Source organism: Octopus sinensis, linkage group LG1 (genome assembly GCF_006345805.1).
Source record: "Octopus sinensis linkage group LG1, ASM634580v1, whole genome shotgun sequence".
Taxonomy (NCBI): Eukaryota; Metazoa; Mollusca; class Cephalopoda; order Octopoda; family Octopodidae; genus Octopus; species Octopus sinensis.
In genome coordinates this window covers 162,158,532-162,288,697 of record NC_042997.1, presented here as the reverse complement: position 1 = coordinate 162,288,697, position 130,166 = coordinate 162,158,532, and the positions used below count along the sequence as shown (strand labels likewise).

Sequence of the window (130,166 nt, the reverse complement as noted above, 5' to 3'; positions counted from 1 at the left end):
TATTTAACACTTAATTGGAAATAATGTGCCATCATCCTTTTTAATGATATTGACTATATTACGATAGTGAAAATGAGAAAGTTTATTTGTTTTTACATTATTTACATTCGACAGATATTTGTCCTCATCTCGTTTGTTGTTAACACAACGTTTCGGCTGATATACCCTCCAGCCGTCTTCCGTCGAATATAAATAATGTAAATAATGTACATAATTTCTCATCTCTTAAATATAGAACTGTTTTATTTGTTTTGACGTCAACGCGTAAGAGAGAATCCTTTGTTAGCGTATATTCCAAATATCAACTTGGCAATAATGAGACACTGGTTCTATGATACGAATAGTTCGTTTTAGAGTGTTCGTATTTGAACTTTTTGTTAACGTATATTCCAAATTATAATGTTGGGTAGAATAAACTGAGCAATCATTCGGGCTTATGTAATATAATATGTAATATAATATGGCGGATTATAAGAAACTAAGTGCACCGACTGAAAGTGAAATGACGGTGCCAACTGTCATAGTGCATGTATGTGTACCTAAATGCGGTTTGCATATCTGTGTGTGTGTGTGTGTGAGAGAGAGAGAGAGAGAGAAAGAAAGAGAGGGGGCGTGCGCGCTCATGTTTTATACCAAAATTGATTTCGCAGGTTTTATTTCTATTTTATCTTCTGCTATTAAACGTTCGGATAAATAATTAAAAAAAAACAAAAAGCAGAACTATTAAAATAAATCAACTGCATTTTACGAATACCCTTTATTATCAATTTTTTATATCTTTTACCGATTATTAACGATTAATCGTTCACTTTTCCCTTTCAATCGATGCAGTTTATTTCACTTTGTCCGCTATGTTATGTATACAAAATTCGAAACAGCGCCATGAACATTTCTTGATTATTGTAGGGTTACACTATTCCAGAGTGTTTAATAAACCAATAAACAATGCTATATGTAATTACTACTATCAAGGGAGCATTAACGGGGTAGCACCACTTTCTGAGGTACTCGACCCTGCCCTCTCCAAGAGAAAATCCCACCATCAAGCCATATGGTCTACAACCCCATTTTCTCTGAACGAAAGAACTGTGTAAGCAGTATCTGTCTTAGTTTAGTCCATGAACACTTTTCCCAAACACATTAGTATAAAAAATATTTAATAAGCACAGCTTGAGGGTCCCTCTTAGAAGAAAATACTAACAAGTAGGCTCAAATCTAAAATAGGGGCAGGCTGCCGATGCAGAGATAACACTGTGTATCCACTTAACGGCCATTGCAATGCAGAAACTGTCCTGTGTGAAGTTGAGATGATCCACATGGAGTGACGGACGTGTGAAAATATGTGGGTGCGACAGAAGATCCCTTTAGAGCCAGACTCAACAACCAAAAGTCCTCCCCTTTTTACCATCCTAGAGAGGGGGAATGTCACATCCCTAGCGAGGCATATATGGGTGTTGAGGAAGAACGCTGCGTATTACGATCTCAAGTGGAGGATAGTGGAAAAGTGCCAACCTTACGATAAAAATTGTAAGAGAGGCAGGCCCTGCTTAGCTGCGAAAAGGATCATAGTAAAGAACTATCTCCACCCTTTTATTACTTTAACTGTAAGAGTAGAATTTTCCGATCCTGCCCTTATAAACGCAGATTTGTCCTACAATACTGACCGACTGCACCATAAATATAAGCATTCGAGCACCCATATCGGGTTTTTTTGTCACCGAAATCAGTATAAGGCTTACCACACTTAACTGATACACACACACACACACACATACACACACACACACACACACACACACACACACACACACACACATACACACACACACACACACACACACACACACACATGCACACGACGTTACATGATGAGGAAATTAATCTTCCGCTATCTTTTATTTCCACTTTCTTGCATTTCTACTTCACTCCAGCCTCAACCCCACGCTAGAAGCAAATAATGTGGTGGCTTTATTTGCTCCCAATTCAAGGATGTTACTCCAGTGTACAAAAAATTTCTTTTCCCTCAGGGACAATTTTGTTCCAGCTTTTACAATAGCTATACGACCAGCTGACCGGATATGACCTTTTCAGATCTCCAGGAGCAAAGAACCCACGTCATACTGTTCCTTTCATCATTTTCTGATGAATGCCGATTGTTTTCAAATCCTAGTATGCAACCCGATTAGTAAGATATATGCTCACTCTTTTTACCAATTTATCCGTGCTTGGTTTTATCTTTTTTTTTAACTCATGAATTGTTCGACAACTATATATGCATATATGTCTGTATATATATATATATATATATATATATATATATATAATATATATATATATATATATATATATATATATATATAATATATATTCTTTTATTCTTTTACTTGGTTTAGTCATTTGACTGCGGCCATGCTGGAGCACCGCCTTTTTGTGTAGATAGATAGATAGATAGATAGATAGATAGATAGATAGATAGATAGATAGATAGATAGATAGATAGATATTAGTGTATAAATGCATATATGTGCGTATGTATATAAGTGTGTGTGTGTATATATATATATCAGCTTACAAAATTTTCTTTTCTTGCCTTGCTGCCGTTAAACAATTGGGTTGTTTTAGCTTCAATTTTAAAATATTTTGCTGAGCATACGTAACCAATAAACTCATGGTTAGGCTATCATTAAAAGGAATCAAATAACAGGAATAGCGTACGCAAAAGTTTTAGGTTACAGTTACTAGGTCGCTAGCAAAACATTTCTAGTTTAACATTAGATGCAAAGAATAAAAAACGGACAAGGTCATTTCAGTTGACAAAATGAAAGATAGCATGTGTGTATATGTATTGATGAGTGTGAAAACATGTATATATGCTGTCATATACATACATGCACATACACACATATGTATGTGTATATATATATATATATATATATATATATATATATATATATATATCTATATATATATATATATAGTTAATCCAAACAAGAAAACACAGAAAAAAAACACATAACGTGAGGACGTGGAACAATTAAAGTATTATTTGACGCTCAGGAAAGAAGGGAAGGAGGGTTTAACGTTTCGAGCGGAGCTCTTCGTCGGAAATAAAGGAGAAGGAAAGATCCCGAGCAGGGAAGACAGAGGAAAAAAATATTTTTGCTGGTGGTGCTCAAGAGATCACACACATATATATATATATATATATATATATATATATATATATATATATATATATATATATATATATATATATATATATATATATATATATATATATAATATTTATACACACATACATAGCAGTATAATATAAAGAAAATGGAGAGTTTTAATTTAGCAAAATCAATTTATTTGCATAACTGTCGATTATATGAGGCCTTACAATTAACAATTGTATTATAAATTCAAAAGGTAGAGATCTCTTCAGGGCTAACACAGAGAAACAAATTCCAATAAATTCACAGATATATGGATAAACCGGAGGAAGCTAGGATGTAAGACATCTCTGGAAAGAACAATTTCTTTCTTTACAAAACCTCATATAAACACAAACATATATACTTATTTTTTCATTAATGGGAAAAACTTGCATAAGTGACTCAAGAGCTGAGAGTTCCGTGTTTGTCACTGATCAAGAGTTTGATAAGTGTTATGCCCTCAAGTCACTTTAATATCTTTCTGCCAATTAAAAAAATAAAAATGTGCATGTACTCTGTACTCGTGTCTTAAGTTTTGTATCTCTTGATTATTCAACCAAACTTATGTGCACATACAGGTGAGCATTCCTAACCTGCGGGCTCGTGGGTGCTGGTGCCATGTAAAAAAACACTCATACTGGTACCACGTAAACGCACTCATTCCGGTGCTGCGTAAAAGCACTCAATACACTCTGTAAAGTAGTTGACCAGGAAAGTCAGGAAAGTACAGTGGAAAAATGAAGGTCTAGTTCAATGCATATACAAGAAAGCAAACTTTCTCTTTTTTTTACTCTGGCATAAATGATACATTATTATACAGTCATAGTGTCAAAACACAGAACTGCCCTCTGCGAATTAAGACTCAGGGACCCTTTGAATCAATCTTCCTAGATCTGGTAACGCAGATTAATTTTCATATAGCCTTCCAGACTAAGCTCAAATATGACATAAAACAAATTGAGAAATACAGCAAAGATACTACACATTACACTTCCTTGTTACACTTTAGATGAGTTGTAGTGCACCCGAGCACTGTACACAATTATTATTATTATTATTATTATTATATTATTATTATTATTATTATTATTATTATTTAATATGTTTAAGAACTAGATTGCATAAACCTTCAGCAAACCAAATGAAACACCCTTTGGTGTTTATGAACCTTAGCCACATCCCTTGTATGACCGCCAATGAGGAAAAATTCAATAAGGCAATCCTCTGTCTTAGTAGCTAAAGGATTATTAATTAAAATGATAAAGGATAATTAAAATGAAGCACTGTAATATCAAATGATGCACACACCCATTTTCACTCAATGTAGAATTTAAAATAGGAAGACACCTAACCCTAATAGACAAACACTTTCCTCTTAGTCGTAAATATAGAAAGTTTTTTTTTTTTTTGATAGACACCATATCGAAAAAACTCTAATAGACAAACACTTTCCTCTTAGTCGTAAATATACACAGTTTTTTTTTTTTTTTTGATAGACACCACATCGAAAAATTGGCTATAGTATTTCCATAAGTCTGAAAAATAACATATTACATTCATCCATTAATAAAACCGAAGGCACATGCTTTAAAAGGAATCTAAATACATGTCCACTAGTTTACTATTGTGAGACTGGAATCCTGAAGGGAATGCTACCATAATCCAATTTGGATCTGATGCAGTGTTTGTGCATCATTTTGATATATTATTTACTTAGTTTTATATGTTTACACGTTTATCGCCTTCAAATTATTCTCCGCTTGAAGCAGTGCATCGGTACAGGCCCGTTTTCCACTATTCGAAGCAGTGCTGGAACTCTTGAAGAGTGATGCTTTTTAACGCCTTCGTCGTTTTTTTCCTTCATCTACAAAAAGTTTTCCATTAAGGACTTTTTTCATTGGGGGTAACAAAAAGGGTCCGGATCAACTTCCAACTGTTCTTTCAGTGCGCGACACACATTCAGTCATTACTGTTTTTGATCTTCCGTGAGCAAGCGAGGCACAAATTATGCTGCAACTTTTTTCATTTGCAATTCCTCGTTCAAAATTCGTTGGCAGGAGCTCTAAGACACATCGGTCATATTAAGAAGTTCGTCAATTGTTCAGTGACAGTCCTCCGATATCAGTTCATGAACTTTCGTGATTTTTGCATTCGTTCGCGAAGTCGACGGCCGCCCTGAACAAGACTGGTCTTCAAGTGACAAGTGATCGTTCCTAAAGAGTGAAAACCAGTTGTAAACTTGAGTTTTGCACAAAGCAGCGTTCTTGAAACCTGTTTGAAGCATGACAACTGTTCTGGCCGCCGTTTTCCCCAGCAGAAAACAATTTCAGGGACGCGTTCTGTTCTTTCATTTCAGCCATGGCAAAAATCGACGGACAGTGGAGAAGCACTGCAAAACAAAGACGCACTACATGGCAGTACTTGCTTCCCCGACGCCGCCGGTTGGCAGACTGATGTCTGAGGGTTGCACCAAGTGGCTTCTAGCGGTGGAAGCTAAACTACAACGGGCTTGTCCGACAGAGAAAAATTCTGTAACTTCTCGTAACTAATCCGTTCCAGCCCCCAGAAACCACCCCAAAATCAATTTTTATGGGTTTTAAAACAGAAAAAAATATAACAATTATATAAACATAATAAAAAAGAATGCAAGAGAAATATGTGAAATGGTTTTATTAGTTTATTTACCTTAAAGATGATACGATTTTGTGCGCGAGGAAGACGATAGAGTAGGGAGGAGGTTTATTGCCTGAAAGGAGAATCTCCTTCCATTAAGACTTCAGGAAAAACAATTTCTTGCGTTTTCTCTCTCACTTCTCTTAGTTTAGGCTTTTGGGGCACACTTCTTCATTTTTTACACCTGCCGGTCGTATCATTAGAAACATATCAAGTTAAGTTTGTTTGCTTTTTCTTGCCTTTCAAAATGTTACGAAAATGTGCCAGAGCAGTGTTATCAAATAAAGTAGTTGCACAACCTGTACATACTTTTTCAGGATGATTTTTTCTACAAATTCAGGAACATACTGCCACTTTGCCAACACTGGCTTTATGTCACTTGAAGAGATAGCCTTCTGCGCTACAATATCCTCCTCTAGAAAACTAATCTCTTCCGAATGCTGCTGCTCCTGAAGCTGCAGGAGTCCATCTGTTGTCAGCTCCGCTGAGTGTTCCTTGACGAGATCGTTAATGACACCATCGTCTACCTCGAGGCCCATGGACTTGCCAAGAGACACTATCTCCTCGACTACAGGTGTCTCAAACTCAAACCCCTCGAAGTCTCTTTCGGATACACAGTCGGGCCACAACTTCCACCATGCAGAATTCAGCGTTCTCCTCGTTACATCCTGTCAGACCATATCGATGATTTTCAAGCAGTTAACGATGTTGTAGTGCTCCTACCTAAACTCACGAAGGGTTAAATTTGCATTTTCGATGAGTTCAAAGCACCGACGAAACAGGTGTTTGGTGTGCAATTTCTTAAAATTAGAAATCACCTGTTGGTCCATAGGCTGCAAGATAGGGGTTATGTTGCGTGAAGGGTACAGAACTTTTATGGATGAATTCAAATTCGTCTAAGAATGCATCTTCGAGGTTAAGAGGGTGAGCAGGAGCATTGTCGAGGACGAGGGGTCCTTAAGAGGAAGATCGTTCTCCAGAAGGTACTTTTTCACTGTTGGTCCGAATACAAGGTTGACCCACTCGGTAAAGAATTGCCTAGTGAACCAGATCTTAATATTTGCCCTCCACATGACCTGTAGATTCTCCTTCAGGATTTTGAACATTCGTGTGGTTTTGCAATGGTAGACAAAGAGCGGCTTAATCTTCAAGTCTCCAATCACATTGGCACATGGGCTTGTGGCCTGACATTTTCTGCAGTTATGTAGGTTCTTCTGGGCATTTTTTTTTCTGAAAACAAAAGGTCAGTTTCATCACCTGTTATGCGGTGTACTCCTCAGTTGTGATGAGCTGACGGAATTCACGCACGAAACCCTCAGATGCCTTCGTGTCAAAACTCGCTGCTTCTCCACACCTGACGACGCTATGATCAACTTATCCACTCCCTCCAAATTTCTGGCCTTGTGCCAAAATTTGAAATCAATATTCACTCTTGCTGCAGAGATGATCCAAGCAAATACAGGTAAATGGTGGATGCAGCGATATGCTGCAACAGTGTATGCCCCTAACACTAATCTGCTATGACACTTGAAACAGCCTTTGATTAAAACATCGGTGTGTACAATATCTATAATGGGTGGAGGAAGTTCAGAGAGCTTATTACCTCTGTTGGCAACAAAAGGATTCTCTCTCAGAGTGAAAAGTAGACTATATGATGCTTGTGTATGGACAGTTATAGTCCATGGTAGTGAGACATGGGCTCTGAATGCAGAAGATATGCGTAGACTGGAGAGAAATGGAGGTATTATGCTCCATTGAGATGTGCAACATTAGTGCACATGTACGGCAAAGTGCAAATGTATTGAGAGAAAAGTTGGGCATAAGTGGAATCAAATGTAGCATGCAAGAGAGAAGACTACGCTAGTTTAGACATGTGACGCGTATGAATGAGGACAGCTGTATAAAGAAGTACCGATCACTGAAAGTGGATAGTACTCGTGGAAGAGGGAAACTCAGGAATCGACTTATCCCTCCACCAAAATTGCTGGCCTTGTGCCAAAATTTGAAACCAATATATATGTGGATTAGGTAAAGAAGTGGGTAGATTTCCAAGATCAGCAAAGTTAATAACAAAATTCCCATTCATTTTAGTTCCTATTTCAAATCTCACCGAGGTTGGCGCTTTTTTGCTTTCATAGTTATGTAAAGCACAAGTCAAGTTCTGAACCTCATCTTACGGATTTTGAGTTACTTGTGCATTATGAAATTTTGGAATTCGAAATGAAGATATTAAGCGAAAATAATCATAGTATAATTTACCACCATTAAACGAATAATATTTGAATTTTTAGTATTATCAAAGTTAACATTTCCTATCTGCCTTCATTTGTAACTTGATCGAGAATAAAATTCTAATGGGAAAATAATCTTCAACCCAAGAACCATTAAAGTAGCACGAATTGGATAATCAAAAGGCGCGCGTTTAAGTTTAAAATCACTTTTCAAAACGAGGTTCCCAATTAGTCCAGTCTCATTCAATTGTGTCATTACGCTGCAAATGTAGTACTATAACCATCTTCGCAACTGTCACACTAAATAAGGTTTTGATGATCTCTTAGGTTATCTAGAGAACACTCAAAAGTTATATCGAATAAACAAATTTAGTAAATATACACTTCAAGTCTTGTTTTTATCAACAATATAAGAATGTACGATCATTGCGCATTGCGTTTACATTTTTGCACATCAACAACATGGTGGGAGAATTCTTAATTTAAGTTTGTTGAGATCAACATACCAAGATATTTCATACAAGACAGTCAGGTAAACATGAATTTTTCATTGATATATTATGGTTGATAGGTTGTTTTTAATGCTATGATATTATTTCTCGGTTTAATATCTATCCTAACGTGTAGGCAGGATTTCGGAGGTGACACGATTCCTTCGTAGATCGACCAATATCATTCCGTCATTGTACTACTCTTGTTCAGGAAATTAACATTGAATGCTTTGTTTTTATCAACAATATAAGAATGTACGATCATTGCGCATTGCGTTTACATTTTTGCACATCAACAACATGGTGGGAGAATTCTTAATTTAAGTTTGTTGAGATCAACATACCAAGATATTTCATACAAGACAGTCAGGTAAACATGAATTTTTCATTGATATATTATGGTTGATAGGTTGTTTTTAATGCTATGATATTATTTCTCGGTTTAATATCTATCCTAACGTGTAGGCAGGATTTCGGAGGTGACACGATTCCTTCGTAGATCGACCAATATCATTCCGTCATTGTACTACTCTTGTTCAGGAAATTAACATTGAATGCTTATTAGAGTTACTTAATTCAAATAATGCATGATATTATTCAAATAGTTCTGTTTTGGTCTTCACTTATGTTCTTTTTGCAATTTACAAGTCAAACCTGCTATAACTGGATGTATTCTTCGTCGTAAAATGAAGGCGGACTGTGGCACTTACATTAACGAAAGATCGCCAAAGATCGCCACAGACTCTTTATAGTGTGTGTCTATATATGTAACGGTTTTAAATTGATTAGTAACAATATTAATGATGTGTCGATGTCAGCAGTTGTGACGATAATTATTTTGTTGGGCAATCCTTCGGTATAGGTACCGTAGTACCGGAAGTGGCTTTGTTTACATTTCTGAAGATAACAGAAACCCGTTTCACCCCCACCCCCCATATATATAAAAAAAAACACTCTTGAAATGTATCCGGTACTTCCGGTACCTATATCGAAGTTACGCCTTTTATTGTTATGATTGCATACTGTAAGATGTGAAAGATGGACAATGCATAAAGTTTTAAGAAAGTATTTATTTACCGTTACGTTACAATACCATGCCTCGACGGGCAGGTTATGATAAATCCAAAATGCGAAGTATATAACTGTAATCTTAGCTTTCTGCAACCGTTGCATATTTTTCACATGCATTTCCACTTTTTCGGGTCGTTCAGTTATGAGCACTGAGGAACGAACGATGAACAACGAATAAACCTGAAGTTTTTGGCTCTGTTGGGGAAAACTCCGTCACAAACTCTTGAAATACTTCAGCAAGTGTATGGAGATAACTCCATATCGAGCACACGTATTTTTGAGTGGTGCAAGAGATTCACAGAGGAGCGCGAGGAGGTGGAAGATGACTCCAGGAGCGGGATGCCTTCAACAAGCAGGAATGAGGTCAACGTCGAGCAGGTAAGGCAGGTGGTGTGTGATGATCCTCAGTTGACTACGAATGATTGCAAGTCAGATGGACATGAAAAGGGACAGTGTTTGGAAGGTTATCACTGAAGATTTGGGCATATGGAAGGTCTGCGCAAAAATGGTGCCAAAGGTGCTGAATGATAAACAGAAGGCGTGCCACATGCAGGTGTGTCAGAACATCCTCGAACGTCTTCAAACTGAACCAGACTTGCTTTATAAAGTCATTACTGGTGATGAAACATGGATTTTTGAGTACAACCAGGAAGCCAATTGCCAGAGCTGTCAGTGGAAGTCTCCAACATATCTGAGGACAAAGAAAGTGTTATATCCTTACACCTCCAATATTATTGATTTTATCGACGATAAATAAAGAATGCTCTGTAACAGTGTTATAACAATACAAAATAGAAACAGCATCAGTAACAAACCAACAATCAATATCTCCAACACACTAATCCGAACTGTAAACTGTACCCGGACTATGAAGACCAAACTATGAACTGCCGACTACGTCAGACCGCTACTATTTATATGTAGTGGTCCCATCCATTCTTGTCAAAGGGTGTCGTACTCTCGTCACATCTCCTCTTTTGAGATTTTGAGTTCCAAAGGAATAAATTTTATTTATTATTATTATTTGCTTGGACCTTATCTCAAGGTGTTCGGTCTGCTTCAGTTTTCTCATGCTGGTTCTATGAGACTTCATTACTTTCGGTGCTGGAACATCAAATGCATAAAAAAAATACTTCCATAGGAATTTCTCTCCATTCTTCACTATGTCTCTTCTTTAGTTGATTTATATGTCTCATGTTCCCAGCAGGGTTCTTTAATTAGATACATCATATGTCATATTTTTTTGGTTACAAGGCCATCCTCCCAACCTTCTTTACCATTTCTGTAGGTTTTAAAATGCACTTTTATCTCCTACTTCGAAATATTTCGTTGCATCTTTTGTATTTCCTGTACATCTTTTTTTTCTCAAAAATCGATTTTATTCTTCTCGTGAATTGCAGGTGACTTTCCTGAATTTGTACTTGGATTAGGAGTTACTCTATATACCCTTAAGAATTTTGTTAGTGCTTTATTAGTTCCTAACTTTTCTTAACACTCTTTTGAATGTGTCCACAAATCTTTCTACCTGCCCAATTGATTTCAGGTGGTAGGGTGGAGTGACAATATGCTTTATCGTATGCATTTTACAGAAGTTCTTGAATTCATACCCCGAGAATTGCATTCCATTATCAGAAACTAACATGTCTGGAACACCATATAGTGCAAACATTTCATGTAGGAACTTTATAGTTGTCTTAGCACTTGCATACCTCTGGCCACTTTGTACAGCTGTCTACCACGATTAGATAGTAAGCGGCGTTCACCAGTCTGGCATAGTCGATATGTAACCTAGGCCATGGGTTCTCAGTATCCAACCATGATTGATATTTTACTGGCTCGGCCTTGGCTGCAAGTGTGCAACCTCAATAAGTTCTCACCAAATTTTCAATATCCTGGCCCATAGTCAGCCAATAGACGTTAGCTCCTCACCATTTCTGGGTGCCCGACGTAGCTCCTCACCATTTTTGGGTGTCCGATGTAGAATTGCTACAATACACGTTTTTGTAATGTAGTCGGTATGAAATCTGTAGGCAATGAGTATATAACAAAGAGGAAAGAAGCTTTAAAAAGTAAGCAGAATAAAAATACAAATTCGAATAATTTCTCAATACGCAACAATATCCTGTGCAGTCACTGGCAGTTCTTGGATAATATTAGTCATAATACTTTTTATTTCATTTTCTGCCTGCAGTGCGACTATCACAATATCTTTTAGTGGTTCCATACTTTGGGGAATTAGTCTCAATAGACAATTTTTTCAATGGAATATACTGCATTTTGAAATTATAATTTTGTAATATTATACCCCTATGTTGTAGTCAGTTCATTGTATGGGTAGTGGGGGGCATCCCAGATGAATCCCTCCAGCAGTGCATTAGACTCAAGAGGGATTACTTTGAAAGAGAAACAATATAGTTTGTTGTTTGAAATTATAATAAATTGTGACACCAGTCCCATTACTTTTCAGATAGACCTCATAACTTTATTAACGTCGTAACAAAATATTTTACAATTAATCGGTTTTCCCCACTTCTGTGATGGATAATGCACTTCTTTTTCTATTACAAATAATTTTTTTAATAAAACTTTTCAATCTCAAACATTTTGTTTTTATTTTTAGCATTAAAATCAAACAAAAGAAGTTTCTAGAGATAACATTCACACTTATTTCTGAGTAGTTTCAGATCTTTAGAATATTAGCATCTTCTTTATTGTTGTATGGTGTACCGAACTTCGATGGGAGTTTTCTTAGATTATTGTATCCTTTGGCTGGGTTTTAACACTGAAACTTTTCTTTATAATGCAAAAGCTTTTTTCATATTTTCCAACTAATTACAGACACTATCTTATTTACTGTGATTATATTATTTTTCTAGACTAAGTACAAATCTTCAGTTGTGTTATGTCTGTGCATCAAGGTTCCAAGCAGTACACTTAAAAAAACATCAAGATAGAAACAGCAAGCTGTTTTATTCACACCCCTCTCATGCTGTGCATGCATTGTATGTATGTGTCTACAATATACATCATAGAATTTTCTGTACAGGTGTGTTTAACTCCTATCCAGGCTCTCCAATAATCATAATGCCCAAACCTTCCTTTCTAGCAATGTTGGCCCTCTGGAATTTGCTCTCTGCTCATAGATTTCCTGTTTCTATATTTTACTTACAAAGATTTAAGAGGAATATTAATGTTATGAATCTCATCATGCCTGGAGGGCCTTTGACTTAGAATTTTTTAAAAATTAGTCATGTTCTCAGAATTTGAAACTAAATCCATTCTACTATAGAAAACTTGCTTCAATGAAGTTCATCCAATCATTTCTGTCAGCATAAATTTAATTGACGTTTATCTGATGGAAATTCCATTATATTGTTCTTGTAATGAACTATTTGCTCAACCTTGTTAACTGACTACAAAATAATTTCTCAGTTGGAGATGACTTACACATACTATGATATCTCTGAACTGAAAACTTTCGATGTAAATTTGATTGCTTTCATTACTCTTTCCACTACACCATTAAATTTTGGACTATAATTTCTATTTTCTTACAATCATGTCAATTTAATCACTCCTTTAATTGAATAAATTCCAACCCATTGTATGTTAGCATTGTCATTGAAACTTCAAATCTAGGAGTAATGAAAAATATGCACCTCAGTTTTCCTAGCTTCTGCTGGAACAGTTGCTGAGTCAACTATGATCATTATATTCTCATCATTGTTTTACATCAACTGGCTGTATGAAATTTTTCCAAGTCTGTGTGAGTCAGGCCATTTATCAGTACAAGGAGTGCCTTAAAATCTGGTTTTGGCATGTTAGTCACAAATTATGATAAAACTCAACTAATATTAAACTCACTAAACGCAAGCTGTTACTTTCTTAAGTATTTGTGTGTATGTTATGAATTATAGAGAGAACTTTTGCACAATAAGGTTCAAGAATAAGTAGCCAATTTTTGTCAAAAGTAGGATAATTTTCTGCTGTGAAGTCTTCCAATTATTCTAAAAGAGTTAGTCTGGAGCTACTTTTTCTAGCAATGCAGTTGTTTATGTGAATATAAAGGTTGTATATGTTAAAATTATTTTTAATATATTCAGCTGTATTGGCATCAGGAAAATTAATCCATCATCACCAATGTGAAAATATGTTTTTATGAAGAACTGATGTGAGTCATATTTAGTCATGTAAGAAGATCAATGTAAATGGTGATTGATTTTCACCAGATATATGAATGATTTGAATTCATGTAATAATATCAAGTCCCCATCTGTGGATTCTGAGAAACTTTCTAGAAAATTCACTCTGTTTTGAAAAAATTAATTACAATAGTTGATGATTGGTCTCCAGTATGCAAAGTTTCAAAGCTAATTTTTTATTCTGTTGTGTCTGGGGAGAGCCATTCTCTTTTGGTGCCTTATAATTTAACACACTCACTGGTAAAATTTCCACTTATTTCTTTTATTTTCTAAAATTTTTGTTGTGTCTTGCAACCTTTTCAATAGTCGTTGACTCTGTCTGTTACTCACACTGCATTCCTTTTTGTTTGTTTGTATATGTGTGTACCTCTATCTTCTTGTGTGTGCATGTCTGAGTGTGTATTGTGTGTTTTGCAACTATGTCTATATGTATCGATGTGCATCTCCATATGTGTGGACGTGTGTCTCCATATGTGTCCTTGTGTGAAGTAACGTGTGTGTATGTACATATATATATATGGTCATGTGTTTCAGTCTTTATTTGCGTATGTGTGCTTGTTTGTTCATATAACCTACGTAACTATCCGTCTGTATGTTGATCTGTTTACTTTCATATCCATATGCTTACATACATGTGCATATACATATATATATATTCATACCCCCACCCACCCACACATACATACATCTATCCAATGGGACAGCTATTTTCGAAACCCATCTTTGTTAATTGACTAAGACTATTTGCTTGTAATTATTGCACACAATTTCTTAGAGTTCTCATTGAAATCAGTCTGTCAGCCTGCATTTTCTTTTATCTATTAAGGAAGAAAACTTTTCTCTTTGCATATCTGTAAACATTGTTTTGTACTGAGGACTTGAACAAGAAAAGTTTGAATCTCATCATTTAAATGTAACTTGTAATCAGCGCATTATTAATTTACCAGTATGTATATGTTGAGAGAGAGAGATACTATCTTGGTTTAGTTTGTTTTTTTTTTAGATTTGTGTAACACATTAACTCAAAATATTTTGAGACATCTACAAAGGTGGACTGAAAAGTTCATAGGCTGGCTATGAAGGAGTGATGATAGGGCTGTGAAATCTTGCATTCATTAATGTTAACACTTCTTAATAACTGTATTGTTTCTTTTTAGGTAAACTGACTTCTGACTGACTGTTCAAAGAAGGCTTCAAAAGTAACTATTAGCAACTCCTTTTGAAAATGGATGAAATTTGGCATTGTGGTGTTATCAAGTACCTGCAGAAAAAGGGTTTAAACCCCAAAGAGATTCATGCTGACATGGCTGCTACATTAGGGGATGATGCTCCAGCTTTATCAACAGTGCTAAAGTGGACAGCTGAATTTAGGAGAGAAAGGAAGAATATTGAAGATGAGCCAAGGTCTGCATGTCCTGCAACTGCCACCACTGACAAAAACGTTGATTGTGTGGATGACAGGTGATTGACTATAAATCAAATAGCTAATGCTATTAGCGAATTCCATGAGAGAGTTGAGAACATACTGCACACACTGAGCTTGGCATAATGACGGTTTCTGCTCTGTTGGTGGAAAAAGAAAAGAAATAGAGGCAGTGGATTAACAGAATTGTTAGAGTGCTGGATAACATGTTAATAGTATTTAGTTATATTTCTTTGTGTTCTGAGTTCAAACCCCACCAAAGTTAATTTTGTATTTCATCCTTCCAAGATCATTTATCATAACATGAACAATAAAGCATAATTAAAATTTGGACAAAAAGAACAAAGAAGATACATAACAGTTGTAAAGCACCATGCATTTACAGGTTAATAAATCAATTAAAAACTAAACTTTGTTAACTGTTTAGTTGTTGGTGGCTTCATATCAACTTTGATTGAAGAAACCTATGACCAAAAGCCTTCTAACCATAACCATCCTGTCATATCCAATATTACATTTATCTACTATCAAATGTAGTCTTATATATCATTTATAAGACAGTAGAGTGTGATTTAATGGAAATGTAGTTGCTATTATTTAATTTTCTAGTTATTGTTATTATTGAAAATAACTTTCTGCTTACAAGGTGCTGAGACATGGCACACACACACACACACACAGAGTGATACAGCAAATCATCATCATCATCATCATTTAACACCCATTGTCCATACTTGCATGAGTTGGACAGTTTGACTGGGGCTGATAAGCTGGAAGGCTGCACCAGACTCCAGTCTGGTTTGGCTTGGTTTTCTACACTAGATGCCCTTCCTAATGCCAGCCCTAAAAATCTAAAATTTTAACTTGAAAATAGCTACATCTGAGACATGCTATAAATTATTAAAAAGAAAAGAAAATTCACTAATGGTGTAACATTTCACAGAGCAAAGTTGCAGTTGCACAGGTTAGTGCTTATAAGTGACAGTGAGCTATCCATTGTCCCCAAAATATTTGGTGACATCTAACTCTAATTCTGGTTGAGACTAAAGAATAGAATTGAAGCAACATTCTAGGCAGAAGCTTGTAGAATAGCTTTTAAGTATAGTAAGTTGAAGTAAATTGTTTTAGACCTAATTTTGTAGGTCTAAGACAACATTGTTAATTGAATATTTGTTTATATTTCTCATATATAATTCATGTATGAATTTTCCTTCAATGAATTTGTCAGCATATCTGGCACAAATATTTTACCTGTTTTTTGTTTAAATTGGCCACGTCTAGCCTCTCACACCTACCCTACAATGTCATTCTAAAAATAAACTATCACGTCATTGAAATCTTTAAGCTACAACAATACATGATAAATTAAAAACAATATGAATAAATAAGAATTACATTTGATGGGATAATCTGAATGCTAAGGATTAAATTGAAGAGGTAAATGAGATCAGTTAAAATGTGCGCTAGTAAAATACTTGGATGTATTCATCTATAATTCCCTTCAAAAATATTTGATGTGTCACTGGAACAAACAAAACAGTCGATGGAGAATTTTAGGTGATATTTTATGTTCACATTAAATTTTTACATAAGCCTAAAAATTTCGCCTAAGTGTCATAAAATTGATGATTGCAGATATGGTTGTGTAGTAAGAAGTTTGCTTCCCAAACCCCATGGTTTTGGGTTCAGCCACACTGCATGGCATCATGGGCAAGTGTTTTCTACTATAGGCTGAGGCTGACCAAAACCTTTTGAGTGGATTTAATAGATTGAAGCTGAAAGAAACCCATTTTGTGTGTACATATATATATATATATATATATATATATATATATATATATATATAAAATATTATTTGAGACAAAACCACTATTTTGCAAAACAAACAAGGAAAGACTTAATCAATACATAAAATTTAATAAATTTTTTCCCTGTAAATTGGATATATTCCCTAATATTTATTATATATATATATATATATATACATGCACACACATATAGATGTGTTTGTCTTTGCCCCCCACCCCACCACTTTACAACCAGTGTTGGTTTATGACCCCCTAATTTAGTGGTGCAACATAAGTGACTGATAGAATAAGTGCCAGTACTTTTTATGTATTATGTAATGTAAGTTGTTATATATTACATGTTGGAAGGAGTGGTTGTATGATTGTGGATGGGTGTGTATTGATGGACATTTGTTTATTCAAGCATCCATTACTCAGGGCTGTTGCATATCTGTTACATGTGAGAGCTAACTTTGTTGTTAACCTCTCTTTCAAAAGTCTACCATGAATAAAGTTTTAGTTGCATGCAACCTAAAAGGCAGACTTTTCTTGGTCTTTGACAAACTTAGTAGAAATTATTACAGGCTGCTGCTGTAAGATACTAATCAGTGCTGCTAGAATGTAAAGCAGTTTGATCAAGCTTATCTTTCATTAGCATCGGAGTCTACTTGATTTCCTCTAGAGTTTCTCTACTAAGGAGAAATAATCAACTGTGATGGCACTTGTGAATCAACTCAGATTTCTTGCTAAGAGATATCTTGGGCTACTTCAGAATATGCAGTTTCTCAAGTAGGTAGACTCTTAAATTGTGTCTTCTACAAAGTATCAGTTCAATTTTCATGGCACCAGTACTTTAGAGGTTGTCTTGTCTTTGGCAAGACTAACAAATTCTCTTGAGCCTGCATTGTCTCTGCTCATTTTACCAATCTCTTTTTACTGTGTATTAGGTGTCTTTTTTTTTCTGAAGTGTTCAGAGAAACTACAGTTTGAAGGGAGGAACACATTGTTTTAAGAAGGTAGCAGTGGAGAGAGTAACACACAGAGTCATGAAAGGGACTAAGGAAAAAGGAAGAGTTGTGTTAAGGATTAGTGAGAAAAAGTCAGGAAGGTAAGGATGAATGGAGTGGGTTGAGTAAGTGGAAACTAGTGTTAAACCATATTACAATGCATATGGGAGGCTGTAATGCATGAAAAACAGAGATTAGTGTGATGAAGAGCCAGAGTTTCGGCAAGGAGAAGGTCAGTGAAAGAAAGAGAAGAGATATGGTAAAGGTGGAGTAGGGTCAGAGAAAGGAAGATCATAAGAGTGAAAAACAGATCTGGGCAGCAGTGGATGAATGTAGTTTGAGCAGTGAGAGAAAAAGAAGTAGGAGGATGTAATAAGGTATTACAGAGAACAGGATGAATGCAGCAAGAATTTCTCAGTGACCATCACTCCTCACTTTAAAGTACTCTCTGCTATACTTACCCAAGAGTGTGGGTTTTCTCTAGCACAGCATGTCACCCATAAAAAAGTTCCTTTATCATCTCTTTTGTGAAGTTCAGTATCTTGAGATCAGGTTTTCACCACTTCATGCCATATTTTTCTAGATCTTCCTCTCCCATTTACTTAGTGCTGAGAAACTATTGCTTTTTTATTTTTTTCTGGGGACCCGTTCTGAACAGATGAGATAATTTATTTCCTAGTTGTGCTTCATGCTTAGTGCCACTACATACCTTTTATATATGATGGCTAACTTTGCTGTTAGCATGATACCACTATAAATTTTGTGCATCCATGATTTACATAAAGCACACACTTTGGACTTCCTCCCCTACTCCTTTTATATTTACTGAGCATGGTAATCTTTCTGAGAGCAGAAGTCCCAGCTTCTTTTGCATTCTTTTCTCTTAAGAATAACTTTAGTCTTGGCCAAGTTAATTTTAAGAATCTTCATTCCCAGGTTTTGCTTCTATGTCTGGAATTTCTCCAAGGTTTCCACAGATTGTGCTATAAAGACAGGGTTATCAGTATACTGGAGTTCCTATAGATAGCTAGTCTAAAATTCCTCTGTTGTGACTTGAAGAGCTATAACAACCAGGCGAGGGCTGAAGACTGGCCCTCGATGAACTCTTTCCTCATGCTGAATTTGTTGCTTAATTCATTGTTAACTCATACTTTGCTGGCTGCACCTCTGTACACACATAATTTGTGCTGCTCTCACAAAGCAATCATCTACTGGTAGCTTCTTTACACATCAGACGTCAGAGCGAGAGTCTCTGTTGAAAACCTTCTCTAGGTCTACAAATGCTAGGTATAGAGTCTCACTCCTAGGTGCTTCTCAAGCAGTTGTCACACAAGGAAGAAAGCATTGGTGATTCCTCCTGGCACAACCAAATTGCATCGCATCTAGGCCAATCTTCCTAATTAATTTTGTAATAACGTCTAACAATTTGATGCCTTTGTAGTTTCCTCCCCATCCTTGATAGTCTTTCTTTACCGGAAGATCGTAATTGCCAACACTGTCTCTGCGAGAAACCGCATATACTTCACTAGCCTGCAGAATCAAGCAATCGGAAGAATAAACCATCATTGCTGCCATTAGGGGTACGCTCTGTTTATGAACTTCAAACCTCTGGCCACCGATAACCTGGATATATCAGTCTGAGCCTAGTTTACTGATGCACAAAGCTATATGATCCCTGGTACCCTTATAGACTGCAGTTTATTCATTGATCACTTGCCCGTAATTGTATCCCAATACCATCAAATGGTTACTCCTGTAAATTGATTGCTACCAATAATATGCTCAAAGTCCACATCATTCTGTGGACTTTGAGCCTTCCCCACCACGAGCGGTACCTAATGCAAGGAAATGATGACCCTGAAAGCAACTGCGACCTGCCATCAAAGTGGCCTCAACATCGTGACTGCAGCACATGGAACTCAAAATAAAATACTTTATGTCGCTTTGATAGTATTACGAAAATGTAATCACAGCTAACCAATAAAAGGCCTAAAACCTAGAAGTCATTTTGAATTACTTTTAAAATTTCTATTCTGTCTCTGAATATCTGACGAGATTGACGCACCTATGAAACTTGAAGTAATGTGGAGCTGAGTCAAAATATTATCAAATATGTTCACCTTTTAACGTCCTTCTTCCACGTTTATTCGGGTTGGACAATTTGATTTGACAGGATCCGATAAGCCGCAGAGCTGCATCAACTCCTTTGTCCGCTTTGACATGGTTCCCCACCTGATACCAACCCCTTTACAGTGTATACTTGATGTTTTTTTCCGCGCCACCGCACTAGTGAGGTCGCCAAGTAATTTGCAACGCAAAAAGCTTCTTCAGCTATATAGTAGTGTATTTGAGAGAAGGAAAGGTTGTGTTATGCCAGGTGCTTGTCTCTATGACAGATAAGTACTAATGTCTTGCTAGAGGTGACATACATGACTACCCCACATTGTTAAACGATGAGTGGGAGCAGTCGGAAAAAAAATAAAGATGGTGTAACGAAGTTACCAGAGCGTACTCTGAAGGTACAAGAAGGTAAGTATAAGAGAATTCAGACAGTGAATCGATGAGAAAGGAGAGGGTGGGTAATTTCATAAAAGTCTTAGGAGGTAATGACAGATAGTAGGGGTGAATATAGTGAGTGAGCAACAAGGTTGGAGGTGTGGTTAATGGTAAAAATCAGTTGGTACACTTTGATTTGTAGGCCTGATTTCACCCTTCTTCCCACGGACTGAAAGCTTTGCCTTTTCAGACCACAAAACTACATTTGGCCCCAAGGTTGTATGGACGAACCGTGATAGACAGATGCATGCATACCCATATATGATTATACATACATACATATATATGTATGTATATGGATTACCTATGTGCATGCGTTTTTGCATATATACATATATATTTATATACAGTATATATAAGCATTCATTTATATATATATCATATATATAAATGTATATATCTTTATACATCTTCATATACATACTTCTATGTATACAAACATATATGTATACACACACACACACACACACACATACATATATATATATATATATATTTGGCATCAGTGAGGAAACCAGTGATCAGTCTACCAACCAAAGACGCCAGAGAACAGCAAGGGAAGAAGCAGTCTGCTAAGTCCATAAATACACAGCCTCATTTGTGTATTTAAGTATGTCGTGCGTGTGTATATGTATATAAGAATATATATATATATATATATATATATATACACTCAATATATGTAAGGACAAAGTGTGTTGTATAGCCAGCAAGAAACGATGTTTCCTGGGGCTAATTAGCAGTAACATTCGTCCTACCCACATTATGATGGCAAATAATCTTTACTTTAGAGTACTGTTACTGAATGTCTTTCGTTGAGAGATTTAGAAATGATAATTTTTCTATATACATACATACATGTATGTTGAGTCCCCCTTCGGTCGTGACTGACCATGGGATTGCACCTAGAAAGTTACCCGGGCAAGGTTGTTTATGGAGGACCAGCAGTCGCCCATGCATACCAGCCTCCCCTCTCCACGCCACCGATGTTATCCAAGGGAAAGGTAAAGGCCGATACAGCTTGGCACCTGTGACGTCGCAACTCATTTCTACAGCTGAGTGAACTGGAGTAACGTGAAATATAGTGTCTTGCTCAAGAACACAACACGCAGCCCGGTCAGGGATTCGAACTCACAACCTCACAATCGTGTATGCTCGACGCTCTAACCACTGAGCCATGCGCCTTCACATAGAGAAAGAAAGAGAGACAGGGAGAAAAGGGCTGTGAGAGTAATTGCTTTCAATAAACAAATCATTTATAATTTTAACTCGGATGTATTTTGCACAGCTGTTGTCTTTAGTTTGTATTTTTAAGGAAAAAGTAAGAAATCCTTTATATCTTCCATAATTGGCATTTTGTTCGTACAATTATTTTAAAGCATTTTTGATGCATGTAATATTGGTGTTAGTGATTAACACCTAATTTGCTTTACAAAACTTTTTAGGATCAAACAAACTTTGGAATGTCTTCGTATTTTCAACATGTCAAGAAGTGCCATCAAAGTTTTGCAAGTCAGAAGAATTTGTGCCTCGAAAGATATTCGACTTTTCCAAGGATGCAAAGAAACACTTATGCTGCCCAGACTGGTTCAATGAAGCCCCGTGACATCATTATAACATTCAGTAGAATAGAGTAGGAAACTGTGGCAAAATTACAAGAAAGACTGCTGCACGTAGCCGTTCCAGTCACTATATGAAAGCAGCTAACGCTTTTTTCTTTTATTTTTTGAAAGACAGACATATCTGTGACTCTATATAAGTAGCTAATTCAACAACGATTGACCCAGCGGCAATTAATAATAATTTTCGGAACGGTTGAATTATGTAGCAGGTAAGGCATAGCATACAAGAGCATGATCATGACAAGGGAAAATTTGTAAATCTTGTCGAAGAATGCATTACAGAAGTCAGTGGCTTAAACGACGAGATAATTTCTTATCTGATATCATACAAAATGAAATCCTAAAGACACATGCTCATAACATTCTGCATGAGATCAGAAAAAAGGTTCATGAGTCTCTGTTTATTGGTATTATATATGATTGGAACAAGAATAAATTATTGTTCGTTATGTATTTGAAAACATGAATGTCTACGAAGATTTTCTCGGCTTTTATAATCCTTCTGACTGCTCTTCGGAAATACTGACTAAAGTTATTCAGAATGTTTTTTTTTGCCGCCAAAACATTTCACTGGGCTCAAAATTATGCTGCTTTTCCTTTGAGTGGGAACATTACAGGCGTACAAAAGAGATAAAAAACATGTTTCCAGGTACAAATTTTGAACACTGCGGAAACCACTCTTTCGACCTTGTCCTCTAAGAAGTTGGCTCCACAGTTGCCCTTGTCGTTGATGTACTGAACCTTGTTCACCAATGCACCATTCTTCTGCAAGAATCGCCAAAAAGAAAAGCGCTATGAACAAGCCTTTGTGGTGAGGATATCGTCATGCTGCAAACCGTGCATTAATCTTGTTGGTGCATTAAAGCAACAACAATGAAACAGGCTGAAAGCAAGACGCATGGCTAAGATCAACAACAGAGGCTGCTGTCAAAGGACTGCGGAAACAATCTGGCAAAGCTTCCACTTCGGTATTAATACGAGTTGCTGGGAAAATATTTGGAGAGTGTGAAACAGTGGCGTCCAGGCACAACAGACGATGACTGCTTGAAGCTGATCGATAAGTTGAAGGATTTCTTTTCATAAATGAGAAACGAAGAAATTTTTGAAAACTGCTCCGATGAAGTATCTTCTGTTGACTTTGCAAAAATACCCAACACTTTTCGTTCCAAGAATACACTGCTGCATTTCAGACACATAACAACTGAAGAAGGTGGTCTTTCTGTCGACTGGTGTTGGCAATTTATTGAAAGTGAACTTAATGCACTGAGCGATAGGATCTGTTGTTATCAGCAGTCAACTCTGGCACGTTCAAGTTCGCAAATACACACCTACCTTCTTTTGACTTGCCCTTACTGTCATCACAAATGAAACTCTTTACAGGCCCATGAATGGAAAAGGAAACTTTGCCCAAATCATTGCATGATATTGTTGAAAAATGGTAAACTTCAAATGCTATTAATCGTTGTTGCTAATGCATCTTATTGTTTTCGCCTGTATCTGTTGCATCAAGCGAGAGACCTTTCAGCGCACTTTGCTGTTTGAAAACCTAGCTCCGTAGGACAATGACACAACACTGTATGACCCACTGTCTCGTAATGCATGTATATAAAAACTTGTGCAATGAAAACGCTTCGAACGTCCTACTGCCAAAACGAACGAGCATTAAAAAAATTGGACTGGTTTGAAGTATTACTTTTCTATTATGAGATTTATTTGATTTGATTGATGTACAAATATAATTATAATAATAGTAATTATTATCATTATACTTGTGTTTAAATTTATATATATATATTTACATATAAATATATATGCATACATATATGTATGGATGTATGTATATATATATATATATATATATATATATATAATATATATATATATATATGTTAGAGAAGAACCACCATGTAACAATTCAACAATTACATACTTAAATCATACCATATAGAAAAAAAATTAAAGGTAAAACATTTACCTAGAATTAAATAGTGTTTTAATTTTAATATTAAGATTGAAAAAAATCGACCTTGTTTGTAGAATAATTTGCACGTTGGTCTCCACTCCTTAAGCAAATTTCGTTCCCGAGCCACTGCTGTCCTGTTGTTTGATACCCTGTGTCATACCTCACTGTACATAAGAGTAGGGTGCGGGACCTATTACTGAGACCGAACTTTGGTTACGTGATTCGCTGCAAAGTGCACTGAACGGTCTCAAGCTTGATGCAACAGATATAGACGAAGACAATATGTTGCATTAGCAACTACGCTTGTCGCATGCTAGAACGAATAATAGCATTTAAAGCTCACCATTTTTCAACAATATCATGCAATGATTTGGGCATGAAGTTTTTTAGTATATATTACATAATTAGATTAAGATTAAAACTTAGATGTTTATTAAATAAATACATAAATAAATAATTTAATGGATATAGATTAAATTATAGTATTCTAGCTTCGCTTAATGTATATTATGTATTATATATATATTGTTTTAAATATTTTGTTTTAATTACTTGTATTTTAATTTTCCAGTAATGATATACTATAGTCTATTTTTTCTTCTATAAGCTAAAATATATTTTCATAGATAAAATAAATATTTCTATCTATTTATTCTAGTTATAGTTACACCACGTTTTTAACGAGATAAATTTATTATAAACACTAAGTCCTACGAATTAATTTTAATGATTTAACAGAATATATTCAATATTTCATGTTTTTATCTTAAGGTATAGTGTTGAATTTTGTTTTTTTGTTTCGTTTTGTAAAATTACGTATTATAATATATATTCATATTTTTTATAAGATGATATACGTACATTTATTTAATTATTTTATTGTTTTTATCTTCGACCTGATGAGTGACTATATTTTAACTGAATTAATTTGCTATCAATTTGAAAATATATGCACGAAACACGTGTAGTCTATTTACTAAATATATACTATTCATTTATCATTTCGTACTTTATTTAGTTCTAGGTAAATGCTTTATCGTATCTTTAATTTTTTTTCTATATGTTATGATTTAAGTATATCATTGTTGAATTGCTACATGGTGATTCTTCTCTAATTTATATATATATGTATTATATATTGTGAAATTTGATTTAGTATTACTAAATTGAATTTTTCCCTGTAAGTTTGAAATCATATTCCCTAATATTATATATATATATATATATATATATATATATATATATATATATATATATATATATATATAGGGATAGTTTACGAAAAAAACAAAAGACGAAGACAGGTTGTGTACAAAACAAACAGATGTATTAGTATAACGCTCAGGAATAGAAAAAGTCTTTTACGTTTCGAGCCTACGCTTTTCAACAGAAAGACCCCAGTAACTGGTACTTATTTAATCGCCCCCGAAAGGATGAAAGGCTAAGTCAACTCCGGCGGAATTTGAACTCAGAACGTAGCGGCAGACGAAATACCTATTTCTTTACTACCCACAAGGAGCTAAACACAGAGAGGACAAACAAGGACAGATAAACGGACTAAGTCGATTATATCAACCCCAGTGCGTAATTAGTACTTAATTTATCGACCCCAAAAGGATGACGGGCAAAGTCGACCTCGGCGGAATTTGAACTCAGAACGTAACGGCAGACGAAATACCGCTAAGCATTTCGCCCGGCGTGCTAACATTTCTACCAACCCACCGTAAAAGTGTGACACACTGAAATTCGTTTTGGCATTTATTATATATATATATATATATATATATATATATATATATATATATATATATATATATATATATATATATATAATTTTTGGATTTTGTTTGCAAGATTCTTTATGCGAATTCGTGTGTTCAAGCAGATTTTGTTGTGTCTGGGGAGAGTCGTTCTCTTTTAGTGCCTTATTATTTAACACACTCACCGGTAAAATTTCCACTCATTTACTTATTTGTTTTTTCTAAATACATAAATAAATAAATGAGTGGAAATTGAACCGGTATGTTAAATAATAAGGCACTAAAAGAGAATGACTCCCCAAACACAATACACACACACACATATATATACACACATACATATACACACACAGAGGAAGAGAAAAAGTGAGGGGGAAGTGTGTGTGATATTCTGCTTGTCACGATATGTCTTCAAGTGTTACGCCTTAACATAATGAAAAAATGTTACGAAGGTCTAAAAATATATCCATCAACACAGAAATAAGAACATTTATGAAGCGTGGAACTTCCACTGTTCCTGCTGATATATGATATAGTCGAATCACTTCAACATAAATATAGATGTGTGTATTTATTATAACTCCTTTCTTCATTTCTGAATTTGTCAGTCATAAATGCGTGTGTATACGTGCTGGCGTATATACAAACAAAAACACACACAAATATATTATTAGTATATATATGTGTACACTTATGTTATCAAAATTTATTTCAGCGAAGGCGGCGAGCTGGCAGAATCGTTAGCACGCCGGGAATGCAAATTTCACTGAGATCGACGTTGCTTTCATCCTTTCGGGGTCGGTAAAATAAGTACGAGTTGAGCACTAGGGTCGATATAATCAACTTACTCCTCCCCTGAACTTGCTGGCCTGGTGCCAAAAATTGAAACCAATATTTATTAAAGCGAACAAGCAGACTCGTTACAGCACCGGACAAAATGCTTCGCGGCATTTCTTCTGGCTTTATGTTCTGAGTTAAGATTCCGCCAACGTCGACTTTTCCTTTTCATCTGATCGATGTAATCGATTAGTCCTCATCTCCAAAATTTCAGGTCTTTAAAAGAGTTACCAATATTTATAATGTGGATGAGACGAAGGGGGTGGATTTCAAAGATCGGCGAAGTTAGTAACAAAATACCTACTTAGTTTAATTCCTATTTCAAATCCCACCGAGGCTGGTAGTTTTTTCTTTCATAGTTATGTAAAGTACAAGTCAAGTAGTGAAAATCATCTCACGGATTGTACCCTCCCTCGAAATTCGAGTTACTTGTGCATTATAAAATTCTAGAATTTGAAGTGAAGATTTTAAGCGAAAATAATCATAGTATAATTTACCACCATTAAACGAATAATATTTGAATTTTTAGTATTATCAAAGTTAACATTTCCTATTTGCCTTTATTTGTAACATGATCGAGAATGAAATTCTAATGGAAAAATAATCTTCAACCCAAGAACCATTAAAGTAGCACGAATTGGATAATCAAAAGGCGCGCGTCCAAGTTTAAAATCACTTTTCAAAACGAGGTTCCCAATTAGTCCAGTCTCATTCAATTGTGTCATTACGCTGCAAATGTAGTACTACAACCATCTTCGCAACTGTAACACTAAATAAAATTTTGATGATCTCTTAAGTTATCCAGAGAATACTCAAAAGATATATCGAATAAACAAATACAGTAAACATACATTTCAAGTCTTGTTTTTATCAACAATATAAGAATTTACGATTATTGCGCATTGCTTTTTTTTGCACATCAACAACATGGCGGGAGAATTCTTATTTTAAGTTTGTTGAGATCAACATACCAAGATATTTCACACAAGACAGTCAGGTAAATGTGAATTTTTCATTGATATATTATGGTTGATAGATTGTTTTTAATGCTATGTTATTATTTCTCGGTTTAATATCGATCCTAACGTGTTATAGTTGTTGTCGACTGATGTAGACAGGACTTCGGAGGTGACACGATTCCTTCGTAGATCGACCAATATCATTCCGTCATTGTGCTACACTTGTTCAGGGAGTTAACATTGAATGCTTGTTAGAGTTTCCTGATTCAAATAATAAATTATATTATTCAAGTGGTTTTGTTTCGGTCTTCATTTCTGTTGATTTTTGTCAATTTACAATTCCAACCTGCTATAACTGGATGTATTCTTCGTCGTAAAATGAAGGTGGACTGTGGCACCCACATTAACTGATCAGGATTTTCTCATCGTTCTATGTAAGCTGTCTGTTCTCATCAGTTAAGAAAAAGGTAACAAAATGATTTGTAATATTTAAAAAAATATCATTTTTGTAATCCTATCGCCTTGATAAACAAACCCTTTATAATGTGTGTGTGCGCGCGTGTGTATACATATATATAAATGTATATGTATACACACACACACACACATATGTACATTGATAATTTAAATTCATTTAATTGCTCACTATTTGTAAACTTTGACTATTCATCAAACAGAATTAGATCGTACATTCATGTAGATTTTTCCCAATTAACCCTGTGTTTAGCGACTTAATATCTATTGATGACATTTTCACCTACTTCTATGTTTCATCTGCCCCCAGATCGTTAAATTCGTCTATTATATAATAAGACTACTTTCCCTTATTTCATATTCCGTCGTCCGAATAACACTTACGTTGCGTAGAATGCATTGTACTATAAACGTTTCTCCCTATATCAACTCATACGTACCCTCTGTTTTCGAGTTAATATCTTAATGCTGAGTGGGTGGATTCTTAGATTTTTTTCTTGACACATATTGCGACTTTGTATTTGTTGCTTTATCCATCATTCATACAATTTGTAGTTACTTATCTATTTTCGTACGTCTCCAATATTTTCCGTATTGTGCAGCTGTTGTAATTTTAATTGCGTTGTAGAATAAATGATCGCTTCTTTGATCCTATACTAAGGGATCATTACTTCACTGTATGTAATAACTGTCACCACTACTGGTGAACGGTTATACATACTTGAATGTATATATACATAGTTGTGTGTGTTTGTCCCTAAAAGTTTTGAAACCCTGAAGACAGTATGTTTGAAATAACAGCAGGCTGCGTAAAACAGTTTTTGTCTCTCTTTAGCTTTTTAGGATTTAAAACAAAAAAAAAAGGGGGGTCACATAAAAAAAAGGACACGAGAAGCCCCTTTACGCCCCTTCGTCATACTTCTGTTTAGAATTGTTAGAATCACCTGCGATTAAGGTAAAATGAAACTTTAATTTTTTTTTCTTCATTTTAGCAAATCCTTTATTGTATAATTACATAATTAACGTATATTCATTGTTGTTGTTTTTTTTTCCAATATTATTTAATCGATTTGTTAAAGTTTATTTGAAATAATTAGTTTATAGACGTACGTAGGCTTTTAGATACTTAAAAAACGAAAGAAAATAGAATAGAACGTCGACCTGACGTTATATAAATATCGTTTGTAAATGATAAACACAAACACCTGTTGCTGTCACTTCATTCATTAACGCATATTGTTTCAATCTTTAACGTTCTCTTTGCTTCAAACAGGATACACCTAGTTTCTAGTGTTGGGTAGAACTGATGAGGGATTATGAATGAATTATGTATCGGAACTTCATGTAGATGTAAACCAAGATCACTTCGTGTACTTTCAAGGAAAGTTGAGGGCGCAAGGGTCCCTTCGAAAAAATGTATTGAAACTTAACTTCAATACAAACCAATTCGCTAGTTTTATTACTCAACCATCATTACATTCTTTTGTATTTTTTTTAAATACTTATAATGAACTCTGATTGTCGGGTTAACTATCTTTTCTTAGAATTCTAACACTTTCTTTGTAAACTAACTCCAACTAATGCAGTATTTGATAGTATTGTTTAATCAACGTTTATGAAGAAATGTTGATCACACGTTAAATCTAAAACATTACTTTGGATTTGAACTTTATAAACATCGTTAAAAAGCATTTTACAATTAATTCGTTTTCCCCCTTCAGTTGTCGATTCACGATTTCAATTAAAAATTCAATGAACTTCTTTTTCTATTACGAATAATTTTATTTAATTAATCTAGGGTTGTTTGTTTTTATTTTTAATATTAAAAACAACCAAAAAAGTTTCTAGAGATAATATTCACACTTATTTCAGAGTCGTTTCAGATTTTTAAACTATTAACATCTTCCCTATTTTTGTATTTTATACCAAATTTCGACGGGAGTTTTCTTGGATTATCGTATCCTTTGGCTGGGTTTTTATCTCTGAAACTTTATAATGCAGTTTCAAAGCTTTTATCAGATATTCCAACTAATCACAGACAATATCTTATTTACTGTTATATTATTTTTCTGCTGTAAGTATAAATCTTCATATGTGTTATGTCTGTGCATCAGGGTTCATTTCTGTTATCCAAGCTGCATACCTAAAAAGGACCAACTCAAGATAGAAACGACAAGCCGTTTTATTCACACCCATCTTGTGCTGTGATATATTTTGTGTATGTGTCTAATATATACATCATAGTATTTACAGTACAGTTGTATCCAACTCCCACTCCGGCCATCCACTAATCACAACTCCCAAAACAACACTTATAGTCACTATTCCATTGTCATAGAGGAAAGTTTATAGATATTAGATTAGCTTTAAACTTAGAAAGAAATAAAAAAGAAAATCTTTTGAAAAGATTGGGCTTTAGTGGTCTTAACTGTCCTAGTGGACAACAGTATAGTGAGTGTAAGTGTTGATCAACTGTTAAATATCTTGGTTCTGCTTGAAAGTAATAAATTAGTGGCATCATAACTTGCAGAATTATTAATAAAAAGAACATCTCTATTGATAATGGAAAAAGAACAATCTGCCCTCATGGGTTTAATAAAAGGATTGGTTCCAAATTACAGTTCTGTATTTAAGAGATGAGGAATTATGTAACATTATTTACATTTGACGGATATTTGTCCTCATCTTGTTTGTTGTTAACACAATGTTTTGGCTGATATACCCTCCAGCCTTCATCAGTGCTCTCCAGCCTTATTCAGGTACCAGTTATAATGAATTTGGAACCATTATTTACATTTGAACTCATCTTGTTTGTTGTTCACAACACAATGTTTCAGCTGAGATACCCTCCAGCCTTCATCAGATGTCTTGGGAAAATTTCGAACCTAGGTTCTCATTCTTCTTCTTATGCCCGTAGGCATATGGCACAGTGGTTAAGAGTGCAGGCTACTTACCCCAAGATTCCAAGTTCGATTCCAAGCAGTAACCTGAAGAAGAATGAGAACCTAGGTTCGAAATTTTCCCAAGACCTCTGATGAAGGCTGGAGGGTATCTCAGCCGAAACATTGTGTTAACAACAAACAAGATGAGTTCAAATGTAAATAATGGTTCCAAATTCATTATGAATTATAACTGGTACCCGAATAAGACTGGAGGGCACAACAAATGAAACATTATAACAATATCAACCAAATTGAGGATTCTTGTTTTGTGTATGTATATGCCATTACCTAATGTTAAAGTGGCTTGTAGTTGGAACTGTAGGAGATAGACATGAAAGTGAGCTTTACATAAATTAATGGTTAAAGTGCTTTTTAGTAAGAAGAAAAACACTTATTGAGGATCTCAACAAACAAAATGTCAATTATAGTTGAAGGGAGGTAATTTGGGGGTTCTAGTGAACTGAACTTCATTATCTAGATGCGTGGTAAAGGAGTCTTTCTCGCTACATATGCATAAGCAGTTATAATTATTGTGCTGTGATAAAAGCTGAATAAACTATTTAAGCTAATTTTGTGATGTATAAGTCAGTTTCTTTATCCTGGACTCTAAAAAGATAATATGTATATTGACTATTCACTACTTTATTCCCATCTTTAACTATCTATCACACTCATACTCACAAAGTTACCCATCCACGATTTCTGATTGTCAGTGTCTATTATCTCTTTCCTACTGGGGAAACCATGTATCTCCTCTTCAGCAAGACACCAGTTCCTGACCCTCTATCATACTTTAATATCTTAAACACCTAGCATAAAGCCACCCCTCAATGCTACACTGTTGAGAGGGTCTTATTTTACAAGTTACTCTGTGGCCTCACTAGTGCTCATGCACAGGAAATATAACCAGTATACTCTGTAAAGTGGTTGACATTAGGAAGGGCATCCGACCAAAACAGATATTGCAGCTCAGTACAGTCCTCTGGTGCCTCCATTCCTATTGAACTATCCAACTTGTACTAGCATGATAAAAGACATTAAGCAATGATGATTATCATTAGGATAGGAACATAAAATAGAATCAGTGATGTGAGAGTACCCATTTGGTTTGTAATAACTTATAAAGATAGGTTGGTCTATTTCAAGAAATTTATTGGCTACAAGTGAAAATGTTAACACAAATAGTTGTCATATAGTTAAATACGATATAAAAATTTGTTACTTTAAAGTGTTTGTATGTACATATCATCATCTTTTAAGATCCACTTTTCTGTGCTTGCATAGATCAGATGAAATGTATTGTGGATTTTGTACATTTGAATGCTTTGTTGATTCCCTACGACTAGTCATGTTTTCAAGGAAGATTAGAAATGAAAGACAACATTTGCATGATGATAACATTCATTTATATGAAGTCTAGGCAAGTTGATAGTTATGTACAAACATACATGAATGAATGACAGGCTTCTTTCAGTTTCCATCTATCAAATCCAGTTAGCCAAGGTTACCATGAAGTGGAGCTTGACTCATCCATATGGTTGGGAGGCAAACCTCTTAGCATACAGTCACATCTATAGAGTATTGCACTCATGATCATGAAATCGTAGTTTCAATTCCTAGATTGAGTGGTGCATTCCATTCTTGAGCAAAACACTTCATCTCATGTTGCTCTGTGATCACTTTGACACCTGACACATGGTACGTTGTGCACCCGTTCAGGAAACGTTGATTTGATGGAGGGAGTGAGCTAATGTACAGCACATACATTTGGTCACTATAAACAAATCGTTTGTGCAGGTCATTTAGCAAAAGTTAGATGCTCATATGTCTTGTTTAATGGGAGAGCCCATTATATGTATAAAGTGAAGGATGATGTGTACTGAATGTTGTACATGTAAATCCTTATTAAAATTTTCCTTACAGAAGAAAAACAAAAACCTAGTGGCTATAGTTATTGACTCAATAATAAGAAGAGATAATTTCAAGAAATTATGAATAAATTCATGAGTGATAAAAGGGCATTCTAATCTTTGGGAGGTGTATGACAAACTTTAGGCTTGTTTCAATCTTGATCTGGAATCATCAGCTTAACCCTTTCGTTACCAACCCAGCTCTGGCTCTGAGTATGATTGTCTTGTTTTCATAAGTTTTGAATTAAAATCTTCCACCAAACCTTAGTTACAATTTATGTTCCTAACACTAGCTTAATGATAACCAAATTATTTTACTAAATTCTTTGTTATATTTAAAGTAATTGAAAGAAACACAGAGCATCTCAAAATAAATACAATAACGAAAGGGTTAACTTTGTTTTTAACTTCAGTCAGTTTAAATTTACAATTAATAGAGTTCATTTTTGACAAAGGTTGATTTGTATTAAAACTAAATAGTTTTAGGTCATTGAGGCTAGTATTAGGAATTTGAATAACTAACCACATAAGGTAGAGTGTTAAATGCTGTGTGTGTGTGTTAGCGAATGAAATAAGTAAGTTGTTAGAACACTAAATATATTAATCTAACCTTAACAGTTAAACTGTAATAGTCATTATATCTTTGTGGCTTCTGAATTCCTTAGAGATTCCTTTGTGTGTGTTAATGCATGATAGTTATAAACCATCATGCAAGGGGTGTCCTTCATTTCCAATCATTTTGAAAACATCTCCAGCCAAGAGAAAATATTACCTGACTCAGAAACAGGAGTGGGTTGTCAGCAGTAGGTGCATCCTGTTGTTGAAAGTCAATCTCAACAAAGTTCATCCAATCTTCATGAGCATGAGAAAGTGGATGGGAAAACAATGTTGACATCTAATTCAGACTATGCTTCTACCAGCATGGATTAAATAACACGTTTCTAATGGAAACTCCATTATATTGTTCCTGTAATGAACCATTTGGCCAACCTTGTTAACTATCAACTAATTTCTCACTTAACGATACTTGCACATAGTATGTCTACAAATTGAAAACTTTCAATGTTTATTTTTATTGCTTTCATTGTTCTTTCTACTGCACCATTAAATTTTTAACTATAATTTCCATTTTCTTGCAATTATGTCAGTCTATTCACTCCTTTAATTGAATTAATTCCAACTCATTGTATACTAGCATTGTCATTGGAACCTGAAATCTAGGGAGAAATGAAAAATAAGCACCTTAGTTTTCCTAGCTTCTACTGGAACAGTTGCTGAGTCAACTATGATCAATATATTCTCATGTTTTTAACATTTCCAGGCTATATGTATTTTTCCAAGTCTGTGTCACTCAGGCCATTTATCAGTACAAGGAGTGCCTTCAAATCTGATTTTAGCATACTATTCACAAGTTATGTATAAAACTCAACTAAACACAAGCTGTTGCTTTCTTAAGTCATTGTGCATGTGTTATGAATTGTAGAAAAAACTTTTGCACAATAAGTTTCAGGATTAATTGTTTTTATTAAAGGTAGGATAATTCTCTGCAGTGAAGTCTTGTAAGTTATTGTTTTGAAAGAGTTAGTCTGGAGCTGTTTCTTCTAGCAATCCTGTTCTTTATGTTGATATAAAGGTTTTATATGTTAAAATTATTTTTAATATATTCAACTGTATGAGCATCAGAAAATCACTCCTTTGAATAAATTCCAACCCATTTTATGCTAGCATTGTCATTGGAACTCCAAATCGAAGGGGTAAACAAAAAATCAGCACCTCAGTTTTCCTATCCTCTACTGGAACAATAGGTGAGTCAGTTATGACCAATATATTATCATCATTCTTTTACATCTCCAGGCTATATGTAATTTTTCCAAGTCTGTGACTCAGACCATTTGCCAGACCAAGGAGTGCCTTTAAATCTGATTTTAGCATGTTAGTCACAAATTATGATAAAATTCAACTAAAATAGATTCACCAAACACAAGCTGTTGCTTTCTTAAGTATTTGTGTGTATGTTATGAATTGTAGAAAGAACTTTTGCACAATAAGTAGCCTATTTTTATTAAAAGTAGGATAATTCTCTGCTGTGAAGTCTTTCAATTATTGTTCTAAAAGAGTTAGTCGGGAGCTACTTTTTCTAGCAATGAAGTTCTTTATGTGAATATAAAGGTTGTATATGTTAAAATTACTTTTAATATATTCAGCTGTATTAGCATCAGGAAAATTAATCCATCATCACCAGTGTGAAAATATGTTTTTGTGAAGAACTGATGTGAGTCATATTTAGTCATGTAAGAAGATCAATGTAAATATGGTGATTGATTTTCACCAGATATATGAATGATTTGAATTCATGTAATAATATAAAGTCCCATCTGTGGATCCTGAGAAACTTTCTAGAAGAATCACTCTCTTTTGAAAAAATTAATTACAATAGTTGATGATTGATCTCTGGTATGAAAAACTTCGAGGCTAAATATTTTTGTTTTCTCATAAGTAAATATATTTTTTTGCTGTAATAAGAGCTTCAGCTGTCTGCAAATATTAGTATAAAATGAAGATAGATTATCAACCCTAAATTTCTCAGTTTCATCTTTTAGGATCTTCTCATGACTATATAATAATTTTATCTCAACCTTAGAAAATTCATTCCTTGGAAATCTCTGGAAAATGCATAATTTTAATGTATTTCATTAGATTAATTGATACACTGGCTCCTTTCCATATAGCAATAATTGCATTTCCTCTATTCTTAATGCTAGGTTGCTGCTAAAAGAAACATACCATTTTGATAGGTAAATATGCCATTTATTCTCTTCAGTATAGACTCCAATGGGACAGCTATTTTGAAACCTAAATTGACTAAGACCACTTGCTTGTATTTATTGCACACCATCTCTTAAGGGCCCTCATCCACATCAGTCTGCTACCATGCATTTTTCTATCTATTGAAGATAATTTTTCTCTTTGCATATCTGTAAACACTGTTTCATGATGACTTGAACAAGAAAGTTTGAGTCCTGTTACTTAAATGTACCTTGTAATCAGCACACATTCTTAATCTACCATTTTTGAGCCAAACAATTGGTAATACATTCTTAACACCTTCATACAGGTATACACATATTAGTATTTGTTGTAGTGCCAGCTATCTCTTATTCTGAACTGTCATAAGAACTTAAATGCTTATCAAAAAATTTGGTAACTTTAACAATGAAAGTGGAATTAACATGTTGCAGCAGTGTCCAGTTGTATCTTAGTTGAGTGTTCATTCATTTAGCTCAGTGTAAATGAATATTTTGTTACACAATCAACATTTAGATTTCCTCATGAATAGACTGTTTAAGAATTTAATTTAATGCTAATGTTATAGTCAGGCTTAGTAAAACTTAGTGCAAAAGTCTTTCTACAATTCATAACATACACAATTTTCTACAATTTAACTGCAGAATATGAAGAAATGGCTAAATTATTACAATGAAAATACTCCTTCCCATACAAGGGTGTACTGTTGAGTTCATAGGCTGACTATGAAGGAGTGATGCTAGAGCTTTGAAATCTTGCATTCATTAAACTGACATCTGACTGTTTGAAGAAGACTTCAAAAATAACTAGTAGTAACTTCTCTTGAAAATGACAAAAGTTGGCATTGTGGTGTTGGACATGCTTGCTACATTAGGGGAAGATGCTCCAGCTTTATCAACATTGCAAAGGTGGGCAGCTGGATTTAGGAAGGGAAAGGATAGTTTTGAAGATGATGTCTGAATGTCCTACAACTGTCACCTCTTAGGAAAATATTTATTGTGTCCATCACATGGTGATGGATGACAAACAATTGACTATAAATCAAATAGCCAATGTTGTTAGCATATCCCAATAGAGATGAGAATATTCTGCACAATGTACTTGGCATGACAAAAGTTTCTGCTCAGTGGATGTCACATTTTCTGACACCTGATCAAAAGTGCATCAAGCTGATCACATCTTGGAAAAACCAGACATTGTTGGAGACAGATCCTGTTGGTTTCCTGATTCATGATGAGTGTTGAGTTCAACATTTGAGCCAGAGACAAAGAGAATTCATGCAGTGGAAACACTCCTTCTCACCTGCTCCAAGAAGGCCAAGGTCGTTTCATCTGCAGGAAAGGTGATGGTCTTGGTTTTTTTGGGATACAAAAGGCTTTGTGTTTATTGACCACACCATCAAAACCAAACACCCAGGAAAAGTGATGAAAGGGCTCTTGTTTCATCATTTAAGCTCCAGTACACAAATCATTGCTTTCAATGGCAGCTATGCATCACTGTTGATCACTGTTCCTATTCTGATTTGGCTCCATCTCACTATCACCTGTTCCCTAACATGGGAAGTAGTATCATAGTGATGATGATGTCATACCTGCTGTTAATGACTTCTTTAACCAACATGATGAAAGTTTCTTCACCAATGGGATCCAAGCAATGCAATACTGATAGAAGTGTATGGACCATGAGGAGGATTACATTGAAAATAACTTTATTTAGTCATTTCATGAGAATATCTTGGTTAGCCTATGAACTTTTCAGGTGACCCTCATAATTTGTCACTGCCTACATTCACACAGACATGCATATTTATGGACAATAGCTTGTCATTCCAGTTACGAGTGTTAACAAAGATTAAGAGTCAATTTTTTTTTAAAGATTACTTGTCAGGTAATATTCAACAAATACAATTTATGTATACAGTCTTATTACCTTATTGTGTTGTTTATTTAACTTGTTAGATTAAAGCACTATTACACCTCATGCTATATCAGTGCTCTGGTTAGAAATTTGTTAAGAGTAGATTTTTTTTTGCTGAGAAGTATTTTAGAAATGATTATTTGTTATAGTGTTAGATAATATTATGACATTAAAGGGCCCTTGGAGATTATTGAGATTGATGAATGTTGATGCTTAGTTTGAAGCTTTGTACTAACTCAGTGTCTGCAGTTTGATTGAGAGGAGCGGTTCTAACAAAAGGATTGGGTGACATGTTTAGTGCAAGACATGGAAAATGAGAAATAATATGGTGAAAGGAGCAGAGATAGGTACATCAAAACTGCAGAAAACTAGCTACATCAGATGGGCAAAGGTTATTTTAGTTGCAAAAGAACTGCACATTTTTAATGGTTGTTGGCAAATATCTGCCAGACAGTTAGATGACATTTTTGGATTCCTTTCTAAGAAGTTTGTGTGTAGAAGCAACTCCACTTTATTAATGTGAGAAGTACTCCAATATGCCTTTGTAGAATGACAACTGAAAAAGTTCTAAGCAGTAATACTAATATTTATGATGTAGTTATGGCTATTTGCAATGCTGATTTCAGTTCCTCCATAGCTAAATCATGCAGTGATGAGCTTTAGATAAATTGACTTCGTTTTTAATAGTGCCTCTTGATAATTTATTATTTACATATGAAATACGCAGTGAGAAATAACTTTTGAAAAGAACTTGGATTTTTCTAGTTGTAATCCTTTGATAACGCTTTAAAGTAAATTGATAGTTTTTTGTTTTTTACATTTAAGTGGAACTGCTATAAAAACGTGCATGATACATGCCCCCCCCCCACAAAAAAAAAACTGTGTATATACTGTACACAGTATATACACAGCTTCCAAAACAGTTGCTTGAAGTGAAACTGAACATGAATTAATACGTATATTTGCAAATCATTCTGTGAAATGAATTATGACAATATGAACAAGGGACACAATTTCACTTAAAAATACTGAATTCCGGGCCTTGAATTATGCATTTATTTACTAATAGTTTTGAAATACATCTCTCTCTCTCTATGTATGTGCATGTATGAATGAATGAATGAAAGATAGAGGTTCTGAATAATATAACTTCAGACCAGTTGATATCACTGCTATCGTTCCACTTTTTTTTTTTTTTTTGCTGCACCAGTCTGTTCATCCACTCAGAAGCACAGGTGTCAAGCAATGTACTTTCATCGTCACCCTTTGAACCAATCATCTCATACACCTACTTTATTAGCAGTTATGCAAACACCAACACGTTTGGGGCCACTCAGTAACTTAGTCTGATGTTACATTAACAAGTGATGCTGGTCGAGGTTATTGCAGAGGAGCTTGCCAGATGTTATTGTTACCTGTGGTTAACCCAACTAAGAATAGTGGACGAATACCCACAATCTAGAGGTGCTGTACTCCTGTAATGATAACAGTAATCACACTTATTTCTGGTAGTGGGTATCACAACTAAGTTAGCAGCAACATATTGCAGACTATCTGTGAAATTCTCAATTTGCATACAGCTTTTATCATCAAGCCAAATACCACCATGCAGAACAGTCACCTTAATTATATCTTCAACTGGCAGAGTTGCTGTTAAGTTCTCACAGTAATTTCCCTGAACTCACCAGACCATCTTTTACCACCCTTAGATTCCCTAGCCTATTCATAATCGTTTCTACCAATGGCATTGAACTTTTTTAACCATTATGTATACTTCTCCATACTAAACAGAATCACATTACACATATATGCATAAACATGTGTGTTAATATATAAACACTAGATATCTGATGAGATCTGTTTGTTCTACAATCCAATCTTCACACATAATGCGATGTTCATCTTCAGATTATTTGTATACTATTTACCATTTCTGTGTATATTTTTCATGTCAAAATCAAAGCCTCTTATATGTACTATTTATAATGGTCAGTCTAGTTTGTCTCTGCTTGACCAGCTGAGAATGTAAATAAAACCATTGTTAAACATTATCATGCATTTTTTCCTAATTTCATAAGAATATATAATTCTTTTCAGCTGTTTTTTTTTCAGTGGCTCTCATCTTTTCTGTCTATTACTTTCTTAATGTCTGTTGATGCCATATATCACCTATACTATTTTTTATGGCTGCCCTTGCTTGTCAGTAACATAGATTTATTAACCAACAGAGAATATAAATTATACCAGTCAAATATTAGTCTACAGTTTTATTTACTATGAATTGAATTTATAATTCTCATTACTTTTGAAGAAAGCAAAATCATTTAGCTACTCTTTAAATACTGTGTTTAAAGAGGAACTAATATTTACACCTGCAATTTTATAGGTAAATCTACTTGGTGGCACAGATATTAAGCTAATAAAATACACTGTGTTGCAGTTCTTTGGTATTTATAAATATTTTTGAGTTTACTTATGCAGGAGTATGGATATTGTATCATAACATAAGAAGAATGAGAAAGTTTTTTTGCTAGTTTTATGAATATACTGAGACATGGGAAACAATGTTTATATCTATAGTGCTTTATTATTGAGAGAGCAGCACATGCCATCAAAGTGACACTGGAGAACAAATATGCGAAGCTCAACATAACTATCATGACTACCTGTCTGATAAGAGTACACCAGGCACATGCATCACAACCTGGTGATTTCATATCAAAGCAAATGCCACATGATTTTGCAGGTGGGGCCCAGTTAGAATTTTTTTCAGGCTGAGTAGCCCATCCTGCTCGAGATGCACATTCTGCCATATATGGAATGGCAGAACTTGTGAAATGCCAAGCAAAATAATAGCTGTGTTTTGGTATGTCTTAGATTCTAATTTAAAATTTGCTGTGGACTGTTAAGCTTTTCATTCCCCAGAATTCATAATAAACATACCAGCAATACACTGGAGTTGATTCAATTGAGTATACACCTCAAGAAACTTATGTTCTCATCTCAGTTAGAAATCAATATATTTCATTCATAAGCATACTGGTCACTAATCTTTGACCTGTGTTTGATTTCTACTTCTTTATTGTTAATGTATCTTTGCGTAACCTGTGTATAAGATATCTGTATATTGTTTTTATTTATTTCAGTACTTTCTGATTTTTTTTTGCTGTCCACCATGGCCAGCAATGGTTGTTGCTATTTGGATGGTTGCAGTGATGCAGCTAATGAAGAATTTAACTCTAATAGTGATGGATTAAATGTTTCTCTGTCCCCTGTTGCTTCTTCAACTAACATGTCTTCGGATGGAACAACAGTTAGTGTTACTAAGCAACTGTGTAATGGAGAAACAAGTTTAGATAAAAAGATTCACGATACTGATGGTGATATGGATATGGAATATCATTTTAAGGCTATTAACAACAACTATACCAACAGCATTGGTAACAATACCCCAGTCTCTAGTGCAGTAATTACTCCAAGCACATCTGATACAGATACCATTACAAATAGCAGTATGAGTAGTGGCAACAGCAGTCCTGTCAACTTCAAGTCAAGTGATAACAGCAACAACAAGAATTCTAACAATAAAAGGAAACTGATGTTTTCTGTTGGTCAAGATGTTCTTGCCAGATGGAATGATGGTCTTTTCTATTTAGGCAATATCTTAAAGGTATAACATTTTAATTATAAATTTAATTGTAATTAGTTGAAAATAAATTGTAAATTTATTTTAAAGAATTTTGATCTATTTCTGTAAGAGATATATTTCTGACACCTCTGTAATTGGTTTCAATTTTCATTACCATCATCATCATTTAACGTCTGATTTCCATGCTAATTAAATGGTAAGATGTAATGATTATAATTTATCTCTACATTTCAATTTGAAAAGTATATTTATTTGATTTTTTTTATAGAATATTTAAGCACTTGACCTCAGCACATTGCTGTTGTTTTATTATGATTATGGAAATGAAAACTAATTGATATGTTTTATATTTCTTTTACTCATTCAGTCATTTACTCAAAAGTAACTTTAGCAAATGACATTCCCAATTTTAGTATAAACTGTTTTAAAAAGAAAATTTTATTTAAAATTTTAGTATGTTTTGCTTGGAAAAAACTAAATGGAGCTTTCAGTATTTTATTGATACCAAGTAAAATGTTATCCTGAATACATCCTGTATTTTTGTCTCTAAACTATACACATTGGAACATGTTGGCAAGTAGAATGTAAAGCATTATGCAGGGCATCCAGGATAATTACTGCTGCCTTTTGAGCCATGTTCAAGCTAAATTCTGAAAGCAAGTAGGTAAAAATTCATATGTATTCAGAATATACATAAACAGTGCAAAATCATAAGTAATATAAAGAGTTCTTAAGCTGGTTAATATACACTTTCATTGAAGGTATTGATTTACATTTGAACTTATAGTTCTAAAGTGTAACCACTATGTTTATGCAGATCAGTGGCTGTTTTAATTATTTTCAAAGAAATTAGCTAAACATCAGTTGATGATAAATCATCATCTCCATGATATCTACTTTTCTGTGCTTGCATGAGTCAGATGGAATTGGTTGAATCAGATTTTCTATGGATAGTTGCCTTTCCTGTTGCCAATCCTTGCTTTGTTTCCAAAAGATCTTTTATGACTATCACAATGGGTGTCTTTCAGTTTCTGTTTACCAAATCCACTCATTGGCTTTGGTTAGCTCAGGGTTAAAGAAGAAGATGCCCGAGTAGTGGGGTTAAACCCAGTACCAAATGTTTGGGAAGTGAGCTTCTTTGCACCTAGATTTCTTTATTCCAATAAAGAATGTTTTATTGCAGTCATCATATGTCCATTTTCCATGCTGGCATGGGTGACCAGAGCTGGAATACTGTACCAGGTTCCGGCCTGATTTGACTTATTTTCTACAGCTAATGCCAACCACTTTACAGAGTGTACTGGGTGCTTATAAAACTGTTAGAAATAAACTGTTTAAACATTTTAAAGTATCATTTAAATTTAGTTTATTAATTGTGGAGCCAAGAATTGAATGAATTTGATTTGGCCATTAATTATAGTTATCATTAGTGTCAGGGATCACTACATGAGTGGTTTGAATTCCTTAACCTTTTAGCATTCAGATTACTCTTTTAAATATAATGCTTATTTATTCATATTGTTTTGAATTGATCATGCATTATCTTGTAGTTTCAGAATTTCAATGATGTAATTATTTATTTTTAGAATGACATTGTAGGGTATGTGTGAGAGTTCAGATCTGGCCAGCTTGAACATAAAACAGAATATTCGGGCTAATGGCTTGTTTAAATACTAAAGGGTCAATAGCATAAGGCATAAACTGACTATGAACAATATTCTTGTATTAGTCTTTAATATTTGAACAAGGATATTCCAAACATATTAGTGTACTTAAGACATTTCATCTTGCAAATCTTACTAAATCCTCATTATTTTAATATCCACTTTTCCATGCTTGCATGAATTGGACAGGGTTTATTAGGGTAGATTTTTTTTCTATGGCTGGATACCCATCCTGTTGCCAACTCTCACTTGTTTCTAAGCAAGGTAATATTTCCCCATGACCAGACATGTTCTCATAGAACATTTTAAATGAATGACACAGATTCATTTTCCATCATATTGTCAAGACAAGAAGACAGGCATACTAACATATATATAATGGGTTTTCAGTTTCTATCTACCAAGCTCACTCACAAGCCTTTGGTCATCCCAGTGCTATAGTAGAAGATACTTGCCCAAGGTGTTGTGCAGTGTAACTGAATCTGGAACTGTATGGTTAGGAAGTTACCTTCTATCCACACAGCCATGCCTGAACCTATTGTAAACATAAATGGAATAAGATTTATGAAGTGAAAAGACAGCTGTAGAACACTGACTCTGTTCCTGTTCAATCTCTCTACAAAAATATATATATATTGACTTTGTCTTTCATTCTTCCAATGTTGATGAAATATATAAGTACCAAATGAGGGTCACTCTAGTTTGCTAACTTACACAGGCACAAAGCCTGTGTAAGAAATACATAATATTACTACATGAGGAAATGCTAGCATGTCTAGCGAGTATTTAGTTTCAACGTTTTTTTTTTGTTTTTTTTTTACACATCTCCCAAGTTAACTTTGCTTTCATCTTTGCATAATCTATACATAACTGGGATATGATGGTATCATTTCAGTGCACTGGCCTTGTGGTTAGACTTGATACCATTGCATGTCACCTTGGCAAGTGTCTTTTACCATGATCTCAGGTTGGCACAAGTCCTGTGAGTGTAATTTGGTAAGCAAAAACTATGTGGAAGTTGGTCACAGAAACTTCCTGTTCTTTAGTGGTAGACTTAATCCATCACCTGGTACTTAGATACCTTTGATACTTTCCAGTCTAGTGTAAGTAATTTAGGCCAGTTCTCAAATTCTGAGATTAGCATCATTCTTTCTTCTAACTTCAGAAATTATCCAAATGAAATCAATACAATTATTTTACTGTGAAAGGCTTTAAAATTTAATTATTTTGCAGGTAGATGACAAAGCTTGTAAATGTTTTATCCGTTTTGAAGATGATTCTGAATTTTTGGTTATGTTTAAAGATATTCAAAGAGGTTAGTGCTTTTTGTATATATTTATTATATAAACTTATCTTTTTTTTAACATTGTAATTCTTATAAATATATAAATAAGATTTTAGTTATTCTAACTCATAAAGTGAAAATATGTAATTAGTTTTATGGTTGTGTTTTGTATGTTTTTTTCTTCTTTTTATAACAACCTACATCTGAAAGCATTTAAAAAAATTGCAGTACTTTCTTTTCTTTTCTCTTTTTTTTTTTTTCTTTTTCTCATAGCCTAAATGATAAAACTTGCAAATTTGTCTTCTGAAGCTTTGTAGCATTTGGTTTGTCAGATGTCACATTTTTAATAACTATTGTAAAAAAAATTTGATCAATTAATATAATAAATTATCATGATAGCTAAAGTTTTAAAGGAAGAGTGGATTGAGTTATTTCATTGAGCTGTCATTAAGTATAATACTTATGTGAAATATCTCAGCACAAGTGTGTAGTGACTTTAATTATCTTAAAATATCTCATAGTCAAAGTTTAATGAGTTAATAGCTAATTTTCAGTTATGGTTCCCTCTGTAGTGGCACTCTATCAGTTACAATGTGTGTTCCATTGATCCGGTCAGTGGAACAACCTGCTCATGAAATTAATGTGCAAATGGCTGAGCACTCCAAAGACATGCATACCCTTAACCTGGTTCTCAGGAAGATTCAGTGTGACACAGAATGTGACAAGACTGGACATTTGAATTACAGTACAACTCATTTTTGCCAGCTGCATGAATTGGAGCAACATGAAATAGAGTGTCTTGCTGAAGGATGCAACATGCTCTCAGGAATTGAACTCATGACCTCATAGACCAAGGTGTCAAAGTGATGAGAGAGGAAATGTGACTTACATGGTTTTCAAAAATGTCTTATTGGAGAAATAAATAGCTTCTCCAAAGTTGGATTGCAGATTCAGCTGATCAAGGGTGTTACTTTGATGTATCTTTGATCTATGGCATGTCTATTCTTCACTTTAATAACAAAGAAAGTAATAAAGTGAAGTTGTTTTCAGTCGGCAGTTTTATTGATGTTTGATGAAAGTTTAAGATAGTAGTTATTTAAATGATTATACTAATGGCATAGGAATATTCAGTTATTCAACATAATAGTGAAAAATGATTAATTTTGAAAAGAGTCAGAAAGAAAATGCAATCAAATGAGAGGATATATCTTGAAATATTGTTCATAGTAGTGGTATTAATGAAGTCAGGACTGGTATTTAACCCATCGCTACGTTCTGAGTTCAAATTCCACGAAGGTCGACTTTGCTTTTCATCCTTTCGGAGGTCAATAAATTGAGTACCAGTGAAACACTGGGGTCAATGTAATCAATTAGTCCTCTCCACCAAAATTTCAGGCCTCGTGTCTTTAATAGAAAGGGTTATTATTAACGGATTTTGTTTTAAAAAAAATAAAATCTGTGAAGAAAAAAAAATGAGCATATGTAAAAAAAAATCTAATTGCACCATAAAGGCCAATGAAAAATCTTAACTAAATCATGGTCATATAAGCTTTACTAAAATGCTTTATTTTTTTCACTTTATCTACTTATTCAAAAGAACATTTCATGTTCAAGTGTATGTGTGTGTATACACATACAAATAAACAAGTGATGGAGGAGCCTATTCTAAATAATTAAGACATATCTGTATTTTTAATACCATCCAACTTTTACTGAAATATTTGCCAATCTAAGAAACTGAATGTCTTGTTAACATTATTGTTTCTGTTCATTAATTTTAGGAGCTAAAGAAGGAGAAATAATGTGTTGTTCATGTCTTGGTGAATCTTCAGATGCTCCAGATGAAATAGTTCTCTGTGATAATTGTGGATTAGGTAAGAATTTTTGAGAATTAAGTTTTATAGATTCATTCTAATCTTTTTTTAACGGAAGGCAAAACTAATTGACTTATTGCACTTCATATAATTAAAACTTTAAATCTAGTAAAGCGCATTTTGTCCACCAACCGTTGTCCACTCACAACCATGCTCCCTCTTATTTTCTACATATAATTCCATTCATTTCATTTTCTTTGGTATCAGTCTGGGTATTAGGAATCTGTTCATAAAAGTAGTTGCTGGTGGAGGAGTTCTTGTGGTTAGACTTAAATTTTCCTGATGAAGTGTCCATATGCATTTTTAGCTCATTAGCATTCAGATTCTGTCAAATATAATGCATGCATTATCTTGTAGCTTTAAGATTTTCATGATGTGATTGCTTATATTTAGATAGACAATTGTAGGGTAGGTATGATAGGCTGCATCTGGCTGATTTGAACATAAAAGTAGAATATTTAGGCTGGATATGGCCAATTTGAATGCTAAAAAGGGTTAGACCAAAATAGACTGCAGGGTAGAAATAATTTGGTAACCTTATGCAATGATGAGTTTGATAGGAAAAAAATGAAAGGAATTACAGAAGAGTCAGATAAATTATTCAGTGTGTCTTACATGTGTAACTATTACATGATAGGCTGAAAGGTAGGTTTGTGAAATAGACTTAAGTGAAGGTCATATAAAGTCAGCAGTCTACTAGAAGAGATGGAAATGATTTTGGCAGGTGAAGATTTGTTTTTATTCAGATGTTGTATTATTGAAACTGGAATATGTGACTGATGTTACGGGAGAAGTGGTCTACTTCAGAGTGTATTTACACCTTATGATGGGTTATGAGCATGGAAGTGCTGAACCACTATCAGAGATAATCATTGAATGTTAATTATAGTGCTAAAGTTTAGCTATTGTGCAAGCAAGTGAGTATGATTTGGCAGCTTGTATCTTGTGACAGCTGGAGGGAGACAGGGCTGTATTAACAGTTGGCTTATACTCATTTTCAGCTGAGTTGATAGAAGTAATATGAAATGGTGTGCCTTGCTCAAGGACATAATGCACTGCCTGTTCTAGGAATCAAATTCATAACTTATGGTTGTGAACCCAACACCATAACCATTAAACCATGCATCTTTGTGCAGTAGTATCTATAATACTACTAATCATAGTGTTGTAGAGAAATGATATTGCCAATTAGTAAATAGAGTATATGTATATGATAATTCCAGAATTATACTTATAACTATAAAATAATTCATTAAACATTTGTAGTGTTGTCAGTTTTCTTGGCTTTCTGCTAAGCTTTCCAGATTTCATACTAAGTTTTAAACCCTCTGTTATATTATTTATTAATGGAGATATTTGAATTTTATTCTTATTTTGAATAAATCTTAAATCAGAAATAGTTTGACTAAAACGAGAGAATTTATTCATGGGAAAGTGATTGTCCTGTTAGTGAAATAGGTGTGTAAACTGTGTATTTAAGATGATGATGATGTCGAAAATTGGTACATGAATGCTATGTGCTTCAAGAATGTGTATGAAACTAATCATAGCAGTCATAGCAAAGTTTATTCAGTTAGGGTTACATAATTTGTCAGGGCATGGAAGTATTTGACTAGAAGTAAGATACAACATTAATTTGAGAATATAGCAAATATAATTTCACTTTGCTTTTGTCTCTTGAGTAGTTATGTTTAGATGAATAGATTATGAAGGCTATTTAAAGAGGTCCATGTAGAGGGAGAGCTTTGGTTTTGAAACCATAAATAGTCCCCATTGAAGGCAGTGCATGATGAATTATTCTTCAATTTTGTTACTCCATAATAGACAAGAAAAATTTTAAAGTTGCAAAAAGAACTTTAAAATAATTGCAGTAAACTTGTCCAAGATATCTGTATAAGTCAGTACAAGGTCCCAGTAGAACAATTTGGTAATTAAAATGTAAAAGTTTAAGAATCATTCATTGAAACCAGAATACAGCCCATCACCTCTTCTAACACAAACCACAGATCCTTCTCATTTCCAAGACAAAACTTTCCACCTTTATCTAAAATCCAACTCTGCTGTCAAAGGCTACATTATATTCAGATTTCACCTGAAAGGTGGTGCCTGCACATAACATATTCTCTTCTGGATAGCAATAGGATGACTTTGAGTTTCTTCACTTCAAAGCCTCCCTTATTTCCTCCTCTCAATTCATCAGTGACTCTGCCAACTCCTCCAGCTACCTTTAAGTGTTCAATTATTTCTCATGTAACATCTAATATATCTATTTCACTTCACTGCTCACTGAAGTCATCATCCTTTTTGTGTTCAATATTCCCAATTCTCTTTTGCTCTAATACATCTCTTACACTGATGCTAGTGGTGCAAAGATCTTTGGCCATGCTGAACCCTCAGATATTACTAACAGAAACTCCATACATCTTTCCTCTCTTTCTCATCTTTACAACCTTCTTCTTCACACCTATCAGACAATCCTATGACTACCTGATCATGGCTACTCACCACACATCCACATACTATGTAATGTTTCCATTTTATACCCATATAGTATGTCAAGTCAGGTAACAAGCTCTGCCACTTTTAAGCTAAGAAATGTTTTTGTACCTCACGTATCTGAGACAGCTAAGCAGGTGGTTTGAACTATTCCCTCTATCATGTCCCTTCACACCTTCATTAAAGATCATGACCCTCATATGGTTCATATGTTGAAGCAATATAGTTTAAAGATACTGTCTACAATACCTAGAAATAGAAAAATCCCAAACTACCAACTTTGTTAAATCCTACCCACTTTCCAGCTTTGATGACTTGTTGCAATACTGCTGTGGCAAAAGCTTGTATATTTGCTGCCCAATTTGTATGTAGCATTCACATTGCACCTGCTCTACAAAACTCTCATAAAACTTTCCTTCTCTATTCCATCATTCTCATTACTACAAAGCCACCAACCTTGACAATGTCCTTTCCAGTCTTTCTCTACAAGGAACTATTCCAATATTTGGAAATATGTTTATTGTGTCACTTCCTGAAGAAAAGCAATTTTTCTTACCTTTCCAACTACCTTTATATCACACTCCTTTCCAAGTAATGGAAATGTTTAACAATCACCTTCTATATGACTTTGAGTATCTCTCCCTTATCAACGACCACCAGTATGATTTCCATACAGCCATGTTGTTGGAAATTTACTCCTTTATGTTAGTACATAATGATACTTCATATCTGAGGCATTTGGTGAAAACAGCAATATCTTTGCACTTGAAATAAGTAAAACATTTGAGCATGCCTGTCATGAAACTCTTTTTACTAAACTGATCACCTATGAGTTTCATACGACTCTTGGGTCAGAAGCTTCCTGTCAGATTGCTGATTATGTTGCCTATACTCTTCCTTTTATGTATTAACAAGTTACTGTTACTTCTAACAACACTATGCCTATCTAGATTATATCATTCTTCATTCCTCCATAACCTTTTGGACACATTATCTACAGGCAATAGACTTCATACATCCAATCTATTCTTTATAAACAAAGGACCTCAACAGTACAAAGACACAGTCTCACTACATATACCAAAGAAAACTCCTCTTCATCTTCATTCTTGGACAGCATGCAACTGAAACCTTCAAAGTCACTACATATACCAGGCCCCATAATTACTGGTCCCCCATGCTTTTGGCTCTCGCACTCATTCGTAACATAACAAAAATTGCACCCTTGTAACTATTTTAGTCATGAATAACTAGTAAGCTTGCTTGCACATCTGAGGCAACACAGTTGTTACCTATTTAGGTTTCCAATATCTAGCCAATTGTACTTCTACCAGAAGTATAGTGAGCTACATTTTTTACAGGCCTCCGCTTCTCAGAGCTAGATAACTGCTGCTTATCACCTCTACTTGACACACAAACTTCTCTTCTCATCACCTAATTTGTGTTTTCTCAGACCCTGCATTAACCACTATGCCAAATCCTTCTTTAGAAAGTGATTCTTTGGAATTTTCTTCCTGTTCACATTTTACCTGCAGTTGTGTACTTGGTGCTGTTCAAGCTTAATACCAACTCTATATTAATCTTACCAGTCTCTGAGGGCCTGTTAACATTATTTAAAAGAAAAAAAAGAAAATTAGCAATTTCTTTTCAAATCATTTCTTGATTATATTAATTGAAACTAACACAATTGATCTGTTTGGATTGTTATCAGTTCTTTTGACAAAGATTCAAGTTATTTACTTAAATTAAAATGAAACTAATTAATTTTGAAATTATCTTGGATTGTTATACATTTAAACTACTGCAAAATTGAAAAGATTTTAATAATAAAATGCAATTTAAATTAACTCCAAGCTTACCTGCTCCTAATTATTCTTGCTCATTCACAACAACAGTGCCGGCAAATTCCCTTTAACCAAAATAAATATCTTCAGATATTCAATTTGTGTTGGGATAACATTGCTGTGTTTCTTTTTCGATCTCTCCAGGGTACCATCAACTTTGCCACAACCCTGCCATTGATACTCAGGTCTTAAATCCTGAAGTGGAATGGCTTTGCCGTTTGTGTGTCTTTGCTACAACAGTAAAAGTGAGTGCCTTATTTAATAAGTTAATTGCACTGAACTAATATATCATTACTGTACACACTGGTATATAATTTGTTTTTGACACTGTCGTATATAAACATATATTTTGTCTGTGTATGTATGTGTGTATAAATGTGTATGCATATATATTTATAACTTTTTATAAATACTGTTTTATAATTACTTAGGTTCACTGTGTACTAATTACGTATATTTAAGTCTTGAAAATATTTGTGTGTATGCGATTGTGTAACTGATTATATCTGAAATTTATAAAGACATCAGAGTGGCTAATGTGTAGGCTTTTTGATACATGCCATGATTTTATTTATTTCTATCAGTAGTTTTAGAGAAGGAATATTTCTATCGCGGTACTTAGCAAAAATATTTGCATCACAACACCTCATACTCTCACTTAAAGCTTAAGAAGAGTTACTGAAAAAGTCATGCAGCTCATTAAATACAGCATAAGGGCATGTATTTGGCTGGCCATTTTCTAAACAGATGATTCAAAAAAATTGCAGAATATACTTTGTGACAATATCTGCATTTTCTAAACACTGCTGCTAAATTATGTTCAGAAAATATTTTGTCATCACAATTTTTCTTAGTGTTTGTGTTTTTTAACTTGTAGAGAAAACACTTGAAATTAAATTTGAGATTCTTCAAATTTATTAATCCAGATTTGCTAGCTAGTAGCTTATATAAATTTTCATAAAGATATCATTTCTAAGAGTCAATGAAGTAGGCTAGGTGAGATTATTTTTTAATAATATCCTTTCCCTAATTTAACAGATTAGATAAATATCTTTTTAGAGATTCGAATGGTAATTCACTTTCTCACCCTTTCTCTTTCTATCTCTTTCTCCCCACTTCATTAAAAAGGGTTTTCATGATTTTAAATTAAGTGATCTTCAAATAGTAATGTCTTTTCTTGCATAACTGCTATTTGATAAAGATCTGTTACATACTGGTGACAGTTGTTAATTAACCAGTTATTCCTTCGTCTCGGTATTAGTGTGATGAATTGTCATTTGCTTCACCTAATTTTTAGATACTTATCAATGGGTGGTTAGCTGTATTGATTTCAGATATTTGTGAATGGTGTAATTTGTAAATAGTTAACGTAGAAGTTAATTCTCTCTTCTGTACCTTCCACACAGAACATTTTCTTACTTTAAATTTCGCCCCCAAATCTTTTCAGCGTGGAGGTGCTTTAAAGAGTGGACCTAACGGTGAGTGAGTGCTTTGTAAACTTCTGAAACCTTCCAAATATCTGTTATTGTTTCTTGTTTTGTTTTTTTTTAAATATTTTCTAAGATGTTTCTTGTTATTTGAAACATTTAAATTGTTTCTTGCTTGTATTAGTTTGCTGCTAATACATAAGGTGATGGATTGATAAATTTTATTTGAAAAGTTTGATATTAGTTAAAATACTACCATTTTTTTGTTTTTTAACTAGGGTCAATGTTCTTGTCAGTTCCATTTCTCCATTTTCCTACAGGAACCTCTTTCTTTCTAGTAAATATTTTTACATAAACATTTCTACTATTCTTTGCTATATAACTGACCATATGAGAATTTATTTTAAACTGTATGAAAATATGCATTTAAACATTTTTTTTGTACATAAATCTTTAATTTTAATTAATAAAACATTCATGATATTTTTATAGATAACTTTGTTTCCATTAAAAATTAAATGCTGATATAATTTTTAAGTTGGCTCTATTATTCCATTGCATTTTGTTTTCTTTTTTTCACTTTCAGCACAGGCTCTGCAAATGATGAAACAATCTCTACCGTATAATGTAAGTTGTTATCTTTTCATTTCTTTAATTATAATTAAAATATAGAAAATATGCATAATTGAATTGAAAGGTCTTATTTATTTTATCTAGTAATCCTCTTGTAATTAAAGCTTTTCAATGACATTTGGGGCAAGGAAAACATCACAGATTATTATATAAAAAAATGTACAAGATAGTTAGACCCTCTATCTCATGCTCAGATTAGCAAGGCAGCAATCAACTGCTAAAACAAAGCAAGTACAACTTTATGACAGATAATCAATTTACTAAAAGAAAGATTAGCATATTGAGAATCAATACACAGGAAACTGAAATATTTATCTGTAAACCAGCTAATACTATTATTTTTATCAGTAGTCAGTTCTTCAAGCAAGTTAAGTTTTTCATTTCTGCTTAGAACCTTGTTGAGTGTCCAGCTATTATCAATATAGAATGGATTCATGGATTCTGCCCCATGACAAGTTATGGAAAGGAACAATCTAAAAGACATTGCTTAATTTTTGTGTCAATCTGCAGCAACAAATAGTGACCGGTTTGTGATATTGCATTAATGGAGTGATGTGGCAGTTTTTTTTTTTTTTTTATCTTGTTTACTCTGAAAGGAAGAGTAGGCACCTATGTATGACCTCCAAGATAGATGAAGGACAAGGAGAAAAACCCCATGACTAATGGGTTTGCTACTTGAGAGTAGCACAACCATATAGAAACTGTCTTCAGATTGTAAACTTGGTCTGAGATGCAACATAGTGAACTCTGATAAAGGCATGCGAGGATTTGGTGCTGATGTTATGTTAGCAGATAGATTAAGTCTACAACCTAAGTTTGCAGCATTTTGTTTGAGAAATCAACAAACTGCTGCCATATCTTTCAATTGTTTCTATTGTAAACTTTGCTAATTGGTGTTGCAGTTCCTCACAGGATTCAATCTGTGCTAAAAATTGAAATGCATCAAAAATTACAGCCCAGAAGTTGAAAATGTGTTGTGACTTGTACCATTTAACCAAATCTATATGACTATATTTTTAATATGTTTGTGTTTTCATGCAGTTCACAATATTTTCTGATTATTGTTTCTTTTGGGCTTATTACCTGCCAATAGATTGTTTTTAACTTAACTGTCATACTAATTACATTTTTTTTTTCTGTTATCTTGCCCTTCTTCTCTTGATGGCAATTTTCTTCAGCTGAATGAGTTAACATGGGATGCTCAGCATAAAACCAATCTTGAACAGAGTTATTGCTACTGTGGTGGTCCAGGCATGTGAGTAATTTTCATTTCATTTTGGTAGTGAAGTTTATAAATATTTTATTTCTCTTTTAGTGGGAGTGGTTAACAATATGTTACTGCTTTGATAATTCTGAATTATTAGCCATTTTTTAAATGTATTTTTTGGTTCATCGTGTTTGAAAAATTTGTAAAAGGCTTGGAAAACTAAAAAAAATTTACAATCTGATAGAGGCAACTTAGTGAAAACTTCAGTCATTGAAATGAAATAAATGTGATACTTTAGTTAAATATATTGAGTGATCCAACTAATGTTTGATTGTAACTATACATAAAAACGAATATATGTCATCATCATCATTTTTATGTCCACTTTCCATGCTGGCATGGATGGAACAGGTTATCATAGTTGGAGTCAACTCATTCGGGGGATGATGCTCACCTAGACAATTTGGAGGGCTATATTTTGCTTGTGAGATTCATTTTGGTTTTGTTTCTATGGTTGGATGTCCTTCCTACTTCAACCACTGTAAAGTGGTTCCTAATGTCAACCACTTTACAGTAGCATCAGCACTAGGAAAGTGCAATGTCCTCAACAATACTAAGGGCACCTCTCAACCTTACACTTTACAGAACATAATTACCATCATTATTTAACACCCGTATTCTATGCTAGCATGAGTTGGACAGTTTGACAAGATTCAATGGATCCAAAGTCTGCACCATGCTCTTCCTGATGCCAGCAATGCTTTTTTTCATGCCACTATGTTAAGTGAAGTCACCATGCAGCTTGCAAGACTATGAACCCTAAAGTATTGACTTAATGCTAGGAGGGGTTCAAGTATGAGAAAAGGAGCCAGAGTAGAACAGGTTTCTTGTTATAGAGGAGCTACATAGCTGCTCATATTTTAGAAGAGAGAGTGATCAGGTGGAGCTTGTAAAAGATAAAAGTAGTGGTGATGAAATTTTGGGGTGAGCCCTCAGAGTACGAAGTGAGTAGAAGTGACTGGGACAGAAGAGTGTGGGTGTGTAGAGGTTGCTTTCTCAGCAACCTCTGTGTTATTCTTGGTGGTTCACCTTCTACTCATTCCTGTAGTGCCCAGAGTTTCATAGGCCTTAACTCAAAAAGCAATCTGCATATAATTAACTACTCACCTGCACTGGCCAACACCTAGTCCTCTACCTATCCTGGGTACTTGGCTCTCACTCCTTCTTGTGCATCCTCTATCCAGAGTACAGTTAATATAACAAGATGAGCTGTCCTGTTGCTTCAGAGACTAAATTGATGTCTAGTCTCAATGAGGACTGAGCTAAAAGTGATGGAAATTTCAACTGCTTCTTCCTCAAATCAACTTTCACTTGCCATACACTAATAGAAACACTGTTTTTGGTTTGAAATGAATCTGAAGAAGATTAGCTATTTAACTCCTAAAGTGTTTTGCCAAAACATGTTTAGTATTATTTTGTTGTTTCTGAATTTTCTTCACTTCTGTTATTGTAGTTGGTATATTAAGATGCTTCAGTGTTGTCGCTGCCGAATGTGGTTTCATGAAGGTAAGTCTTAAAATATAGAATGCATTTCAATTATAGTCCATTTATTGCTAAAGAATTTTAGGCAAATAGGTTTTGAATGTTTTTAAATAATTTTATTTTAGTTTGTAGTGGATTGAGTAAATTAAAATTTAGACTTCCACTTATTAATTCATCAAAGTACAACCATTCAAAATATTTTTTAAGTCTTAGCATTTTATACTTTGTCCCAGTTTTGTTGTATTTCTATACATAGGTATATAACTGTATTCTGTTATAAAATTCTAAACCAAATTTCAAAATTAGTACCTCGAGTAATTCCTATTAAATAAATAAAACTAGTAACTGAATCTTAGAATTAAGTTGAGAATAATTTCCCACTTTCTATTGTTTATTGTGTCTAATATGTTTTATGCAGTATTTAAAACTTAAAAGGAACTGTTAAAGCATTATTAATTTCTTATGATTTGTTTCTAGCTTGTATCCAGTGTCTCGATCAGCCTTTGTTGTATGGTGATAGATTCTATATGTTTGTATGCTCCTTCTGCAATTCTGGACCAGAATATCTGAAACGTATTCCATTAAAATGGTTAGTAAATGGCCCGGTGAGGATAAATTATGTTTAATTTTAACATTTCTTAATTTAAGGTTTGTATTAAAATTAAACAATATAGTTTTTCTTCACTTTGTTTCCCTGTGATTCATTTAAACCACTGCTACTCAAAGTAGTGATCCGCGAGTTTCCTGAAAAGAAGGAAACATTATAAAATGCACATGTGTTATTTGTTTACAAAATAAATATAAGATAAAAAAAAATTGTCAACTTTTATTATACTCATTATATATATTGTTTCCAGTGTAAATTAATATCACAAGAAATATTACCAGTCCCCGGCACATGGGAAAAAAAAAACTGTGGGTATGCCACATCAGATAGTTTGAGAAGCACTGATTTAAACTATCTATTTACAAGTATTACATTTGAAATACTTAAAATCATTGCAAATTAAATACTGAGGTTTTTTTTAATGTAAACATTAACTGAATGTTTAAAGACTATATTATTAGCTAGTAAGCTACTTTATTATTCTTCAGAATGGGATCATGTAGATCACTGCATTCAAGATAGATCAAGTGATGCTCCCATATCACACTGTAATTTTTATTAAAGTATATTATACTTTCCTTTATCTAACAAAATGAACAACAGTTGATGTTGCTTAATTGATCTTGTTCAGTTCATGCATAAATAAGTCAAGTTAGTGCCATCGTGCTTAATGTATTAAGGAGAAAATCTGATTAATTAATAATACCTAAGAAAATATTAGTTGTGTCATTTTTTTTTCTATTTCAATAATAATAATAAACTATGTTTGACAAGGCTTACAGTGTAAGACTTGTATATTTACATAACTACCAATTTGTGATGATATTTCTTCTATTCCTAAATAATGATTTGATTTTAAGTTCCTGGTTGGAACACACTTCAGTGAATGATAGCTGAAGAAGTATTAGCTACTCATAATGTCATCCAAATGTTTGAATTTTCTGACCATCCTGAAGTTTATCATTGAACTGTGATGTAAAATAATTTTAAAAGAAAATATGCCGGTGGCACATAAAAAGCATCATTCGAGCATGATCGTTGCCAGTGCTGATGGACTGGCTCCTGTACAGGTGGCACATAAAAAAACACCATTTGAGCGTGGCTGTTGCCAGTACAGCCTGACTGGCCCTCGTGCCAGTGGCACGTAAAAGCACCCACTACACTCTCGGAGTGGTTGGCATTAGGAAGGGCATCCAGCTGTAGAAACTCTGCCAGATCAGATTGGAGCCTGGTACAGCCATCTAGTTTGCCAGTCCTCAGTCAAATCGTCCAACCCATGCTAGCATGGAAAGCGGACATTAAACGATGGTGATAACAAATAATGAAAGTACATTAAATCATTTATTTTTAATGTCCCTCTTTTTTTACAACACGCAATATCATACTGAAAGCACTGGCTCTTGTCTGATCACTGCAGTTGAGCAATGTCAAGTCTAGTTAGTACTTAGATGAGTGAACACTTGAGAAAACTAGGTGATGTAAGCCAAGACCAACCCATACCAGCATGGAAAATGGACATTAAATGATGATATTAGTGATTAGAAAGGATACGATTTTTTTTTTAAATATCTTAAGATGAACTTGTAGAAATTTTAAGCAATATGTTATTATTTTGTTTGTGCAAATTCTTCTATTATTTCTTTTCCTTTTCAATTGTAGGATTGATGTTGCTCAATTGGCCTTGTTCAATTTGTATATCGTTCACCAGAAAAAATACTATGATTTAGATAAAGTAATAATGCCTTGGGTCTATATGAATTGGCAGAACCTGCAACTGGACTCGGTATGAAAGACTTTTTCTTAAATTATTCAGTTTTATATAGTGGATAGTAATATCCTATGGTAAACTCTTATTAAACAGACTTATGGAAAATGTTCCAGCTGTGGCCATCTAGTCATTTTCATTTATTTTTTTTTTTATGTGAAACATGGTAATTCTAAAATTACATTATCTAATGTGTCCTTTCTTTTTATGATATTAGAGTGTGATTTGAAGGATATTTGGTTGCTATTCCTTGCAGTTTGAGTGACTGGAAGGCTAGTTTGGCTTGTGCATGTGTGTTTTGTCACTTTTTTTGTAAATTGAGACTGTGAATAAATTTCACTTCTTAATTAGAATTGTTCCACTAACATTAATAAACATGGAAACAGTTATGGTTTTATCATGTTTACACATGTGTGTGAGTCCTTGTTTCCAGGTATCTTACATTGTACCAGTAGTTTTAGTATGTTGAACAATTCCGCTGTGAGATATAAGCAAACACCACTACTACCAAAACTATGTCAAAGTGAAGATACATAGACACATCAAGACAGGCATATATATATATCTATGCAACAGGCACTCGTATAGTTTCCATCTATTGAATTTCATTCATAAATATTAGTCAGCCTAATACTATAGTAAAAGACGTTGGCCCAAAGTACCACACAGTGAGATCAAATTAAAAACCATACAGATAGATGCAAAATGAACTTCTGAGTCACATAGCCATGCCAGTATGTACATGTGTGTGTTCTTGATTGTCATTCATGTGTATGACATGGTAGCAGGAGGGAATTTCTGTTTTACTTTTCTCTCTCTCAAAACTTGAAGAAACTTTCTCACCTATGCTTTACTCTTTCATGGGATTGTAGACAAAAAGTGCTTGCGCAACCCCCACCTGCAGCTATTACTGGAAAGTACTGTTGGTAGGCCTGGTGTAGTGTGAATCTTGCTGTAGCTTTTTCTCCCTTTGCTTTGTTTCATCCAATGTGACTAACATTTACTCTTTTATTGTCTTCAGCCATTGTTTGCTGTCATTTGCTATCTTCCCTCATGGAGTTACAATCAGGCAACCCATTTCATTTAGAGGTCACTTGACAGAGAATCTTATAACAGAATTTCGTTTCAAGTGTCTTTGCCAATGGCTTCTACATTTCAACTTTCAACAGAGCACAATCCTGGGGTCCTCCTCACAAATATATATTTCCCACCAAGTGCAACTGCGATTCCAACAGGATAGGCTCTATGCAAGGCATATTTTCTCACTGCAAAATCTCCTGGTTGGAGATTTGATCTCAACAGATGTTCATTATAGATAATAGTTGTGCAACTGACAGCTCATCAACTTTTTTATATGCTGACAATGCAGTGTGTAGATCTCTGTAGAATACTACACAGTATAGTACTACTGATCAGTGAGCTGCATTTTGTTGACAATTTTATGCCACAGTTTCTACAGTCAATCATTGCGCTTTCCAAAAGCAACCACAGCTGGTTGCATGAAGCAATCCACCACTGTGTCCAGGCTGTTGGGAATTGTACTTCTCAAATATGTAATCTTTTCCTCTACACTTTGAGTCCGATTCACAATTACAATAGTCACAGGTTTATGTTTCAGTACTTGAGAGAAGACTACAGTGTCCCTGCATGTCATAGAGGTGACTATAAGGATAAACATCTATTCAGAAAATGTGTTCAGACCATACTGACATAGAAAATCAGATGTATACTGATGATAGTGATAATAAGTTGATGGCTTCTTTTTTTTTTTTATTTGGTGTTATTGTACTGTTTGCTTTGAACTGAGTCACAACATTACTGATGAAAATATAGTTAATTCTTCAGAATTGGTTCCCAGTTTGTATATGTCTTGATCAGCTTTTCTACCCTATAGTACATCAAATGTTTATTGCAAATTTGGGGAAACATTTAATTGAAAGGAAATTGTTATAATGGCACTAGGAAGAGTATCCAGCTGTAGAAACCATGCCAAATCAGATTGCAACCTGGTACAGCTCTCCAGCTTATGGAAAGCAGACGCTAAATGATGATGATGTATATACATGTGTTATTCTCTATATGTGTAAACTAAAGATATTTTCTTTCTGTGTTAGCTGGGAACACATCTACGAAGTGCAGAGAAAGAAAAAATGCTGGAAACTTTAAGGAGTCATAAGAAAAGGTTAATCAAATTTTTGTTTCATCTTTATGATAAACATGGTATGAAATTTTTTAAATAGTTTTTCATAATTTCCAGTTTCAATAATCTTAACTTTGGCCAGTCACTGATTTGAGAAATTATCAATTTTGTAACATTGCATTCTACCCATTCTTTTCTGTTCTTTTTTTTTTTTTTAATTTATAAAGTATTTAATTTGATGAGTTGCAATCATTAAGATTATTGTTCTGGACTAGTGGCCACATATGACAGCCATTGTGTTATTGCTTTGGGCTAGGTTACATATCTCTGCAAGCAATTCCAACCCTACTTGGTTGTTGATTGATTAGTAGCTAAAAGGATATCCAGTATTAAAAGCATTTACTCCAACAAAGTACTGTCACCCATCCAAACAGGAAAAATTTAGTGTAAAACTGAGAAAAATAATCATTCTAATGACTCTTTATATCATAAAAAGTTAATCCTTTTTGTTTATTAATTTTTGAGAATTTTTTTACCAAAACAGGCGTTTGACTTATATCTTTTTAAACATGAATTTAGTTACTGAAAATTTTTTATATTTTAAATATTATTTTAGAAGAAGTTTCTGAGGATTATGTGTTATATAGTTCTCAGCAAACAGGTTAACATTAGGACATTTCCTCATGCATAAAATTTGGTTATTTTATAAAGATTTCAATGTGGCCGTGAAATAAAGAAAAGCCGAAGCTTGTGGGCATTACGTCTACGTCTACCTCCAACTCCACCAGCTATTGATTTTCCAATTAATGGCCAAATTACTGATGATGTGATGAACAATCTACAAATGAAAAGGCGAAAAACAAAAATGTGAGTTTTAAAAACATTTTTCCACGTATTTAATGTATGTTATTTGTTTAAATTGAGTCACATTCTATATTTGATATTAAAATAACTTTTTTCTTTAAGTAAGGTTCTTTGTTCCTGCTTACTGGTAGCAGTTCATAAAATGTTTCATTCTCGGTCTGTTTATTTAATTACCACTCCGAGAGTGTAGTGGGTGATTTTATGTGCCACCGACACAGGTGCCAGACGAGGCTGGCAGACGGCCACGCTCGGATGGCACATAAAAAACACCATCCGAGCGTGGCCGTCTGCCAGCCTCGTCTGGCACCTGTGTCGGTGGCACATAAAATCACCCACTACACTCTCGGAGTGGTTGGCGTTAGGAAGGGCATCCAGCTGTAGAAACACTGCCAGATCTGACTGGCCTGGTGCAGCCTTCGGGCTTGCCAGACCCCAGTTGAACCGTCCAACCCATGCTAGCATGGAAAGCGGACGTTAAACGATGATGATGATGATGATGATGACTGCATCTACTTCTCATCCTGGTGGTGCAATAAAATGTATCCAGTCGACATATTGTGGTTACTGAAGGTAGGGGCTGCAAAAACAAGGTCATAAGAAAAAGGAAGAAATAGAGAGATATGTAGGCTCCTCAGGCTGCAGCAAAGGCAACTGTCTTTGAGAGAACAGTAACTTTGAATATAAACAGTAGTTTAATTCCGAGTCAATCCTAACTGAGCAAATGTATGATCAAAGGCATTCTAGTTGTGATTATACTGTCTGTATATATATATATAGGGAGACCCCCTTTGGTCATGAATGACCATGGGATTGCACCTAGAAAGTTACCCTCTGAGGCACAGGTCTGGGCTAGGTTGTTTATGGAAGGTCAGCAGTCACCCATGCATACCAGCCTCCCTTCTCCACACCACTGATCTTATCCAAGGGAAAGGCAAAGGGCGATACAGCTTGGCAACAGCTGAGTTAACTGGAGCAACGTGAAATAAAGTGTCTTGCTCAAGAACACAACACACAGGCTAGTCCGGGAATCGAACTCACAACCTCACGATCGTAAGCTTGACACTCTAACCACTGAGCCATGCGCCTTCACAAATATGTATATATATATAGCAGGTTACATTTTCCAAGAAATCTGTTCATTTTTAAGATAACAAAGTGTTAAAAATGAGGGTGTTTTGGCTGCTATTTCTGATAGTTGTAGTGACCTCATAAAAGCAGCAGATAATGGATTAATCTATGTAGAAATGAAAGAGCAACTTGACTCTTTCCTTTATATCCTGCACATAGAATAGTCTACTGTCTGGATGAGTCCATTTCCTGTTAAATCTTGATTTCCATGGTGATAGTGGTACAGAAATGTTCAAATCCATGTTCCAGAAAACACTACCACCAAACAATTTTTTTTGAAAAGAAAGCAGATTTTGAGACAACATACCTCTGTTTTTGATAACAATGTCAGCAGTGACTTTTCCTGTCACTACATGAGCATAATAGCTGGAGTAATGCTGACACTACTGATTCTCTGGTTAACAAGTGGGCATGTCAATAATCATTTAAATAAACTGCAAAATCAAATATGTGAGTGTGAGTTCTTATCATTCACACATCACAAATATCACTTTACCTTTTCATATTAGTGATTCATGCTAGCATCTATAGGATCACCAAGCTTGCTACAAATGGTTCCCGACTCCCATTAAAATTAGCCGTTTTGACAGTCTTAGCTTCTTCACAGACTAGCTTGCAGGCAATTTTGTTGCTTCTAAAATAAGTCACTTAACAGATTACAACTGAATTTCTTCCTACCATTTTATACAAAATAAAATGTGTTTACACAGAAGACAACAAATACATTGTAATTATATCTCTACATTTTTTTCCATGTGTTGCCAATATACCTGCCCAATCCATGTGGTAGGATGATTATTATAGATAGTGATACTAAACAGTTGTTTATGTGGTCCAACAAAAGAGCAAGATATGTAAATACATTCATTGAAATGCATATAAATCAGTGCTCATTATGTGATTTATATATAGGAAAACATGTTATATAGAGTATGTGTGAATTGTAGTTTCTCTTTGTAGAACAGTGCATTAAAAAAATGTATTATGAAGCCCATTTCATTCAGGCTAGTACAGGAAACATGTAAAATGATGGTGATGTTAATAACACTATCTTTAAGAACACCAATTGTATTGACTAAGCACTATTGAAATTTTATCTGTTTTCCTCATTAATATGTAATGGCAGCCTCTTTTTTATATGTGACTTAAGAAAGTTCATGAATTTTTTTTTTTTTTTTCTTATTTACCTTCAGCAATGCATCCAAGTCTCAAAATTCCATCATCAGTTCTTCTACAGACTCTGTAAGGATAGATAAATCACCTGTTTATAACAGCTCTCTTAGGTCCACTGGCCTGAACAATTTTGAGAGAGCTTCAAGGGCTGTGATGAAGAGTAGTGAACTTCCAGCTGACATCTGGTAAATTCATTCACTGATAAACTTTGCTAATGTTTTATTGAATTTATAATACTGACATCTAAAATATTCATTTCTATGTTGTATAAATTCATTGACATTTTCTTTCAGTATTTTCAATTGCTTTGTACAGAGTACCTTCTTACTTGTCTTTGGAGTTAATTGGTGTCAGTTATATAGTGTGTCATTTTTTTAAAATATGATCATCCAAATTTGTTGTAAATGACTAAAATAACATACCAAAAGTCACTAATAACTGCAAAAAGTACTTTTATTAGTCAAAGTAGATGTTTTCATGGCAACTGAGCATGTAAACCTCAATGCCTTGGTTGGATGGAGTTTATTGAGACAGGATTTTTTATGGCGAAATGTCCTTTGTGTTGCCAACCTTCATCTGTTCTCTAGCAAGGAAATATATCCTTCTTGCCAGACATGTTTGTGCAGAATATTGGAAATGAATGGACACTGCTTGTATAACAATGACTCTCATTTACAACTATTATGCGATGTCAAATCAAGGAGACACACCTAGCACATATCTTCCATTGAACTATATAGCCTTGCTGAGTCTTTTTTCAGTTTCTGTCTACCAAAGAATAAATAATAAAATATTTTATAAGGAAAGGATAAGCCATTCAGCAAGCATTTTTCTTGCTCAAGTTATCTTATTGAGAGGCAGTGGGCAATTTTTGCTAATGTAAGCATGACAGTGTGGTAGAATCAACTTGACCAATAGCTTGTGAATCAGAAACTGGTTTATTGGACAGAAATACATTGTGGTCTTTATTCTGTCCAAGTTGCACATACACTTATTTGATACTTACTACTGGAAATGCATGACATTGTATTAAGGATCCGGATTTAAGTGGTTAATGTCTGACCCAAGAAATTTTAATGGAAATTGTTTTAATATTTATTTAAACATTTACTCACCAATTTCTTGATAGTGTATCCTCAATTTCATTTGCTGTGTAACTTAATCAAATTAGTATTTGTGATATTGCTACAGTGTCCTAAAGTATTCCCTGATTCCAATTTGTATATTTTTATTTTATTGTGTTAACATGGGAGGCATTCAGTTTAATAGAACTGAAAAACAAACTGATTTAATCTATTTGATCTTTGTTTTTATCATATAAATAGAAATATTTACTGAAGGAAACATTAATCATTTTGATACCTACACATCTATAACAGAAATTTCCTGTTATAAAATTACCTAAATTAAAACTTTTCATCAATATTGCATGACAGTTTGTTCACAAATATAAGCCTAATAATGAATAAATTATATTATTAAATTCACTATTTTCAAAATTGAAGCAAAGGCTGCTTATTTCAACAGAAATATGGTAATAAAAGGGTTCAGGAAAAAGTAAAGAAAACGATGTCTAACAGTAAATAAACTAGATAAAATTATGCTAACAGCCAGTATTTTGTTTTATGCATTATTTTTTTTTATATTATAAATATTAACTTTGTTTTTAGCCGCTACTTTCTATGCCAACTACCTGAGACTACTTCTGGTTCTTTGATACATAACTGCATTTATTTGTACTATTTTTTAATATTGTTTTAAGCAAAATGTTCACTTTGTATGTTCAAAACTTTTTTCTATTTGTGTATAGTCACTCACCTCTCCAGTTAAAGAGAAAGACTAGTTCAGATTTAGACGAGTTACTTCTCAAAAGAAAAAAGGTATGTACCAGGAAATAGTTCTTTTATTATTTAGAATATAGTGTTTGAGGCTATTTAGTTAAAAATTGAAGGTTTTATATAAAATTTAAATGAGGGCTATCCCGTTCTGTGACAGTATTTTAAAATATATGATGGTAGTCTCTTATCCAAGAAAGATGGTTCAGCAATTTCTTGCTGAACAGCCTGCACAAATGACTTGATTATAGTGATCAAATATATGTGCTGTACAGCTCACTCTCTCCATCAAATCAACATTGCCTGAACAGGTGCATGGTGTACCACACCATTAGGTGTTGAAACGATCTAAGAGCAACATGAGATGAAGTCTTTTGCTCAAGAACATAACACACCACCCAGTCTAAGAATTGAAACTATGATCTTATGATCATGTGTGCAACACCCTAACTACTAGACCATGGGCCCTCAATACCAAAATATCTATAATCATCTGAATGGCCCAATATTATGATGTCAGTGATGTTACCCACAGTCCTTATAATTATTGAATCAAATTATTGCTAATTATTGAAAGCTTCAGTTTTAGAGTATTTTAATAATGCTTGTGGGGGTGGGCTTTATTAAAAACAGAAATTTATTGGCAAATTTTTATGTTGTTTTTTCATAGTGCAATAGATGAACTCTTCATTGATAGACAAGTATTCTTAATGCTGAATGTATACCATTAACAGCATTATCGACTATTTTTAATGACCTGATTATTACCCATTAAAGAAATTTTTTTAAAAACGTTATTAACAAGATAATGAGCACCTATACAGTCAAAAATAAATATTGCTATGAAGAACTACTAAGTTAACAGGTCATGTTTTCTAGCCTTTAATAGCATAATACTATTCATAAAGAGCAAATATTATAAGCTAGTATATTAACCACTTGTCTATACACACTTTGCAGTTGGCAACTATTACATCAACCAGTTTGAGTTCAGGATTGAGAGTTACCCAAAAAAAAAAATATATATATTTAACTAATTTTTCATTATTTTTATACATGCAAAATATAATCTAGCATTTACGATTCAAAACAGTTATTAACATTATTTTATATTGGTTTCAAATTTTGGCACAAGGCCAGCAATTTCAGGAAGTCATAAGTATCTTCCTCAGTTGTTTAATGTAGGCAATGCACATAAATAGCCAAGATGGAGATAGTGAAGGAAAATAACCAATATCTATGACTGAAATTGTTTTAAGCAAATTTTTGCTTACTAGTTTCTCATTACTTATAACTACCCCCTTTCTACTGCAGACATTAATTGGAATTTTTCATAATGATTCATTTTAATCCATGTTAAAATTCTGTTGTTCAGCTCATAACATTTAATAGTTTAATTTTCTTCTTCAGACTGTTGTGAATGGAAATAAAGAAAGCTATCGCAGAAGAAATAATATAAAACGTTGTACATTGGATACTATTATACCACCGCTTTCCAATTTTGAAGGAATTAATCACCCTTTTAGAACTGATTTAGAGCAAAAGATGGAAAAAGAAAAACTAAAATTGAAAGAAAAAATTTTGAACTTTTACCAAAGTGATTTTGACCAAGAAAAGATTGAGGAATTAACCAAAGACCTAGAAGCGTTTAGTCAACAGAAACAACCATTGAAACAAAAAGGAAGAAGAAAAGTGAACAACTTAAAATGTAAACCATCTCCACCAGCCTCCTCACGAAACCGAGGTAATTCAGTCTACACAGCCAATGATGATAGCCTTTCAAAGAACAACCTCAAGCAGATGTCCTCTTCAGTCAGTGATTATATCAGTGTAGTGAATAAATTTGCCAAAAAAGAAACATTTCATGTGTTGGCACGCCGTTTTATTCAGCAGGGCCAAGTCCAGTATCTAATTCAGTGGGATGGTGTGCTTTCCTGAAAAGTTTGCTTTTCTAATTTGTCTATGAGAACTCTGTAAATGCATTTAAGGAAAATTCAACTATATTGGCTCTTGTTATGTAATGCTATTTTACTCATCACCCAACATGTAAACATTGTGACACTTTATGGTTTGATTTGCTCAACTCATAAAAATTAGTTTTTTTTTTTTTTTTTTTACATTGCCAATATGAACTCTCCCAAAGAGTAATCTGTTTTAGTTACAACAATAAGAAAGCCTCTATATGGTCGCTCAACCTGTAAGAAATAGCCAAATCTCCCTTAAATTACAGCCTACTATCTTGCAAAGAAAAAAATGAGGACACATTGGATAATATAGTCTTATTTTTGCTATATCCAGAAAACAAAATGGGTGGTCACAGTTGGAATGCCATTGACTGTAGGTTTGCTTAAAGAAAGCTGATGTGGGGCTCAACAACATCTATCCATGTGGAAAAAAATGGAGCTATATAAATGTTTACTGACGTTTAAAAATGTTCTTATATTGAACTGATTATTTGCTATCATCACTGCTAATTATGTCATGGGACTACGTTTTTCTTTTTCCAACATCTAATGTTAAAATCTAATTGTTATTTTTAATATTCTTGTTCTTTTTAAATGACTGGTGGTTTATTTTTTTATATGCATTTATGAATCAGAGTTTTAAAAATATAAATATACAATTCTACTGTCATTTAAAATGGTTGACCATCAAATTCAGTATATTTTATTAATAATGTTTCAAGAAATAAACAAAAAATTATTACCCATGTGAATATATATATGTGTATGTGTGTGTGTATGTATCTATGTATGTATTTGTACACATACACACATCAACATAAAGGAATTTGTGGTTTTTCTTTTCCTATTTGAAAATATTAGCTCCAAATAATTAAGGTATATCTTTGTATATACTTTTGAAAACCTATTATTGATGTTAATATTTTCCCCTCCTTGTTGCAATGAAGTGGAAATATCAGTAGAACCAAAAAAGATTGTAAACTGACAGGATGGTTTCAGTCAAACCACTGTCCTTGCATCTTTAGAGATAACAAAAAGTAAACTTTTATTAGAGTCAGAGTACTTAAAATGGAACTTTTTTTTTTTAATGAAAATGAATATGGATGTTATTACTGGAGTATTATCTTGTATGGTGCTCCTGCAACATGAACCTTAAGGACCACATACCACTCCCTGTGGTCTCCTCACTCTGCCTTTTCTAACATTGTTACAATGGTTTCTGCTTCCTCTGAGCCGCTTGGTTATGTGTTACTTGCATCCAGCCCCCACTTGTCAATCATATTGTCTGCTTGCCTACATTTGACCAGCATTTGAGCCATGACCATCCTATCTTTTCTGGAATATTACATAGTGTTTATCCTATACATTTAACCATTTAAATCACCTAGAATGCTTGCTGCCAGTCCCACTATTTTCTTTATCAGTATCAATCAGAGAACGTTAAATACAACCAACAATCACAGTAACATAAATGTATTACAAGCACAAGACAAAAATATTACAATTCATGTACAACATTCACTATTAAACACACAGAAAACAGTAAAGAAATCAACAATGCACAAATATAGAGTAATCACAGGCACCACATTTAGTCAACAGAACCAACAAAAGTGTTCAAACAATATATTAGATCTGTCATGGATTATACCAGTCCTGCCTGGGTTTCCAATCTCTTTACAATAAACACAAAAGCAATACATTATCTCTCATAACATGTACACAGACTAGCTACACAACAATGAAATAAAATTAAAGCTCACTTAAATGTTGACAGGAACAGTTTTTACTGCAATAAGCTTCAACTCCTAAATTACATGGAAAACTGTCCAAACATAACATTCCAGGACACTATTACAATATCCTGAAAAAAAACTCAATCCAGAGAAGCAGAAGGAAGTACATATACTCACAGAAGTATTCTTACTGGCTCCAATCAATACTAAGATGTACACCCCCAGCAATTGTTATGCTCTGACCAAATCCATTTTGCCTGTCTCCATTGTGATACCACTAGAATCTACCAGAGTACAGAAATCACCTGAATAGTGGAGAGACTGTAAACTGTAACCTTGCACTTCTGAAGTCTATCATTCCATGTCAGTGTATACAGTAGGGGTCCTCAGCTGGGTGGAGACAGCATCATTGAAAAGGTGGATGAGGGGATTGCATCTTATCAAGCCAAGTACCTGCTCAATCAGGGTTGACCTACTACACAACAGCTTCTTCACACCAGTCTTCAGGAACTTCCATCTGCCAGTTTTTCCTGCAGCTGTTCAAGAACATCAACTACTTCAGGTTATAAAGAATATGAAAAATTATATATTCATAAAGGGACTGTCTCTTTCTAGTACAAAAATGGTAGCATGATTGGCCTAAGGGTTTCCAATATCTTTTCTTTGACCCTCAATGGTTGTCAATTGATCTTAAATTCCACCCTATTTACCTGAATACAAAGATTTTGCATCGGCCTTTCTCTATTTTTGTTGTTCTCTGTTACATTATGAACTTGAGTGATCAGTTTCAAATATGTTATATTTACAAATGAATAAGAATGCTTTTGTAATTAATATCTTAACAGCTATAAAAGTTAATAATTTAAATATAGATTTGAAGAACAAGTTTAAATTAAAAAATTTTTTTTATTATTTGTACAACTTTTGAAAACAAACTTCACGAAACAATTTACACATATTTACTCTCATTTCTTTTGGCTTTCAACATCATGATGATAAGCTGAATATTCTGAGTCTTCAGTTTGTGTAGAGATTTCATGTGATACCATTTTAACATGGACAGGATTGGTTTTTAAAAAGTATTTACGCTCTTCTGAGTCTTCGCGAAAGAATAATGAAAATATGCTTCTAAAAATTAGTAGTATTCCTGCAATTAGGAGCATTGAACCTGAAAATCAGAACAAAGTTTACTGAATTAACCACTGACACAATAATAGAAATTTCAATCTCATCATTGACATCTGCTTTAATTTGTTTTAACCATCACAGTTAGGGTTATAATAATTATTACATATAAACTTTGAATTTGTAAATGATAAATTACAACTTTAGAAATTTAATGTCTGATTTTGTGAACTTGAATTAATATTTGACAACAATGACCACTTGTTTTAGTCCATATGCTTTACTAAGCCAATAGGCACTTGCTTCTCCAGTGCTTAAATTAATAAGGGACTGTCTACATTAGGGGTGGGGAATATGCAACCTTTGGTATCTTTCTGGAAGAAGATTGGATTTTGAAATAGTAATTTTTTAATTTTTTTTAACATATATATATGTATAAACAAATGTCAAGACTATGATCATTTCCAGTAGAGCAACTGATAACAGATAAATTTTAGTTATTGTAATATTTGTATAGTTTATACACTTTTTTTTTCTGTAGTTTTACTTTCTTCAGCATATCAGTGTTATCCTCATTTGCAGCCCTGGTTATGTAGGGTCCTTCTATTGTCTGGTATAGTTTAGGTCTAGTTTAACTTTTTACTGTCTTTCATTTGATTTTTATACTAAGGGATCATAAGGCTCTTATATCTAATTGGAAGTAGACCAAGATTGTAGTTATTAGCATCAGGAATCTAGTGTTTACAATATTTAACCCAATAAATCTTCAAATCACACTTTTCTCTCAACCCTTTTGATACTAACCCACCTAATACTACCTTTGATTCTTAGATACAAACTTCTTGTTTTAACCCTTTTGTTACAATCCGGCTGAAACTGGCTCTGTCTCTGAGTACAAATGTTTTGTTTTCATAAGTTTTTAATTAAAATCTTCCACCAAGCCTTAGTCACAATTTATGTTCCTAACACTAGCTGAATGATAACTAAGTTATTTTACTAAATTCTTTGTTGTATTTAAAGTAATTGAAAGAAACACAGAGCATCTCAAAATAAATGCAGTAACGAAAGGGTTAAAGTGATTTAAATTTAAACAGAATATCAACATTTCATGTTAATTTATTTTTCAAACACCTGATTAATAGTAACAGTTATTTTACTAAGTTTTTCATTATTTTTTTAATTAATTGGAACAACAGCAATGTGTTTTTTAACAAATACAGGAACAAAAGAGTTAAGAAGGGAAAGATATGCTGGCCATTGTCAGAATATATTTATGTCTGCAGGATCAGGGTTATCCTGGGGCTTTAAAAACTAAAACTTCTTACACATGTATATCTTATAGTCTGTCTTTGTTGTCCAGTGACAGTACCATTAAACTTCAATATATTAAAAAAAATGGAATGTAAGGAAAAATTAATGCGGAAGTCGTCATTTACATAGATTTTCTTGACGTTTACCATGTACTCAGCTTTAAAGTATGGTTTCAGCTTCCTTATATATATAAATGGCAAACTGTCTGCGTGTGTGTCCTTTATACAAATCCACAATTTTTCAGTTAGAGGGCTCGCACTTTCTACGGTCATTCAAAACCGTAAAGGGTGGTTGTGCACATCTTTACATTTCCCCAGTCATCCCGCAAAGGCATTAAAAAATCAATAGAAGTGACTTTTTTGTGAATTTTCTATCCAAAACCCAATCAAAATGCCTGAAACTTGATACGCCAATTGAATGCCAGCTAGCTGTATGTGATTGGTTGGAGATTTGGACAGTACTTGCGTGTATGTGTGCACGCACGCAGCTGTATATGCATGCACTAGCACTATAACCCAGCGTTGCCAGGTCATAGTGCTAGTGTAGAATAAAATAAGAGATAAGTAGAGTGTTCAAGTTTTATATAGTCAGATTAATAGAAATGTGTAGATGAGTGTTAGGAGATTCAGTCAAATAGGTACACAACAGAAAATGTAGGGCGCTGTGATATACTTGGAAGTATAAGATGAACTCTGTTAAATATGAATTGATGCTAGGAAAGAACCAAGATTATATCTCGAGTTTGTGAATAGGTGTGGAATCTAGAAAAATTCTTTGGGTCCATGTTAAAGAGTATGAAATATAGTGCTCTGTTATGAAAAAAATTAACATAATTATTCAATGCTTCCTAAGCTGATTTATCATATATTTGGAACAGTTTACTCTTACATTTAAGTAATCCATTTATACTTACCTCCAATTTGACCATCAGTAGTGTCTTTAGAGATCCAGAAAGTCGGTAAAGACATCACTATGTAAAGAATTCCTTTTTTCCATTTACTCACAAATGTTACTACTTTCCAGCAGACACAGTAGCAGCAACCATTCTCTCTGAAGACGGGGAAACAAAAATTTATTCAATTAAAACACAACTGACCTTTTAACACCAATTTGGTCATACTGAAATGTTCAAATTTTAATAAAAAATTTTCAGAATTTCATAACATAAATAATATTAAGATTTGATATGGTTAACAACAAAATATATACCAATATATTCAGTTACATTATATTTTAATAAAAGCCTTTAATTTAGTTCATATTGAAAATTAACAGAAACAAGTAACCTAACCTCCAGCCTTCAAGATTAACTTTAACCACCAGTATATTGTAAGCTCTTGTCCACTTCACTAATATCTGGTCCATCAACATGCTGTGCCCTGTCTTCTCTACTATTATGCTCCTCTAAATCAGACCTCGGGTGAATTTGAACCCCATCCAAGTTCACCTGCTGAAAGTATATTACCTCCTGCAAATTCCTGTACAAAATGTTTCACTTTATCCTTCTCCCAGAATTGCAAACCTCTGCAAAACCTTATGAAGATTCATAAAAACTAGGTTGGGCACTTCATTTTCCATGGACCAAGTGATAGAAGAAAATGTTCAAACTAAAGTAATTTATTTTCAGGAACTAAATTTTGTTTTAAAAGAATTCACAGAAATAAAATACTTACTGACACCAAGGCATTTTGTTCATAATCCAAATGCATTCTAAGATGGTTGCAATTACAGTTGCAGACCTATAATAAAAGATTTACAAATGAAAGGACAGGATATATAAATTCAAAAACAAGTTTGCAAACCCATATACAAAAGATATTTTTATATAGGCATGGCTTAGTGGTTAGGGTGTTGGATCATGATCATAAGATTGTGGTGTTGATTCCAAACAGGGTAATGCATTGTATTCTTGAGCAAAACACTTCATTTTATGCTGCTCCTGTCCACTCAGCCAGTAAAAAATAATTAATCCTGTGATAAACCGGCATCCTGTCCAGGGAGGAATATATACACCAGAGAAGCGGGCTCTATTCTCCTTATGAAGTTATACAGACTGACCACCCATGGCTGTATTTACAAAGTTTTGTTTGCAACTATGTGGTTTCAGATCCATTCCTATTATATAGGAGCTTGGGTAAGTCTTCTATTATCTATACTATCACCATTTGTTGACCAATTTGAGGCCTGTTTGAGTGAAGCAGTATTGATGTTGACATTTTCTTGTTTGCATTATGACCAACTGCCCTGTGCTTTTGAAGACCTGTGAGATACAAAAAAAAAACACCTGAAAAACAGGCAAGGGCTATTAACACAGAGCATCATGGTTTAAAGTCATCTTCCATGCATGCATGGGTAGGACAGTTGACAGGAGCTGGCCAGGTAGAAGACTACTCCAGGCTACTGTGTCTGTTTTGGCAGAGTTTTTATGGCTGGATGCCCTTCCTAACACCAACCACTCCACAGAGTGGACTCAGTGCATTTTATATGGCACTAGCACAGGCAAGGTTAGTTTTGGCATGATTTTTACAGCTGGATGCTTTTCCAAATGCCAACCACTTTACAGTGTGGACTGGATGCTTTTTACATGGCACCTGCACTGGCAGGGTCACCAAGTAACTTGCAAGATAAGGAATTTTGAGAGGGGCAGGAACATTTGAGGAGGGAACTTGTGTCAGTGGATGAAAGGTTAGAGCATATCCTGCTATGGGTGAAGTTAAAATAATTGAGAGAGAACACCACTGGAAAATATGAAAATTAAAAGAGGCTGCACATATGCTAGGACACAATAACCTAAGATATGAATGTAATATGGAAACCAGTATTAAGAAAAGATAAAATACTAGGTTCATAAGCCCTAAAATTCACTATAATTGCCCACAGGCATATAGTGGATAAGAGCATGGGCTACAAACCCTCAGATTCTAAGTTCAATTTCAGGCAAGGACTTGAAAAATAATAACATCAGCAACATACCTTAAGAATGGGAACAGCGTACCCCATTAGTCATATGAAGGGTTGGGTTCAAAATTCCACCAGAACACCTACCTGATGAATGCTGGAGAGTATGTCAGCCGAAACGTGATAACAAACAAGGTGAGGACACTTACCTGTCCATTGTAAATAATGTACATAGTTCCTCACCTCAGAAATATAGAATAGTACTTTGAAATCATATTTCAAATGCTTTATTTTCCTAGTCAGAAATTACAGAAGGAAATAAATTCCATCAGTTAATTTTAAGATTATGGAGGAAGTCGATTTTTGTGATATACAAAATATGGTTAAAAAATGTATGAAATTTATACTTACATTAGATACCATGAGATAGCGAATGGCCTCGTCCTATCACGTTTTAGCAATCTGATGCTGACGACCCAAAGGACTATATAAAGAAAATGAGTGGGTGTGTATAATTTACCATAAGACAAATAGAATATACTAAATACATACATAAATATATTCACATATAAATATCTAAGGTCCTAGTAGGGTGTAAAGTTAGGATATTTCCAGAGAAGCACTTGACCCAAATACTAGGTTATCAGCACCATCAGTTCCTGGCCAATGCTGGCATTCTTCAGGTGCAGAAAATCCAAGTTTCACAACAATCACACCATGAAGTGGATAGGTGAAGAGTAAATAATCCAAATAATAAGATGAAGACAATTCTTTAACACATCTTTAATCATTCATAGGTTAAAGAATTTTCTTTGTTTTATTATTGTTTCTTTTACTGGTTTCAGTCATTTAACTGCAGCCATGCTAAAGCACTGCCTTTAGTCAAAGAAATCGACCCCAGGACTTATTCTTTGTAAGCCTAGTACTTATTCTATTGGTTACTTTTTGTTGAACTGCTAAGTTACGGGGAACATAAACACACCAACATCAGTTGTCAAGCAATGGTGGAGGGACAAGCACAGACACACAAACATATACATATATACGACAGGCTTCTTTCAGTTTCCATCTACCAAATCCACTCACAAGGCTTTGGTTGGCTTAAGGCTATAGCAGAAGATACTTGCTCAAGGTGCCACACAGTGGGACTGAACCTGGAACCATGTGGTTGGTAAGCAAGCTACGTACCACACAGCCATGCCTGCATATATTTACTTACATGCATTATTATTAACACTAATAATTACTTCAAGTGATAGAGATCTAAGTCTTACAACCATGTTATTTGAAGTTTTGAGATACAACATCCTTCAAAACTACCATGCTTCCTGAAATTTGCCAGTAGCATACCTGATGCCCAACATCCCCGTTTTTTTTTTTTTCTGCTGTTGTTTTTGTTTTCAATACATTCGCTGTTGACTTCCTGTGCATATTCAATATACTGTTCATGCAGTTTTGGTTACTTTTCCTGATGAGTTGTAGTGCAGCTGAGCACTGGATACAATAAGTTCATTATACATATGTCTGATTATTCAGATACTGAGGTCTTAAGTGGTAATTAGTTTTATAAACAAATAAGTTGTAAGGTAATAAAATACTAAAATCTACTGTTAAATCACTTCAAAATTCCATAAAGTATTTCCTGAATCTAAACAGGAATCCTAGTCTTTAGGATTTAGTTTTAACTATGTTAAGATCATTAAAAAATTGAGATTCAAACAGTGATTTTGAGGGTTTTAAATGTGTTTTTTGCTCATGATTAGAGAGGGGTGGTATGTGTTGTAGTTCAGTCTTCTGAGTTGTTAGATGAGGTGATGTGTCATCAGAGAAGGATGTTTTCAAGATTTAGTGTGCATGGAATGAGTGTATATCTGCCCAGAGGGGTTTAGGTTGTGTGTGGATATAACCTGTATACCTTAATGCAGGATGTTAAGTGAAGAGTATTAGCATCTGCATAACTGACAGCAGGATGGTTGTTTATGTACAGAAAAGGCAGTGTTGGAAACAGCAGAAGAGAAACACATTTGCTGCTGGGGATAAACATTAGTAATACAACCATATGGGTATATTGAGGTGCCAGATAATTCTGGAGGGAGGACAAGGTAGCAGGATGTGTGAAGCGTTAACAGATAATCTAATGGATGCAGAAGCTGGAATTGGAAATGAGCAAGAGAGTGAGAGTATTGGGGATACAGATAAATTGCTGACAAAATGGTGCAGACAGTTTAGAACGGCTAACAGTTCAGCCTCTGCACCAGAGCACCAATATAGAAGGAACGACACAGCCAGAAAGAGCTGTATACACTCAAGTCACAGTGGTTGATAATTTCAGAGTAAAATGAGATAGCTGTCTTCGGAGGTAAACGAAAGACATTGCTGATAAGATAAAAGTGGGACTAAGTAGAATTGAGAGAAGAATGAATTTCACATACATTCAGACATCACACTTTAGGTAATGTATAGCCTGGAGTGGCATGGAGAAGAATTTGGTGTGGTTTTTATCTAAGAAGATAGCTGGGGTCCAAGTTGATCAGAAATCTTTAGGTGTTTTCATAAAGGTGGAAGAATTGGCCAGCAGATTTAACATCATACTTAAGGTTTTGGTGAAAAAAGGTAAATAGAAGCCTACAAATGCAGATGGTACCTCAGTAGATTTAAGGTACCCTCAGCTATGTACTGGTCATTAGGATAAGTTTGCATGTCAGTGGATATAGAAGCTGTCTCCTCTTCTGAGTTCAGATAGATGATTACAAGATTACTAGAGTATTTTGGTAAGGGTGCATCAGGTAGAAGTGGTGTATTGCCTTGATTAAACCAGCCATATCTGCCCCACAATTTTCTACCTGTTTTATGTTCAAACTAGCCAAATCTGGCCTATTACATATACCTAACAATGTCATTCAAAACTTAAGCAATCACATAATTGAAACTTCAAAGCTACAAGACAATGCATGATTAATTCAAATCAATGTCAATGAATATGTATTACATTTGACATACAAATCTGAATGCTAAAGAGTTAAGCCATGTCAAAACAATCTAAAAGATGCAGAGGCATTGATGTTTGGGTAAAGGCTGAGTTTGGTAGTGAGAGAGAATTCAATGCTCTTTGGTATGTTGGTTTGAGGTAAAATAAGATGTGTTTGCAGTGTTTTAACTCTAGGCCAGACCAGAACTAGCAAACTTATGATCAAAAGTATTCCAACTATGACCATCCTGTGTTGTTTTCAGCCATTTTGAACTACAATATACAATGTGTCCTGCCTATTTTAAGGCAGTAGTGTTATTTAAGGTAGATTTAACAACTATTTTTAGCAGGACGAGAAACTGCTAAGAGACTCCTTTGTCAGCTCATTTGTGATGTTAGTAGGTTACAGTAGTTCGGATCTTGGATGACCAAAGTTTATGGATATTGAGATAGGGATGAGAGAAGTACCCAGCCAATTAATATTACATTAAACTCTATAACAGAATTAACAAAGATATCAAGGATTAATTACGTTAAAAACAGAAAAAGAAAAGCATTTACCTATGACTGTTATGATACACCATAATCTAATGATAAGATTGAGTACAAAAAACTTCCTCTTTCTAGTATTCTCTTCTGTCATGATGGTATGATGGTATATGGCTGTCAGCAACAATATTCACTCAAACCAAGCTCATAAAAGGTTTCCAAATTTCATTTATAGATTTTTCACTTGAGTACTCATGCTGGAAATAAAAGCAAAAATAAATACATGAAGAATTGTTTGAAAAATATAATGAAATTCATTACGACTATTTTACATTTACTCCTCAGTGTTATAGGCAGTTTTATATATATTTGGATTTTTTGATAGGACAACTTGGTAGAATTGTTGTGTTACCCCATGTGAACCCTAACTGAGCAGATGTATGATTAATGGCATTCCATTTAGGATCATTCTATATTTTCAGGGGTAGTTAGGGCTATATTATTCAATATGTCCCCCTTTTTTTTTTTTTTTTTCATAAAGCAGTAGTAGAATATGTGTTGAGAAATATTTGACTGCTCTGTCAAACAAGTCAAGCAATTACATAGAGACTGCTTCACTGCCATAAATGGGACAAGGGATCTTAATAGTTGGAGCTTCATTGTGGTATTAGCTATTCAACCATAATCTATGGTTCAACTGTTTTCAGATAAGAAATAAAAGGTGCTTATTGAGAGCCTACAAAGGCAAAGACTAAACCAATAAAAAAGTTTACCAATATTTTGAGATTTACTATTCATCAGAGGTGAAAACAGATGGTTGAAATGTTAACTGCCACTTCAACTTACAGTACAGTAACATAACATGTCTGTAAATCCATTCCTCATCAAAAAAATTTAGGAGTAGCAATCTTTTAATTTCTCTGATGAGGTGATGCAGTTGAGGCACAAATTGTGCAGTAGTTATTGAAATGTATGGCTGTAACATACATATAAAATGAATTGATTTAAAGATCAGGTGTTTTTTTGTTTTTGTTTTCTGAGAGACAAACAGCAGAGACACAGTAGACGGATATAGACATAAACAAGATAGAATATTAAATGAATAAAAGAAAAGAAACAAAGTATACATAGACAAAACATTAAATGTGTATCAAGATAAATTGCTTAAAATGTTAATATACACACATCTTTTATTTCCTCTGCTGATATTTGTTTAACTGATATATCATTTTCTTCAATTAATTTTTGCACATGAAGCACAGTTCTCTGAAGGTAATAGGACATGTACCATACACTACTTTGGTTACTAGAATAATCTTGCTCAATAGAATACTTTTGGTATTTATGAAACAAAATGTGATCATGAAGTATAATACTGTTTTTACTTTTGCAAAAACCTTTCTGTCAGTAGTTTATTAGTTTTCACTTTTGATGGCGCTTCCTCAGTCCTTCAATATCAGGAACCACTAATTGTATTCTGTAATTGTTAATTTATTTCATGGATTTGCTATTCCATTCTATGATGCTATTTTCATTCATTGTAAATTAAACATATGAGCTTTGTGTTCTTGATTGAGCATTGGCAAAAAAATATTCTTGCTATAATTCAATAATAATTCCTTCATTTGCTATAAAATTATTATTTCTGTTTAAAAAGTTAACTTCAATTTAAATATTGTAATTATTCAAACATTAATGTTAATGATATAATTTATTTGCAAAACTGAAAGGAAATTGAAAATGAAAACAGTATGTCGCAAGGTGGCCAAATGAAAATTTTTTAAAAATTAAACCTAGATTTCACATTAATAATAACTTCAGGGCAGTTATAGTTATTATAATTTATGATATAGAATCACTTTGTAATACAATGGCTGAATAAATTAAATTAGATATGATATTATTTTAAGGGAGAGACATGCACTTTTCAGTACCTCCTTTAACTAACACAGAAATTAAACAATTAAAATCTGGTGTTCAGAAAATGAAAAATAATTCTCTTCTACAGACTTTATATTACCATGTCGGCAAAACAGCTCTTCTCTTTAAACAGACCAACAAAGGTGAAACACTCATAAATACAAAACTAATTAATGTTTGGCTCTAATTAATAAATTATTCATGAGCCACTGTACAATACATGCTTTAGATCCTGATGTGGTCTATTTATTTATAATTGAACCATGTGTTACAGGAGTCAACTAGCTTATTTATCATAAATACTCCTGATAAAATACTGTGTTTCCCCGAAAATAAGACCTGGTCTTATATTCATTTTACCTCCAAAAAAACGCACTATAGCTTATTTTGGGGGGATGTCATATTTTTGCGGAAAAAATCCAAGAAAACAAAAATGTCTCGTATCCTCGTGTAAAAGGAAATCCATGTTTTACATTATCAAAAGTTTATTTATTTGCTTATTGTTTTTAGTCAAGTAAAAACATTTTGTCCTCTTCTGGAACATCATCATAAATCATCAAACCCCAGTCTTAATACTGAATTTCTTGCAAATCCATTTCCTGTAGAATCATGGACTCCAATCTCTCATGTTTGGCAATATAACTTACCTTAAATGAATATTTTTTATCCAAGTACTCTGCTCATAGTGCATTGGCAATGCAACTGTCAGTAATTTTATTTCATGAATTCTTCACCCAGTTCATGACTTCTTGGAGGTTGGGTTTGACAAAGTTTCTATGTTTGATATATCCATTCACTTCCATTCGCAAATAATCCTTGAAGGGCTTGTTTATTACAAGATCTAATGTTTGTAAATATGAAGTCATTCCCGAGTGAATCATTATGTAGTCAATTCTTCTTTCAGAAAGGAAGGTTTTCATATCTTTTGCGCAATGAGTACTGGCTCAATCCCAGACTAAAAGACCTCTTTGAGACCCACGTAAAACAAGTGGCATAGTTAAATCAATCTATTTTCTTATAACAGCTTGTGTGCACCAAGCCTTTTCCATTTTGAGGACATAAATGCCAAAAATTCATTCAATCTTCTCTTTTTTGCCTTTTGTGATGATGAGCAAGTGGACGTAAAGAATGTGGACTGCACCTGCATTCATTAAAAAAATTTTTTTTTATTATTTTACAGAATCCCTCATTTTCGAATACAGAGATTCTGATTCTGTGAAAAAAAAACAGCATTTCAAACTTTTAATTCCACCCCCACCCACCAAATTCTTCAATTTTCACTTTTTTTCAGAATTTTTTTTTGCAAAATATGTAGAAAAGTACAGAGATTATCTCCATATTTTTCTACATATTTTGCAAATATGAAGAATTGGGTGGGGAATTAAAATTTTCAAATGCCTTTTTTTTGTCTTTTTTTTTTTGGCAGAATCAGAATCTCTACTCGAAAATCGGGGACTCTGTAAAAAAAAAAAAAAATACAAGTAACTTTTGCACTTTCGTAACCCGTTGAGGCAATGTAGACTGATGAGGTACCTATCCAATTGTTGTTTTAGATCCTTGGCCCATAAATACTGCAGTCTCACCCATAGCAATTACATTGGAGAAATTGTATTTGGAAAAGTTGATGCCTTCTGAAAGCAAGTGCACTTTTGCTGAATTTCTCTAGAGAACACTCTTTTCTTTGTAGTTAGATTGTAGGTGATCTTCTTCTAGTATATTGGATGTCCACTAAGTGGTCATCCCTATTATATGCATGTATTACAATATATATATATATATTGTTTAAGCGGACGTTAAACGATGATGATGATGATGATGATGATAAAGAAAATTATGAGTTAGAGGTTATGCAACCATCTAAGGGATAAATGTATCCGTAGGCACTACTGGTGTATTACCTCAATATGTATAGTCCTAGCTAAAAGGTATACAGTAGTTGGTAATTTAAATATAAAACTGTGGTTTTAATATATATATAGGAAAGAAAAGAAATGGAGCAATAAAGAGCAATGAGAAGTTGATCATTGGTATCAAAATATTGTTTAATTGTAGTCCAGAACCAATCGAAGTAAATTTGCATTTATCTCGTTCCATTTAACAAACATCGTCAGAATGATTTAGAGGAATATAAATAGGAAAAAAATGAAAGGAAAAGGAAAAGGCAAAAGAAAACGGAAAATGTTTGTTAAGTCTTTAGGCTTGACGATGCTTGTTAAATGGAACGAGATAAATGCAAATTTATTCCGATTTGATAAACAGAAACAGTTGTAAATGGTTCTGAACTACAATTAAACTATGACCTTTTAATATCAATGATCAACTTCTCATTGTTATTTATTGCTCCACACATGTATGTATTCTGCAGTCACAAAACAGATATTAGAGTGCTTGACAAAGAGAAAGTTACATGTTAAACCTGAAGATTGTTGTTTATAGTACCAAAACTGATAAAATTACTATTATCAAAGATATTCTAGGTGTGACCACTCTGTCTTTTTAGGGATAGTCTATTTCAAATTAGGTCTTTTTTTTTTGTTAACAATAGTTCGGGATTTGGATACTATTTCCTACAGATCAGACAACTATACTGAGTAACCTCTGCCTCACTGGCTTGTTTAAGGTGAATTATTTGCTTGGGCAAATGGGATTTGGTTTAAAAAGCAATAAATATCATGTCAGATCAAATACTTACAGGTAATTCATAACTACTGGAATTGCTTGTCAAGAAACATTAAGTCTAAAACATCCAAACAATTCTAAACCAGAGGTGATAAAATTTGAAAACATTCAATTTTACTAATATTTTTCATATATACTGAAAGGGATAATCATGAATTAGAAGTACACTATATTGCAACTATAAAAGAAAAAAAAAACTTGTATAAAAATAAAACTAATATAAAAAATATGCAAGGTTGAATTCATTGTGCTTAATATTTGCTGTTGCCACCCATCACTAGTTTCCATGTAGTCTAATGTTTTACATCATTTAACGTCCGTTTCCAAGTTAGTATGGGTTCGATGGTTTGACAGGAGCTGATCAGCTGCATCAGGCTCCACTTGTCAGTTTAAGCATGATTTCAACAGCTGCCCTTCCAAATGCCAACCATTTCACTGAGTGCACTGAGTACTTTCATGTGTCACTAGCACCTGCAAACTCACAAGCTAAGGATCTCTCAGCTAAGAGAGAGAGATTGGGAGGCATAGCCATAAAGGACATGCCTGTATGGATGGCCATGATTTTACTTAGATTCCAGTGTCTTCTCAAGTACAGCAAATTGTCAGAAGATCCAGTTTCTTGTCATCTCCTTACTGAGACCTAATGTCTGAAGATCCTTTCTCACCATGTCTCCTTAAGTCTACCCCTTCCACAAGTTCCCTCTACATTTAGAGATTGGGTTTGTAATACCAAATTTGTACTTTTTTTGCTAAAGTTGACAATCATTATTAATAACAGAGCAGATAGATGGAATAATTAATGCCACACTGAGTAATATTACTTGTGGTATTTATATATATCCCTTTATATTCTGAGTTCAAATCTAATCAAGACTAAATATGCCCTTCATCCTTCCAGAGTAAAAAAAATTAAGTACCAGTCAATTATAGAGTTCATTTTGACCAATTTATATATATCCAAACCCACCAAAATTGATGACCTTCTGCTTGCATTTGAAAAATCATACTTTTATAGTTATATGGAAATAGTTATACAAAAGTCTGAATATCAAAAGAAAAGCAAAATATGCACCTTTGTCACTTTCTTATAACAGAATACAACCTTAATTGAAGGACATAAAATTGTTCTGTAGTTAATCATCATCATCGTCATCGTCATCATCGTTTAATGTCTGTTTTCCATGCTAGCATGGGTTGGACGGTTCAACCAGGGTCTAGGAAGCCAGGAGGCTGCACCAGGCTCCAGTCTGATCTGGCAGTGTTTCTACAGCTGGATGCCCTTCCTAATGCCAACCACTCCATGAGTGTAGTGGGTGCTTTTTACATGCCACTGGCACAGGGGCCAGAGGAGGCTGGCAATGGCCACAATTGGTTGGTGCATTTTACGTGTCACCGGCATGGATGCCAGTCAAGGCAGCGCTGGCATCAGCCACATTCAGATGGTACTTTTTATGAGCCACCAGCACGGGTATCACAACTACAATTTCCATTTGATTTTCGTGTTGATGTACTTGACTTAATAGGTCTCTTCAAGTACGGCAGGTCACCCAACGATCCAAGGTTAGCACAGCAGGCCGTCCTGCGAGCCATGAACTCACTTAATGTCAATAAATAGTGAAATTCACCAATCTATCTAAGTCAGTGGAATTGGTTTTCCCATGAGAAACTCTTCAGTTCAGAACTACATCATCATCATCATCATCATTTAACGTCCGCTTTCCATGCTAGCATGGGTTGGACGGTTCAACTGGGGTCTGGGGAGCCCGAAAGCTGCACCAGTCCAGTCAGATCTGGCAGTGTTTCTACAGCTGGATGCCCTTCCTAACGCCAACCACTCCGAGAGTGTAGGTACTCCGAGAGTGTACATTGTACATAATTTTTGGAAAAAGTTTATAACAAAAATATGATAATTAAAACTATTGTCCTAGTTTTGTGTTGTTTTTAAATTTGACTCAACATTTCAATTAGGTATTAACTCAAAGATGGAAGGAAAGGCGAGAGTAACAATAAGAAAAACGAAACTCGAATGTGTGAATAGTATTTTGGAGTTACTGGGATTCCTCTAGTATTCATCTCTTTAATGTACATAAGAAATGTACAAAGCAATGGGAGAGCTACTACATGGTTGCTCGAATTGCATTGTGTCACATAAAAATAAAAAAAATAAAAAACATTGGTTACGGTTGGTATGCATTTTTGATCATATATCTGCTAAGCTTGAGTTAGCCAGGTGCTAAACAATACAGATATTTGTGTCAGTAAAGAGTGAAATATTATTTATAGTCTATGGCTTACATGTTAGTTATATTGTTTGCTGTACTAAATAACTAATTCTATTTTTGATACACAAGATTTGATAACAGCAGAAATTGAAAAGAAGAAATTTATGTATAAAGTGTGTATAAACAAGAGGATTGAGATTCTTGCAGCAAAATACCCAAACAGTAAATAATTCAAGTAGTCATACCAATGACCCAAATATTTGTTTTTAACACTGATTCACAGAATTACATAAATACCATCAAGGTCTAACAATACTTAGGAAACTATCAAAGATATGATAACCTACTAAGACATTTTAAAGAACACATTAAGCCATCACAACAATAGCTTTTACTACACTGCTATGTCTCAGGTAAACTGTAAATAAATGTTTAAACTTCAAGTGATCTAAAAACCAGTTAATAATAGCAAAATTATTAATAGTTATTACCAAGCTAATATGGCAGTCCATAAATCTAGGATGAAAGCTGCCACTGATTAGCTCCAAGAGGCCATCGATCTAGCTAGCTATATAACACACGAGCCTGTGTCCATTATAGCCTTCGAACAGGGGAGACAGCTGACCTCCCTTGCTCAAAGGTTATAATGGACACAGGTTCGTGTGTCATATAGTGAGCTAGAGGTGATGGCCTCTTGGAGTTAATCAACGGCAGCTTTCATCCTATATTTATGGACTGCCATATTAGCTTGGCGATAACTATTAATATCCAGTACTGCTGCCGTAGTCTCCTTTAGAGAGACTTAAAAATAATATTTCTAATAGCAAAATTATTTTCATAATTAACTGAAACAAAAGCACCGTATTTTGAGAGAAATATGGTAATGAAAAGATTAAGGAATATTAACTAGTTAGACCTTTACATCAAATAGGATGTCACATACTGCCACATTGACAGTTACAAGAATCCAGCCCCAGGTTAGCCAGGGCTGAGTGAACCTAAGATGGAAGGCAATCCAGCCCATGATTATTCCTTCTTTTTGTATATTTAAAACTACATTGTCTAATGTTCCCTCCTTTTAGGAGTAATTTGAGAAAGATTTGCTTGTTATTTCTAGTATGTTTAGCAACCACTAGGATGCTCCTTCATCGGCTTGTAGTTGAAGGAGTGAATGGTTGTTGGTTAAACAACTGCTGCTATTATAGTTAACACTCTTGCTACCTGCTATTATGAAGCAGTAACTTATGTTACAAGCCTTGTTTGTTAGTGTAGGCGTTACAGAACAAGAATTGTTTCTGTGTATTCAGGTCAAGTGATTCTTAATGAGAGGTTAGATTTATCTAGCAGATTCTTCAATGGTTCTTCATCTCTACCCACAATAGCATAGGTTGGGGCAGACCCGATTCCTGTTGCTTCTTTCTCTCTTATCTTCATATTCTTTCTCGCTGTATTCAACATGTGTTTGAAGCAGCTTATTTCTTTAACAAATTCTAGTTTTGGGAATCTATGAAAAAGCAGTAATATGAAATCTCTCACAAGAAATCTCATCACTTCATCAAGCTTTAAGTAAGTTCAAATGCTGCCATAATGAGTTTGGTTAAAATCTATATCCAATTAGGATATGCTTTGTAGCTCCATTCTGACAGAAATAACAAAGTGATTGATCTAATGTAAAACATGCAGTTAAGCATACTCAGCAAATTATCAAAATCTTTGAATGTCTTGATTCTTTCTCTGGTTATACCATTCAAATAACCCCCAAAAGATCCATTCAGGTATCTCCACACATGACACTTAAAGTCACCAACAATAATTATGCAGAAGGTGCCTTTCATTATTGTCTTAAATAAATGTTTCTTTTGTTTAATCAAGAGATTAAAAGCTGCTTGTTAATAAACAAAAATTATTCTTAGGTCAATTATATTCTCAATCTTCTCATTAAACTAAACACCAATCTTTTACATAAGCACATGTGTGGGAATGAGTATTAATAAGATTATTTCAAGTACACATCTAATATAATAAAATAATGTCAAATGTCAATCACATCAGGTTTTGAACTGAAAGTGTGAAGGTATTTAGACTGTATTCATACCACAATAATTTCATTATTATTATTATTATTATTATATGGTCAATTAGGCTTGACTACATGTAATTTTATCATCATCCTTGTCATCCAAGCATTGTTACTCAGAACATAACTCTACACACTCCCACCCTGTCATCAATTTAACAAACAAATCTCTTCACACTGAAGTCTGTACACAGTATACATCAAGCCATTTATGTGAAGGCTTACATAATACACTGACCAACTAGAAATAGCAGTCAAACATTTCTGAAATCATCCTAATAAAAAACATGAAATTTGGTGGACTGAGAATGTGTGGAAGCCCATGAATTGGAGAGTTGAACAAAAATACCTTGTATATAGATATTCAGGTCGCTTTATACAAAAGGTAAACTTAGCAATCTGATAAATACAATCAATAAAATAAGTATCAGGCTAAGTACTTGGGTTGATATAGTCAACTAAAAGCAACCCAGGATGGCCAAAATCCAATGATTGAAACCAGAACAGTAAAAAAAGATATTTCCGATGCATTGTGCCACAGATATTTAGGAAATTGCTTTCATTAAATGTGTAACATCTGTTCAACCTTTTCATTTACTGAATACTTAAAAATGAATAGGGTTAGAAAAAGTGCTACATAGGAACTTTTTGATAATTCATTTTCCATAATGGGTTTGATGTTGGCTTGTAAACAATTATGTTTAAATAATCCAAAACAAAAGTACTATATCTGTGTATAGAATAAAACAGAAAAAAAAATGCAGGTTGCACTGAAATTTTGGGGAAAAAATTGATTTTTAAATGAGCCAATTTAGTTTATGCATGTTTTATCAACTGTCTTCTTTTTCCACATGCAACACTTGTGTGGCTAATCTTGGGGTGTAGAACCTGCATTCTTTGTAGCCTTTACATGTGGCCTTTTGTAAGTTGTGTAGTTATTGTATGAAGATATACTTTTGTTTATTACAAAGTGCATATATATAAATTTATATACACTGAAAAGGAAAGTTGTTGTTCATGTTGACTGTTCGCTTATTACAAAATATATTAATTCATGTTTTTAAATTCATAAAAGGATAATATTTATAATACTGTAAACAGCCTCTCTCTACCTTTGGCTTCCACTATAGTCATCCCTAAATACCTCTGACTTCTATATCTTATTTCTTTATTGCCCACAAGGGACTAAACATAGAGGGGGACAAACAAGGACAGACAAACGGATTAAGTTGATTACATTGACCCCAGTGCATAACTGGTACTTAATTTATCGACCCCCGAAAGGATGAAAGGCAAAGTCGACCTCGGCAGAATTTGAACTCAAAACGTTGCAGCAAACGAAATACCACTAAGCATTTCACCCGGCATGCTAACATTTCTACCAGCTTGCCACCTTCTGACTTCTATCTCTGTCTGCATACATCACATTTTCTGATCCATTATCAAGTTTATTATATTGTTGCTCTCTACCTTTCCTATCTGGCACTTACCACCTCCCCCTTTCTGAGTTATTTTTTCACCTCTTCACCATACTGATACTTTCCATCAACTACACCTCCATCGTTGTTCCATCCACAACATTCATTTCTACATCCATCTCTAACCATTTGTCACTCTACTTTCACACTCTTATAAACCTATCCACCCACCCTTCCTGATTTTTTGTATTCTTATACTCACCTTCTTTTATCTTGAGTCACCATCATCATTATCTTTTACTCAGCTACACCTACCCACCCTGATATAATACAGGGTAACCATATATCTCCCCTATAGCAAGACACTTGTGCCTGTTTCTATATCATATTAGCCTCTCAAAACCTGGCATAAAGTAACCTCCCTCTCTGCTACATACAGTTGAGGGTTTATTTTCGTTTTTGTTTTGCAAATTACTTGGTGACTTTTTGCCATGAAAAAAAGTACCCAACACACAGTGTAAAGTGGTTGGCATTAGGAAGGGTATCCAGTCACAGAAATCATGCCAAACAGAGATTGGAATTTGATGCAGACTTCTGGTTTGTTGGATCCTGTTAAACCATCCCAACTATGTCAACATGGAAGATGAAAGTTAAATGATGAAATGATATTGATACAATTATAATAAATGCAATTATAGATTTCAGTATATTTTATAAAATTTCCTTTAATGCACCTTTATTGTTACAGTGAAATGTGTTATTTTTTAACCCACTTCTTTCCAATTGCAAAATAAGTCTGAGCATCCAACACCATCCAAACCAGTCTTTGGCAACAGTACTTTGCTCTAGTTCTTCATTTCCAGAACGTTGGCTCTTGGGAATTTGCTCTCAGCTCACATCTTTCCTGCAGGTTATTAGCTTACAAAGGTTCAAAAAGAATATCAATAGCACCAATTTCACTAGTTTCAGAAGGCCTGCAAAAGACCATAGGCACCAATACATTTTCCAGGCCCATCAAGTAAAAGGAAAAAAAAAAAAAAAAAAATTACTTCTGGCCATCTAGGCTTTTGCTTTTCAGGTGTGTCCATTTTAATGTTATGCTTAGTATCCTGTTCTGGTCCATTTAGAATAAGTAGCCTATTGTAGCCATTGATGCTATTTCAAGGACCATTCTATTTCAAGGACCATGCATAATACAATGTAAACTTCAAATAAAAGATCCAAGTGTTCCTTACCCTTGGATTAGTCCATGTTCTCAGAGAAAATGTTTTTATACTTAGATATAGAAGCATCAACTGCTGGTGAGTCTCTTTCCTTGATAGGGTTAAGGTTATATTAGGAAGTGTGTACAAGCCCCCGAAATCTTAACTAGACCATGTGTAGTTAAAACCATTCTTAGAGTGGTTTTAATAAAAAATCGCCGCGATCACCGTGACTGACCAGGTTATCAGATGTTGCTATACATCGCTGGTCACAATGTGCTTCGTACTGTTTTTTAGTCTTCAAATGACGCCACCCCACTGGCTAAGCAAGGAGACCAATATAAAAAAAATACTCATTATTATATCTTCAATGTATAAAGGTAGCAGATGGCACAATTAGCAGAGTACTCGACAGAATGATATATTTAGATACAACTCTTTACATTCTATGTCCAAGGCCTACCAAAATCCACTTTGCCTTTCAACCCTCTCTGATCAATAAATTAAAAACCAACAACATACACGGTTTTGAAGTAGTCCCCAAATTCAAAGTCTTGTATCTATGCAAGAAATCATTACTTTCATATTTTAAAAGATTGGTACTAGTTAAATTGTGACTAGTGCTAATTGTAAAGCAGCTGTTATTTGTAATTAAGTTACAATTTTTCCAGATTAAAAGTTAATTATTAAAGTCTGGTTGGTAAATATGAAACTTTATTTAATCCGCAACAAACAAAAACGTAGATAAGGGAGTACATCTAAGCTACTTTACAACTGGGATTTTAATATAGATCAACAAAAAATATACAACAGATGTTACTAAAGTTATTGGTGAAGCTGACACAGTTTCAGAGTAACAACAAAATAGTTAAATGATATCAATAAACAGGTTTCTTTTTCATTGTTTAATTTAAAATTGGTGGTAGATTTCAGTGGAGCACTACATATAATAACTTGTGGTATTTAGTTACATTCTGAGTTCAAATCCTTATGGAGTTGATTTTATTTTTCTTTGTTCCTGGATCAATAAAATGATTACCAATCAAGAAGTGAGGTCAATGTATAAACAATTATGAATGGTACTGTCTTGAGGTTAGTTGCTGTTGTAGGCATTTCATCACTGAATCACCCTTTCTGTGGGGTCAAGCTGTCATGAGAAAGATTGATGTTGAATCTTTATTGTAAGATCAAGCTGGCTGCATATATTACTACAAAAGCAAACTTGCGGATGTTTAACAACAGATTTCATTAAGAGAAGATTATCATACATAAATGATCAAATTCTCACTAGTTACCAGAATAATATGTAGGAATTGACTTAAATGCATTTGCTCAGCCATTTGTGATCTCGAAAGTGAAAAACCAAGGCTATGAGTGACCGTCACAGCTTCTTGATTTGCTGGATGAGAGCTGAGATCTGTCCTGCTTGAATGCCAACAGCATTCTGCTTGACTGTGTAAATAGGGAAAAGGCACAAATCTCAATAACATTTGAGATATTGGCTTCAAGCTGATTGGTTGATATATAGGTTGTTCACATGAAACTCACACAGCTCGAATGTAGCTTACTTAAAACCATGAACTGATGATTTTGTAGTTGGGGTTCAAAACCCTACAGTAAAATTATTAGAGTATCAGACAAAATGCCATACAGTATTTACTTATAGCTTTTTACATTCTGAGTCTAAATTTACCTTTCATCTTTCCAGAGTCAATATAGTACCAGTTAAATACTGAGTCAATATAATTGCCAATGTCCCCCACCCAAAGGAGGGGTTTGTGCTTATATTAGAAATCTGTATTTTTTAAATCCAATTCTCACTGAGGTCAACTCCTCTTCCAAGTCATAATGTAGAGCGAAGTATTGATTCAATTTAATCCAAGTCTTCTCCCATAAAATTTGCGATAGCTGACTTGGGTGCAGTCTCCTGATTTTCCAGTTCCTGTCAAACTATCCTACCCATGCCAGCATGGAAAACAGATGTTAAACACAGTGGTGTGGCAAGGGTAAACTGTGCATGGGACAAGCCGCAAAAATACACCCCGCACCCCGCCAATTACCAAATCCACGATATTATGTAGTACTTATTTGTTACAAATAATTAATGTTTTAAAACAATATTTTAGGAATAAATACTTTACTAGGGTTCATTTACCTGCTGGTTCAGTACAGCCTCTAATTCAAAATATATTTTTTGAATGTTTACTTTCACAAATTTTATAAATGGGGTTCAAGCTTGTCGTATTATGGTCAATTTTGCACACCCACCCCTGCTTCAGTCAGCACCTGGGGCACTGCCTCCCCCCCACCGTTACACTACTGGTTAAATGAGAGGATGATGATGATGATGATGCTGAAACTGAAACAATTATACCATAAAAGAGCTGTTTTAGATAATTAAGAATATAAAAACTGTGAACTTAACAGTTTTTGTGCACTTTTTAGTGACTACAATGTAAATACAACTACACTTTTTCCCAGGCAAAAACTCATATAGAACTAATTGAATAGAAGCTTTCATTTCACAGCAGAGTTAAACTTTGTATTAATAGATCTCTAATTTGATAACCACAAAAATGAATAACTAAAGAAATAATAAGGCTGATATATTCATTAAAACAAAATGGTGATTAATTAATCTTTAATAGCTTTGAGAAGATTACAAATGAGATATTCTGAACATTTCATCAAGCAAGGCATATGATTTTGGAGGATGAGTCATTGTAATTAGATTTCAATAAACCATAGATGACATCATACAACTCAAATTAGATATGATGGAACCACTAAATAGATGTATAGTATTAGTGTCAAAAATAAGGCTGCGAGCTGGCAGAATCGTTAGTGTGCTGGGTAAAATGCTCAGTGGTATTTTGCCCATCTTAACTTTCTGGGCAGAAATTTCACCAAGAAATTTGCCTATAATCATTTTGGCGTTGATAAAGTAAGTACCAGTTGAGCACTGGGGTTGATGTAATTGAATTAACTACTCCTGGATAAGAGTATAAAAACTGCATCCCTCTGCCAAGCCATGTTCAGCCGGCTCATCAAACCAGTATGACATCAAACTCAGATATACAGCCTCCATATCAGACTGGCTGGTGAAGAGAATATGTTGAGGTGCTTGTCCTGCAGTGGACTGAACATGAGCAATGTTATCTAAGTGTCAAAAATCAATATATTAAAAAAAAACCCCATTTTTTATCATAGTAGCCCCGGAAACAATAAGTACCTGTTTTGTAGTCAAGTAGAGAAGCCACTCTTACAGCAGTGCATGAAGAAATGAAATCAGATATGTTAGCCTCAAAGAAGCTAGTTGTTCTTACAGGTAAATGACATGACTAACCCACCACAAGATTTTAGATGTAGAGTAAACCACAAAGCCAATCCCTTCTGAGATATTATCAGCAGTATACAAACTGGTGTCCTCATTCAAGTGAAATGTGATTTATTAAAAAGACATCCTAATTATTTTAAAACACAAGTCAAGAACAGGAACACAATGACTCATACTTTGTATAAATGTGTGTCTTCTATGATATTGTTAAGCAGAGTATTTAGTTAAACTTAACAATAATTTCAGTATCAAAAGTATATATTTGCTGAATCACTGCTTTAACCTTTTAGCATTCAGATTACTCAGTCAAAGGTAAGGCTTATTTATTCAGATAACTTTGAATTAATCATGCATTATCTTGTAGCTTCAAGATTTCAGTAATGTCATTGCTTATTTTTAGAAGGACATTGTAGGATGGGTGTGAAAGGTTGGATCAAGTCAATTTGACCATAAAACAGGTTGAATATTTTAGACTGGATATGGCTGGTTTAAATGCTAAAGGGTTTATTAAGTCTAACTTCTAGATTCTCTTACTGAGGGAATTTCTCCCAACATATCTACTATTATTTCGCTATATTCACAATTAGATAATTATCTAATAGATTTAACTGAAGCAAACACAATTTGATTTCATTTTAACTGTTATGGTTATGTCTATCACAAACGTATACCAAAAAATATTGGAGTAAGAACACTGCTGCAATGAAGCAGATTTGCAATTATTAGAATTGTGTGTAATTTGTTGATATGCAATGAAAAAAATCAACAAGTGAGATGTAACAGGGGCTGGATATAAAATGCATAGGAAGAAAAGCTGCATAGTTAGAAGTCTGCTTGGCAACCAAGTAGTTTCAGACTTAATTTCACTGCAACACTGGAGGCAGATATCTTTCATCTATCACAGACATCAGTTGAACAATACACTATGAATGGAATTTGGCAGACAGATATTGTGTAAAAGCTCCATGTAAATATATATCGTTTATTGATATACATCAACAAAAAGACTTGTAAACATTAAACAAAAGTTGATAAATCACTGTTTCTGTTGTATTTATTTCAGATGAGCTGCATAGACAATCAGTTGTTACTCTTGGGCTCTTAAATGCAGTGAGCTATTAAGTGGCCCAATGGGAACCTGTAGCCAACAGCAATTATTGTCTTTCTTTCATCTTTTACTTGTTTTAGTCATTGGATTGTTGCTATACTGAGGCACCATCCTGGAGGGTTTAGTTGAATAAATTGACCCCCAGTACTTTTTAAGTCTAGTACTTATTCTATCACTCTCTTTTGCTGAACCACTAAGTTGCAAAAATGTACACAAAGCAACACTGGTTGCCAAGCAGTGGGGAACAACAAACACACATACACACACTTTATATACATAAGAGGCTTCCACACAGTTTCTGTCAACCGAGTTCAGCCACAAGGCATTTATCAACCCAGGGTTATAGTAGAAGACACTTACCCAAGGTGCCATGCAGTGGAACTGGACCTGGAACCATGTGATTGCAAACTGAACTTCCTAAACCACACAGCCAACAAAGTGCAATATGAGAAGGAAAAAATAAAATAACTCCGCCCCCGCAAAAAACAACAACCACATGATATAGTGAGGAGCGACGACTGCACTCAAAGAAATATGTGATGCTATTAGATAATATATATAGGAAGTGAAAGTGTTAATAACAGAGATTGAAAGATTAGTAAACCTGTAGATTGTGCTGTCAGATGATATAACACAGGCTTGATAAGTCAGTATTATAAAACCAGCATGAATAGGATGAGGAGGTGGTTGTGTTACATTTTAGAAAATAGAAATAGAAAATGAAAACTTATGTAAAGTTATTGGAAATATGAAATAATTTTAAAAATGAATTTTAGTTAAACAGAATGTGAAATGCATCTTAAAAACAAACACCTAATTCTAAATTTGTAATATTTTTAGTGAGAAGAAAATGAATTTTTATACGAGTGAGCTTTCAATGTGTGTTTTATACATATAAATTCCTAGCAAGCTAACAATATCAGTAAGTTGCAAGCATCTTGTCATAGCTTGTAATGCATTAACAGTATCTTTCATAATAGATTTTTTTTTATTGTATTCATTAACTTGAGCTGGTATTTGAAGAAATATATACTAGGATATAAGAAGGTTAGCTATAATGACATAAAACTGTAAAATGCTTATTCTTTTCCTTTCACTTTATTCCAAACTACCATGGTTTAAATTACATGCCAGCTATTTTGTCTGTAGCTGAAGATTTTAAATTTAGAATCCATAAGAATGCAAACTACTGCCTTTCAGTAATTACTAAATAAATATATAGAATCAAAATAGAATCTGAAATATGTTAAGTTGGCTGTTTAATATAAAGAATATAACCAACTAATTTTGAAAGATAACATTTTAGCAACATAAGATAGGAAGTGATTAATAATTCTTGGAATTCTTGGTATTTGGAAATGATACAAGTTAAGCTGAAGATGAGAGAATGAAGAATTTGAAGAAACAAAAACCAGGAAACATTGGCAGATATTAGAGTACATTTCTGTAAGCTAATGCATGAAAATATATCATCAGTTTACATATTTTTCCATGCTATCATGGGTTGTGCAGGTCACTTAACCAGAAACAAACTGCCAATCATACTTTTTTGTTGACTATGTTACATTTGCTTTGTTTTTCTTGAGAGGGAAGAAATGGTTTTTACAGATAGAAACAATCAGAATTATAATGCACTGACTGGGTACCCTTTCATGACAGTTTGTCAGTTCCAGAACTGAAGAGTAGTTTATCCTCACACACACACACACACACACACACACACGGTAACAGGCATGGCTATGCAGCTAAGAAGTTTGCAACCATGTGGTTTCAAGTTCAGTTCACTGAGTGGCACTCCGCAAAAGTATTTTCTGCTATAGGCCTGGATCACTCAAAGCCTTGTGAATGAATTTGATAGAGAGAAGCTAGAGGAAGCTCATTGCACGTGTGTGTGTGTGTGTGTGTGTATGTGTGTGCACATGCATATGTGCACACAGTTGTACAAATGTGCTTTGATATTGGCAAACCATGCTTTGCTTGTTACAATTGGTGACATGAAATTTACATTCATAGTTGCACTTGGAATCCTTTACATGAGAAATAAGTGCAGGTTGATGACAGAAAGAGCATCCAACCACTAAATACTGCATCAAATAAGTCCCTGTACTAAGATGGAAAAATAGATGCTGAATAAATATATGAATATTCATATCATCATCATCCTTCCTGTTGCCAACCTTCACCTGTTTCTGAGGAAGATAAAATTTCCCCATAGCCAGACATGTTTATGCAGAATATTGGAAATGAATGACACAGCTTGCTTGATAGTGACACACATTTACAACTATCATGCAATGTCAAGGCTAGGAGACATAAGCATATATACACACACACAATAGGTTTCTTTCAGTTTCTATCTATCAAGCTACTCAAAAGGATTTGGGCAACCTGGGGCTATAGCAGAGGACACTTGCCCAAGACACAAGCTTCTTAATCACTTACACACACACATTTTCGTCAATATAATTTTCAGTCAAATTACTACCAAAATCCAGTTTTAGCTGGCTTATTGATGATTGACCACATCTGTAGAATGACAAGAAAAAAATAGCTTGAGTCTATTAAGTTATTTCGGATCTTTTCGGGTTGAACAGCAGTTTTTCTAGCAGTGTCATATGAAATTGTCACCCATAATTATGACCCAGGGTTAGTTAGGGTTAGGGGTGGGGGGAAGGGTATCTTTTTTTTCTTCAGAAATGTAAATAAACCCAATCTGTTTCTTAAACGAGGGACATATTTATACGGCACAGAATGTTTTCACCTCAACAGACGTCACTGATTGGTTGAAATTGCAGAAATTGAAGAAAAAAAAAACCAACTATAGAATTTTCTCAATAAAGCCAAGAGAAAAAGATGTTTTATAAACACATTCTACCAGTATACGAAGTTTAAAAGTGTTTAGTTACATGGAAATTATTTTAAAAAACTGCTGTTCAAACCGGAAAGATCCATTATTTCTAACAGGTGACAACAAAGCTGAATATTTTAAAATGTGATCATAAAAGAAATAAATATAACTTACTGTTGCAGATATATTTAAAATATTGATCAGTTTATTGATCTTTATATTCAATTGGTTCCTGCAGTTTCGAGTGTCAGATGTTACACTTGTTAAATGGACATTAGAGTATGAGTCCTGTGCAAATATGTGTTGTTATCAGGTGAGTAATGCTCTTAACATAACATGGCTAAAGTAAAGTTCATGAGTTAAATACAAGTTCATACGCCATGAAGACACAAAAGGAATTTCATGTTTCAGAGTAGTCTCTTCATCTGAAAAAGAGAAAATGTGTTTTTCAACTCAAAGACCTGAGATATTACTGAAAATATAATATAAGATAAATTTAAGAAATAAACAATAGAGTCTATTAATCAAATGAAACTTGTCAAAACTGAACACCAGTTGCGATATCATTTTGTCATTATACTTACCCTTTAGCATTCAGATTCAACTGTGATGCTTATTTATCCACATTATTTTGAATTAATCATGCATTACCTTGTAACTTTGAGATTTTGAATATGTGACTGTATATTTTTAGAATGACATTGTAGTGCAGCGGTGAGAGGCTGGAACTGGTTGGTATGAACATAAAACAGATAGAATATTTGGGCCTGATATGACCGGTTTAAATGCATAAGAGGATTAAACCTAGTTTCTCATGAGGCACAAGTATGGGTGTGTGGTTAAGAAGCTCGCTTTGTAATCCACGTGCTTTTGGTTTCAGTTCCAGTGTGGCACCTTAGGCAAGTGTCTTCTATTATATCCCTGGGTCAACAAATACTTTAGTGAGTGAATTTAGTAGACAGAAACTGTGTGGAAGGCGGCGAGCTGGCAAAAACATTAGCATGCCAGGCGAAATGCCTAGTGGTATTTCATCTATCTTTACGAATTGAGTTCAAATTCCACAGAGGTTGACTTTGCCTTTCATCCTCTCAGGATAGATAAATTAAGCACCAGTTATGCACTGGGGTCGATGTAATTGACTTAATCCCTTTGTCTGTCCTTGTTTGTCCCCTCTATGTTTAGCCTCTTGTGGGCAATAAAGAAATAAGAAACTGTGTGGAAGTCCATTATGTGTGTGTGTGTGCATGTGCATACACCACCACTTGACAACCAGTGCTGGTTTGTTTACATTCCTATTCAGTAAAAGAGACCAAGAGTAAAGTACCAGACTTTAAAAAATTACAAATCCTAGGGTCAATTTGTTCAACTAAAATCTTTTAAGGTAGTGCTGTAGTCAAATGACTGAAACAAGAAGATAAAGATTTCATTCTGGACATTTTTCTTTCTCTCAGTAGCGCAGCGTACTTTAACTATAAATCGTAAGTTTCAGTTGACTATTGGAAGTGTCAGAGACACAATCTATTGCTAAGCGCTTAGCTTGCTCTGATCGCCTGGACTCCACACTTAACCCTTTAGCAATCTGATTACTCCATTAAATGTAGTGCTTAATAATTCTCACCATTTTCGAAATCATGTATTATTTCATACCTTCTAGGTGTGAAAGGGCAAATCTGGCTTGTTTGAACATAAAACAGATAAAATATTGGGGCCAGATATGGCCAGTTTAATTGCTAAAGGGTTAAGGTATTTGAGTAGTGCTGTCATTTAAGATACACAAACTTATAAAGAAACAACCTAGTTATAGACTGACATTAAAACTGTTGGTAGAGGTTGTTATAGTTTAGCATAAAGTTAACTCTGATTGAGCAGACATATCACCAGAGAGATTCAACATCTTTTAAGAGTAGATAAAATAAGTATTATTTGAACACGGGTCAATTAAATTGACTTATTCTGCTCCTAGAAATTTGCTGGCCTTGTGCCAAAATTTGAAACCAATATCATGATTATTATTATATTTCGCCCATCTTTACGTTCTGAGTTCAAATTCCACCAAGCTCGACTTTGCCTTTCATCCTGTTGGGGGGGGGGGGTCGATAAATTAAGTACTAGTGAAACACTGGGATCGATGTAATCAACTAGTCCCCTCCTCCAAAATTCCAAGTCCTTGTGCTTTCAGTAGAAAGGATCATTATTATTAAGGTGGCAAGCTGGCAGAATCATTAGCATGCTGGGTGAAATGCATAGCAGTATTTCAGCCATCGCTATGTTTTGAGTTCAAATTCTGCCAAGGTTGACTTTGCCTTTTATCCTTTCAGGGTCGATATATTAAATACCAGTTGCATATTGTGGTTGATGTAATTGACTAGCCCCCTCCCCTCAAATTTCAGGCCTTGTGCCTATAGTAGAAAGGATTATTATTATTACTATTATTATCATTATTATTATTATTATTATTATTATCATCATCATCTTAATACTACACTCCAGTCTAATTATCTGATGTTTTTTCTAAAGATGACAGAGGGAAATTTGATTGCTATTTATAGCAAGTCAAGTGAACGCATATAAGTTTCTTGTTGGCTTGTTGCTAGTATAAGTTGAAGTTCCAAATACACGTATATTTTCTGTGTGTATTATGAATGGCTTTATTATTTATAATTACAGCAAGTGATTCTATATGTATTTGGATGACTATAAATATGAGAATGCATGGCTGAATATGAATGTGTGTGAATTCAGTTCCACTGGGTGTATGTAACAGAGTGGAACAGACTTGCTAAGATACCATTTAACAGCTGGATGCCCTTCCCGTTGTCAACCCTTATCTGTTTTTCAAGTAAAGGGTTTTTATTTCAATTGGTCTTTGAAGGGGCAGAGCTACAGAATATATTTTTGCAGAGAATGTAAACAACCTGGTTGTTAATACAACTGTATCAATAACCAAGTCACAGAGCTGTAACAAAATCAGAATTGCATCAGTGACCAAATTGAAACAGTCTAATGAAAATTTGACACAAGAAATAAATGGAAAGTGAATATAGCATTTTATATAGCTAAAATGGATCTTCCATGATGTAATTGCTTAAGTCACAAAACATAAATACAGATCAAGTCAATCTAAACAATACAAAATTTAAACTAAGTTTATGTTCTTTTATGTCTGAATGGTATACAAAAGTTATTTCCTCTACTGATTATACGAGAAACATTGTTTGATATATGTACCATAATTATTCCATAAATATTAAACATTGTAACACACACTATTTCATTTCATTATGTGTTATTGTTGGTTTTTATGTCCAATATAAAGCCTCCACCACTTTTTAATACATCCTTATCATCCATTACTGCTATGGTAATAAAAGAAAAAAACAATAATTTTCATTTTCAGTACTCACAAGAAAACTATCTACCAGGAAGTTTTCTGTTAGTCACTATAAGGATGGATATATATATATATATATATATATATATATACACACACTAAGTTTGGCTGAAATTGATGGGTGACCATTTGGCCAAATCAGATGCATTGATCTGTGGGTTTGAATCTGGCCAGGGTTAGCTCGTCATTTTTCAGTCATTTGTTTGTATTTAAAAATTATCACTTCAAATCAGAGAATAAAATATCATTATGATATATTACTATACAGTTAAAAATATATATATATATCATCATCGTTTAACATCCATTTTCCATGCTAGTACAGATTGGACGATTTGACAAGGGTCTGGGAAGCCAGGAGGCTGCACCAGGCTCCAGTCTGATCTGGCTGTGTTTCTACAGCTGGATGCCCTTCATAATGCCAACCACTCCATGAGTGTAGTGGGTGCTTTTTACATGCCACCAGCACAGAAGCCAGTCAAGGTGGCACTGGCATCGGCCATGTTCAGATGGTGCTTTTTACGTGCCACCGGCACAGGTATCGCAACTACAATTTTCATAAAAATATATAATTTTATGGATCCATTTTCTATGGATTAGTTGCCACAAGTTCAAGTCAACTCCAATTTGACATATTAAATAACCACACCTTAATCATATATTTTTAATTTAGCTCAATCTATACAACCAGATATGCATATGTGTATGTGCTATCATATGTTTATATAGGACTATATTTTGCAAAGTATATTTTTATAATTTGCAACATTGCTTGTGGAGAGGCCTTCTGTCGTTGGTTCAAAGTAAGCTTCATTGCTTGTTGTGTAGTCCCAAATAAGTTGTAGTTGACAATATCATGATGATATTGTTATTTAAATGTCAGATAATACATTGTTCAACTTAGCCTTTATTTAAGTATGTGATGTGTGTGAGTATTGGTTAGTATTTCAGTAGGTTGAGGTGACAGCTGAATTGTAGGGCGTGTCAACAAAACCCTGACAGTATTAAAAAGAGTCTGCAAAAGCGAAATGTCTGTTCTATTATTTATATAAATATATAGACTTCAGATAAAACATTTAAAAACACGTAAAAGAAAGATATAAAACTTTATATTACTAATTATTTATTTAATTTGAAATGAGTTTTACCTCTACCCATTAATTAATGTATTTAATTTAGTATACATTAAGAAAATATTCTCATTTTAATGACTGAAAATAAATATTACTACAAATTATGAAGCCAATTTAGATGGTTGAAGGAGTTTTAGACTGAAAATATAAAAACTCTGGATCAATCCTGGGTTTCAGCAAGTTAATGAGTTGCTGTTTCGTTCTTGAAATTATTAGTAATCAAAATTTCTATAAGTTTGACAAACTTAGTGAGAGAGGGTAACAGAAGAGAAGCTTTGGGTCACATATACATATCAGTACATAATTATCATTATAATGAAACACAGGTAGTTGCCCAGGGGTTATTAGTCCTGTAATAGAGGTAATATTTTGATCTTTTTGAAACCTGATGGTAAATTATACACTTATAGATGTAGATATGTACAAGTGTATAGGTAGTTTTTAGGGACACTGTATATACTGAGAGAAAGAGAGAAAGAAAGATGTATAAAATCTCTTTCTAGAAAATAAACAATGTAAATATACATTATTTACATTCTATGGCTATTTGTCCTAATCTTGTTTGTTGTTAACACAACGTTTCGGCTGATATACTCTCCAGCCTTCTTCAGGTGTCTTGGGGTAATTTCGAACCTGGTCTCATTCCTGAGGTATTTTTCAATGTTGTTATTATTATTATTGTTCAGTTCACTGCTTGGAATTGAACTCAGAATCTTGGGGTTAGTAGCCCGTGCTCTTAACCACTATGCCATATGCCTGTGGACAAATATCTGTCGAATGTAAATAATATAAATAATGTACATAATTCCTCATCTCTTAAATATAGAACTGTATTATCTAATGTAAATATATTTTGCTATTCTGGATAAGATTTATTTATATTTGTTTGTTTCCTACAGTGTATGCATAATAAATTGTAAGCTTACTACAATGAATTTTATAATATACACTGTATATAAAAATATTTATAATCTAATCATGCCACCAATCATGTGTAAATTGATCAAACCATTTCAACAACCTTTTGGTTCAGTTTGATATCATTTACATTTGTCATTCTGTTCTCATAGGAGGCACTGAAAGGACAGTAAGGAATGGCTTACCATGTGCTTCCTTATACATAGAAAAGGAAAAAAATGCAAAAAGAACTTTGTGTATTATAACTCAAGTTTGTTTCTATTGGTCTCCATAGTTATAAAGATCACAGAGTACATTGAGAGGAGGTTCATAAATTATTTGATTATTTCACTGCATGCTCCAACCACAACCTGCAAGTTTCATCATCATCATCATCATCGTTGTCATTTAACGTCTGCTTTCCATGCTGGCATGGGTTGGGTGGTTTGACTGAGGGCTGGCAAGCCAGAAGGCTGCACCAGGCTCCAATCTGATCTGGCAAAGTTTCTACAGCTGGATGCCCTTCCTAATGCCAACCACTCCAAGAGTGTAGTGGGTGCTTTTTACGTGCCACTGGTATGAGGGCAAGTCAGGTGGTACTGGCATTGACCATAGTTGAATGGTGCTTTTTACATGCCACTGGATGGGAGCCAGTCAGGTGGCACTGGCAATGACCACGCTCAAATGGTGCATTTTATGTGCCACTGACACGGGACTAGTCAGTCGGCACTGGCATTGACCATGCTTGAATGGTGCTTTCTATGTACCACCAGCATGGGTGCCAGTCAGGCAGTACTGTCATCAGCCACAACAATGACTTCACCTGACTCAACAGGTTGGCTGAATTATACAATCGAGGCCAGGTAAGTTTTCTAAGTCTTCATTTCATTAGAGATTTGTATTGAATGGCTTTACTAAACAATACCAATTTTTCTTTATACAAGAGATAAAGAATCCATATCTTCCTCTTATATAAAGAAAAGCTGGCCAGTATCCCCATTCAGTATGAATCTCTGATGAATTGAAGGCTTAGAAATCTTACCTTGACTAGATTGTATAATCTAGTCTTAAACTTCACCAGAACACATGTAACATGATGTAATTAAATAAATTAAATGTAACAACTCACCAGTTGTATTTCCTATTTACACATACATCTCTCTCCCACCAAAATAGAGTTCTTTGCTTATGTATGAAGTCTTGAGATAATTTACACACATTATATGTTGATAAAAATTCATTTATTTATAATGCTAATTTAGGATGTCCAAAAATAATGATCTAGCCAACATTTTTCTAAACTATGAATCAAAACTATACAGTTGAAACTTGAAATATCAACTATACAGTTGACATTTGCTAGTATTATAATAAAGCTGAATTTCCTTCAAGTAGGATATATTTTTAGATACTTCTAATATCTAGGATGTTCAGAGATAAACATTTAAAAAAAAAATATTTTGAATTCTATATTCAAGAATATTCAAAGATAAAACATTTTTCTGTAATAAGAATGCTATAGAGACACCAATTACATCTATTTGTGTGTTAAAAAGTAGGATCCCCTTCAAAGTAGATATTTTTTTTAAAGTGAAGAACTTCATAGAATCTATGATCTTGTTGTATACACATGTTTATTGATTGTCTAATACTTCTTTGTAAAGATAGAACCTAGTTAGTTTCAGGATTTAACTGTTTTTATGGCATGGACGAAATATTTGGTTTCTACTTAATTGTATTGAGATCTCTAACTTTATATCATTTCGTCTGCCTTTACATTCTGAATACAAATTCAGCCGAGGTCGACTTTGCCTTTCATCCTTTCGGAGGTTGATAAAGTACCAGTTTTGTACTAGGGTCGATCTTTTTGACTGACCCCTTCCCCCATAATTTCAGGCCTAGAAACAAATATATATATGATGTATATCCACTGCTATATTTTGATGTATTACACACACACATGCATACATACATACATACACACATAGATACATACAAATATACATATGTGTGTTTGTGTATACACATGCACAGACACATGTATATATAAAAAATTTCAGGATTCAAGTGAATTAGATCCGTAAATAGTAAAGCACCAAGATCAGGTTTGTGATACCGCTATTGTGTACAAACAATATTTGAAGACAAATACACACTTACTAAAGTAAAGATGGATTTAAACTCAGGCTGAGTATACAATCACAAATGGTCAACTGAATATACGAGTGTTCAAGGTCACACACAAGTATAAACACTGCACCTATTGTACTACACTCAATAGACTCCAGATCCAAGTAAATCGGAAGTTCCGAGTTTGGCGAATGATAAGCAACTCACAGGTTCTGAATTAGATGAATGATAAGCTGGTTCACTACACCTGTTTCAGACATGGTTTTTTTTTTATTGATGAACAGAAGTGTTACATCATGCAAAAAAACCCCCCCAAAGAAACTGTTTTCATCAGGTGAATACATGTACAAAGTGCCAATTTTGACTCTTACATGTATTCAACTGATGAAAACAGTTTCTTGTACATGATGTAACACTTCTATTCATCAATAAAAAACACATCAGAAACAGCTGTAGTGAACCACAAGCAATCTGTTGCTATTTGTTTATATGTATATAAATATAAAATTATAAACAGAGAAATATACTATGATAAAATTCATTTTTACCATTAGATATTCATACTTAACAACAATTGTTTCACAGCTTAATAAACTATGAATAAATAATAAATATTCTATGTTTTGTAAAATGATACATTAAGGAACTTTTTTTTTTGAGTATCTCTGAATTAATTGAATCCATATAGTCCGACTTAAATTTATACATATATATGTGTGTGTGTGTGTGCTTGTGCGTGCATAGCTATATATATATGAGGAGGTATCAAAAAGTTCTTGGACTAGTTATGTAGTGCACCAACAGATGGCAGAATATGGTTCTGTACACAGTGAGAGCTACCAATGACCTTCCTGAGGTAGTGTGCATAGTGACATCACTGTGTTTACTTAGCAAGTTGTGAAATTTGTATTTTTGTGATCACATGTATGCTGTAGTCCGTGATTTTGTCATGCACAGGAACAAAGAGCCAATGTGAAATTTTGCAATAAATTTGGGAAGTCTGCTGCAGAGACATTAACCACACTTCAGCAAGCTTATGGTGACAAGGCAATGAGTTGTATGCAATGTTTTGAGTGACACGGGTGCGTCAAAGGCAGAAGAACGTCCATGGAAAACAATGAGCAACCTCAAAGACCTTCCATGAGCATCACCCCTAGAAATATAATATTGTGCATCGAAAATTCGACCCTCAGGACTAGACCATCAATTGAGAGTTCTACTGTGACATTTTGAAGAATTCGAAGGAGGACATTCAGTGAAAGTGACTGGATCTGTGGAGTGCGAAGAATTGGATTCTTCACCTTGTCACTGGGCCTTTTTCACTTGTGACATTCTCATCAAAAGCAACATGGTATCACTTCTGCACCTGCTCTATTTGCCAGATTTAGAACCTGCAGACTTCCATCTCTTTCCCAAAATACTGCTCAAAGGTTGCTATTTTTTAACACCATTGTTGAGATCAAAAGCGAATTGCGGAAGGTCCTCGATTCACTTATGGAAAACAACTTCCAGGCCAGATTCCAAAAGTGACAGGAATGCTGGGACCAGTGTACTGCTGCACAAGGTGACTATTTTGAAGGAGATGATGAAATATTGAACTTAAGAAAATGAATTATTTTTTTATTCACCATAACTAGTCCAGAAACCTTTTGATATCACCTCGTATATGTGTGTATATTTTTTTTTTATAGGAAATTAATTATATGGCCAGTGATTGAGTAACCAATGGTTTCACATCTATAAAGCACTTAACCTTATAGATGGCTCATCGGAATCTAATGGACGTAGCTTAAATTCTACATTATTTTGAAGGCTTTTTAGCACTGTGCATTAATGCAGACATGTAAATTTATTTATCTATTACTCTTTTACTTGTTTCAGTCATTTGACTGTAGCCATGCTGGAGCACCACCTTTAGTCAAGCAAATTGACCCCAGGACTTATTCTTTGTAAGCCTAGTACTTATTCTATCGGTCTCTTTTGCCAAACCGCAAAGTTACGGGTACGTAAACACACCAGCATCAGTTGCCAAGTGATGGTGGGGGGACAAACACAGACACACACACATACATATATACGATGGGCTTCTTTCAGTGTCAGTCTACCAAATCCACTCACAAGGCTTTGGTCGGCCCGAGGCTATAGTAGAAGACACTTGCCCAAAGTGGCATGCAGTGGGACTGAACCCGGAACGATGTGGTTCGTAAGAAAACTACTTACCACACAGCCACTCCTAAGCCTATATTAAATATGATATAAATTATTTGCATGTCTTTAAGTTATGAAACAATTTGTCATGATATTAGAATTTTCTTGTTAAATAAAATCTTATCAAACTACTTCTCTGTCATTTATGACTTTATATATATATATATATATATATATATATATATATATATATATCATCATCATCGTTTAACGTCCGTTCTCCATGCTAGCATGGGTTGGACGGTTCGACCAGGGCTCTGTGAAGCCAGAAGGCTGCATCAGGCTCCAGTCTGATCTGGCAGTGTTTCTACAGCTGGATGCCCTTCCTAACGTTATATATATTATATATATATATAACAAATTTTTTAAATAGTTTAAGGCTCAATTTATGTCGATTTTAAGAAAGTCCCCGCTGATAATTCTCAATATTCTCCAGTTAAAGGTTTAATTTTTGTATACGGTTTCTGATGTTCACTGTATAAACATCCTTGCAGATCTTACTTGAGAACAGGGCCAGGAATGCCGAAGTAAATATTATGTGTTCTCCCAACAGAGAATAACAACACGTTACTGAACTGAAAGCTAAAAATAAGTTATTCCTCAAAAGAAACTCTATACTATGATAAAACAGGAAAACAAAATACGATGCTTTCACTTTTGCAGATATTCCTGCTTCCAAATTTCTAACTGCGTACTTGCGTTTGCTTTTCAATATTATCGGGATCTATACATGTTGTAACAGTGGAGTGACAGATTCGTGAGAACATCGGATAAAATGCTTTGAGGTGTTTATCTAGGCTCTTTATATTCGAAGTTCAAATTAATTTTGTCTTTCATCCCTTAAAGAATAAAATACTGGTATCAATATAATCGACTAGCCCCCAACCTCTCCCAAATTTCAGGCCGTGTGTCGATGTTAGGAAATAATTACACACTTATATTAGAAAAAAAAAATTAGGGTCAGTAGATGAGAGACTCATTAGAACACCGAACAAATACCTAGTGTCGATTACTTACGTCCTCATTATTGCCCGAATGAAAAATACCCATGGGATTTATAATATAAAGAACAAATATTGGGGGTTGATATAACCAACACTATCCCCTCCCAAATATGAATCCGGAGAACCGAATCTTAATGATTAGGTCAGAGTAAACTTCACTCAAGTTATTAAGTACCATGTGCAGGTGTTAAAGAGGTGACTCTTAAACTGACAAATCACCCCCGCCAAAAAGAGAAAAACGAAATTTTTATGATAATACACCCACACGTTTTAACGAGAAAGTAAAATAGTTTGCATTCGAATTTTTTTCTTTCTTTGTCAGACGTTGGGCAAGTATAAAAAGTTGAAAACCCATTTTAATTTTATCAAACATGGCAATTCGATCACTCCGTAATTAATCCTCGCAGCCCATAGACCCTGAGGGCGGTGTACCTGTTTCCCCTATGATAAGCAGTGTGTTAAAAAGCACAATGAATATTAAAGTAAAAGAAGGGAAAAAAAAGTTCATACTTTAATCATAAGCTCAATAGCGTTCCTAACAACACACAACTCCCCGCAACAGAACACTCAATGCAGCGTATAACCTGGCAACTAGACACTATGTAATTAAAAGACCAGTGAGCTACACTGGACTACGACTACAGAGACATCGCAACTGGGGTTTTCGAGGTGAGCAGTGAACTGAAAGCGCACAATTAAGTTTGACAATATATATAATCATAATTCGAGGTGCAAATGGAATTATAATTGACGACATAAAATTATTAGGATTTAAAAAAATAGAATAGCCATTATGAGATGTGTATAAGGTCATGCAAAAAAGGAAAAAAAAATTAACATCATACACATAATTATTAGAAAGAAAAAAAGTAATTTCAAAACAAATTATCTCAGAACAATAAGTAACTTACTTTTTCACATTTTGTTGAAGAAGCGTTCTTTTTAAAAAAGTAAAATTTGTCAATTTAAAAAAAAAAATTCTTTTGAATTAGTTACAAATTTCGTATCGTTATCTGAAACGTAAGTAATGTCCACACTAGTTTGTATATAGTGTTACCGGTTGTCTCTAAACTGTGAAAGTACCTCTGAGTAATTTATTATGTAAATATATAGTTTGTTATATGACAGTTGTGAAATGAAACGCCTAGAAAGGTGAGTAGATGATAGCTGCTTGGCTATGAATTTAGTTCGGTCGTCGTGTTTTATTCAGCTATAAATTATGCATAGTTGAAACAAAATTCCCCTAAATATCGATAATATGAAACTAAAGAAAATTAGATGTATAACATGTCAAAACTTTATATGCGTAAGTGACTTTTTATTGGTTATTACCCTTACATGTAACCAATAAACCGCGAGTCAACGAGGAAACCTCTATGTGGTCACTTCTCTGCTAGAAACAGCAGTTAAACATTCATACAAGCAGCTGCCTTTTAAAAAGGGAAGGACACACATTAGATAATTATGTTCAAAATATCCCTAGAAAAAAAAAAAAGGACTTTATATGCGTTTCTTCGTACTTCTAAACAACATGTAAAACTAAGGAAAAGTTATAGCTGCTGACTATATTTAAAACCACGCCTATAATAAAAATACAAGACTGTACTGTTAATAAACCCAGATTTCTTAAATACTTTGAGTTGTTTTTATCTATCTCTTTTATAAATGTTGTATTCCAGATTTCTATTTATAAAGTGGCTCTTGTACAACTTTTAAACAGTAAACCTATTATTTAGATAAAAAAAAAAGTTGCATTTTATGTTATAGTGATAAATTATGGGGTAGGTATGCTAAACAGTGATGGGTAAAAATGCCATATTAATATCAGTTCAAACATGCAAAAAGCACGTTCAGACTTGTAAACAAGCCATTCACCGTGTTTTGTCATGGAGAAAATTTCTCGTTGTAGACATGGTGTAATTACAAAACACGGCGAATGGCTTATTTGCAAGTCCGAACGTGTTTTTAGCGCATTCGAACTGGTATTAACATTGCATTTAGTGATAGAATCTTTACTTTCCTCTCTGCTTTTGCATATGCAGCTGTGTGTTTGTGTATGTGCGTGCGCAAGCTTGTTTTGTTTTCCCTTTTTGTTAGTTTTTCACATCATTTAGTCAGAAGATAAAAAGCAGGGTCCACGAATCCTTCCACAGCCTTCAAAAGTGATGCAGTTGATAGGAAGTTGTCTTCAAGCTGGAGACTTAGGCCAAATGGTTGCAACAGACTATTCTAAAGCCACTCAAGAGTCTGGTGGTTAGGATAAAATCTACCAACCAAGAAAAGGAACTGTATGGAAGCCTGTTGGAGGAGCTATTGCCCAAATATTGCTTCCAAGAATTTAGAGCCAAGATTAAGGTAAAAAAAAACACTAAGTCAAGGTGCTGCATTGTGGGATAAACTCCTAAAACAAGTTACAAAAATATTTCTTAACTACATTTCCTTGACTGCCCATCGTATGTCAATGCATACGTTTTAGTTTAGATATATTTAATTTGCAAAATATGGATTTGCACGGATCTATATGAATATTTATCAGCTTGGATGCAATGCAGTTTGGGTTCGTGCCAGGGAAAAGTACTACTGATGCTATATTTCTGGTAAGACAGCTGCAGGAGAAATACCTAGCCAAAGATAAGCCCCTGTACCTGGCTTTCGTTGACATGGAGAAAGCCTTTGACAGGATCCCCCGATCCCTTATCTGGTGGTCAATGAGGAAACTAGGGATAGATGAATGGCTAGTGAGAGCCATGTACAAGGACACTGTCAGTAAGGTGAGGGTTGGCAATGAGTACAGTGAAGAATTCAGGATAAAGTTAGGGGTCCACCAAGGTTCAGTCCTCAGCCCCCTCCTATTTATTATAGTTCTCCAGGCAATAATGGAGGAATTCAAGACAGGATGCCCCTGGGAGCTTCTCTATGCTGACGACCTTGTTCTAATTGCTGAGTCACTATCAGAACTAGAGGAGAAGTTTCAAGTATGGAAACAAGGATTAGAATCGAAGGGCCTTAGAGTCAACCTAGCTAAAACCAAAGTCCTAATAAGTAGGAAGGCAAGCAAACCACAAATCCTTTCAGGTAGATGGCCCTGCTTGATCTGTAGAAAAGGCGTAGGTAGAAACTCTATAAGATGCACCAAATGTAAGCTATGGACACATAAGAGGTGCAGCAATGTCAAAGGAAGGCTACCTGGGAGGATAGTTTTTGTATGTGGCAGATGCTCGGGAGCAATAAATAACACTGAAAATGCGCAGAGAACAACTTCTGCCACATTCCAGGGAGAAAAACTAGTAGTTGACAGCTTCCGTTACCTAGGTGACCAAGTCAGTAGCGGGGGTGGGTGTGCTGCAAGTGTAACTGCTAGAATAAGAATAGCCTGGGCAAAGTTCACAGAGCTCTTACCCTTGCTGGCGACAAATTCTCGCTCAGAGTAAAAGTTAGACTGTACAACACATGTGTATGAACAGCCATGTCACATGGCAGTGAAACATGGGCCGTGATTGCTGAGGGCATGTGTAAGCTAGCAAGGAATGAAGCCAGCATGCTCCGATGGATGTGTAATGTGTTATTCCTCAAAAGAAACTCTATACTATGATAAAACAGGAAAACAAAATGCGATGCTTTCACTTTTGCAGACATTCCTGCTTCCAAATTTCTAACTGCATACTTGCGTTTGCTTTTCATATTATCGGGATCTATGCATTTTGTGACAGTGGAGTGCATGCTCGACAGAGTGTTAGTGCCTTGAGAGAAAGGTTGTACCTAAGAAGCATCAGAAGTGGTGTGCAAGAGAAACGACTGTGCTGGTATGGTCATGTGGCGAGAATGGTTGAGGATAGCTGCATGAAAAAGTGCCACACCCTTGTAGATGAGGGAACCTGTGGAAGAGGTGGACCCAGGAAGACATGGGATGAGGTGGTGAAGCATGACCTTCAAACTTTGGGCCTCACCGAGGCAATGACTAGTGACCAGGACCTCTGAAAATATGCTGTGCTTGAGAAGACTCGGCAAGTGCAAGTGAGACCATAACCTTGCGGCTTATGCCAGGGGTGTAACCAGTGCACTTATACGTGCCTTTCCTTCATTGGACACTAAGCGCTGCTTGCAAAGACCTGTTGAGGCAAGTGAAATTGAAATCAAATTCGATGACTGGCATCCATGTTAAGAGAATCATACAAGTGAGATCATTGCCAGAGTAACAAGCTGGCCTCTGTGCCGATAGCATGTTAAAAACACCATTCAAGCATGATCGTTACCTGCATCACCTTACTAGCACTTGTGCTGGAGGCACGTGAAAAAAAAACATTCGAGCGAGGTCGTTGCCAGTGCTGCTGGGCTGGCTCCTGTGCAGGTGGCACATAGAAAGCACTATTTGAGTGTGGCCATTGCCAGTACCACCTAACTAGCAATTGTGCCAGTGGCACGCAAAAGCACCCACTACCCTCTCAGTGTGGTTGGCGTTAGGAAGGGCATCCAGTTGTAGAAACTCTGCCGGATCAGATTGGAGTCTGGTGCAGCCAACTGGTTTGCCAGACCTCAGTCAAATCGTCCAATCCGTGCTAGCATGGAAAGCGGACGTTAAACGATGATGATATATATATATGAATGGATGTAGATATATATGTGTGTGTGTGTGACGAAATAGAAGGGGATATAGCTTCACATGGGGTAGAAAATAACTGGAGGTTTCTAAGGGACAAACTGCTGAGAGCCACTGACCACATCTGTGGTTGGTACAAAGTCCCCTCAAGACCCAAAATAACGTGGTGGTGGAACAATATTGTTGACAGGGCTATTAGACAAAAGAAACAGGCTTGGAAGGACTGGAAGAACGGTGGTAGCAGGGAAGGGTATCAGACTGCCAGAAGGGAGGCAGGTGTATTTAGCCAGAGGGGAAGCAGATAAGAAAGAATTTGCCAATATTCTGCACCGTGACGATGAAATACGTGAGGTATTTCGTGTTGCAAGACAGTGTGTGAGAGAGAATTGTGATGTGGTAGGAGAGAAATGTGTTCGCATGGATGATGGTTCACTTGCGCTAAATGAAGATGCAAAGAGAGAGGTTTGGAGACGCCACTATGAAAGGTTGCTGAATAAAGAAAATGAATGGGATAAAGAGAGTCTGCCGAATGTCGACCCAACAGAGGGACCAGCTATCCGAGTTGACAGTACCTTGGTAGTTAAGGCAATTAGAAGCATGATGACAGGGAAAGCCCCAGGCCCATGAAGAATTACTGCAGAGATGCTCAAAATATCTGGTAGTGTCGGCTATAGCCTAGTCACCCGTATAGTTAACCAGGTGATACACGAAGGAGTCATTCCCAATGACTGGTGTGGCAGCATAATAGTCAACTGCTACAAAGGTAAAGGTGACGCCCTAGATACAAATAACTACAGGGGTATCAAGCTGTTGGATCAGGTAATGAAGGTTTCGGAGAGGATCATCATCATCATCGTTTAACGTCCGTTTTCTGTGCTAGCACAGGTTGGACAGTTCGACCAGGGTCTGGGAAGCCAGGAGGCTGCACCAGGCTCCAGTCTGATCTGGCAGTGTTTCTACAGCTGGATGCCCTTCCTAACGCCAACCATTCCATGAGTGTAGTGGGTGCTTCTTATGTGCCACCGGCACAGGTGCCAGGGGAATCTGGCAGTGGTCACGATCAGTTGATGCTTTTAACGTGCCACCGGCACGGAAGCCAGTTAAAGCGCCGCTGGCATCAGCCACGATCGGATGGTGCTTTTTACGTGCCACCGGCACAGGTATCACGACTACTATTTCCATTGATATTTATTTCGATGTTCATGTACTTGATTCAACAGGTCTCCTCAAGCACAGTGTGTTGTTCTGAAATCCAAGGTACTTTGAACAGGCTGGGGCTATGTGGAGCTGGTGCAGGAAGCAGCCCGGGTCTTTGCAGTCACAGCATATCTCCAGAGATCTTGGTCCTTCGTCATTGCCTCTGTGAGGCCCAATGCTCTGAGGTCATGCTTGACTACCTCATCCCATGTCTTCCTGGGTCTACCTCTCCCCCTAATACCTTCAACTGTTTGGGAGCGGCACTTCTTCACACATCTCTCCTCACCCATCCACAGTACATGTTGCTCTTGCACACCACATCTGATGCTTCTTATGTCCAGCATTTCTCTCAGGGTGCTTACACTCTGTCGTGCGTGCACACTGACAGCCCAACTAATTAGAGAGAGAGATAGTTTAGATGAGATGCAGTTTGGGTTCGTGCCAGGGAAAAGTACTACTGATGCTATATTCCTGGTAAGACAGCTGCAGGAGAAATACCTAGCCAAAGATAAGCCCCTGTACCTGGCTTTTGTTGACATGGAGAAAACCTTCGACAGGGTCCCCCGATCCCTTATCTGGTGGTCACTGAGGAAACTAGGGATAGATGAATGGTTAGTGAGAGCTATGTACAAGGACACTGTCAGTAAGGTGAGGGTTGGCAACGAGTACAGTGAAGAATTCAGGATAAAGTTAGGGGTCCACCAAGGTTCAGTCCTCAGCCCCTCCTATTTATCATAGTTCTCCAGGCAATAACGGTAGAATTCTAGACAGGATGCCCCTGGGAGCTTCTCTATGCTGACGACCTTGTTCTAATTGCTGAGTCACTATCAGAACTAGAGGAGAAGTTTCAAGTATGGAAACAAGGATTAGAATCGAAGGGCCTTAGAGTCAACCTAGCTAAAACCAAAGTCCTAATTAGTAGGAAGGCAAGCAAACCACAAATCCCTTCAGGTAGATGGCCCTGCTTGATCTGTAGAAAAGGTGTAGGTAGAAACTCTATAAGATGCACTAAATGTAAGCTATGGACACATAAGAGGTGCAGCAATATCAAAGGAAGGCTACCTGGGAGGATAGTTTTTGTATGTGGCAGATGCTCAGGAGCAATAAAACCTGAAAATGCACAGAGACCAACTTCCACCACATTCCAGGGAGAAAAACTAGAAATAGTTGATAGTTTCTGTTACCTAAGTGACCAAGTCAGTAGCGGGGGTGGGTGTGCTGCAAGTGTAACTGCTAGAATAAGAATAGCCTGGTCAAAGTTCAAAGAGCTCTTACCTCTGCTGGTGACAAAAGGCCTCTCGCTCAGAGTAAAAGGCAGACTGTATGACGCATGTGTACGAACAGCCATGCTACATGGTAGTGAAACATGGGCCGTGACTGCTGAGGATATGCGTAAGCTTGCAAGAAATGAAGCCAGTATGCTCCGATGGATGTGTAATATCAGTGTTCATACTCGACAGAGTGTAAGTACCTTGAGAGAAAAGTTGGACCTAAGAAGCATCAGTTGTGATGTGCAAGAGAGACGTTTGCGCTGGTATGGTCATGTGACAAGAATGGATGAAGATAGTTGTGTGAAAAAGTGTCACACCCTAGCGGTTGAGGGAACCTGTGGAAGAGGTAGACCCAGGAAAACCTGGGACGAGGTGGTGAAGCACGACCTTTGCACTTTAGGTCTCACCAAGGAAATGACTAGAGACCGAGACCTATGGAAGTATGCTGTGCGTGAGAAGACCCGGCAGGACAAGTGAGACCATAACCCGTGGCCTCAACCTGGGATGTAACCAGTCCAATTATGCGTGCCTTTCCTTCTTGGGACACAAAATTCTACTTGTGAAGACCTGTTGAGGCAAGTGAGAATCAGAATCAAAATCGAAATCGATCAACATCAATGGAAATTGTAGCTGTGATACCAGTGCCGGTGGCATGTAAGCGAACCATCCGAACGTGGCCGGTGGCACGTAAAAAGCACCATCCGATCGTGGCCGTTGCCAGCCTCGCCTGGCACCTGTGCCGGTGGCACGTAAAAAGCATCCACTACACTCACGGAGTGGTTGGCGTTAGGAAGGGCATCCAGCCGTAGATCAGACTGGGCCTGGTGCAGCCTTCTGGCTTCCCAAATCCCGGTTGAACCGTCCAACCTATGCTAGCATGGAAAGCGGACGCTAAATGATGATGATGATGATGATGACATGTGGAGGCACGTGGCTTAGTGGTTAGGGTTTCAGTATCATGATCGTAAGATTGTGGTTTCGATTCCTGGACTGGGTGATGCGTTGTGTTCTTGAGCAAAACACTTCATTTCACATTGCTCCAGTCCACTCAGCTGGCAAAAATGGGGAACACATACGCCATTGAAACCGGGAAACCAGGCCCATGAGCCTGGCTAGGCTTTAAAAGGGCGCATTTATTTTATTATATATATACATACATATATATAATTGAAATAAGCAACAGGATATCCAGAGGTGATGCAGTACAACAGTTTCAAGCAGCTCAATTTAATTTAACAATGCAATCATTACATCAATTTAAATGCAGGGCTATCCTCATATTCATATACTTAATTATACAAATATTTTATAATTATATACATAATTATAACAAGGGCTTGGCTTACACCTCACCATGTACTGAAAAATAGACATCAGAAGACACTATTACCACCATAAATTCTCTGAGAATAAACACACCACATAATAGGCTAGCAAAAGAAAGAAAATGAACTAGAACTTTCAGTTAACCGCGTACAAGATCCTGTTTCCAGTTTTAAGTAAAATAACATTGCCTATTGCCTTCATCATTGCCACTATTCCGCAGCATGAGTTCACGATAATTTTTGAAACATATACTTAATTATTTACTTATTAGGTGGTACCTATAAAGACTGATCACTGGCATTTACTAAAGGAATACTGGGGCGATAGAACATACTAACTATATATTAATTATAACCTAAGAGGTATATCATAAGTTGTGAAGTTACTGGTGCTATTATATACAAGCTAATATAAATTTCTAGGGGTACAAAATTAGGAGGTTTACTTACATAAAAGCTATTATAAAAATAATACTATGATCAGTAGGGTAGACCACCATAGAAAGGAATAAATAGTTTAATTACTAAACCCATGATGAGGTATATATACCATATTTTCATCAATAGAAAGAGAAGATTATATAGAATTTGTTTAATAATTCTATCATTTTATTTAATTATTTATTTATTAGGTGGTATCTATAAAGACTGATCACTGGTATTTACTAAAGGAATATTGGGGTGATAGGACATGCTAACTATATATTAATTATAAGCTAAGAGGTATAATATAAGTTGTAAAGTTTCCAGTGTTAATATATACATGATAATATAGTTTCCTGGGGGTACATAATTAGGAGGACTACTTGCATAAAGGTCTTTATAAGAATAATATGATCAGAAGGGTGGAACACTATAGAAAGGAATAATTAATTTAACCCTTTCGTTACCATATTTCTTTTGGGATGTTCTGTGTTTCTTTCAAATAATTTTAAATATAACAAAGAAGTTAGTAAAATAATGTAGTCATCATTAAGCTAGTGTTAGGAACATAAATTGTGACTAAGGTTTGGTGGAAGATTTTTATTCAGAACTTTTGAAAACAAGACATTTGTATTACAGAACCAGAGGCGGTTTCAGGCGGGTTGGTATCAAAAGGGTTAATTACTAAGATGAAGTTAGACTAACTAGGTAGGAATATTCATAGGATAGTATACTAACTCCATGTAGTACACTAACTTATGCAATATAATTCCTCATATAACTGAATATCACCTGATTAATTATATATATATAATACTAGAGCAAAAGTATAATTAGATACAACAGTAAAAAATTTTTAAAGTTTCCATTAATTCAGTTCAAGTACAATACACTATAAAATGCTATTTTTAAAAATATCTAAAAGTAGGGGTAACACTATGTACACATGATACCCTTAGGTCTAATTTATTGTTAATCAGGTTGCTCTTGACTTATGCTTAAAAATCTCATGTTTCCATAGAGCACAGCTAACACCCATATGGTGCTGGAAAGAGAAGTAGGTATTGTCCACGATGATGAACAAAAGTTGATGCATATCAGCTGCAGTAAGTCTGAAGCATTGGATGTCGAATGCTATTATGCAGTCGGTCAATAGGTTGACCACTGGGTGTGCTGGCATCGTTGTATACATTGAGACAACGTCAAGACTAAAGGCATATCTGTTTTACCTAAGTTGGTCTAAGGGCAATTGGTGCAGTCTTTTGATGACTTTGTCAGAGTACTTGACGTGTCCAGGAAAGGTGGAGAGTATAGGATTCAGGATGAGAGAAAGTAACTGGGATATTTTATATAGAGGTCCTCCCACGCTGGAGACAATGGGTTTAATCTGGATCGTGGTGCTATTTTTGTGTGTTTTAATGAAGTGATAAAATCTGGGTTATCTACTGTTCTTTGTGATGAAGTTTTTCTTGAATTTATTATGTATTTGTCTCCATCTATGTATGTATGTATGTATGTGTGTATGCATGTGTATATATATATATATATATATGTATGTATGTATATATATGCATATATATTTCCCCTCTTCTCCCCCTCCCCCTCTTCTCCTCTCTCCACACTACACCACACGACTTTACACATCACATCATATATGATGTGCCATACTAATACATACACCAACTAATACATACTAATACGTACTAATACATACTAATACATACACCAACCCTATACATACACACGTCCAGACCTCTCATACGCACTTATACTCTCTCATACACACACACACACACTTATACATACTAATACGTACTAATACATACTAATACATACACCAACCCTATACATACGCACGTCCAGACCTCTCATATGCACTAATACTCTCTCATACACACACACACACACCCTTATACATACTAATACATACACCAACCCTATACATACACACGTCCAGACCTCTCATACGCACTAATAGCTGGTCATTCAACCCTATTATCAACCCTATTATCTCCCCTTATTTCGCTCTCGCGTCTCATGTTTGATCTTTGACCTCTGGCCGAAATCAGATCGCCATGTTGATTCGTTAGTTACTGCACGCATTTTTTTTCTCTCCTTCTTTCTGTGTTTTTTTTCTCTCTGTGTATCTTTCTGTTGAAGAGCGTAGGCTCGAAACGTTAAAGACTTGTTTTATTTATATTTCCTGAGCGCCATACTAATACAATTGTTTGTTTGTTTCCCACCTGCCTTCGTCTTTTGTCTATTTTCATAAAGCTTCCCGTTATATATGTATGTATATATATATATGTACGTTGAAATTAAGGATAAAATCTATATTTGATTTTATCAGGTAGTCAGCATGTAATAACCAATTAAGGTGAAAAATTAATAGAATATATAATTTTATAAGTATACTTATGAAATCATATTAAAGGCAAAAAGCAAGTCTTACAACAGGCCAACCCACATGCCAAGACACCAAATGGCACAAAACTAGTGAGGTAGTTTTGTGATATTTGATGTCCTCTTTCAGCATATGACTTGGTCTGAAAAAAGACTCACTTTTTTCCCTCAATATGGTTTTATAAACATACTTATAAAATTATATATTCTATACTCTCTCTCACACATACACAGACATATATTGGCAATTATGCAGGAAAACAAATTAAATATATTAAATGTAACAGCTTGGGCATGAACTACAAAATATGTATATATGTAAACATGCAAAATGAGAGAAAACAAAAGGTGGAGGCTTTCAGACAATGAGTATTTATCAATAAATATATAGATATTTATATTGATAGATTCAACTTACACAGAATACAAATGACAGAGAAAATAAAAGGAGTGGAAGAAAGGTGTTATAAGTACAACAGTTGTTTCTGGGGGCTCGGAGATCCATGATAATGTTGGTAGATGTAATTCATCACAATATGTGGCTGTAATGGATGCTATCAACATTGGATAAGATGAGCCTCCATCATCAGAAAATCTCTGGATCGCATCTGTTGACTATATATATCAGGTCATCTCATAAGTTCTGTCCGAATGTTGAATAAAGAAAACAAGTGATCAAATGTTATATTTAATTGAAATTTAATCATCAATGTACTTTTCCTGATTATCTATGACTTCCTTCCATCTATTTACAAGCTTTTTAATCCCATCTATGTAAAACTCTTTTGGTTTCAAAGCAAAGAACTCTGAAATGTCAGTTTCAACCTCTTCCTGGCTTGTGAAATTTATGTCCTCCAAATGATCCTGTAAACTATGAAACAAATGGTAGTCTGAAGGAGCAAGGTTGGGAGAATAAGGTGGATGAGGAATTTTTTCCCTACCAAGCTCTTCTATCTTCTGTGATGTGATCTTTGTAGTGTGGGGGTGCGCATTGTCCTGATGAAACATCACTCCTTTTCGATTCACTAAAGCAGGTCTTTTTTTCTTCAAAGCTTGGTTCAAACACTCTAATTGCTGACAGTAGACTTGAGCATTGATTGTTGCATTAGGTGGTAACAATTCAAAGTGAATTACTCCTTTGCAATCCTACCAGATAGAGAGAAGAATCTTTTTTCCATGAAGTTCCTTTCTCAATTGTGGTTGAGCTTTTTTCCCTTTTACCAAGCCACTGTTTATGACGTTTACCATTTTGATAGAAGATCCATTTTCTGTCACCAGTCACAAGTCTATCCAAAAAGGGTGAAATGAGTTCACAAGAATGGAGAGAAGAGCAGATGTCAACTTGGGGTTTGCGGTTGCTTTCAGACAATTCATGAGGCACACATTTTCCAAGTTTAGGAACCTTTCCAAGTTGTTGAAGATGATGATGAACAGTTGTATGGTTTGAACTAAGCTTTATTGCTAATTCTTCAACTGATAATGTAGGATTTTCTTCAAGTAATGCCTCAAGGAGCTTATCATCAAACTCAACTGGACATCTTGTTCATCTTCATCTTCAAGGTTGAAATCTCCACTTCTGAATTTTGCAAACCATCTTCTGCAAGTTCTTTCATTCAAGCATTCTTTCTCATAAACTGAGTGCATGTTTTGAGTTGCTTTGGCTACAGAGTTTCCTTTTTTGTACTCATAAAGTATTATGTGTCTCAAATGCTCTTTGGATACTTCCATGTTAGAAAGGGTTTTAATCAAAGAAATTTTAATTCTATTATTCTGTAAAATAATATTTAATTAGTTTAAATGTACACAAATGCATAAAAATAATTTTTAATTCCATTATACATTCTAAAATACTATTAAATTTCATTCAATTTTAAAAAAGGACAGAACTTATAGGATGACCTGATATATATATATATATATATATACACACATATATATACATACATATACGCACATATATATATATATATATATATACATACATGTATATATACACACACATACATATATATATATATATATATATATATATACTTATATGTATATATATATTCATACACACACTCACACAAATGCATGGCAGCTGTCAACTCATAGACAAATATGACCATTGCTTACGCATCTTATTCATAGTTGTTAAAGACAATGACTGTTAGCAATACCCATATTGTAATTTAAAGCCAAGTAGTCCAGAAACAAGCAAGACCTAGGTCTCTGGCTTTGCAATGAGGTAGATGCTATTTCGGAATTTCCTTCTCCTTGAGAGATATCTAAATGAGAGCTTGGTGGGGGTCTCTCACCCTCAGCCATTGAGTGACTGTAGACTCTACTGAGTTCATCTACCCTTTGATAAATTTTGTTTCATCAAAAGCTGCCCTCCTAATCAAGCAGGCTTGGCAGAATTGCCAGTTTAGTTGCTTGTGGCCCGACCATGTGACAGGTTGTACTGGGTCACATGTTACCTGTAATACTAAGAGTATAAGAATGTATGTATGTATTCATGTATGCATGTGTGTGTGTGTGTATGTATGTATGTATGTATGCATGTATGTGGAATAGTGTCAGTGACAAAATCATAAAAGTACAGAAAGTTATTTTGACATTTTACAATATACAATATTTCCTTAAAGTAAAACAAAAGTGAATTTCACATTATATATGTGTTTCAAATGGTGATTTTAAATTCTTCCCTGACCAAAAATGTTCCAGATGGGATATTTCTGGTTTTACTATTTTTAATACTTATCTGTCTGAAGACTGTATGATTGCAATGTTTAATGTGTCCTTTCAATAATTTATTATATATGATTTGAGGGAAATTTGACTACTAATTGTATTATGTTGGGCAGTCACAGAAATTCACCCAAATAAACACACACACGCAAGCATGCACACATGCGCGTGCGTGCACACACACACACTTGTATCTAAGAGAATGAAGATGACAGTATTTAATTTATTAATCAATTATGATCATCTTGATAATTAGTGTAAATATTTATTTATTTATTTACATTAGACAGATATTTCTCCTCGTCTTGTTTGTTAACACATTTCAGAAAAATACCTAAGGAATGAGAACCCTGGTTCAAAATTTCCCCAAGATACCTGGTGAAAGCTGGAAGATATATCAGCCATAACATTGTGTTAACAACAAACAAGATGAGGACAAATATCTGTCAAATGTAAATAATGTACATAATTCCTCATCTCTTAAAAAGAGAACTGTATGTATTTCTTTATTGCCCACAGGGGGCTAAACATAGAGGGAACAAACAAGGACAGACAAAGGGATTAAGTCGATTACATTGACCCCAGTGCGAAAGTGGTACTTTATTTATCGACCCCGAAAGGATGAAAGGCAAAGTCGACCTTGGTAGAATTTGAACTCAGAATGTGACGACAGACGAAACACCAGTAAGCATTTCACCCGGATTGCTAACAATTCAGCCATCTTGCTACTCTTAGTGTTAATATTACAGCAACTATATATATATATATATATATATATATATGGCTGTGTGGTAAAGAAGTTTGGTTCCCAACCACATGTTTTTGGCTCCAGTCTCACTTCATGGTATCTTGGACAGGTGCCTTCTACTATAGGTCTATGCTAAGTGAAACCTTGTGAGTGAGCAAGTGTCTTCTATTATAGCCCTGGGCCAACTCTGTGTGTGTGTGTGTGTGTGTGTGTATGTGCATGTGTCCCCTTGAAAAGATGACTGACCATAGAAAAATTTTACTTTGTTTTTAAACAGGTGAGAGGAAGAGCACCTAGCTATAGAAAAAATGACTCAACAAATTCTATCTGATCCATGCAAGCATGGAAAAGTGTATATGTTGTGGAAGGATCCTGACCATCCCCACGTGACCAAAAGTGGACTGATGCATTTCAATAAAATAAAGAAATTGTGTGACCTGTCAGCAGTTGACAGTATTGATTGTTTGTATTGGATTATTACTGTGTTAGTTTAATATTGGATATACGTTTGGCATAGTATGAAGCATGTTCTGTGTTCCGTATGAACATATTAATACTGCAAAATCTTATTCTAGATTAGCAGTATCACCCGGCATTGCTCGGGTTTGTTGCGACCCTTTAGAATTAGAATTTTTGAAAAGTAAAAATTTTGCATTATGTAGCTTGTTATTCTCTTTAAGTGAACATTTTTCTGGTTGAAATACACCGAAAAATGGCGACACAGCAGTCAAAAAATCGTAAAAGATAGGGATTTTCATAGAAAAAAAGCACCTTTTTGATGTTAATAATTTTTGGTGTTAACATGGTCCAATTTGAATTTTTTCTTCTACGGAAGGAAAAGCAAGCCTTCTTCTATCAAACTCTCAATTTTGGTTAACTTGCGCTGCAAGGTCTCGGAAGAGATAGTGTTAGTTGAAGGCTACCAAACCTGCCATACACAGACAACTTCAGCTTTATATATAGAGAGAGATAACCATATCCAAATATTTATTGGATAATACTATTCTACACCCTTGTGCACACTCCAACATTGTCATGACATTATTGGCAATGAGATATTCAAAGTCTTGAAGACATAACAGTATATTAAAACAATGCTGATGATGATATTTATGAGATGGTCTTATTTCAATTTCCAACTACCAAATCCACTGCAAGGCTTTGGTTGTCCCAGCGCTATGTTTGTGCCATTAGATAATGTATTCCTAGGTTCATCATGTTCCATGCTTGAACAAAGGACAAGGTGGTCACAGCTGGAATATCTTTCATCACTCCCACACACACATATATGCATATATATAAATGATCAAAAGTGCACCAGTTTGCTGTGACCACAGACAGACACCCACCACTCTCACACACGTGTGTGTAAAGATAAATGCAAATACATATGTATATATATGTTTTATATATGTGTGTATATATATATATATATATATATACATACACATACACACACACATATATATAGAGAGAGAGTAGTGGTACAACAAGGTACTAATGTTTACTGGAAATAGCAGCTGATAAATTTACGCTATATATATATATATATATATATATATATATATACACACACACACACACACACACATACAGGGTATGAAGGGTATTTGAGGACAGTTTTTGTATACAATAAAACAAATATATTTCAGCATAAATAGATGTATATTTGAGACTTGCCCAAAGTGCTGATGGTAAGTTTGAAACTAAAACCATAAGGTTGGGATATGTACTTTTTAATCACCCAACCTGAAATCAGAGGCCTTCTGGGCATCGACTGTAGTGACATCAAACCATTTTACCAAATGATACATGAGAAATCTGGTATTTATGCATCAAGCGACATTGTTATAGTGAAGAGACACAAACACACACACATGTTCAGGTGGAGGAGGAAGAAGACTAAATATATAATGCTAAAGATTTTAAATGAAAAACAAAAATGATATTAAAATCAAAATAAATTATTTCCTGTGGATCATTTGATGCATCTCCTGGATAAGAATTTCCAAAATATTATTCACCACCTGACATATTTGTTACTATTTTTAGTAAAGAAGAAACTGGAAGTTTAAACCTGAAGCCCTTACAAGAAGGTTAACATTGCAAGCGAAGTGAAATGATACCAAATGTTTTCAGTAGGCTCTGAAACATAACCAACTGAGTTAATTCTGAGAGCTTTAACATGCATTCTTCATCATCATCATCATTGTCGTTTAACATCCACTTTCTAAAGGATGGACGGTTTGATTGAGAACTGGCAAGTTGGGAGACTGCACCAGGCTCCAATCTGATTTGGCAAGGTTTCTACAGCTAGATGCCCTTACTAACACCAACCACTCTGAGAGTGTAGTGGGTGCTTTTATGGCACAGGCATTGACCACGCTTGAATGGTGCTTTTTACATATCACTGGCACAGGTGCCAGTCAGGTGGCACTGGCATCGGCCACGTTCGAATGGTGCATTTTACGTGCCACTGGCACAGGTGTTAGTCAGGCAGCACTGGCATTGGCCATGCTCAGATGGTGCTTTTTAAGTGCCACCGGCATGGCACGTTCACAAAAGGTAAAACAATAAGAGTAAACACCAAAACAAAACTACAAATTTATATAAAATTTATTTTGAGTAATAAATGTTTTTTTTCATTCATCATTTTCCTTTTCTTCAGAAGCAAGACTTCCAAAAACTTCAGCAGGAACAGCTTGTTGTTGAAGATTCACTTCTGCAAAAAATTAATGAAAAGAAGACAATTGAAACAAACATAATTTTGGAGTTTTTGAATATAAAAGTTTGACTTTGTATCCAAATAAATTATGGCCTGACAGTTTACTGTCTTTTTTGTATTGAAAAAATACAATACAAAAATAACTAAGAATTTTTAAATAGTAGTACAACATATTAAAAATCCCAGTATTTATTTTATTTATTCCACATGAAAGACTTATATTTCAAATAATATTTCTTTGTTTATGGGGAACATCACAGATCTACAATGGAAGAATTCACCACGTGTAGTTGAGGGTAAAAGAAATCGTTGAACGACAGTAAGTACGTCCAAAATTTATAAAGCAGTGACATACATACATACATAGATACTTGTAGCACACATGTATATACGTGCAGAGTGAAAATAAATCACACTATTTAATGTGACGGACTACACTGCAAAAAAATCAAAAATTTCATTTCTGTTTACAAACTTTCTCCGTGTCTATACGCACAAATACTTTTATGTATACACACGCAATATTTAAGAAAAAAAGGAATATACACAAAAAGAACGAAACATGTGTATATATACACGCAATATTTAAGAACAAGGAATATACAAAAAAAGAACGAATCAAAAACAAATATTTTATATTTTACTTTTATCGTATTGTTGTTTACATTTTCTGTCTCTACGGATGACCAGAACCAACAGAATCGCCATGGTGAAATCCATAGCGGGCGATGCGATAAGACTGGTCGCTGCTCTAAAATAGAACACTGCCCAGAAAATCACACCTGCCACATCTGTATGGAACCCGAAAATACGTTCCGTAATCGCTGGGTCGAATGTGGGACATGTCTCATCTCTGTCTGCCTCCAATGTGCCACGGACTTTCAGAAGATCCCAGGCCAAAAAAAGAGCCATCATAATGCTATGATGGATAGACTCTGGAAGATGGTTCAGCTTAAATCTTGGACTTTTCAGTGTCAGGCCTGCGTGCCTCCACAACCGACGATTGTGTCTCCCCTGCCACTCCCGTGGAGGTGGAGGAGCGGAACAGCAACAGCAGCAACAACAAAATCAACCACAACCAGAGCAGCAGCAACAACAACAGCAGCAGCAACAACAAAATCAACCACAACCAGAGCAGCAGCAACAAAACATCAACAAACAACAACAGCAACAACAAAATCAACCACAACCAGAGCAACAGCAGCAGTAACAACAACAACACCAATTGACCAGTGCGGTTCTTGCAGAACTGCAACAATCGATCTGTGCTTTAAAAGGGGAAGTAGCAGGAATAAAAGCAACCATTCAGGTTGGACTCCACAATGAGGGGTCTTATCGGAATGCTCTGCTAAAGAACCTCCCTGTACCTGTACCTCTTGTCGCATTTAAGACCGCGGATTCTGCCACCCATGAAGTCATTGCCATTGGGGTGCCAGAAGACATGGCTGATCTTCAGGCTTTTGCTGCCAACTCAGCCAAAGACCTAGGCTGCGTTCCCCCAACGGGTGCTATCCGCCTTGGACGACCTGGCCCAAAACCTAGGCTCATCAAGTTGTCTTTTACGGACCCCACTGAGGCAACCTCTTACCATCTGGCCTCAGTTAAAGCTGGGCGGGAAAATCGGACCACCTTCCGAACACGCCCAGACTTACCGTCCAATGTACGTCCGAAGCTACGTGTAGTGGCTTCCCTGAATAGGAACTCAGCTCTACAAGAAAGCTTCAGTCTTCGGGAAGATGGACAAATCTGGAGATTTGTCAAGACTGCTGAAACGTGGAAGAGAGATACCAGCTGGTCTGAGTGCTCTCTACCCACAATAACTAAAAAGACTACAGCAACTCAGGGAAACTAAGCCAGAACAACCTGCCATCCTCTACACACCATCATAAACTGCGAGCAGGGTACAAATTGTTGTCCTTAAATGCTCGCAGTTTATGCAACAAAATACATTTGTTCAACGCCTACGTCAGAAGTGTTGACCCTGACTTCATCACTGTCACGGAAACATGGGCGCATTCCTTACTCTGTGATGGGGTTTTCAACATTACGGGGTACAACCTCTTCCGTAAGGACCGCACTAACGCGTGGTGGTGGTGGTGTGATGGTCTACGTTCGTTCAAATTTTTGGTAATTCCTTGTGCCGATTTGAACGAATCACAAGAAGAAGTTTTTTTCTGTGACGTGCGTATGACCATGTCAACACTCCTGCTTGGCGTTGTTTATCGTCCCCCAAGTTACCATCGGGACACACAGCTTTGCAATGTCCTCCGAGCTGCTGCCAGGAAAACAGCCACTTATGTGTTTATTGCAGGCGATTTCAATCATCCTGAGATCGATTGGGAGACCTTCCATTGGCCACAGAGTGCAAACGATTTTGTTGAGCTTGTGCTGGACTCAAACTGGTCACAAGTAGTCACCTCTCCAACAAGAGGCGACAACACCTTGGACCTGCTCTTCACCACAACTCCTGAAGCGGTTATCAATTGCACTACGGAGGAACCTCTAGGTGACTCTGATCATGCTATGATCATCGCCAATCTGGCTCTTGCGGGCAACAAAAACCTGAACCATCTCCAATCTGCTTCCTTCGATTGGAAGAGAGCAGATTGGAACCTGTACCACACTGAACTACAGCACCCAAACTGGCGTGAATTCTACAACTCTGGAGATGTGAATACTATACTCCAGAGTATCCTGGACTCAATATGGGCAGCATGTGCAGCATCAGTGCCACGTAAACAAAAAAAGAAGAACCGCCCCAAAAGGGCAATTTGGGAAACTTCAGCGGTCCGACTTGCCAGGAGGGAACGTCGGACTGCTGAACGGGAATACAGGTTGCATAAATCAGACACCAACAGGAAGAAGCGGAATAAATCCTCCAACCATCTCAAGCAAGTGACAAAAAAAGCAGTGCTTGAATTTGAACAGTGCATAGCAGCCAATCCTGACAGCAAGGTTTTCTGGAAATATGTGCACTCAAAGCAGAGACCTCACTCTCCAGTGGGCCCTCTTCGCAACCCTCACACAAACCAGATCACTGACGACCCCAAGGAATGCGCAGAACTCATTGCCGAGTGCTATGCAAACATATTCACTGTTGAAAGTCAAAATGTACCATCTTCGCCATCACTAACAGCAAACTCCATAACAACTATGGAATTTACACCTGCAATGCTGCGACGTCACCTTCAAAATAAGCGCAACACTATGCCTCCCCTGGTCTCGATGGAGTTACATACCTGCTTCTCAAACGTGGCAGGCACTTCCTTTTACACCAGCTTTCTATTTTCTTCCAGTACTGTCTCAACAATAGTGCTACTCCGGAGCAGTGGAAAACTGCCAGTGTCATTCCTCTGTTCAAAAAGGGCGACCGCACATCACCTGTCAACTATCGCCCAGTCAGTCTCACTAGCTGTATTGCAAAACTGATGGAATCGTGTGTCAGAGAAACACTCTGGAACTTCTGGAGCTCTCACAGTCTCATCCGACCCTCACAATATGGATTTGTCCCTAACTCCAGCTGCAGTGACCAGCTTGTCGAGTTCCTTGAGGACATTACTCAGATTACTGACAGTGGCTCATGGGTGGATGTTGTCTACCTTGACTTTGCTAAGGCTTTCAACTCTGTGCCACACAAAAGGCTTATGGTGAAACTCTCTGCAATGGGTGTGGGGGATGACCTTTTTAACTGGTTGAAATCCTTCATCCTCAGCCGAAAGGAGGTAGTCACAGTTCTAGGACAGCACTCTACACCATATGAGATGTCATCGGGTGTACCACAGGGATCTGTCCTTGGCCCCCTCTTGTTTGTGGCATACATTAACGACATAGATGCCAATTTAAAGAATGCCACAGTATTGAAATATGCAGACGACATCAAGCTGTACCTTGAAATCAAGAGGACAGATCCTGATGTCTACAACTCTTTCCTGCAATCAGACCTAGACACAATGCAGCAATGGATCACAGACTGGCAACTGAAACTGGCTGTGGACAAGTGTACCACCATGCATTTTGGGAGAAAAAACCCTGCGTTCACATACCCTCCACAACACTGATATCAAGAAATCCTCTTGCGAGCGTGACCTAGGCATCACTGTCAGCAGTGATCTGCGTTGGTCAAAGCATATCTCTAAGATTGTCAGGAAGGCCGAGGGTGTCTTGGCATCACTCAGCAGGTCTTTTGTTAGCCGCTCTCCAGCCATCTATTTAAAACTGTATACAGCTATGGTACGACCACACTTGGAATTCGCATCATCAGTTTGGAACCCCTATCTTGCACAGAACATTGACCTCCTGGAATCTGTCCAGAGACGTGCAACCAAACGCATACCCTCCATCAGACACCTACCATATTCTGAGCGCCTTGTTTCCCTGGGCATGGATTCACTGAAGCTCCGGCGTTTGGCGACGGACTTGGTAAACACCCACAAAGTTATCAACCACCTCACCAACAACAACACTGAACACCTTTTTGACCTCCATGTGTCTAACACACGTGGACATGCCTACAAAGTCAGAAAACAATACAGCTCCCATGACTTTCGGAAACATTTTTTCACGCTCAGAGTTGCTGAAGCATGGAATAAACTGCCTGCGTCAGTTGTTGACTGCCATGACACTGCATCTTTTAAGGCCCTCATGCTTTCCGAAATCCGCCGAAACTTCACCTGATTATATATACACTTTAGATGAGTTGTAGTGCACCTGAGCACTGTACACAATTATTATTATTATTATTATCATCATCGTCATCATCGTCGTTTAACGTCCGTTCTCCATGCTAGCATGGGTTGGACGGTTCGACCGGGGTTCTGGGAAGCCAGAAGGCTGCACCAGGCTCCAGTCTAATTTGGCAATGTTTCTACAGCTGGATGCCCTTCCTAACGCCAACCACTCCGTGAGTGTAGTGGGTGCTTTTTACGTGCCACCTGCACAGGTGCCAGGCGGGGCTGGCAACGGCCACGGTCAGATTGGTGTATTTTATGTGCCACCGGCACGGAAGCCAGTCGAGGCGGTGCTGGCATCGGCCACGAGTCGGATAGTGCTTTTTACGTACCACCAGACCAGGGATCCTGGCTGGTTCAATTCGATTTCGATTTTCGCTTGCCCCAACATGTCTTCACAAGCAAAGGGGGTTGGCAAGGGTGCCTGTCGTACGGTCGCATTGGAGTATTTTACGTGCCACGGCCACGAGTCGGATAGTGCTTTTTACGTACCACCAGACCAGGGATCCTGGCTGGTTCAATTCGATTTCGATTTCGCTTGCCCCAACATGTCTTCACAAGCAAAGGGGGTTGGCATGGGTGCCTGTCGTACGGTCGCATTGGAGTATTTTACGTGCCACGGCCACGAGTGGGATAGTGCTTTTTACGTACCACCAGGCCAGGGATCCTGGCTGGTTCAATTCGGTTTCGACTTCGATTTCGATTTCGCTTGCCCCAACATGTCTTCGCAAGCATGGGGGGTTGGCATGGGTGTCTGTCGTCGGATGAGGTTCTATATCGACTTCGCTTGCCTCAACCGGTCTTTGTGTCCAAGGGAGGAAAGGCATTCATAAGTGGGCTGGGCTCACTTGTCCTGCCTGGTCTTCTCACGTACAGAATATTTCCAAAGGTCTCGGTCTCTGGTCATTTCCTCAGTGAGGCCTAAAGTTCGAAGGTCGTGCTTCACCACCTCGTCCCAGGTTTTCCTGGGTCTACCTCTTCCACGGGTT

At 35.2% G+C, this 130,166-nt stretch overlaps 3 protein-coding genes and 1 long non-coding RNA gene across 10 annotated transcripts in view; 2 read left to right on the top strand and 2 right to left on the bottom strand.

Annotated features, from left to right (window-relative positions):
• The first annotated feature begins 8,837 nt into the window (after nucleotides 1-8,837).
• LOC118764902 lies at nucleotides 8,838-15,701 on the top strand. Its single transcript, XR_005000737.1, has 2 exons — nucleotides 8,838-8,965; nucleotides 15,026-15,701. It is a non-coding gene; the product is annotated as an uncharacterized LOC118764902 (long non-coding RNA).
• An 11,841-nt stretch (nucleotides 15,702-27,542) lies between these two features.
• LOC115214816 (metal-response element-binding transcription factor 2) lies at nucleotides 27,543-68,747 on the top strand. Of its 5 annotated transcripts, XM_029783862.2 has the most exons (17): nucleotides 27,543-27,820; nucleotides 35,871-35,903; nucleotides 40,977-41,500; nucleotides 44,377-44,458; nucleotides 46,210-46,302; nucleotides 50,787-50,887; nucleotides 52,090-52,120; nucleotides 52,656-52,696; nucleotides 53,881-53,957; nucleotides 55,423-55,475; nucleotides 55,929-56,040; nucleotides 57,718-57,841; nucleotides 59,938-60,005; nucleotides 60,675-60,830; nucleotides 63,149-63,313; nucleotides 64,939-65,008; nucleotides 66,374-68,747. In XM_029783862.2, exons 3-17 carry the CDS (start codon nucleotides 41,006-41,008, stop codon nucleotides 66,899-66,901), a joined length of 2,196 nt encoding a protein of 731 aa, XP_029639722.1. In that variant the 5' UTR covers nucleotides 27,543-27,820; nucleotides 35,871-35,903; nucleotides 40,977-41,005; the 3' UTR covers nucleotides 66,902-68,747. The 5 variants fall into 5 exon arrangements, with proteins under 5 accessions (XP_029639722.1, XP_029639708.1, XP_029639728.1 ...); XM_029783848.2 differs by lacking the exon at nucleotides 35,871-35,903; XM_029783854.2 differs by lacking the exons at nucleotides 27,543-27,820; nucleotides 35,871-35,903 and adding an exon at nucleotides 27,956-28,249.
• Nucleotides 68,748-69,542: 795 nt separating this feature from the next.
• On the bottom strand, nucleotides 69,543-108,466 carry LOC115215368. 3 transcript variants are annotated; one of them, XM_029784520.2, is made up of 7 exons: nucleotides 107,940-108,464; nucleotides 96,440-96,690; nucleotides 77,527-77,711; nucleotides 74,409-74,481; nucleotides 72,773-72,838; nucleotides 72,013-72,149; nucleotides 69,543-69,831 (listed from the first exon to the last, which is right to left on the bottom strand). In XM_029784520.2, the coding sequence occupies exons 3-7, from the start codon at nucleotides 77,606-77,608 to the stop codon at nucleotides 69,629-69,631; spliced, it is 561 nt and encodes a 186-aa protein (XP_029640380.1). In that variant the 5' UTR covers nucleotides 77,609-77,711; nucleotides 96,440-96,690; nucleotides 107,940-108,464; the 3' UTR covers nucleotides 69,543-69,628. The 3 variants fall into 3 exon arrangements, with proteins under 3 accessions (XP_029640380.1, XP_036361975.1, XP_036361968.1); XM_036506082.1 differs by lacking the exon at nucleotides 96,440-96,690 and having other exon boundaries at nucleotides 107,940-108,466; XM_036506075.1 differs by lacking the exons at nucleotides 96,440-96,690; nucleotides 107,940-108,464 and adding an exon at nucleotides 92,205-92,345.
• Nucleotides 108,467-124,323: 15,857 nt separating this feature from the next.
• The window catches only part of LOC115212150 (pre-mRNA-splicing factor SYF1), a 43,777-nt gene continuing 37,934 nt past the window's right edge, over nucleotides 124,324-130,166 (bottom strand). The window contains exon 24 of the mRNA XM_029780993.2: nucleotides 124,324-124,447. Coding sequence (XP_029636853.1) covers nucleotides 124,368-124,447 — 80 coding nt within the window. The 3' untranslated portion in view covers nucleotides 124,324-124,367. The remainder of the gene's footprint in view (nucleotides 124,448-130,166) is intronic.

What these genes read in the sequence shown, in the direction of transcription:
- LOC115215368 (XM_036506082.1), bottom strand. Translation starts at nt 77,608, where the DNA reads ATGACAGAAGAGAATACTAGAAAGAGGAAGTTTTTTGTACTCAATCTT. An exon ending in GTGTATCATAACAGTCATAG is followed by an intron (nt 74,482 to 77,526) that starts GTAAATGCTTTT and finishes TTCTTTATATAG; the next exon opens with TCCTTTGGGTCGTCAGCATC. An exon ending in AACAAAATGCCTTGGTGTCA is followed by an intron (nt 72,150 to 72,772) that starts GTAAGTATTTTA and finishes CCCCGTCTTCAG; the next exon opens with AGAGAATGGTTGCTGCTACT.
- LOC115214816 (XM_029783848.2), top strand. Translation starts at nt 41,006, where the DNA reads ATGGCCAGCAATGGTTGTTGCTATTTGGATGGTTGCAGTGATGCAGCT. An exon ending in CCGAATGTGGTTTCATGAAG is followed by an intron (nt 55,476 to 55,928) that starts GTAAGTCTTAAA and finishes ATTTGTTTCTAG; the next exon opens with CTTGTATCCAGTGTCTCGAT. An exon ending in AAACGTATTCCATTAAAATG is followed by an intron (nt 56,041 to 57,717) that starts GTTAGTAAATGG and finishes TTTCAATTGTAG; the next exon opens with GATTGATGTTGCTCAATTGG.